The following is a 144179-nucleotide window of genomic DNA, read 5'->3' on the forward strand; positions in this document are numbered from 1 at the left end:
CCTAACGGAACTATCAAAATTCCGATACGAGGTTGAATACTAAAAAATTAAATTTAGTCAATTGTTTCAACTTAAGGCTTCCAACATGGAATTTATTTTTCCGAACTAATCCTGAAATACCTGAAAATCAAAACATGCGATTCACACACGTCATAATACATCATATGAAGCTATTCAAGACTTCAAATAGTTGGAAGGAGCGTGAATGTTCAAAACGACAAGTCGGGTCATTACAGATTGAAGCCCTTATTCATAATCTTTTCCAACTCTTTATCTTGTCCGCTAGTCTGCTAATATCTCACAAAAGCAATGAAAATTCAAAAATAATTTTACAAATACAAATAGAACTCCATTCTCCTTCATAGCAGCAAGTTCAAAGTTCAAATTGTAGGTTAATCATCCTTTTTGTTCCTCCATGTAGAAAATTTTATTCTTTTCGACTTAAGTTACTTGTGCTTCTATAAGTAGCATATAATAGATTGTTTTGACTAGTTTTTTGTGGGGATAAAGCGCGCGCGCGCACACACACACATATATATATATATATCACATATTTATAATTTTCTTTATTTTTATGCAATATTATATGTTTATAAATATTTACTGTAATTATATTATTTTATAAAATATTAAAAATTAAATACTTATGGGTCTTACGCCCCGTGCTTCGGGACTTACGCCTCGCTGCGGCATATATAAAATGGCTCGCCTTACGTCCACGCTTTTTAAAATACTGGTATCAATCATGATCACACACACAAGTATACATGGATATATATGTGATACACATTTGATACTAATATGATACATATGTGATACACATGTCTTTTTTTTTAGATGTTTCATTTTTTACTTCGAATTTTGAATTCAAAACTCCGCCAAATCATTTAAAAATTGAGATTCAAACTATTTAAGATGTATCCAATCTTTTCTAATTACATCCACTCAAAAGAAAATAAAAATTTGACCTTGTTTTGGCTACAAATAGCTAATTGGCTAATATTGGTAATATTTGACTAATATTAGTAATATTTAATAAATTGGCCAATTTTAGTAATAAGCTACTTATAAATAGACATATCTGATAGTTTTTCACTAATAAATCCATGTTATGTGACATGTGTTTGTGTTTGCACATACATTTCTAACACTTAGCCATAATTAATTACTATATATTTTTATCACATTGAATCACTTAATAAAATTAATATGGTTTGGTGTAAACACCTAATGAATATAAGTATTTACTTTTTCCCCAATATTACATTATTTACATTTTGGTTTACCCGAAATTCATCAAATAAAGCAGTAAAATGCAAAAATAAGCTATTAACATCGGAGAGCCCTTAATTAACGAGAAATTTTCATAAAATACTATAGCTTAGAGCCTAATTACCATACGTAACTATAATTTGTCTAATTAGTATTTGTAGCTACTGTTCAATTTGTATCAACAGTATTCGTTCGCGCAACGTATACAATCAAGGCTAAATTCCGAAATACGAAAAAATAAAATGCTCTCATTGAGAATCGAACTCCAAACCTCCGCTTACTAAGCAGGCGCTCTAACCAACTAAGTTACGAGAGCTTGTTGCTCTCTTGTTTCAGTTCAAAACAAGTGATCTCTTATTTCATGGATTTGCTATAAAAATTAAATATAGCTACGACTAGTAATTTTTTGAAAGTATATCTACGAATGATAAATATAGTGTAAATATTTGTTATGTCGCATAATTCTCTCTTAATTAAATTAGCTCTACTGAACTTTATCTATGTACGCTTTAGCTGCTTCCATATCAAATCAAACATACTTAGGCTCCGAATATAATGGGCCGACCCATGGGCTTTAACTTGTCACTGGAACGGACTAATAAATGCAACTCTAATTTACGTCAAAATAACAATTAAAAATTAATTTATTAGTATCATGAAGGGATTGCTTATTTGCTTTAAATATATTCTCTGTTTTAGGTATAAATAAGAAATAAAACCTTAAAAGGAAAGGGAGAAACTATGCAAAAGATGGGTCTTCAGGTCTTCAATTGGTAGACCCCGGTTCAGTTCTTAATTGGCAAAATACATACTTTACCCATCTACCTTGTCTCCAAACCCCTCTTACACACCTATTAAATATGGGAATATTGAAGAATTAACCCAAATAGCCACTCATTTGATCTCTTAAACTAAAAATAGCCGTTGAATATATACTATACATATAATTAGTGTATAACATATGTATAACTATGTATAAATAATATATAATCTATGTATAAATAATGTATAATCTATGTATAAATAATGTATAATCTATGTATACCGGCTAGAAAAAGTAAACATTGAATCTGACCGGCTATTTGTGTAATAATCCCAATAATATTACACATCAAAACTTTTAAAAGTGTGTCTATTACACACCACTCTGGTGTTTGCTCACATTTGCTTAAAAATTACTATTACACGCCCAATCAGCATCTGACACGTGTCATAAATCGAGAAAAAAATTGGAAAAAAATTTGTACCCCCCACCCCAACCCCAACCCCTCTCTTCATCTTCCTAAAGAAAAAAAATACAGAAAAGAAAAATCCTCCCTCCCCCCCCCCCCCTCTTCATCTTCCCAACCATCATCTTCTGCACTACCACCATACTACCACCAACCCTTCTACTATAAGCACCTTCTTCCCTAATTATAGATTCAACTCTTTGCCAATTTTTAACAAGTTTCAACAACATTCATCACAAATCCTTATAACAAAATTTTGGCTCAAACCCAAAGCTTTAAACTTGTTAATGGTGTATTTGAATTTTATCAAAATTAATCACCAAATTTTCAGCATATTTTAAGCAAATTTTTAACTCAACAATAATCATGAACTCAAACTAATTTTCTATGTCATGGAGCACCAAAATCAACAAGACCGATTAAATATTCAAGTTTTTCCCAAAGGTCAATAATGGTGATTTTTACAAGACCACAATAACTCCTCTTCTTTTTTTTTTTTCCTTCTTAGTCATGGAGGTTGGGGAGACGGAACAGGAGTGGTAGACAAAACTAGGGTGGGGATTGGGGAAGAAGACAAAACGAGACGGGGGGGACGCTGCGGTTTGGGGTTGGGGACCTTAATTTCAGATGAATTTTTTAGTTTTGACGCGCCTCTTTTATGTGTAATACACGCGTGTGACACACGGCAAAAGATGTGTGTAATAGACACTTTTAAAAGTTTTGGTGTATAATATTATTCCGTATTTAACAGGTATGTAAGAGGGATTTGAGGACAAGGTCGATGGGTAAAGTATGTATTTTGCCTTCTTAATTTGAGCTAATCATAAGGGAGAATCATGATATTTGCGGGCCTACAAATCCATGGTTCATCTAGTCCAGATGGGTTGGATTCTGATCTTGGCCCTAACAAAGTGGGCCAGAAGGGAGTCTAGTGGACCGTAGGCCCAATTCTAATTGGGTGATTTCTGAACCTGACCAGCCCAAAGTTCTCTATTGTCATTGCGGAATTCATCCAAATTTACATACTCCAATTAATAAGGAAAGAAGAAACTCAGCAGTTAATAGGATAGCATTGGCGATGAGACAATAAAATTCAAACTCTTATTAAGGGCAAAATGTTTCTTATTATGACAAAAAAAAAATTCTATGTCTCATATTACTTGGATAAGTAAATTATTTAGATTGTCGATGGCCAAACATATGTCCTCAATTAGCATGCAGAAATCTTCAGCTTCATCTTGACCGTGAGAGAAAAAAAAAAAGGTGTTTTAGGAAAATGCTCTTACTGATAGATTATAAAATGTAGAGGCGAATTTAGGATTTGAAACTTATGAACTCTATAATGATTTCAAATTAATAATAATAATTATTATTATTATGATCTCTGTCAAATATTTAAAAATATTTAATGAATTTTTATATATATATTTAGCTATTGGGTTCATATAAATCCGTAGATGACACTTTACATCCGCCTTGTATAGTACCTTGATCAGATTTGAAACTTCTTCTCATGTAAATGGATCAATTTTCACGATCCAAATTTGGGGATTAAAAAAAAAGATAAATAAACATTAGTATTGTTTTTGTACTTGTTATTCTTAACTATTTGCTACTCTCGCGCTGTTTCAATATTAATCTGCATTTTCTTAATCAGGTTTCTAAATATATAAATCACTCCTTTGTCAGAATTATTGCGCATCCACTAATTATGAATATAAATAGTGACATTATAATGCATAATCACATCTATGGCCATCCACTAAGTGGAAAATCTTTTGTGAGTTGTACTGATATGAGATATCTTTGCTTTAATATGGGCAGGGGACACTTTATGTGAAGGAGAAATCTTTTGTTTTTGCACAACTTTTCTTACACTTTTCATTAGAATACTTTTGCTAAATTATTGTTAGTTCATATTTAGAATACATTAGCATGTACTTAGTCATATGTCTTATTTGAAAACTTTTTCTTTTCGTCTCTACTCCTCTTGTTTTTTTTTTTTGCAAAGTTGGAAAAATCAGTTTTGAGAAGTGATTTTAAAAAAAATATTTTTTTTAAAAATACTTTTGGTGAAAAATAATTTGTGTTTGGTTAATTAATTTGAAAAGTACTTCTAAGCAGCAATTAGTGTTTGACCGAACTTTTAAAAAGTACTTCAGAGTGTATTTTTCTCAAAAGTGCTTTTCAAAAAAGTGATTCGGGGAAGAAGTTACTTTTTTCTACTCCTCTTATTTTTTTTTTTGCAAAGTTGGAAAAATCAGTTTTGAGAAGTGATTTTTAAAAAATATTTTTTTTTTTAAAATACTTTTGGTGAAAAACAATTGGTGTTTGGTTAATTAATTTGAAAAGTACTTCTAAGCAGCAATTAGTGTTTGGCCAAACTTTTAAAAAGTGCTTCAGAGTGTTTTTTTTTTTTCAAAAGTGCTTCTCAAAAAAGTGATTCGGGAAAAAAGTTATTTTTTTGTACTTCTCCGAAACAAATTCTGATTCTACTCAAAAGCACTTTTTTTTGTTGGCCAAACATTTCAGCTTTGAAAAAAAATATTTTTTCTAAACAAAAAAGAATGCGATTTTCAACTTAGAGAAAGTTAGCCAAACAGGCTACTAGTCCAGACTCTTTTGTCTTGTTACACTTTTTGAAGGAGTTAACACAATTTTACCCTACTCTGGCTTTAGTTGCCCTCTCGATCTTTTTACCGATGTTAAAGTATAAAGTGAGGCCTCACATAGGTAAAGTTCGATATTCCTTTGTCAATGACTGACCCGGCTCTTTTCTTTCACTGGTCGGTAAGACGGTAACTGTTAAATTTCTAAAGAAGAGCGTATAAATCAAAAAGTAAAAAAGTGCGATCAACTATTTCATGTCACCTCATTCCTACTTGAGCACGTCTCAATATATTAGAACTTATAAACAATTAGTAATAACTATTTTTACGCTAGTGGTCAATAACTAGTCAAAGCTCACGTAAATTAAACTAGTTAGGATAGAAAACATAGGGGGCAAAAAAGGTTTTTTCTTCATGCTTAAAGTAAGGATAACACATCGACAAATCTCAAAAAGAATATACGAATAGTAATAGTGTGAAATTCAGGGGCTATATTCCTAGTTAAGTTATAAGCGTCAATTATATAAAAATTAGAAGTGTTTGGCCAAGATAAAAAAGTTCTTTTTTTAAGAATGAGCATAAGCAATTTTTTCTGCTTTTAGAGATAAGCTACAAATTTTAGCTTCTTCCAAAAATCAGAAGCAAAAAATTAACTTTTTCATAACAAAAACATCCTTACCATAATTTATATATTACAAATTATCACTCGTAAATTTTATTTTTATTTTTGTTTCTACCATCCCTTTCTTCTCTTTTTTATTTTCATTATATTTGTAATTCCTCTTTGGAATAATATCTCTATTAAAAATAGATCTTTTCTATTATATATTGATTTATGGAGTATATTTTAAATTTATACTGAATGATGTATTTTGATATACTTAAGTGATCATGTAGACAATAAGTAATATCACATATTTAATACCATTACTTTGAATAACTGTATTATATATTAATTAAAATCTTTAATAGGTATTTTTACTTTATGCTTTACGGAATTTGATAATAAAACTACTCTAAAAGTGTAACACCCCGAAAATTTTTGAAATATTTTAAGACCATTAATAAGATTGGCGGGTGCTAATTATATTCATTCGGGTATGAACAAAACCGATAATTTGAATGATATCCATTGATCATGATAATATATGTATGAGGTGCATTAAGAATGATTTATGGTCTAAGAAGATCCATAAGGCTAAGTCAAGTTGAAAATTATATGATGGGATAAAGTTTCAAGTGAGTTCGCACAAGACCTAATTTTCAACAATCATAACTCGCAAGATATGAAAAGTTATATGGTGTAGAACCTATCAAATTAAATCTCGTTGAGTCTAGTTTCCAACGCATCAAATTGTTCATCATTTGGATATGTAAACAGAAAGATATGGTCATTTTACTAGACATGTGTCATATGCGCGCCCAGATGCGCGGCCGCGCATATTTGAGAGTTTCCGCCTCAGGTGTGCGGTCCGATGCGCGATCACTTGCCCAGGTGCGCGGCCGCGCATGTAGGAGCCCATTAAATAACTTCAAGGACGGGTAGAGAGAGGGGCTAAGTCATTTCTTCAATACTAGGGCTTTCTCTCCATCACCCATCTCGCCAAGGCTTCTAATACACACCTAAGTTGAGTTTTTAAGTGTGTTTTATGATGATTTCACTTCTCAATCACTAGTTACAACAAAGTTTTGATTGAATTCCATAGTATTTCTTCAAATCTCAAGAACACCCCAAGAGTTGTCTTTCAAGATTTGGTCTATAATAGGTGTGCCTACTACCTCTAACTAATTCATGGTGATTATTTATGTACGAAATACGTGTTAGGACTTATGGGATGGTGATTGGAAGCAATAAGTGCCCAACCTAGGTGTGTTGGTATTGTAGAGATTGTAAATTGAATAAATTGATAATATTTGTGTGTTGGGAGTAAATTATTGGGCATGCATGTGCTAAGGGAAGTTGTGGATGACCTAGAGACCATTGTGAGATCAATCATTTGTGTGGAAGATGATTGTTAGGTAAAGAAATTTCATTGAAGGAGGTTGTGAAAAAATATGCACATTAGATGTTTGATAAAATGTCTAAATGGCTTAAAGTATAGAAATCTTGCTAATATTGGCGCAATTATGTTGCATTGTTGTAGATTTAAATTTGTTTAGTGTGGTGGACCATCGTAGTATTATGAAGGGGCGAATTTCAGATTTGAGCCGTCCGGAGGTGGCTTCACTCGCGAAGATCATTTAAAATATCGGTTTAGTTTCGTCGAGGTAAGTATCTTGTCTAACCTTGAGTGGAAAAATTACCCCTTATGCATTGAGCCTTATGTGTAAATTGTGTAATTGAAAACCATGTACGCGAGGTGACGAGTACGTACTTGGTTTATACGTGCAAATTACATTGGTTAAAATTCTTAAACGCCCTTATGTATTAAGTTGGAAATTATTAGCACTTATTAAATCCTCTATTTGTCATGCCTAGATCCTTGTTGTTGAAATTATTTTTATATGATGATTTGGTGTGATTGCCACCTTGAATTTATGTGAAGTATTATTTTATTGAGTTGTTCACTCCCGAATATTTTTGTTAAGATTTTGTGCACATTATGGCCGAGCCATGGGCTCCTTATTGTGGAAATTGATGTATTGTTGATTTCTGTGGCAAGTTAAAATATTTGAGCACTCGATGTGCAATTTGTGATATGTTGTAATATTTGACATTTGATGTGCAATTTGTGATATGTTGTAATATTTGAATACTTGATTTGTAATTTGTGATATGTTGTAGTATTTGAGCACTTGATGAGCCATTTGTGATATGTGAACACTTGATGTGCAGTTGTTAAAATCATATTTACTTTGGGACTACAGAACAAAATTCCGGGAGATCCCCCTGCATATTTACTTTGGGACTACGGAACGGTATTCTGGGAGATCCCCATGCCCTGCATATTTACTTTGAGACTACGGAACGGTATTTCGGGAGATCCCCCTGTCTTGCATATTTACTTTTGGGATTACGAGATGGTACCTTGGGAGATCCCTCATGTCTTGCATATTTACTTTTGGGACTACGAGGCGGTACTACGGGGGTGCTTTTTTTTTTGTTGATATTTTTCTATGGATGCACTTGCCTTTGGTTATTTTATTTTTTCGTGATATGTAAATTTTTGTGTTCTTCCGTGATGTATTATTTGATTTTATTATGTGTTTTGTATTTCTTGTTGTGTTGTGTTGGCTTTGGCTCTTTGTACAAGACTCTGCAGATTTGTGTTTATGATTTTTACTGGTTTTCGAGAATTGAGTTGTTTCGAATAAAAGAAATTGCTATTATGTTTTAATTTAATAAATTTTACAACCAACTTAGTAGTCATCGGATGCTTCATTTTAATTGAAATGTCATTTTCTTCACCAAACGAGTTCAAAAATAAACTCACTTCTTTGATGATTTCTTAGTTGGTTTAAAAATTATAAACTTACTTTACTGAAAATAAATTAATCATGCGTATCTTATATATATTGGTATATCGGCACGTGAATTATCCGTGCAGTTGGGATATGAAATGTGGGCACTAGGTATTGTGGTTAAATAATGATGATATTGGCACGTGAGTTGTCCGTGCGGTTGTGATAGAGAAATTAGCACGAGGTGTCGTGGAAATATGAAAGTAGGCTGAGACCCGTATTTTATGATTTTGAAATACTGTATCACAAGGTGACTTTTATTCGAAAGAGATTTATTTGAAAGAATTTTATTTGAAAGATATTTGAGGGAAATAGATTTGAATGAGATTTATTTGAAAGTATTATATCGTGAGGATTTCTATTTGAAAAACATATAGGCGAAAGATTTATATTGGAATGACTTGATTAATTGGTTGTACTTGTATTCATTATTTGTTGCACAATATTTATGGTGTTCTTGTCGCCCTGCTGTTTATATCGCTGGTTGATTATTATTATCATCATTGTTATTTGTTTCCTATTATTTTTGTATGCTATATTACACATGTTATTAGACTAGTGAGTGTCTTGACTGTACCTCGTCACTACTCCACTAAGGTTAGTCTTGATACTTATTGGGTACCAACTGTGGTGTACTCATACTACACTTCTGCACATTTTTGTACAGAGCCAGTATTGGAGATATCGGACTCGGACAGAGTTAGAGTGTGATCGCAAGGATTCAAGGTAGAGCTGTTTGGTCGTCGAAGTCCCTTGGAGTCTTTCCATTTTATTATACTGTTAATTATTAATCAAACAGTATTGAGTATTCGATCCTTAAGATCATTTCATGTATTTAGTTAGAGTTCGTGACTCAGTATTACCAGTTTTGGGAGGTTGTTTGTAATTATTTTTGCTGTTGGTTTATATAAAAAAAAATTATCTTGAATTGTAATTATAATCGGCTTACTTAGTCTTAGAGACTAAGTGTCATCACGACCCCTGTGGTGGGATTTTGGGTCGTGACAAGTTGGTATCAGAGCTTTAGGTTCATAGGTTCTACGAGTCACGAACGAGTTTAGTAGAGTCTTGCGGATCGGTACGGAAACGTCTGTACTTATCTTCGAGAGGCTACACAGCTAGTAGGAAATATCTCCACTTCTTTCATTCCTTATCGTGCGACATTTATTTAGCTTGAAACATATATCTTATGTTCTTTTGCATTCACTCGTGTATGAAGTTGCGCACTTGGTATCAACTATGCGCCAACAGTTCGTGATACTATAAAGGGGTTATGAGGGAGCCAGGGTTGCTCAACCATTGTTACCACGTGTCGTCGAGATCGAGGATGCGGAAGTATTGAGAGATCATTCAGTTGTGCACATGAGGGTGCTGCACGTTCTGATACCTGGTTGATAAGTACGTTCTTAAGAAGGTTTAATTAGTTGTCTAATCGTCACAATCGTGGTAGGGTAACGAGGTGGATGTAAATCTGAAGATAGTTGGTAGTATTAGCGATTATGTGGTTCATATGGAATTTCTATTTAGCGGAGGGTACATACTAGCAGCCAAGGTACTCGAGGAAGCGAGTCTAACTGTCACGAGGATGACATGCGCCAAATAAAGGTCTTAAGGTGTCTTATGATTAGTGTCGTACAAGCGATGAAGGTTAGTATTGTGGATCATCGGACTGTGTCCTATGGCTTCTCGCCAAGTGAAGGGAGTCCACTATAAACAATCAGATTGCACGGTCATGTGTTATATCAATTTTAGCCTGAGATGTATTTATGTGGTATTGAAGGGTTCTCCAAAACTTGTATATGATTAAGAGTTGAGATTTCTTTGGGATAATGATGTTCTCGCATCCTTAATAATTCTACATTCCAGTATCAGCGGGGTCATGGAAATAATTTTAGAATACTCGGAGTGTTCTAGTAAGTTCTTTTAACGCACCACCGACACATGGTTCTTATAATAGTTATTCTAGTTATCTGGCATAGACTCAGTATGAGCAGCCGGACCTGCAAAGGGTTTGTTATGAGTGTGGTGATATTAGGCACATCATGAGAGATTGTCCTAGACTTGGGAGAGGCAGATTTCATCAGCATACTCATGCTACAAGCTCGTCAATATAAACCTAGAATTTTAAAAGTGTAGTGGATTTATGGTAAGAGACTAAAGTTAAACTCGTCAAATGTAAATTCCAGATCCAGCTCTTCACAATAGTGCACCCATTTTCTTGAAATTCTGGATCTGTCTCTGATCCTACTCCTCCTTTTTATATAATAGTTTAACCTCATAACTTACTAAATCTTTATAATATTATAATTTTATTTTTTATATTATCGACACATAATATCATAAAATAATGACAAACAATATAATCTATCTAAACAGCATATACATCATAACAATATATTCCAATACGATATAGTATTATATTACGAAACAACAAGCTGTTAAAGTCACTCATCAATAGAGTAAAATTAATTTCACAATTTAATAGGAGGACCATGTCCTACGTCATATTTCCCCATTGTCCTCTTTTTTTGCTTTGTTTTCAGTGCATAAATTTCTTATTCTTTTCCCATAAGCAGAGGCAGCGCACTGCAAAAGAAAAGTTATAGCTGTAATAGGCACTGTCTCTATCTGAATTATCCCTTCAACCAAAAGTCACAGAACAAGACAATTCAATGACTCCAAAATTCATCAGCTTTTCTTTATTTTATCAAAAGAAATCTCCATGACCTGTCTTTCATGTGCTCTTCCACATGCACCATTTCTGTCTAACTTAAACCCATAAATAGATTTGTAAAATACAAAAAAGAGAAAAAGTACAACTTCATACTGTCACACACCTAGAAACTAGAACTTATCAGAAATATATTCGTAGAAAGGGAATGAAATTTTTTGGAATTATTAGTTACAAAATTAGGGTTTTAATCTTGAAATTTGATACATAGGAGTACAAAAAGACGAAGATTATATACAAGTTAACTTTTCATTTGTCCAAACTTTTCTGAATAAAGTTATCGGAATAAGAATTTGAGGTGCATCCGGACATCGCGTGGAATTAAATGACGTACTCTAATAGGGTTTGGTTTTTAGAAAAAAACATTTTCTTTTTGAAATGCTTTCAGAACTCTCTTTGGAAACATTTTCTTTAGAATTTCAAAATTATTCACAAGCTCATTTATTCTCTTTTTGAAAGTACTATTCCCTCCTTAGTAAAAATGGACCACTAAAAAATAAAGGAAGAGAGTACATAATGTTGTCGTTTGTGTCGCCACGAGTACATAGCTTTAATTGATTGAGAATTCGAGTCTCTGCAGCTTTATATGCATATATAGCTTGCTCTTCATTGCTAAATCATGAGAAAGGCAGAGAGAATTGAAATTATGAGATTATCATCATTCAAAGAAAAATGAAGTGTTTGGAATGAAGACTGATCCAAGATCCTTCTATTTCCTTTTTGTCTCCTCTTCTTTCTTTCTTCTTCTTCTTCTTCTTCTTCTTCTTCTTCTTCTTCTTCTTCTTCTTCTTCTTCTTCTTCTTTACCCTTTGATTTTTTGGGGTTTTTGATTCTTTTAGTCTAAATCTTAATCAATCTTTTACTTTTTCTCCTCTCTCTCTTTTTTATTTTTTAAATTTGTGTGTGTATTTTCGGAGTGTTTTTGCTTTTTAGCTAAAAGTAGTAATCTAATTCAGTGAGACATTTTGGAGTGATCTCGGACCAGGCTTCATTCCTCACACACATTTTCTAGCAGCACAAAGGAAGATATTCTCATTCACAGCTAGCTATATATATAGCTCCTTGTAAATCAAGAAAACAAATAGGTATTTTCTTGTTCGAAGTTGGTATCACTTTTTTTTTTCGAATACTGTAATTATTGTTTTTAATTTATCTTGTCTTCTGTTTTACAATAAGTTGCTTTGCAAATAAAACTCTTTTAAGCTGTTAATCCAAGTGTGTTTTTAAGTCGTTGTATCTTGATTATATATATCAGTACCTTTTCTTTGCTACCATAGAATTTTTATTAATCATGTTTACTAATTTGATGTGTATTTGTTTGAAGAATATATATATTATCCGTCTCGATAGTTTTTAGGTCAAATTGCAGGGAAGTTTTCCATTCATGGTTTCCTTTATATGTCTTCACTAGTTTATATTCTCTTTTGGATTTAAGACTGTTCCATATATAGTTCATGGATCCCTTTGCAGTTATAACAACCATTTGGATTTAGGACAAAATCACAGCTATAAAATATATAATGAAATCTATATGTTAGCTAGTAAGTTTCCTTATAATTATGCATATGAATTCTATTCCTTTTCTTATTTTCCATTATATTTGGTTTATGCTGTGTTTTATTCATATATATCGGAATTAAAGGATATATAAACTCGTTTTTTATTTAATGTTAGCGTGTATATTGAGTATGTGACATAGTATAAGAACCAGAGAAATGTGTGTATAGTGTCCCTTTCCCCCCTTTATAGGGGGGAGTTAGGGTTTTCATAAAGAACACAAGCTACTTCCAAATATCTATTTAACCAACTTAATTACTAGTAGTAATTATTAATTTTGCCATGTATTTATCACCTGCCTTCTGGGTCCTAATTCTGCAAGTGACTGTTCAACTTTCCCAAGCTAGCCTATATATAACTTGGATATACTGCTCAAAATCTCCCTTCAATCTAGAGCGTGGGAAAGATAGAGGAATATATAGAGGACAATCAACAAGATTTTTATAGTTAAGAGGAATATATATATAGGACAACTATAAAATCTTGTTGATTGTCCTCTATATATTCCTCTATATATCTTGCCACTGAATTAATATTCCTTGTACTAACTATAGCCACAGAAAGAGATTCAACACACTAACTCGAAAATGAGACGAAAATCCTGAGAACTCATAATCTTTTTTGTTAACAAATCTGCTTGGTCTTAAAGAGCAACCAAGTACACAAATAGTCATTCTCAAAGATGTCATTTAGAGATTATCCCATACTTATTTTTATCTTGAAATTATAAATTAAACATCTTAATTTTAGGACAACTCATGTCATTTTTGTTCTAAAAAGTAACCGAAAAACTAAAATTCAAGACACATTGGCTAGTTCTTAAATTACAGCTTTTCAGAGTAACTATTTGATGTCATTTCTATGTAGCCTGCCTTAGGATGACCGGGTGCACGTGCTCCCATGTCGTTTCTATATTGGTATTTCCTGAAAACATTTATGTTTAATCTCTTCATGTTTTTGATGCGTTTAATTACGGTCGTATTTTCAATTGAATCGAAAATATTTGACAAGAAATGAAAATAATATTACTTTGTCCAGCTTTTCAAATCCTACTTAGTACAAAGGAGAACAAGTGTGATATTGACTTAAAAGAAAAGAGCTATATTCCAAGCCACCGCTTTTAAAACGAGTAAGAATTTCACCAAACTGTAAAAGTTGTATTTTTACCACTCACAAAGCTGTAAAAGTTGTACTTTTAAAAGAGTAAGTTTCATTAAAGTAATATTAATGATATGTCCTTATAAAATATTAATTTTTACCTAGCTATACTATATTAGAAATTTATTTACTTATGTTCTCTATGTTTTGTAATTTTTAATAAGTATTTAGGTTTTTCTTACAAGTTATGTCGATTGCTCCCAACCCATTATTAGTCCCTACAATTAAGGGATTCAATTACATCCTTTCTTTTTTTATCCTCTCCTCTTCTCTCTCTTTTTTTTTACATCAAAATTCCTTAAATCATTCAATTGTATTTGTATTATATCAAGTATTATTTTGGGTATTGATGTATGATATACAAGTCACATACAATAAATATTTTAGAAAGGAAGAAAACAAGATTCAAACTTACCAGTAACTTAGTTCTAGAGTAATATTCCGTATTTCGTCTGCAATGTGTCAATAAGAAAGAGAGATTTTAGATGATTAGTAAGAAAGAGAAATTGGGTTTGAAAAGTTTTGGAATAGAAAAAGAATCGACAATTTTTGCAGAATATGTATAAAAAAAATTATGACAGAATATTTTTGAATTCCTTTGGAAAAGGAACAGAATATTAAATGTAGGCGTTATTGGAAATGAGGGGGCGTGAGTGTCATGTAATTGATAGACAAAATTTAAGAGATCTTGAATTTTCTTCTTTTTTATGATTTTGTATATAACTTGTAAATATAAATATACCAAGTAATTAATAAGGAACCTAAATAAAAGTGGTAAATATATTTCTATTATTGTATAGCTTGGTAAAAATCCTCATAAAATATTCCCTCAGTCCACGGCAGGCTCTTATGTTATGGAGTTGCTAGTAAGGCTTACGTATTAGCCCCCAAATTTAGGGGGGCCCATTCTTTAAAATTAATAGGTTTATAGGATTTTATAATTGTTAAGTGAAATATTACAAGTAGAAGATAATAATTTAATTGATATACTTATAGAATAATGTTGACGGTTATCAACTTAAAGGGAATTATTTGAAGAAATTGATTATAAAAATGTTTATCAACTTTATATCTCAAAAAGCTAGAAAAATAGATTTTAAATAAAAATATATATTACAATTATTTTTTAAATATTAGGTCACGCATTAAATTTTGACTTTAGGACACATTAAATTAATACTAATTTATGTAGTATTAATTGATTGAGCACAAAATCTAAAAAGGAAAGAAAATCTTTCGAAACTAGTGTTTCAAAATAAGTCAATAGATATTTATTTAGTTATAATTATTTCATTAAAGATAAATAATGTATATATATAATATATATTTTTTGACAAACTGAAAAAGAAAATAAATTACATAAATCGGGAATAAGAGATTTTAAAAAAAGGAAGCACATGTTATACTCCAGCTTTTATTGGGGCGATGATAGCAAAAAGAGGGAGATGTGCACCAACAGCCAATTTTAAACCAACTCTTTAAAATATATTCACAATTTATAATATATCTTAAAGATTATTCAATTTACCTAAATTTCAGGATTAAGTATCCTAAATTTGAAAATCATGATCTAGTATCCTGAATTTTACAAGTGCTAATTTGAAATTTAGGACATAAGAGAGCTTCTGGACACGATTTTCGAACTTTAGGACACAATGTCATGTAGTTTGAATTTTGAGATTTTAACTTTTAGGCGTCGTATCCTTAAAGTTTTAGCAAATTGGCTAATCTTTAAATAACTCGTAAACTTTGGATATATTTTAAACGGCGGGGTTAAAAATGGGTACCTGGTGTAACTTCCACGCAAAAAGATTGGAGCAGGCTGATCCAAAAATCATATATATATATATATATATATATATATATATATATATATATATATATATATATATATATATATATTTTTCGGTTATTATTTTGAGAACGGCTATATAGTGTTATTTTTTTAAATAATATTACGAAGTCCCAAAAAGTCATATTATTAATAAATAGGACCTGTCTCTCATCTTGGTAATATTTAAAATATCCATTTAAATTATTGTTCAAAAGATTACAATGTCCAATTAAAACCCACCATTAGCAGTGAATCCACAATCAGCCCATATGATCTGGCCCGTAATGTAAGAAGCAGCAGGGAAGCAAAGGAAAGTTATTAGTGCAGATATCTCTTCGGGCTTTCCAGCCCGGCCCATTGGAGTTCTGACAATAAAATGGTCTATTTCTTCCCTTTGACGAGGATTTCTCTGCAATCCTTGAGATTATTAGAAAAAGTAGACAAATAAAACATAGTTATATCATTCTTCTAATTTATAATGATCAGATACAGTTTCTTCTAGTTTAAATTAAAAAAATTATACCAGCATCCACACTGAGGCTTATGATAATAATGTAAATAGGGAGCAAATTTGGTAGGAAAATGCATAAATAAAAAACTAAAAATATCAAAAATGTTATAAAAATATACCTCAAAGTAACAATATAAAATAAGGAAAAACAAGCTAAGAGATATATAGAGAAAGAGAGAAGAGATTTTCTTCTTCAATTGTGTGTATTTTCCTATCTATTACAAGGTCTTTATATAGGCATGAAAATTGAAGAATTACTATTGCAAAATATGTCATTGAACATGTCATTAAGCATTTGAGAGTAATATCATGGAGGAGGTTATAGAGTTACAATCATAACTCCATAATTATTAGAGTATTGGGAGTTATGGAGATAATGGAGAAGAGTAGACATCCACAATAATTCAATTTTCTTATAACAAAAAAGAAATTAAATAAGAGAAGGGGAGTCTTGGAGCAACATAATTATGTCTTCGTGTGACTTATAAGTTACGAGTTCGAGCCGTGTAAGCAACCACTGATACCTGTATTAGGGTAGGTTGCTTCCATCACACACACCCTTAGGTGTATCCTGTCCCCGGACCATATGTGAATAAGGAATGCTTCGTGTAATAAGCTGCTGATGTTTGACCAAAATGCTATAATTTTAGTATATTACTCGCCTACATTTTGTTGGTTTAGTGATTAATTGTGTGATATTTGAGCTAAATTGTGTTGTTTTATGTGAAGGGGCATTAGGAGAAAGAGTCGAATGAAAGTTGCACTAAAAGAGGACAAAAATACAAAAAAAGAGCACAAAATCATCAAGTACCCAAATAGTGCTACAGACCAAGTAAAGCCAGCTTTATAGCCTGCCTTACCGTGCTACAGACTAAGTAAAGCTAGCTCTATAGCCAGCTTGACCGCGCTATAGGCCAGACGTAGCCTACACTGTAGTCAGGCTGACTGCGCTATAATCATGGCCTCGCAAGGTCTATAGCATGGTGATTAAAAGTTGCGGGGTTAAAAGACTCTTACCCGGATTTTGACTCAAGTATTTCGACCCTAACATATAAATACTCCCCAAAAGAGTAGAGAAAGGGTTGGACACTATTTTGGAGAAGAAAAAGGCTATAGAGTATCGTGGAGCAAGAATCAAACGAGTTTTTCCTCCGTTTATCTTTTTTACTTTGTAGTTTAATGTCTTTGAACATCATGATGATTGTTGGTACATTTATGAGTAGCTAAACTCTCTAATATAGAGTTTGATGGAACCTATTGGAGGATGATTTTCTATTACGTTTAATAGAAATTAGCCTTAGATTTTTCTCTACTTGTTCAACTGCGTTTTCATTGTTGTTGATTGCAGAGCTCTTAATTACTTGTGCCTATTTAGTTTGTATTGCTTGGAAAAGGGTATACATTTAGGTAGTTGTTGAACAACATCACCCGTAACGTATATGAGGAATCAATACGAAAGGTTTAAAATTGGGATTAGGAATAGCGAAACCTTTACGCGATCATAGTGAGCGGTAAATTAGTGTCAGCTGCCGTGGTTCGGAAGAATACATCTAGTAAATTGTGGTAGTTACTTGAAAGAGAATTACGACACCCAAAGTACTCACGATCGGTAGAGAACACTTAGGCAAATTTATAAAAATGTAACGGGGAGGATTCCGACAATAGGGGAAATCATAACCCTAGACTTTTCCAAATCTTGTCCACAATGTTTGCTCTGCTAGTTATAAATTACTGCATTTTAATTACCTTGATCTTAGTTAGTAAACATTCAAATCGTTATTTAATATTTCTGAAGGTTGATTACTTGAATTCATGCGAAACTAGTGGTTGTAATTAGTAGGTTAATTACCTGTGGGATTCGATTCCGGACTTGTAAATCGGATTATATATGCAATGGCCGCTATATCTCTTGGGAGGCATAGTTGGGCATGATCAAATTTTGGTACCGTTACCGGAAAATTAACGGTGTTATTAATTACGGCTAAAAATATTGTTAGAATTCTTAATTTAGTCAGCTTTCTCGACTTGAAATTCATTATATTGAAACTCTAATGTTTGTAGTCTTGTGTGTTACATGTGCATGACTAGAAACTCCTCAAGAACTAGTGAATTGTACGAAACATTACCGGACCCTGAGAAAGTTTTCAAGGCACTAAATCGAGCTAACAAGAGGCTTAGACTTGGCTCAAATCGCTCCGCATAAACTCCATCACTACTTGGGAGGAAATAGTCAAGCAGTCTTTGAACAAATTCTACCCACCCAATAAGACTTCCAAGCAAGTTGATGAGATATTGAGCTTCAGGCAGAAACCAACTGAAACACTGCAAGAAACGTGGGAGAGGTTCAATGGGATGTTGGTCAAGTGTCCACACCATGGCATTCCTGATCAGATGTTGGGGCAAAGGTTATACATGGGATTGACAGACATCTTGAACGCCAATATTGATGCTTCAGCAAGTGGAGCATTTTTTAGCAAATCAGTCAGAGAATGTAAGGTCTTACTTAATAAAATGGCTCAAAACTGAGGATGGATGACAAGAGACTCTACAATCACTCTCTGTGGCTCTAGACCCAAACAACTCCATGGCTATGAATATGGCTACTATGATGACGCAATTGAGTATCCTAACCAAAAAGATTGATGAGTAAGGCCAAAAGCAGGTGCACATAGTTGACACGACAAATGGAGGATTATGCACGCCATGCATTAATCAGCTATATATGTGCATGCGGATTGGTGAGAGTGACAATTAGAAATATTAAGAGAATATAAACTATGTGGGCAACTATGGAGGCCAGAGACAAGGTGGTCAGACTTGGGGACAACAAAATCAACAATAGAGGCCAGCGTAGCAGCAGTACAACTAATAATCCTGGAGCTGCACGACCACAAGGTCAGGTTGTGCCTTATCAAAGGCAACAAAGGTATAATCAGCAGAATCAACAATTAGCTTATCAACAACCTCAATAGCAACAGATAGTGCGACAAGATGATGGGTTGTTTGAAATTAAAGGAATGCTACAACAACTCATTGGGTCCAGCGGAAAAATGGAAGAAAAGGTCCCCCAGATACAAGAAAAGGTAGTATCATACGACTCAACTATCAAGGGCATTGAGATTCAACTAGGGCAAATATCCATGGCCCTTAACAATCTACCTCAAGGGACGTTACCTGCAGACACACATGTTAACCCGAAAGAGCAGGGCCCGAAGCAGCTGATGGTTGTGAGTCTGAGAAATGATAGAGATCTTGATTTAGAGCAAGAAATCGCTCGCGAGAGCCGACCTACTGAGATACTCGTGCCAGTACCAATTAAGGTGGATGGGTCAACTGAGCTAATAGAAGTAAGAGTGTAGCCAACTCAGGAGTAACTAAGCAAAGAGAAAGAGGTTTGTAAAGGATACTGAGAAACTGCAAGAGAATGCATTAGAAAAAGTGCTTGAACACGATCTAACTCAAGTCACAGAAAAGAAGAGACCGCCAACACCCTTCCCGCATAGGTTATCCAATTATCAGAAGGATGAGCAGTATAAGAAATTCATGAAGATGTTGCAAAAGATTCAGGTGAACATTCCACTGATTGATTTCTTGAGGGAGATGCCCGGTTATGAAAAAATGATGAAGGACTTGATGTCTTGCAAGTTTGACTTTCAAGACTTGGCAATTGTGACACTGACTCAGACCTTCAGTGCTGTCATGACAAGACCTATAGCTGAGAAGCTATCTGACCCAAGGAGTTTCACAATTCCGCACACCATAAGCAGCTATGCTTTTGCCAAACATTGTATGATTTGGGGGCGAGCATAAACTTTATGTCCCTTGGCTATCTATAAAAGGATAGGCATTGGAATGGCAAGACCCGCATCCATGTTACTATAACTAGCCGACCAAACGGTGAAGAGGCCATCAAATATACTTGATGATGTACTTGTGCAGGTTGGAAAGTTTGTGTTTCCGGTAGATTTTGTCATTCTAGACTGCCAAGTTGATGAAGCGATTCCCATAATTTTGGGAAGGCTATTCTTGGACAGAGAGAGAGAGAGAGAGAGAGAGAGAGAGAGAGAGAGAGAGAGCTTTGATTTATTCTGAACCTGGGGAGCTAAAGAAGAGATTGAACGATAAAGAAATAACGTTTAATGTACAGAAGTCTATGCGGTGACCTAGTGAGTTTGCTAATTGCTATCTGATCGAAGATGTGGATGTGATTCTGGAGGAGGAAGATGAGGCACTGAATGTAAAAGACCCCCTATCAGCCTGCCTGATGAACTGAGAAGAGGTAGATGGTGAGGACTTAGCGGAGTGGTTTTTGGCCCTTGAGGGCGAAGGGTACTGGAAAAAAGAGCTCGAATTCGAGCCTTTACACTTAGAAGAAAGAAAGACCCCTCCAGCTAAGCCATAAATTGAAGAGGCACCATAGTTGGAGCTAAAGTCGTTACCGTCTCACCTCAGGTATGCTTTCTTGGGACCTAGCTCGATATTACCTATTATTATCTCATCTGATTTGTTAAATGTACAGGTAGAACAACTTTGCAAGTTCTGAAGGAGTGCAAGACTGCAATTGTGTGGACCATTGTACACATAAAGGGAATCAACCCAACATTTTGTATGCATAAGATTCTACTGGAAGATGGGCACAAACCTTCTAGAGTATATCAAAGAAGGTTGAACCCAAACATGAAGTGGCGAAGAAAGAAGTGATCAAGTGGTTAGATAAAGGAATCATCTTCCCCATCTCTGATAGCAACTGGGTTAGCCCTCTTCAGTATGTGCCAAAGAAGGGTGGAATGACTGTAGTGCAAAATGAGAACAATGAGTTTAACTCAACAAGAACAGTCAAGGGATGGCGAATCTGCATGTATCATAGAAGATTGAACAAGGCCACCCGAAAAGACCACTTTCCGCTGCCATTCATTTATCATATGCTAGATTGATTGGCGGGGAGGTCCCACTTTTGCTTCATGGATAGATACTCGAGGTGTAACCATATCTCTATAGCCCCAGAGGATAGAGAGAAAACGGCATTCACTTGTCCGTATGACATCTATGTTTTCCATAGAGTGTCGTTTGGCCTATGTATCGCACTTGCCATATTCCAAAGATGCATGATGGCCATTTTCATAGATATGGTAGAGGAAATAATAAAGGTTTTCATGGATAACTTCTCAGTGGTGGGGAACTCATTTGATGATTGTCGTATGAACTTGAAAAGAGTATTGAAGAGTTTTATGAAGACCAATCTGGTACTGAACTGGGAAAAGTGACATTTCATGGTACATGAATGTATAGTCTTGGGACACCTAGTGTCAAGTAAGGGCATTGAGAAGGACCATGATAAGGTTGATATAATTGAGCAGTTTCATCCACCCAATTTCGTTAAGGACATGAGAAGTTTCCTTGTCATGACGGCTTCTACATGCAGTTTATAAAAGATTTTTCCAAAATTGCTAACCCTTTGTGTAAATTGCTTGAAAAAGATCACCCCTTTTGTTTTCTGATCACTGCATGGTAGCTTTTGAGGAGTTGAAGAAGAGACTGGTGACTGCACCAATCATAGTGGCACCTGACTGGGAACAACCTTTTGAGCTGATGTGCGATGCAAACAACTATGATGTGGAAGCAGTTCTAGGGCTGAGAAAAGATAGAGTCATGCATCCAATCTACTTGTAACGACCCGACTGGTCATTTTAAGAATTAATGTCCCGTTCAGTGGCTTAAGATCTCGAGCAGCTTCGTATTATGTGTTATGACTTGCGTGTATGGTCGAGTTCGGGTTTCAGATGATTTGGGATTTGGAAGAAAGATTCTTGTTTTAGAAGCTTAAGCGGTAATAGTTTAACGTAATTTGACTTTTGTATAGATGACTCTGAAATAGCATTTTGATGATTCCAATAGCTTCGTATGGTGATTTTGGCCTTATGCGTGCGTCCAGATTTAGATTTGGAGGTCCATAGGGTAATTTGAAGTATTTCGGCAAAGTCGAAGTTTTGGAAGGTTGAGAGGTTTAACCGAGAGTTGACTTTGGTGATATTGGGGTTGGAATGTGATTCTGAGAGTTAGATTAGCTTCGTTATTGTAATAACCCGACCGATTATTTTGAGTATTACAACCATGTTCCCCCATTTACTGCTTATCGTGTGTTCAATTATAATTATGTGACTCATCGGAGAGAGTTCAGAATGAATTTGAACACTTAGTTCCAAGATTTAAAGCTTAAGTTGAAATAGTTGATCGGATGTTGACTATGTGTAAACGACCCCGGAATAGAGTTTTGATAATTACAATAGCTTCGTATGGTGATTTTGGACTTAGGAGCGTGTCCGAAAAATTATTGAAAGTCCATAGTTAAATTAGGCTTGAATTGCCTAAAATAAAAATTTAAGTTTGGAAGTATGACTGGGGAATTGACTTTTTGATATTGGGGTCGGAATTCGATTCTGGAAATTTGAATAGTTCTGTTATGTCATTTATGACTTGCGTGCAAAATTTGAGGTCAATCGGACTTGATTTGATAGGTTTCGGCATCGAATGAGAAGTTGAAAATTCTTAGTTTCATTAAGCTTGAATTGGGGTATGATTCGTGGTTTTAGCGTTGTTTGATGCGATTTAGAGGTTCGACTAAGTTCGTATGATGTTTTAGGATTGGTTGGTGTATTTGGTTGAGGTCCCGGGAGTTTCGGGTGAGTTTCAGATGATTAACAGATCAAATTCGGACCTAAGGGAATACTGGAATTTTTATGTTGCTGGTGTCTTCGCACCTGCGCATGAGTGACTGCAGGCGTGAAAATTGGTCGCAGAAGTGACCTGGGAAGGCTAGCTGGGAGGCATTGCAGAAGCGGCCCAACTCGCGCAGAAGCCCGACTGCAAATGTGGTTTGGGCATCGCAGAAGCGACCACTGTTGGCCAAGGATAACTCGTAGATGCGAGCTACTTCCGTAGAAGCGGAGGCCGCAGGTGCGACTATGCGATCGCAAATGCAGAAGACGCTAGGCAGAAGCTTTAAGTTCGGGGATTCGCTATTTTAGCCTTTTTCGGATTTTGGAGCTCGGTTTGGGCGACTTTGGAGAGGAAGTTTTCCACACAACTTGGGGTAAGTGTTATTGACTCACTTGTGATTATATTTCACGGACTAATCTTCATTTTTGGCGTATGATTATCGAATTTTCAAGAGAAATCGAAGGAAATTTCTATAATTTCATAAAACGAATTTTCGAGTTTTGAATACCGATTCAGAGTAGAATTTGAGTGAAATTTGTATGGTTGAACTCATAATTGAATGGGTTGTCAAATTTTATAAGTTTCGTCGGATTTCGAGACGTGGGCCCCACTGCCGACTTTACAAGCGGAGTTAAGAATTTTTATAAATTGTTAAATTGTAAGTATTGGAGTATATTTTGATTAATTTGCACGTTGTTTGAATAGATACAAATCGTTTGGCTTGAGTTGAGGTGATAGGAAGTCGTATGGAGGTCGATATGCATGGAATGGAATTTCCGGAGTATTGTTTAGCTTGGTCGACATCGGATTCGGCTTGTACGAGGTAAGTAACTCTTCTAATCTTGGAGCTGAGGGTTTGAACCCTGATTATACGTGTTATGTGTTTAGTGTTGAGGTGACGCACATACTAGGTGACGGGCTTGTGGGCGTGCACCGTGTGAACTGTGACTCCGTTATTCCTGTGGTACTGTGTAGTTACCTGAATTTATCTGTAATCATGAAATCTCTACGTACTAGAGTTATCGAGTTGTGATTCATGTTAGAAACCATGTCTTGGCTACATGTTTATTCTGTTGGGACCTATTGAGGTTGTTACTGTTGTTGAGTTATTTTCTTACATTGCAATTTCATACTCAGTCATGTTCATTCATTTCATATCATATCTTAGTCTTTGTTGCTACATATTAACACATCATATCATCATTCTGGGCTGATTTTTCATGACATTGTGAGCCCGAAAAACTGGAGAGATTGATGACTGATTGAGGCCGAGAGCCTGATGGTGAGGATAATTATGGGATCGGGTTGCGCACCGCAACATGTTTTATTGATCTATGCCATGATTGGCTTGTTATAACGCTTGGACTGAAGGATCCCCTCTGGACTCTGTACACACCCCAATGAGTGCATGTACCTACTGAGTGCGAGTGCCGAGCGATTGAGAAAATTGAGTGACTGTGAGAATTGAGTGACTGGGAGGACTGAGTGACTATGGTGACTGAGTGATGGGGAGTACTGAGTGAATTGATAATCTGAGAGTATGCATATGGTTTTATCACTGAGATACATTACATTGACATGCACACATGATATACAAGCATGTAGATGTATTTTCCTCATGTTGTACGGTATCACGTCATTCATGACTTCTCACACATATTGGCATATGGGCATAGTGATGCATTTTCTACTGGCTATCTGGAAAGAAAATGAAACATCTTATTTATTGTGGAAAGGATTTTTGGGAAAATTACTGTTTTCAAACTTACTCATATTTTTTGGCAATTTCGGTAAAAGACTTGAGTTTTCACTCATACACTTGAAAGACAGAACTATTTTCAGAAATCATGATTAAGCTGAGCATTTTATCTCTGAGTTACTTCTTTTATTACTTTCTTTACGTTGTTATGGACTGTTGTTGGATATTGGTGTTGGACCCGACCTTTGTTCCAGCTCGTCACTACTTTCAACATAAGGTTAGGTTTATTACTTATTGAGTACATGGGGTCAGTTGTACTCATACTATACTTCTGCACCTTGCATGCAAATATTGGATGCTGATATTGCTGTGATCGACGAGAGCGGGATTTAAAGATGTACCTGTGTTTCGGTCATAGCTGCCTTTTGTTCATGGTAGCCCTTAGATTTATAAAAATATGTTTATGTACATTTCGAATAGATGATGTATTTATTTCATACCAGCTTGTAAATTCTAATCTTAGAAGCTCATGATTTGTACTACCAGTCCTTGGGGAGTGTATTAGAGTCAGTTAAATATTAATTGAATTGAATAGTTGTTAATTGGCTTACCTGACGGGTTGGGTTAGGTGCCATCGCGACTAGGTGGATTTTGGGTCGTGACAGTTATGTCATTTGGAACTTGCATGCAAAATTTGACGTCATTTCGGGTTGATTTAAAATATTTCGGTACGCGTTTTGGAAGTTTTAATATTTGCAAATTCATAAGTTCGATTCGTGGTGCGATTCATAGTTCCGACATTGTTTTATATGATTTGAGACATCGAGCGGGTCCGTGTTATATAATGGAACTTGTTGGTATGTTTCAATGGGGACCGGTGGGCCTCGGGCTTGTTTCGGATGAACTACAAGCCATTTTCTCATGTTTTGGATGGCTGTTCTCATATCTGGTATCCCATTCTACGCAATCGCAAAGTTCAAGTCGTTTTCGCGTAGGTTGTGCTGGACTGACCTTTTTCCTTCTTTATCGTATTGTGAGGTTCGCGATAGCGTAAGTGTGAGTTTTGTTTCTTCGCGTTCGCATGGGCAGTTCTGCGTTCGCATAGCACAGCTCAACAGCTGGTATATTTTCTCTTTCGCGATCGCAAATTCTGGTCCGCGATCGCGATGTATAAATCGTTGGGCAGCAGAATATATTTTCAAAATCGTGGGTTTTGTCTATTTTTCATCTTTTAAGTTAGAGACCTCGGATTTGAACGATATTTTAGGGATTCTTCACGTGGTTGATTTGGGTAAGTGATCTTTACCTAGTTTTGGTTTTATTTCATGGTTTTATCTTTGTTTTCATCATTAAATTAGAGAATTAATATGGAAATTTGCGAAAATTTGTAAAATCTTTCAAAAGTGTAAAATGATGATTTGAAGGACGAATTTATGTCGGAATTTGATAATTTTGGTATGGTTCAACTCGTATCGGAATGGGTGTTCGGGTTTTGTGAATTTTATCGGGTTCCGAGGTGCGGGCCAAGGGGTTTACTTGTAGGTTGACTTTTTAGTTTTTGTTAAAGATTGAAGCTTTATTATCCAGAATTATTTTCTATGAGTTTTATTTATGATTTGGAGTTAATATTGTTAGATCTGAGTCGTCCAGAGGGTGTTTCACTCGAGAAGGTCATTTTAGAGTATCGATCTACCTTCTTTGAGATAAGTATCTTGCCTAACTTTATGTGGGGGAACTACCCCTTAGGATTTATCTCTTTGGTGCTAATTTGTGTCATGTGAAGGCCGTATACGCGAGGTGACGAGGACGTGCTCGGGATTATTTGTGGAAATTTGACCGTTTAGGTCTCTAAGGTTCGTATGTCTATTAAACATGAAGTTGTTTTGTCATGTTAAATACCTCATTTACTAAATTCACCCTTACGTGTCTTAATTAAAATTAATTGCTTCATGTTCTACCCTTATTGTTGATTAAATTCTTGTGTGCCTTAACTGAAGTTATTGCCCATTTTTATCGTCATGCTATCATTTTCCGTAATTGCTTTACCTTAATTGAAATTATTATTATCTCTTCAATAATTGCTTAGCCTTAATTGAAGTTTGTTATCACTTTAATTGTTGATGTATTCTTATTTGGGGTCATTAATTCTTGCTATCTCTCTTGTTGTCGAATTGCACTTTCGTGGGATCATTGTTACACATTACCTCTCCCTTGTTGAACTATTCTTGTTGAGACTATTATTTCGCTGTTGTGTCTTTCTTTGTGAGTTCGTTCTTCCGTTTCTTTGTGTTATGAAGTTCTTGTGTTGATTTACTTGTTGTATGCTCGTGTTATTATTGTTGTTGTTATTGTATTCGGTGTTGTTGAGCCGAGGGCTATGTGTGGTTGCAATATTGAAACTGTTTTGAGGAAATGTTGTGGCATGTGGCAACATATTGTGAAAATAATTTATTTGAGTTGTTATGTTTTTGGCATATGTGTTTTGTTGAGAGAATTGTTATGTAGTTTGCACGGGGTTTCTACCGTGCGATTGTTATTGTGTTTGCACGAGGTTTCTGCCGTGCTATTGTTATTGTGTTGCATGAGGTTTCTGTTGTGATGTTATTATTGATACGCATGCGGTGGTATAAAGTCTGGCTGTTGAAGCAAATGCAGTGAGATAAGGTGGCCTTGAAACACGTGGCTAGTAGGGGAACTACTAGAAGTCATGCGGTGTGATAAGAGGGGCTAAAACGCGGGATGCTATTACTGGAAAAATGATTTTCAAAATTAAATATAAAGGCTCATGCGGTGATATAAGGAAAATTGTGATTCATTTTACGATTTGAGACTACAAGGCGGTACCTCGAGAGGGCTCTGGTTGTCATTTCCCCTTTTTGTGCACTTGTCTTTGATTGTTGTTTTTCTTAGCTTACTACCAATTGTATCCTTCGTGATGCACTTTCTTGCTCAGTTCTATGTAGCTAATCTTGTTGTGCTGGTCGCTGCTTCAAACTTCATTCCTGCTTTTATTACACTGTACATTTTGTGGTGAACGTTTCTTAACTGCCATTCATTATCTCTACCCCTATTTGTTGACTGGATTTGTGGTAGAACACTTGCACAAGCATACAAGTAGTTAAATCACCCATATCGGTTTCAAAAGGTGAATCCTAACGTCATTAACCATTATACGTACTCTTGTCTACTTGCCTTATGTGTGAGGAATGTTCTATTGGTGTGTGAGACGTCCATGCGGATATGGGTCGTAATGTGGGCATAAGATGCCAAGGTATTAGGGTTCAAGAATTGGTACCCGTGAGCTGTGATTATGAGGTTCGGTACCTCATGGAAATACTTGAACAAATCTGGTGTGAAAGCGGTTATTCTTATTGAGTTATTGCTCGTTTTTCCTTTATTTTGATTTTACTCGACTTAGACTGTGTCCATCTTACTCTACGACATTATTACCCGACTTCTTCCTGTTAAATATTGTTGTTATTGGTGTCTCGTTGCAAGTATTGTTTGGTATTCCTTATCTTGCTTAGTTGTATATTAATATTGTTTTTCTCTATTAGTTCACCTTCACACTTGTTCAAGTTGTTTTGTCCGCTGGTGTCTTGACTGTCCCTCGTCACCGATCCACCCAGGTTAGTCTTGATACTTATTGGGTACCGCTGTGGTGTACTCATACTACGTTCCTATATATTTTCTGTGCAGATCCAGGTGCCACGGTTGTTGTTGATTATTAGCTGGTTGGTCGAGCTGTAGAGACTCAAGGTAAACATGCAGTCGCATTCGCAGGCCTCAGAGTCACCTTCTAATATTGTACCTGTACTGTTTAATTCTATTCTGAACAGTTATATTTAGGGATTTTTTTAGCAAATTCAGTAGAGCTTATGACTTGTACTATCGATTTTGGGAATTGTAAGTTGTGTATAAAGATTTCTATTTTATATTTATCATTGACGATTGAATTCTTCTATTAATTTAGTAAGTGCTAGGCTTACCTAGTATTAGAGACTAGGTGCCATCACGACATCCTACGGAGGGAACTTGGGGTCATGACACTACTATGCAAGTAGAATCTTGAGTGGTGCCCAACTGAATTACACAACGACAGAGAAAGAGATGCTAGCAGTGGTGTTCGCATTTGACAAATTCAAGTCATACATGATAGGTTCGAAGGTAATTGTGTATACTGACCATGCTGCTCTCATGTACCTAATTGACAAGAATGAGTCAAACCCACGCTTGATTCGATGGGTGCTATTGCTGCAAGAGTTCGACTTGGAAATTGGTGACCGAAAAGGAACGGAAAACCAAGTTGCTGATCATTTGTCCAGGCTTGAAGGAGCTGAAAAGAGGGCTGAGGTGGAATAGATTATAGAGACTTTCCCAGATGAACAACTTTTACCAACGAGCCTTGAGGTTGCGCCATGGTATGCAGATATTGCAAACTACCTGGCGAGCGATATTGTTCCCTATGACTTGTCCTTTATGCAGAAGAAAATGTTCTTTCGTGATTGTCAGATGTATTTCTGGGATGAACCATATTTGTTTAGGATTTGTAGTGATAACATGATTCGGAGATATCCTTATATAGACCAAACTTCTGTTTTGCAGGCATGTCATGCTTCGCCTTATGGAGGCCATTTTGGAGGAGTAAGGACATCTGCTAAAGTGCTAGAGTCGGACTTTTATTGGCCGACGTTGTTTAAAGATGCACACTTTTAGGTAAAGAGTTGTGATGAGTGCCAACGGACGGGGAATATTTCCCGTCGACATAAGATGCCCATGAACCCAATTCAAGAGGTGGAAGTATTTGAGTAAGGGGAATCGATTTTATGTGACCATTTTTCAGCTCACATGGCAACAAGTACATACTGGTAGCGGTGGACTATGTCTCAAAATGGGAAGAAGCCGTGGCACTCCCAACAAATGATGCAAATGGAGTTATTGGTTTTATAAGAAAAAATATCTCACCCGATTTGGTACTCCAAGAGCGATCATCAGTTATGGAGGAACTCACTTCTGCAACCGAGCCTTCGCAAAGTTGTTGGAAAAATATGGAGTTCGCCACAAGTTTTCCACTCCGTATCACCCACAAACAAGTGGGTACGTGGAGGTGTCAAATAGAGAAATCAAGAGTGTTTGGACCAAAACTATAAATGCTACACGGACTGATTGGGTGAGAAAATTGGATGATGTACTATAGGCTTACTGCACTGCATTCAAAAATCCGATTGGTATGTCACCATACAAATTGGTGTTTGGAAAGGCATGCCACTTACCGGTGGAGTTAGAGCATAGAGCCTTTTGGGCGTTAAGGAAATTAAATCTTGACTAGGAGGCCGCTGGAACGAGTAGAGTCACAGAGCTGCACGAACCTGATGAGTTCTATTACCATGCTTTTGAGAGTACAAGGCTATATAAGGAGAGAATGAACATGATGCATGACAAAAATATTCTTGAGCGAAATTTTAAACCTGGAGATGTGGTATCGCTATACAATTCGATATTGAAGTTGTTTCTGGGCAAGTTGAAGTCAAGATGGTCAGGACCATTCTGTGTGGTAAAGATGCATCCCGCTGGAGCCGTAGAAAATGTTGTATCAGTGATTTACTTGAAGGAGCCTCAAGTGTTGAGTGAACCTTAAGTTTGATAGCATGTGTCGTGCCAAATCACGCGCTTTGTGGGAGGCAACCCATTGTAATGTTGTATTTATCATGTCGTGATGTTAACTAAGGCGCTCGTTGGGAGGCAACCCAATTCGTAGTTTATTTTAGCTTAACTAGAATTGTCTTTTTTTTTAGGCACTAACAAGTTTTTATTTAAGTCTTGGTGCTTGAACAGGTACTGGAGCACGTTGGGAGGTCATAACGCTTGGAGTAGTTTACAAGAAAATGAATGAAAACCATATGATTATGCCCCAAAGCTCTCCAAGCAGGTAAGAAGCGTGTTCTAAAGCGCCATGGATCTGGCTGCAGAACTGGCACCGCACACTCTGTAGCGCGCTCGATCTCGCAATGAGTCTGGCGCTGCGCAGCCTACACCTCGCTTGAGATCGCTGCCTGCCTCGCTTTTCCAGTGTTGTCTCTAGGCCAGGTATGTTGTAAATATTTTTTTTATAATCCCACCGGTTTAAAACACCACACACACACCTTAATTAAAACACAACACAACCGCCCAGTCCCCAGCCATTACAAACCTACTACCCTACCCTTGTTCTTCTAAACACCACACTGCTAGCCCCCACCCCGTTTCTCCTTCACTTTTCAAAGTCCTTCACAAAAAGAAACCCTACTGCCCGCCCTAATCCCCCCTCTCACTCACAAACTCCATAAAATTCATATATTTCTCCACTCATTCATTCACTAGCAACATCAATTGAAGAACAATCCCCCCTCCAAAGCATCTAAGGTACGATTTCTAACTCTTTTTTTGTCGAATTTAGAATTGGGTAAAGTAATGAAATCGAATAACTTTTGGGTATGTTCTTCATAGTAACACTATGCTTGTTTGTCCTAACCGCATAAACCCCATAAGAATGGTATTGTTGTTGTTTACAAGGGTGGTAGCACGAAGGTCCCAAGCCGATTTGAGAGGGTGAGGTAATCCCTCATTCCTACGAGCACTTCCATGGCACTAGTGCATGCTAAGTGTTTGTCAAAATGCCTCAAAGGCATTCTTTGTCCCCATTGGAGTCCGAGTCTCCGGGATTGTTATATTAGTGTTATGTCGTCTTGAACCACTTGAAATTTTAAGTGTGGGGTGGCTCACCAGAGCTGAGATGGTAGATATATGCATCATATTTTGTAGTAGACATCTTTGTGACATTGATTGACTCTCATGCAAAAATAAAGAGGTGATGTATGAGTAGCCTCAAAATTGTTGAACATCATGTGATGAACTCTTAAGTGTGGGGTGGTAAGACCATGTTTTGAATTGATTCAATGTTTCTAAGGTTGGCTAGTATCTACTTTTGTAGGCACAAATATTCCTCCTAAGAAGGACAACGGTAAAGAAAAGGGCAAGGCCACTGCTCATACCAAAGGCAAGGCTTCTTCCGCACCTCCACCGAAAAAGAGAAAAGGAGGGGAGGCCACTTCAAGTCAGGTTGAGGGATTGCAAGCAGCGGCAGCTATATCAGCCTCACACCCACAACCTTCAGGACAACGAGAATTTGGACTTAAGAGTATACCCCCATCGGTCAAGGATTGGTACAAGATTTGTCGGCCGAGACATATACACTTTGAGTCGGTTGTTCATGAGTGCCGTCTAAAAGTGAAGTATCAATCAATTTGGAAGGGTATTCATAATCTTGGATTGATCTAACTGTTTGGAAACACTGGGGATATCAATGTAAACCTTGTCCGTGAGTTTTACGCCGGATATGATCCAAATGATCCCGAGCAGCTAGTGCCTATTCGGGGGAGGGGGAGAGGGGGTTGATTGATTTTTATGCATCAGCTATATGCAATTACTTGGGAGATCCGGATGTTCCCCACGAGTCCCTGGATAATTTCATTGCCCGCCCAACATATCTGGTGCTAAGACACACTCTCTGTGGAGTCAATTCTGTGGTTGCTTGGATCGTGACAAGAAGACCCAACATCATAGGAAATTTCCAAAGAGAAAATTAAGCTGAAAGCTCAAGTGTGGTTGAAATTGATCGACACGCGGCTACTACCATGCAACCATGAGACTCTGATTAGCCGTGAAAGGGTCTGTCTGCTATACTTCCTAATGACTGGCCAGAAGGTGAATGTGGGCCAGTTGATACGCTACCAGATGTCGCAGGTGAGAACAAGCAAGAGAATTGATAGATTGTCCTTCGGTAACATGCTGACTCAGTACCTGAGAAAAGAAGATGTGGATGAGGAGCGAGATTTTGATTTAGTCATTCCACCACCCCTTTGACTGACGACCATCACCAACATCATGGCAAATGAGGAGAGTGATATGTCCTCACTGATAGGTACTGAGCGCAATGCTCGAGATGAAAACTTTATGGCCCATTTATATGGGATCATGGACTTGCAGCTTAGGATTGGAGGGAGGTCGACCACTATGGAGGAGAGGGCCATCTTGGAGGAGCGTTTTTCGCTCAATACTCATGCCCAGCATCTGGTTGGGCTTAGTGATGGCCAGATACTCCCAGAGGATGAGTATGTCAACACGCAAGAGTGTTCCAAGGCCGAGCCAGAGCAGTCCTAGGAGGAGTAGGATGATAATGCTGATTAGGGAACAGAGGATGAAGAGTGGACAACTGCAGATGGGGCATTCGACGATGAAGGAGATGACGATGACTAATCATGGAGTTTTTCCTACCACCTTACTTGTTTTTATTAATTTGTATATGCACCGAGGACATTGCATGAATTAAGTATGGAGTGGGGGATTCTATATTCTCTGTTACTTGTAAATAATAGATAAAATAATTATTGCTTGTAAATATATATATATATATATATATATATATATATATATATATATAGTAAGTAGAGAGAGAGAGAGAGAGAGAGAGAGAGAGATAAGATTAGAAATGATTGGAATTTTCCCGATGATGGATTTCCTAGGCAGTTTTTTTGAGGGATTAAAGTCTAACCAAAAACACAAAAAAATTGAAAAACAGAAAAATCCAAAAATATATCTTTTTATTATTTTAGGTAGTAATAATCCCTCGTGATTTTTATTTGTGCCTCGGTTCTTTTCGACGGGATGTAGTTGAATCGGGTAGTAGTTGTTTTTTTATCTTTAGAGTAGAGTAGGATTTAGGGAATAAAAGGATAGAAAAAATGAGATTTGCTAGGTGCTCTTGACTAGTTTGATAGTAGTATATTTAGTCTCTAACATGTGTAGTACCTTCCCTAAAGTTTGAAAATGCTTATGATGACTTGTTGAGTAGATAACATGTTTATTAATGCCTATATCTCATTTTCTCATCTTGTGTCACTTTGTGCTTGATGCTTAAAATTTTATGGTTCCGTAAATACTTGCAATTGTTTGAGAATTGGAATGGAACAGTCCTTAGTGAGTCATGTGCCATGTGTGGTGAGAAATTGTATAGCTTGTGTCATTGCATTAGAGTCTAGAACTTGCCCGGCATTTGAGTTGAAGCAAAAATTTAGGTTTTGCTCGGTTTGAAAAATAATTTTAGGCTTTCTTTGATCTTTTTGAGCTTAATGCTTACCACAAATAAAAATTATCCCTAATCAATCCTAAAATAATTAATGAGGGAACTTGGATGACTTTTGAGTGGAACCAATGAAGAAAGGTGCACTTGTATTGTAAGGGATACACCACTAGCAGGAATGGTAAAAACAAAAAAAGGTAGTGTGGAAAAGAAGAAAAAAATATGTAGCAAAAGAAAATAAAAATATCTTGTCCTTTCTAGTGGATATGAATTAAAGTAGTGCTTAAAGAAAGAGAAAATATTTTCGGGGACGATATTGTTTGTGAAATTGAAGTTATGTTGAAGAAAAATGCGCTTAAGGTTAATTTTGTGATGTGTTAAAGTGCTTAGGAGAGTTAATCACTATTCCTAAATATATCCTACTCGTCCCTTAGTTCACATGATAACCATGAAAAAGTAATTGATTTTAGATCGAGCAAGCCTACATTAGTGGAGATTTACGTAAAGGGCAAGCCTATGGTACTTTGTGCATGCATGTGACTTCTTTGTGAGAGTGAGGAATTTTTTTGATTTATCTGAGTCCTTAAAATATATTTGAACATTTGATTCAAGTGTGTGGATTCGATTTATTATTTTGTTCTTTTTGTGAGGGCACATGATTTCGCAAGGGATATGTGACGTTATTAGATGTCTCTGTGATGTTAAGTGTTCAAGCCATAGATGCATTGTGATACTGAGTCAGTTTGTAAGGCTAGGGTTGTTATAAACATATTGCCTTGTGTTGATTAAATTTTTGAAGTATGGCATAAATACTCCCCAAACGAGTTGAGAAAGGGTTGAACACTATTTTGGAGAAGAAAAAGGCTATAGAGTACTGTGGAGCAAAAATCAAACGAGTTTTCCCTCCGTCTCTTTACTTTGTAGTTTAATGTCTTTGAACATCATGATGATTGCTGATATATTTATGAGTAGCTAAACTCTCTAATCTAGGGTTTGATGGTACCTATTGGAGGATGATTTTCTATTACGTTTAATATAAATTAGCCTTTGATTTTTCTCTACTTGTTCAACTACGTTTTCATTGTTGTTGATTGAAGAACTCTCAATTGACTGTGCCTATTTAGTGTGTATTCCTTAGAAAGGGTACACATTTAGGTGGTTATTGAACATCACTCCTAACGTATATGAAGAATCAATACGAAAGGTTTAAAAGTGGGATTAGGAATAACGAAACCTTGGTGCGATCATAGTGAGCGGTAAATTAGTGCCAGCTAGCGTAGTTTGGAAGAATACGTCTAGTAAATTGTGGTAGTTACTCGGAAGAGAACTACGACACCCTAAGTACTTGGGATTCGATAAAGTATTCTGTTAGTTATAAATTACTGCATTTTAATTACTTTGATCTTAGTTAGTAAACATTCAAATCATTATTTAATATTTCTGAAGGTTGATTACTTGAATTCGTGCGAAACTAGTGGTTGTAATTAGTAGGTTAATTTCGTGTGAGATTCGTGTAACGACCCGGTCGGTCATTTCGAGAGTTATAGCCTCGTTTCCCTCATTTCTACTTATTTTTGTATTGTTCAGCTGTGTTGAGTTGTTTTGAATTGGTAGTTTGGATTCAGAGTTGTTTTGGAGTGAAATGAGGCACTTAGACTCTAAATTAGAAAGCTAAGTAAGAAAAAGTCAACCGGAAGTTGACCTATTAGTAAATGAATTCGGATTGGGATTTTTATGATTCGGTTTGCTTCGTTGGGTGATTTTAGACTTAGGAGTGTGTCCGGAATATAATTTGGAGGTCCGTGGTAGAATTAGGCTTGAATTGGCGAAAGTTAGAAATTTGGCAATTTTGGTCGGAAGTGAAAAATTAGGTATCAGGGTCGGAATAAAATTCCGGAAGTTGAGTAGGTTCGTAGTATCATTTTTGACGTGTGTGAAAAATTTGAGTTAATTCCGAGTTGATTTGATATGTTTCGGCGCGAGTTTTTGAAAGTCGAAAGTTTGAAAGTTCATTTAGTTTGATTTGAGGCGCGTTTCGTCGTTTAAATGTTGTTATGCATGATTAGAGTCCTTGAGTTGGTCTGTGTTATGTTATGGGACTTGTTAGTATATTCGTACGGGGTCCCGAGGAGCTCGGGTGAGTTTCGGATAGGTTTGGGTTGCGTTGCGCTCGTTTTTCTTATGTTTCGACGTCGTTTCTTCAAGTATAAATGGTACCACATTAAGCAAATGAGCTCCGATTTCTGCTTTGATTGAAGAATTAGATCCGTTATCGTAATTACGGAGCCATAGCCAAAAGAATCGTCGAATTTGGGCATCGTATGAGGAATTTATGGTCATTTTACTAAAATAATTGGGTTGCCAGTTTTTTGCAGATTAATTACGCAATTGCCACTGAATTCGTATTTAAAAATCTGCACGATTTGCAAAGATTAAAACCTACATATCTCCTTCATTATAAGGTCAAATTAAGTGATTCAAAATCCTAACTTGACTAAAATTTTACAAGGAATCCATTAGAGGCATAAAAGTGAGTTTCGGGATCATTTGGCATGAGAAACAAGGCAGAATAACTGGTAGAAAAATATATAAAACGAGAGTTTGTTCATTCGGTCATATTTTGAGTTGGGGAGCTCGGATTTGGGCGATTGTGGGGGCGATATTTACCATAAGGACTGGGGTAAGTATTCTCTACTCAATTTTGGTTATATTTCATGAATCCATCTTCATTTTTGGGATTTGATTGATGATTTCAAAGTGAAATTGAGGGAGTTAGGGTTTGAGTTTTGAAGAGTTTAAGTGAGGATTTGAGGGATCAAACGGAGTCCGATTTTGATGAATTTTATATGGTTAGACTCGGGAGAGGACGAGGTTTATTATTCTATCATTTTTGACTGATTTTGAGACGTGGGCCCGAGGGCCGGGTTTTGGCCGATTTCGGATTTTTGGCATATTTATATAGTTTTTATTGTGGAATTCGATTCTTTAGACTATGTTGATAGTAGTATTATGATTTTTGGTTAGATTCGGAGCCTTTGGAGATTGAGTTTAGAGACGAGGGCATCCCGGAGTAGGATGTTACGTTGTTAAGGTAAGTAATAGTTTTAACTCTGGCTTTGAGGGTATAAACCCGGAGATTTGATATCACGTGATTGTTTGGAGGTGATACCCACTCTAGGTGACGAGCGTGTGGGTTCGCACCATGAGAGATTGAGACTTGGTCCGTCCCGTGATACCTCATAGCCATCATCTATGTTTATGTAGTTACTTGTTGTTGAACTTGTCTGCCTTCGTGTTAGAAATTATGCTTAAGCTTTATTCATGCTCACATTATTTGTACTGAGTCATAGAAGTTATTGTACATGTTTACCTCAGTCTCTATTATTTGCTAATATGTTGTGATACTTGATGTGGGCTATGTTCCCTTGTTTGTTGATGATGGTGAGGCTAGTGAGGTACATGATTGAGTGAGGTCGAGAGCCTGGTTGTGAGAATATTAATACCATAGCGCGTGAGTTGTCCGCGTAGCACGTGAGTTGACCGTGCGGGTCCAGGTATTTATACCATAGCGTGTGAGTTGTCTGCATATCACGTGAGTTGTCTGTGCTTAGCGCTTGGGATTTGGGAGCCCCTCCAGAGTTTGTACACACCCCCAGTGAGCGCAGAGTGTTGAGCGTTGAGTGCTGAGTGCGAGTGTTGAGTGATGGAGTGACATTGTTGTGAGGTTGCATTTACTTTTGTTGTTGCTGCATTTACCTGTTAATTTTTCTTGTAGTCTTACTGATTTATGAAATTACCTGTCTACTCCTGTTTGTACTTAAATTATAAAAATAAATAATTGGACTGTTTTACTTAGCTCGTCACTACTGCTCAGTTCTTTAGTTATTTCAGTTACTACTGAGTCGGTTGTACTCATACTACACCCTGCACTTTATGTGCAGATCTAGGTGAGTTATAGCGCGACGATCGTTGAGTTTAGGCCGACTATCTGTGGAGATTGCAAGGTAGTTGCTTGCGTCCGCTGGACCTTGTTACTTCTTTTGTCATTTCTTCTTTTGGACAATTAGACAGTTTATATATCTTAGTTTATAGTTTTAGACGCTCATGACTTAGTGACACCCCAATGTTTGGGGCTCGTTTCCGTATTTTTCTATATTATATTTAGAGTTGATTTAGTTTATGAAAAATTTAAATGTTGAAATATTTTATTAAATTCTTATAATCAGTTTAGTAGTAATATTTTGGGAAGTAGGCTTACCTTGTAACACGATAGGCGCCATCACGACCATAGTTAGATTTTGGGTCGTGACAATTCGACTCCGGACTTGTAAACCGGACTATATTTACAACGACCGCTAGACCTCTTGGGAGGCATAATTGGGTGTGATCAACTGCCCTTTTTTTGTTTTAAAGAAAATTATATAAGAAGAGCTTACCTTAAGAAAATTTAACCCAAATAGTCGTTCACCTAATATCTTAAATTTAAAATAGCTGGCGGATGTATAATATATATGTAATTCATGTTTAATATATGTATAATCTATGTATACCGACTATAAAAGGTAAACATTAAATCTGACAAGCTATTTGTGTAACAATCCCTTACCTTAATTGCTGTTTCAACAAGTGGGGTCATAATGATTCCTGGAGCAACCGAATTGACCCGAATATTGTCCTTGGCCCATTCACAAGCCAAACTCTTGGTCGTCTGATTTTATTGCTCCTATTCGGTTAAACAAAATAAAAAAAGGTTGTCACTAAATTGATATTTTCTCGTGATTAAATTATTCATTAGTTGAATATATTATGTAGAGTTTTTTAAATTTACGCATTTGTGTACGTGCTAAAATTTTCAGAAAGATTTTGTTTTGTCATATTCAGAAAATTAAAGTACAATACTCCAAATTATGATAGAAGACTGAACAAAAAATTGTTGATTTTAAAAACTGAAACAGAACGTTGTTCTTTTAGAGCAACTTCTTTCTAAACAAAATAAATTAATCATCATAAATTAATGGAGTCAAGTAACGACTAAACAAAAGAAATGAAGACAAATGAAAATTTTAAATGAAATATCTATTCAACTTCAATAACTGATTTTATTATATAAAGAAATGTGGCCTTATTCAAACTAAAAAATCAAAATGATGGTTAAAATCAGTGGCAGATCTAGATTAGATGCATGCGATGAGTGTTAGGGTTTATCATAATTTTTTTACTATATTTAGATTTTTTTTATTAAAGAAAATGCAGAATATTAACCATAATTAGTATTAGTACTCGCGTGATACACACAGACAAACCATATCAAATTATGATTGGGGTTATTTGAATTATGCGCAAATAACTTTAAAATATAAGTATTCCAGAAAAAATTTATATATATCATTAAATATTAATTAAGAAGCAGAACATGAAACTATTTCTCAAATCTCGTACTGGATAACTTGTTTTCTTTTTTATATTTGTAACAACCAACCCCTTGATTTTAGTACTTGCATTTCGTTTCAGTGTCTATTAAAGAATACTGAACATGTCATGGCGTGATATGTCTTGTTTGAGCATATTAGATCATATTATTTGAGCAAAACTTTTACTATCACTTTGTTTTTCATCTCAAATTCAAATAAGTCTTATTCTTCTATATTTTTTCTACACAATTATGTATATATATTTTTCGTTGTTTATAAATATTGCATTATTCATTAATTGATATTATTATATTGTCATGTCATCTTTTATTAGCTTATCTGCTGACTTAATGTCTTGCTTTAATATATTTTTATGCTTTTATCCTCTTATTTGAAACTCTTTTACCATTTAAATCTATCAACAATATTTTTAAGTACAATATTATTTAATATATTTATTTTTAAATTAATTTAAAGTGTAAGTATTCTTGCACTATCTCTATTTTCCTCTTTATATATTCTCTTCCTTACTATGAAATTTTAATTGGTCTTTTACATAAATATTTTACCTATAATCAAAGTAATATTATATTTTTTTTAAATTGTAACCTTGAATTAGTCTAAAATATTAATACATAAGTTCTTTTATTATTATGTTTCAAGTTTATTGAGTTTTCTTATAATTAGTTTTTGGGTTACATGCAATTAAATGTTTTCTCTCTTTTAGTTTCAAATACAAATTTGACTTCTAATTTTAGTTTGTAAAATTATCTACATTAGATTTATTTTATATTTTTACATTTTTAGTTTTTTTATCAAATATTTTTTTTTATCTAGTAAGACTTTAATTTTGTGGTCCTATCGATAGTTGAAACGTTCTCCTCATAAATTTATATTAGAACTTTCTAATCTCAATTTCAAATAGTCTTTGGCCCTTCCATCTAATATTAAAAGTTTAATTATTTTCCTTAATTTTACTTTATCTAATATAAGTATTATCATGTTTTCATGTGAATTTTCATTAACTTGCCACTTTATTTAATATCATCACTACTATTCTTTAATTTATAATATAGATAGATATGTAATTTTTTTAATCTTAAAATAAATATTTAGTTTATTTTAAAATATTACTGGGAATTCTTAAAATTGTTTAGTCTGTCAAAAATAATTTTAAGTACTGTATATTTACTTTGTTTCATTTTCTAAACTAATTTTTTGTATAAATATCCTCACATTATTAGTAATTTATTTCATTATTCAATATTTTTTATTTTGTATTTTTTCTATTATACTTGATTTATCTGGCCTTACCCACAACATGATCTTTCTTATCATAATAGACAAGAAAATTTTTCTCATCCATCCTTCTTTTTTTCTCTGTGATGAAATTTTTAATTTTTAGTTTCTCAATTTGTTTCTTATTTTTGCTATTATATTATTTAATACTTAACATATCGCAGTGTCATGTGGCTTTTTATTAGCTTATTTGACTTTAATATCCACTTCTATCATAATCATTTTAATATAATACATATAAAAATTAAAATTATTTCAATAGTAACTTTGACGCTATTTTGGACCACATTTTCAAAAAATTATCTTATGCTTTCAAACTTAAACTAAAGGCACTCAATTCAAATATTAATCATAGAGAATTATTTCTTATTTGTTTGGACACATTATATCTAATTATTTTTAAATATTTTTACTATTATTTTATTTTTGTAGGTAATATTCCTAAAATATAAAATTATGAAATAAAAGAAAACGGAGCATGTGGTTAGTGAATAATTATTAAAATAGGAATCTTTATTTTTTGGAAAGCTTTCAGAATATTTGTCTAAATGTGTTTAGATTATATCTTAAAAGTGCCAAGTGACATTTTCTCATAAGCCACTTGACTTAACTATCCCATGCTTCACTACTCTCCCTTTAATATAATATAAATTGATTTTACTTTTTTTAAAATAAAAATATAGATCTCTTCCATATTTGACAGGCCCCTTTTCTAGAGGAAAATATTGTGGAACTCTATAAATTGAGGATTCCTCTTTCACACAAAAATAAATACAACCTCCATAATGTAGCATTTAAGAGAGTCTTGTAAAAGGGAGACTATTTTCTCAAAAACTTTATTTTCTGTTATATTAGTAATGAATCATATGTAGGTTGATTGATCAAATTATGATAAATCTAGTTTAATATATTATTTTTTTATTGTCTGATTTATCATTGCTAAAATTTATTTTGTTATAAGCTTTCACATGGCGCCTTATTATTTCGATCCCAACAACAGGTTTGGCAAAAGTCATTGTATCTAGTTAGAACTATATATGTGTGTGACAAAATTAGCACATATGTAAAGATACAAAAGATTACCTTTGGAAGCAGAATAAAGAGAAAGAGAAGGCAGTGCCGAAAAGCCAGCAATAGAAGAGAGAAAGATGACATTGCCATTTTCAGATGCCTTGAGCAAGGGATAAGCAAGTTGAGATAAGTGAAAACCAGCTTCGAAATTAGTTCCCATTACAATGTTGTAATCTTCTGCTGTGAAGTCTTTAGTTTCCTTATGTATCACAACCCCTGCGTTATTTACCTAACCATGAACAAATTAAATTAGTGTTGTAACTTTTTCAAAAGGAACTTTAACTTTTATAAATGGATAGTATAAATAATAATTTTTATATAATTAGATTATTAAATATTCATATACAGGTAACAGAAAATTTATTTGTGCCCGATGTTTACAACAAACCACTAAATAAAAGACATGTATCTTTCATATACATATATATCACTTAATCATGGTTAACTGACTTGTAACTACTTAACTATTATATTTGGTATAAATACCTGGTGTGAATAAGTATTTACAGGTATTATGAAAAGGAAGGCAATTAGAAACTTAATCTAACTACGCTGAGCGGGTAGAAACCCATTTCAATTAGGAGTACTTCGTTACAAATCACACTTACTATAGACTATTTACTTGTAATTAGAGGCAGACCTACCCTCTAGATGACTTTAAAAAAATATGTATATGTATAATATATTTTTAAATAACAAGTATATATTTTGATTGGGAACCTAAAATTTAAATCTTAAGCAACTACATTCGTCGATTTAGGAAAGCAACGTTCAATTCTGACTCCAGCATTTACTCGTTTTTATTTGATAGTGGTACCCTGCTACTTTCAAATCCTCGGTCCGCGATTGCTTGTAATTTGTTATTAAATGATATGCTAATGCAAAAAATTTATACACTATCCATACGTAAAAATTAAAATAGGTGGAATTAAAGTCTAACCAAAATATTGAGCTTTCCATTAAAAACATCTCCAACGGCCTGCATAAGATTCTCACGTTCAGTACACAACAATAGGTCGCACACAGAACCTTCTACTTTAAATCCCTTGTTTCTCCAAATCTCAAGGCATTCCTGCAATTCCTTTTCATTACGTGAACATGTATATACTCTTGCTCCAAGACCTGCCAATTCTTCCACTATTGCATACCTAAAATGCCAATAATAAAGAATTAGAAGACAGAACAGAGTAAAATATATACATATAATAAGATCGCATTCACTCTGAATTCGTTGATTCTATATTTTGGATTCGCCTCAGTATAAATATATAGTTCATAGCTAATAGATTTGTCATATCTTAACTTGCTGGAGAGGTGAGTTCTGCCTATATATTTTCATGGAAATTATAACGTCTATAAGGTTTGTATTTAATATGACAGAAATCATTTTTCAAGAAGATCGATCGTGCATTTGATGAGTTAGAGTAGAGTATCACTACACTTACTGATTTATGACAATAAGTGCAATACTAATAGTACCACTTGTATTTCTTAGAGGTTTTCAACTATAGAGATAAAATCATATATAACGTGAACTATAGCAGGTTTTGCAGGTTTAACTGACATCATCATTTCTTTCGACTCCAACAGTTAATACATAAAAAGAAAATTTTAAAATATATGATGATAATTAATAACATCATACTCATTCTGATCGATCACATTACTTACTCGGAATTCTACATGTATAAATTTGTCATAGGTATTAGTAAGAGCAGAGTTAGGAAAAATTACACTATATATATAAGGTTATAATTATATATTTTCTATATATATATTAAAATATAGTAGATGTTAATTAATAAATTCCCTTAGATTCTTCATGTATTTACTTTCTTATGTTTTTGAATTCCCTTAGTAAAAATTTTGGTTCGGTCGCCACTAACTACCTCTATAATTAAATGGAAGACTCAAGGGAAAATTTTCAAACTCACCCTATGCCTTTAGAGCCACCAGTAACGAGGGCTGTTTTGCCTTTGAGACTCCATCTTCCTTCTTCTTCTCCATTGTTGTCATTCTTGTTAGCTTTTGAATCTTCCATTTTTGGTTTCTTAATTGGTATTTTTCTTGAAATGCTCAAAGTGAGAATTTAAGTCTCCAGATTGCTACAAATAATATAGTAGTAGGTGTAGTAGTAATTATAATGTACTATAACGCCAGGAAACCTTTATTACTATACCTATCAGTCCTCAACCACTATGGGATCTATATTGACTTGATACGATGAAGACAGATCGAATGTAAAGGGTCATATACTACCGACGGAAGTAAAGGCCATATATTACCAACTTAAGAAAATAACTAATTACAAGACCTAGCTCCTTTGAAAAATATTTGTCCTCATAACCACGTTTTGAGTAGTAATAATTATAATGCTCTAGCTCCTTTGAAAAATATTTGTCCTCGTCACCACATTTTGAGCAGTAGTAATTATAATTAATGCACTAACTCCTTTGAAAAATAACTGTCCTCGTCACCACGTTTTGAGCCTTACACTTTTCTTATTAGTCTATGCCAGAAAGAATAACATATTTCTATAATTGAAAAACATAATTCAACTTTAAACTCTTTATTTTATTCACTTTACCCTTAATGAGAAGCTTTTATAATCATACAAATATCATGGCCCCACAAAGCTTTTACCTCTTAAGTTTCTAAGACCACAAGTTTCAAAAATCTTTTCTTTTCTTTTCTACTATAATATTTGATTAGTTTTCTTATTTTGAAATTTACTGAAAATTTAAATAACGTAATATTTTTTACTAAATTATAATTTTAAATTCGTCAAAAGTATAAAGATATAAGTTTTATTATTTTTATAAAAAAAACTACCAATATGTATAATTATTTTTAATTAAATTTAAATTATTAACTATATATATATATAGCGAAAGAGAGAGAGACTACTATATTAGGAAATAACTACTCCCTAATTTGAATAGAAAGTTTTTTTATTTCTTTATTTTCGTTTTAATTATTTTAAAATAATTTTTAAAACTCCAAGTTAAAACTATTCCCCAATTTGAATTGGCAATTTTTTTTAAAATTTCTATAACTACAACTTGAAACAACTCCTCAATTTGAATAGGTTTTTTTTTTTTGTTTTTCTTATTGTTGCTAATTGTAAGATATCTATATTTTTAATTGAAATAGAGTAACCAATTAATTTAAAATTTAAAAATTCAAAAGGTTTTTTAGTTAGAAATGTAGTTTATTTTATCTTAAAACTCCAACTTGAAACTACTCCCTAATTTGAATGGGGTAGTTTTTTATTTTATTTTTAATTTCGTTTTTTATTGTAAAATAATTTTGAAACTACTCCCTAATTTGAATGGGTAGTTTTTTTAATATATATTTTTTCCTCTTTTTGTTACATCTAAATATTTTTATATAAATAATTTTAAAACTCCAACTTGAAACTACTCCCCAATTTGAATGGGTATTTGATTTTTATATATTTATCTTTTTATTATAGCTAATTATAAGATATCTATATTTATATCATTCAAATAGAATAACCAATTAATTCAAAATTTAAAATTTAAAAGGTTTTTTTAGTTAGAAAAGAAGTTTGTTTTGTCTTAAAACTCCAACTTGAAACTAATTTCCAATTTGAATTGGCAATTTTTATTTTTTTTATTTTAAAATAATTTTAAAACTCCAACTTTGTTGGAGCTTTGTCCTAAAAATCTACACTTGTCGTCTTATGGTTATACCACTTGGCATCATATAATTATTTACTTCTTTTTTATATATATAAAAAATAAAATAGATATTTATATAGACTACTATATTAGGAAGAAACTACTCCCCAATTTGAATTGAAAGTTTTTTATTTATTTATTTTCGTTTTTTTATTTTAAAATAATTTTAAAACTCCAACTTGAAACTACTCCCCAATTTGAATTGAAAGTTTTTTTATTTTATGTTTTTATTTTTTATTTTAAAATAATTTTACAACTCCAACTTGAAACTACTCTCCAATATGAATGGGTAGGTTTTTTATTGTATATTTTCGTTTTTTTATTATAGCTAATTTTATTTTTTATTTTAAAATTATTTTAAAACTTCAACTTGAAACTTCTCCACAATTTGAATGGAATTTTATATATATATATATATATATATATATATGTGTGTGTGTGTGTGTGTGTGTGTGTGTGTGTGTGTGTTTATTTTTTTATTATAGCTAATTATAAGATATCTATATTTATTAATTGAAATAGAGTAACCAACCAATTAATTCAAAATTTAAAATTGAAAAGGTTTTTTTAGTTAGAAAGGTAGTTTGTTTTGTCCTAATGACACTTGGCTTTTTGTGATTTTGTCACTTGTCTTAATATTGTGATTTTGCTTTTATTATATATAGATTTGTCCTCATCACCACGTTTTTCTCGAGACAGTATTATTTAACACGGCCCCCCCTGTCCAACCACCATATATATGTTTTCTTTTGAATATTTTTTAGCAAATTCGAGTGTGCTATAGGTTGCTCTTTGCTATTTTAAGTGTTGAATTCCCTCCTAATTGGCATTTTTGTGGGTGTCTTGTGCTTAAACCACTATAACACCATTGATCAAAAGTCCAAATCTTATTTTATATTCTAAAAAATCTTAGATAAGAATATTAGATTATCATAGAAATATTTTTCAATGCATTAACATTCTCATACAAAAGACCAAATAACTAAAGTTCACCAGTTAAACCATAATTATGATAGTGAAAGTAAAAAATTAAGGATTGAAGGCATAGTTTTTACTGTCTATCTCATTAAAACAATTGTATACCAATTGATTTGGTGAAGCTTAGAGCCAACAATTATCACGATTCACGCGAGTACTAAGTAGTGACAACCTCTTGTGGCTCGTAATTAATGTGATTGATCCAAATAGCAGTTTACTTAACGTTTTAATTAAAAATAGTTCTTGAATATATATTATATATAATCTACGTATAATATGCGTATAATTGTGTATAATTAACGTTTTACATATACCACTACTAAAAAACGGCCAATTTCCGACCGAAATATTCCGGCCGGAAAAAGTAGTCGAAAATTTCAGACAGAATCGGTCGAAAATTGCATAAAAATATATTTTTCAATTTTTAATAATAATTACGACTGATATTCCGTCTATATCCGTCGTAAATTTTGACGAAAAATACCGCATAACTGTTAGCGACCAATTCGGTCGGAAACAATTGAAAAAAAAAAATGCGACCGATTCGGTCGGAATCTTTTATTAAAACGAGATTCGACTATTTGACCTAATTTCCGACCGAATCGGTCGGAATATAATTTTAAAACCACCCCGAACCCTTTCTTTTTTCTTTCCCTATTTTCTTCCTTTTCTCTTCTCTCTCTCACACTCAAACCTCCCCTCTCCCTCCCCCCACCCAACCCGCCGCTGCTATCACACTACAACAAATTTGATTATCAGTGATGAATTATTTTGTCACCTATGATTCACTTTTCGTCACTAAAGATTTTTTGTGACAAAAAAATTTTTGTCAATATTTCGTCTCTAAAACACCGTCACTAATAATATACAAAGGCAACTTTATGTTTCGTCGCCAAATAATGATATATTAAAGACGAAATCTTTTTTCGTCCCCAAATACGTAATATTTATGACGGATTTATTTGTCATAAAAAGTACAAAAAATTGTACTTAATAGTATGATTTCGTCACTAAAAATGCATTAATGTCGACGAAAGTGGCTCGTCGCTAAATATTTAGTTTAATTGGTGACGACGTCAGATGTCTCTAAAGCTATGTGTGTTTCGTAGTTGAAAAACCGTAATTTTGTCACTAAAGACTACCTTTTATCCACAAAAAAATATTTTGTCCCTAAATATATAATTAGTGACAATTATAATTTTGTAGTTAAAACTATCATTTCGTCACTAAAAAAAAAAATTTATCGACAAAAAAAATTTGTCACTATAAATTGTCATGATTAGTGACAATTAAAATCGTCGAAAAATACAAAGTTGATTCGTAGTCAATAAAAAGATGATTTTGGGACATTATTTTTGTCACTAAATATAGTGAATTTATGACGAACTTAATTTGTTTCATGACGAAAATGTGATATTCCTAAAAACTATACATAAGTGAACTTTTTTGTCACTAATAACAAATGTTTGATGACGTTTATATTCGTATTTGCTTTAGATTGGCGTTATACGAATTTGAAATAACATAATAAAACAATCAAGGTAATAACAGAAAACTAAAAACAATCAAAGGTAATAACAAAAATATTCACCATTGATCATACAACTACGATTAAAACTATATTGAGATAAAAGCTCCATAAATTAAAAGAAACATAATTAAAGTAAATCTGTCCAACATAAAAGTCTAACTGAGAATTGAGATATACTAAATATTACTCCTAAGCTAGAACTGAGAAGTGGAGGAATGGAATGACACTTCACTTGCAATTAGTCTTGATCCAATATTTACCTTCATATACCTGTATAAAAGATAGAGACAAAATTAAGATTTAATTTAATACTTTATGGTATCATGGTATAAATAAAATATAATTGGTATAAACTACGACTTCTTGTTAAACGTAGAGTTTAATTGGTGAAACAAATAACTGAATTGTGATACAAAAAAATAAAAATGAGCAAAAAATAAATAGTGTGAAGTTTAGTGTACCCAAAGTTGATAATCTTGTGGAGCTTAATCTTCGCTGTATCATAAAAAAAAGCATTCGAACTTAGATGCTAAAAGAATTATAATTGAATTTATCATTTAAAGATGTAGTACTTCTAACCTTGATGGTGATGAGCCAATAAAATGACGCTGCATTTGGTTTAATATCTCCTCTTGGCGTGCCCGTACAGTACCCAACTCAGAAGTTAATGTTTGTATCTGTATCTGCTGATTTGCTACCTCAGTTTCAGCTGCATTCAAGCGTTCTTGTAAACCATGTTGGGCAGTAGCAGCATCCTCTTTTGCCCTCCTAAGAGAGTCCTCTAATTCTGCTGTCCTTCTTTTTGTTGATGTAGTTGTATTAGGCTTTGGACCATAGCCAAGGCCTTTAATATATCCCGACCTTGTACCAAGTACATTATCAGCAATTTCATCAATAGTCATTGGATTCTGTTCAGAAACAGACCGAGCTCTCAAGTCTCTCATTTTGTTCTACATAAAAATATTACATCAATTAAATTAATGATAAGATAGAATGAATACATGTGACATGTTACTAAAATATTACTTACATAGTTAGTCTCAGCCTCTGGAGATGACCATCCTTTTTCACTCGAGTAATGGGTGCTTTTGTAGAACTCAATCCTATTTGGCTCTACTCCTCCATGTTCATTCACACCCTACACAATATGAAAATAATATGAAATATTACTAAAATATCATCTTAGTAATGAATGTGGAGGGTGATTGAACCACAACCACATTAACATGATTAGATTACAGGTTCAACAAAAGGTAAGGAATGTATTGTCTAATAGGATCGTGGTTCTTTATATTATGCAACTATCCATTGTATAATGGAAAATTGAAAACTAGTTTTGTGAGTTAACAGAAGTCATACGTAAGTTAGTAGAGATATAGACTCTTGTTCCCTTAAACAGAAATATAAAAGTAGTGTTATGCTTAATCAAAAGTTGAAAAAGACTCTTGTTCCCTTAAACAGAGATATAAAAGTATATGTATGTGACTTGTAATTTCATAAGCTTTCACAAGCAGGGAAAACTTACAGTTATACCCTCCATGAAGTTTTATTAAGGCTATACAAATTTATATCTCCCTGAGGTACTAAAAGTTAATTAAAAACCAGTGACTAACACTCATCTATTCATCTATTAACACGTATATATTTGAAGAACAAATGGCAAAAAATCAGTAGGAAAAATGATAGAAAGGAGACAAATAACAATACTAACTTTTATATTAAACATAAACTAAATAGTGTCCTTTTCTTTCTCTTTTAAGAAGACAAAGAATTGAAGTTATGATTTGAATTATGAATGAAAAATGACAATACTTAAAAGTATCTGTCAAGTAGAATTAGAAGTATACCAAACTCATTGGCCTTTTTTTCTTTTCTTTTCTTTTCACCATTTTGAATATTAAAAATGTCCCTTGAGAATTCACTCTTCGCCTACCAAGCAAAGGGATTGGAAAAGTTACAAAAAGTAAAAATAGTATAACTTACAATTTCAGCACGAGCAGCTACAAAAGCTCTTGACCCCATGAAATGATTAGATTTCAACTTTGTTCGATTGACCTTGTTTATCTCGCATCGTCTCTACAAAGAATATATAAATATAAGTAAATAAAATTATAATGACACAAATATGATGCTAAAGCTTATTATCATTTCGCACTATAAGTTCTCGGATGTTAGCAGAAAAGAGTGGACAGAAACTAAAGAACCACATCAAGCTCTTCTCAAAGGTTGCATTTTACAGAGGCATTTAAAGGATCCTTTTTTCTCTTTTTTTACTTCCAGTTTATTTTCTCTCTCTTATTTGTATCTTCTGTAAATGCAAATTTTTGAAGGGACTACTCATATCAATGTAAGCCATATCATCCATGACTGAATGTTGCAGCTACAAAGAAGAAAAAAATATGTTACTGAAAATATCTTCTGTACATTTTGTTCGTTTGTATACTTAATTACTTAAATTATATTTTTCTTTGAGAAATCGTGAATGTTGTTTGCTAGAAAAAATTACGACGAGATAAATATGAATAGAAATTACCTTATGCTCTGGATTCGCCCACATGTCACAGAGCCTATTCCAATTTTCCGGGGTCAACTCTGGCACTTCAATTTTACGAGCCTCTTCCTCAGAGCTTGCACATTCAAATAGCTTTTTTAATTTGTAGCGCCATTGTCGACTTCTATTTTTCAGAATATCCTCACAGCTATCTTTGGTGTAATGCTCGTCCAAGTTAATTTCAAACTTCTCCTGCAAAATGAGAAGTTTTGAAGACACTCACAAAACAATCAAAATTCCCTTTGCTTGTAAAAGATTGAAAACTAACATATTTAAAATGTAATAAAATGTACCAAAATATAGAATCCTTACATGGCATCTAATTAATGCTGCATCCTTATCCTCTCTTGTGAGTTCCTTCCACCTGTTTGGAAGCGAAAGAAAGTTGCGAGCAATAATTCCTAACTCATTTGATAGCTTTGCTGATGGAATTGCCTCAACTGGCCTTCCTTTACCAACTGGGATGTCTATAACCATCTTTCTTCCTATAGACTTCTTCATTTTCTCAAGACCTTTTCCCATTGTCCTTCCACGACCTTTCCTGATTCTAGTTGAATCATCTGATTTTAAAAAGTTAAAGTTAGTTTAAAATACTTGCTAAAAATTCAGAAATGGTAACCATGTATATATATTAGTAATTAATTGCTATGCTACAAATGAAAACTCTATTGTTACAAGTTTAACATAAATGAATGTTTCAAATGTTAATATATTTGGTTCCAACTTGAACACAAAAGAATCCTAGATGCTGGAATATAAAGATAGCTATTTCTTTCCAGTCGAGGAAAGTAAGAATTTGTTGCAACTTCTTATTGGGCGACAATCAGAAACTTTGTTTATATCCCCTGTTTTAAAGACAATCCGTTTGTTTTATAAAGTTAAACTCAAGAATAATATTGCAGTAGGTGTGTAGTTCTTGGCTACCCTTAGTATCTACTAAAACCAGTAAGAAAGAATGGGTGCAATGTAATTTATCAGATAATGACTTCCACAGAAATGAAAATCCCCAATATACCTTCGAATTGCAATGGAATTGACCCAACCATAAGAAATTACTTCAATTTTACAGCAAAGGTTTCAGTAAAAATAATACTACCAAAAGTCTGAATTAGAAAATGCAGGATATAGTTGATGCATATAGAAAAACAATATGGAATGCACTGCACAAGCCAAAAAAAAAAGGATCCATAAGAGTAAACAACAAAAAATAGGAGTATTCTGACAACAATGAGCAATAAGCATCAGAAAAAAGGAGAACAAACAATAACTAATAGATATACTCCTAGTCAATATAATAAAAGGTACGTATTACCTGTATTAGGAATAGGATTATTACTATTTGATGGATCAGATGATAGGCTTGCTTGAGTGGAAGCACCTGTAATTGTGGTTTGTCTAGAGACACGTCCGCCCGGTGCCATTGATTTGTAGAATTCTACCAAACATACTATATAATTTTAGTATATTCATTAGATATAAAATATATTAGTTTAACAAACCAAAAGTTAGAAATAACTAAAGGAAAATTCAAAAAGAACATAAATCATCAATCTGGAAAGCCTGATGCCTATCATTTCCTAATAAGAGTTTACTGTCTTCTTCTCCTAATACTTATTGAACTATTGAAGCATCACTAGCCAACTTAAGTAATTAGTATAACATACCAAAGATCTATTTATGCAGGAAATTTTTAAATTTGAAGGCACATAAACTATGTTTTCAAAAACTTATATATGCAGCAAAGTTAAAAGAAGTTGTGTGTCTAACAAAGATTGAGCCTAGTGAAGAAATGTTTACTGATTTCAACAAAAAATATAAATTACCCTACATAATGTTCACATTAAAACACTTTGGTTCAGTTCATCTAAATTTAAAGTGCCATTATCCGATCAAACAAATTCCTAAGGGCCACCAAGAAGCATGATTTGACTCAAACAGAAGCTTTAATACCATATTTCCACAATCCATCCACTCTCCACTCTTCCCTAAAAACCAGACAGCAAAATTCAATATATATATATATATATATACACAAAATAGATGCCTATATATATATATATATATATATACAAAATAGATGCCTACTCTGATAATCCCTAATATTTCCCCTTCAGTAGAGACATGCTTCACTAGTTGTATACCACACACCAACTGTAAAAATACACACCTTGCAAAACTCTAAATATACACAGTAAATTAAAAATTATAAATATACACAGTAAATTAGAGAGTTTCTGTTTCAAAATCTTCCAATTGATTTATTCTCGTCTAGATTGATCATATGAGATAAAATAAAGGCATATCAATGTCTATGCCACAAATAATTAATGAATTATTAATTCGTTATATGATTGTGGCAAATTACAATCTATTGAATCTTATTCAAACATAGAGTAGGTGGAATGATACATACCTGTTCAGAAATTTTGCTTTACTTTGCAATGTATTTTTTCCAGTAATTTTTCTCATATATATATAGTGGTTATCCTGAAATTCGTTTGGAGCCAAAAATCCCAAAATCCAGCGCCAAAAGACGGTTTCTTTCTCCATTTTACAGTCTTGTGGAATTCTATTTGGTGGGTATCGACGAGTTTGGTGGGTATGGACGAGGTTGGAGAGTTATCATGCCAAGGAAGAAGATTATCCAAAAAATTAGGAAGTGGAGAAGTGGCTTTACCCAAACTTTCTTATAACCCTCACCTTTATCTCTCTCTCCAGCGGATATAATACTGTCTACAACCAACTTATGGGAAACAATAGTAAAAAGAAACTTTAACTTGTGAAAATAATACTAAAATGAAACTTTATTTTAGAACTTATCCCAATTTTGGATGACTTTATGTTATAAACAAATTATATGAAATATATACTACAATAATACAATATTCAAAATAATTATTTCAAAAATTGATTTAACTATCTTGGCATAAAATAAAAAGTTAAACAAAGGGTGTTCACGAGAAATTGAACTAAACAGAAAACGGATCAAATCGGAGAAAACAATCTACATTCTTTATTCGATTTTAATTTTTTAGTTTTAAGAACATATAAAATTTAATTATTTGATTTTAATAAAAACTTAATCGAAAAGGTCAAACCAGATTAATTATATAAATACCTATTTAAAAATTATAACTACATAAAAATTTACATTACACATTGATTTTTGCGCTCTTGGTTCGTAGCTTAATTTTTGCACTTATAGTATAGTTTATATTCTATTTTGGTTTGTAGAATTTATTCCATGTTAAATTAATAAATTAAACATACATCGATAAAATTTAAATCCAAGAAAAATAATAAGACACCAAATAAAATTTACCCTAGTATCTGTCTTAGATCCTGCACAAAAAAGTGCAGCAAGTGTAGTATGAGTACGTAAACAACGTGTACCCAGTAAGTATCAAGCCAAATCTCAAAGTGGGAGAGACGAGATGGCCGACTTTGACACTCACTAAGGGTCAACAATAATAAATAAAATAAATTATAATTATTCAAATCAGCATAATTCACAAAGTTAACAATAATTTTATTTAAGTAGCAGAAATAATAAAAATCCTTCAAATGCAACAATTTTCAATATATTAATTAAATCATTCAATTTCAATAAATTTTCCAATTTATCAAATAGCTTTACAAACTGCAATTCAATTTCAATAAATTTTTAATTTATCAAATAGCTTTACAAGCTGCAATAAACTGCCAAGTATCGTGAAATTATTATTAAGCACGATTTATGCTGAGGTCGTACGGCCCGATCTAGAGTGTCGTGTACACTGCCGAGGGACGTGCGACACGATCCATAGATGCATATATCCTGCCGAGGCGTTCGGCCCGCTCCACAAAAAAAGAGGACATTTTCTTATGTACCTCCGGAAGGAGAGTATATTTATTATAATATAAATTCGGGAGAAAGAACAATTTCTCTTAACAATTAATTAATTTAAACAGAAAATCAAGCATATGAGATTTCCATCCCTTATTATTTTTATCTAACTATATATATATGTATGTATGTATATCAAGTAATATTAATTAAACAAAGAATATAATTTACACAAGTAATTCATGCTTTGAGTCCTAAACTACCCGAACTTTAGCATTAATAGTAGCTACGCATGGACTCTTCTCACCTCGTGCATACGTACCCCCCACAATTAGCAACAATTATTACTTTAATTACCTATGGGGTAATTTTCCCCTCACAAGATTAGACAAGAGACTTACCTCGTCTTGCTCCAATTTAATCTACTAGCAGGCATTTTCCTCGATTATACAACTTCGATTTGCTCGAATTTAACCAAAAATAATTCGATACAATCACTAAAATTTATAGGAATCAATTCTATAAGAAAATACCACATTTTTAATAAAATCCCGAAATTAATTAAAAATTCGTTTGTGGGGCCCACATCTCGAAATCCATCGAAAGTTATGAAATCCGACAACCCATTCAATTATGAGTCCAACCATACCAGTTTCGCTCAAATCCGACTCAGAATCGATACCAAAATCTCAAATTCGTTTCTATGAGATTTCTAAACAATTCCCAAATATCAATCTCAAAACACTAATTAAATGGTAAATTTAATGATATATTTGTGTATATTGACCAAATCCGAGTTATAATCACTTACCCCAATGTTTTTCCTTGAAAATATATCAAAATCGCCTCTCCTCAAGCTCCAATTCATCAAAAATGACAAATGGGACAAAGTACCCTATTTTTATAACTTACAGATCTGTCCAGTCCGATCAGGGAGCTCGATCACGGAGTCCGATTCTGGGGTCCGATCTTGGAGTCCGATCAGGAGCTCGGTCCTGGGGGCCGATCAGGGAGCTCGATCACGGAGTCCGATTCTGGGGTCCGATCTTGGGGTCCGATTAGGGAGCTCGGTCCTGGGGGCCGATCATGGAGTCCGATCAGGGAGCTCGATCAGGGAGTCCGATTATGGGGTCCGATTTTGATAGATAAGGGAAAAAACCAGATCAGCCAAAAACCAGCAAAACTCACTTCAACAGTCTCCCGACTTCAATTCTTGATCCGTTAGCCATCCGAAACTTACCAGAGGACCTCAGGACTTCAACCAAATACACCAACAAGTCCTAAAACATCATACGAATTTATTTGAAACTTCAAATCACATCAAACGACGCTAAAATCAAGAATTGTGCTCCAATTCAAGCTTAATGAAACTTAAAGTTTCCAACTTCTACATTCGATGTCGAAACCTATCAAAGCAAATCCGATTGACCTCAAAATTTGCACACAAGTCATAAATGACATAACGGAACTATAAAAATTTTCTGAACTGGATTCTGACTCCGGTATCAAAAAGTTAACTCCCCGGTCAAACTTCCAAACTTAAATTCCTATTTAGCCATTTCAAGCCTAATTTAACTACGTACTTCCAAATAAAATTCCGAACACGCTCCTAAGTCCAAAATCACCATACATAGCTGTTGGAATCGTCAAAATTCTATTATGGGGTCGTTTTCTCAAAATGTTGACCGAAATCAAACTTGGCCTTTTAAAGCCAACTTAAGGAACCAAGTGTTCCGATTTCAATCCAAATACTTACAAATCCAGAACCAATCATCCCCGCAAATCATAAATCATTAAAAGCACATACATAAAATTTTATTTTAGGTAACAGAGTTCTAAAAGTCAAAATGACCGGTTGGGTATTACAAGACTGAACAATGAACACCTCAAGTTTTGTGTAACTATAGCATAAATGAATAAACAAATATTATTGTAATTAGGATATATGTGTTTTCACATATATATTTTTGTTCACTTTTCCGCATATGAGCAAGGTGAGCATAATGGATTAATTTTTCTTCTTCAAACTTTGATACCATTATTGGAGTTTCAATCTGTTCGGGAATTTGGATTACACCTTTTCTTCTATTTTTATAAAACAAATCTTTTGGTCACTCTTTTTGTCAAACAAGAAATTTTCACTGCAAGCCCTTAAACATCTCACCTCATCCGTTCTTTTCAGAAAAAAGAATTATCGCTACAGCCCTCGCCTGACGCTGCATCTCGTTGCTCTTGGTCCTCCCCTTCGTCGCTATCAGACCACTCTGGTAAATTCTCCTCTTTTATTTCTGTCGCTGCCTTCTCCTCTCTATTTATTTCTTAACATCTGAATACTAAGTTTTGATTTATGAATTGATTTGTCATAAGAATGAATTGAAGTTTGATTTTTTGTATGTGGATAGATGGGTACTTATTTATTTAACTTGACTGAGATTTAGAGGAAAACGATAAATTAGGAAGTCATATGTTGCACTAAATTTTAAGAAATCAGTGTACAAGTAAATATCACTTGAATGAAGGGACTGCCTTCACTAAGAAAAGCATTAGAAGGAGAAAGGGGGATTAGAGAATAGAGGGAAGAAGAGGGAATGGAACAGAGAGAAGTGAGAAATAGGATTTCGTTCATTGATTGATACTCCCAAGTGCTATATAATTGTGTATATATACAGGCTCAATTTATTTAGCTAACTATTTATTACCAATGCTAATCTAATGTAATTAGCTAACTAACACTTATAATTAGTTATTCTAGCCATGAAGGAGTAGTTTGGATCAAACGAAAATTGTGTGGCCAATTCACTAACAAATCTCTTAAGAGTTTCTCGTAACCATGTAACTATGCCATCCTCAAGTTTACTGTAGAAGTTAGGAGCAGAAGAACACATAGCAAGATTAAAGATAAATTCAAATAACCACAACCTTATGAAACAATAACTTATGGGAATTTTTTTTTACCTTTTTAGTCTTCTCAGGGGAAAAGCTAGAGAAATTTGAACTCAAAAATGGTTTTCTGTTCATATATTAGTCTTCTTTTTCTTAATTTTCTTTTGTAGTCCCTTCGTCCAGAAGAGTTCATGATCATATTTCGTTATTCAATTAAACTTGTTTCATCATAATGTACACCTTCCTATTACATGATCCTAATTCCTTTGTAAATCTTCTGTAGTTTTCATATTTTAATTAGATTTTAGACAAGATAATCTAATAAAACATTGAACTATGTCTAGCAATATTCTCATAATTTTTGTGTTTTTTTACTTTTGTTCTTTATTATTCTCTCAGCAGAAGTTTTATGACATGTTGAAAGATTATAAATGCATTTCTCTTTTTTTTTTTATTAAAACTCAATTATTACCGCATGGCTGACTTAGCTTGCTTTGTCGATATGTTTGTGCAGTTGATCATGGATAAAGGTTGGATGCATGAACGAAAGTTTTCTAAAAAATATATTGAGGGTGTTCAATCTTTTATGCAACTCGTTCGGTCAAACTTTGATCGAAATTCTAAAGTTCGATGTCCATGTCAAGACTGTTTAAATATAGATTTTCAAACACAAGAAGTAGTGTATGACCACTTGTTGATAAAAGGAATTACGGGAAGTTACGTGCAATGGATATACCATGGGGAACAATCGCAAAGGAGAGATAAAGATGAAGCAATTTACAACGATGACGAGGACGAGGACGAGGACGAAGATGAAGATGAAGAACATGACAACAATGATGGAATTAACGTTATGTTAGAAGATGTCAGTGGAAGATCATTTGCCAATTTTTCGGGGGAGACAATAACTGGTAATAATATATGTGGTAATATGCATGAGAAGGAAGCCAAAAAGTTTGACAAATTGTTGGAAGAAGCTGAACATGAATTATACCCGGGATGTCAGAAATTCTCAAAGTTGTCATTCCTTGTGAAGTTGCTACACTTGAAAGTGTACAATCATTGGAGTAATAAGTCATTTAATATGTTGCTAGAGTTACTAAGAGAGGTATTGCCAAATGGTGAGGCACTTCCTAAGTCATATTATGATGCTAGAAACATGCTGCAAGGTTTGGGATTAGGATACATTTCCATCCATGCTTGCAAATATGATTGTGTGCTTTATTGGGGTGAGCTTAAAGATAGACAAGAGTGTCCACATTGTGGTACTTCGAGGTGGAAAATTAATAACAGAAAGGATAAAAAGATTCCTCATAAAGTCTTGCGATATTTTCCATTAAAACCGAGACTTCAAAGGTTATTTATGTCAAGAAAAACAAGTGAGGACATGAGGTGGCATAAAGAAAAACGTCTTGATGAGCCAAATGTATTAAGGCATCCTGCTGATTGTGAAGAGTGGAAAGAATTTGACAAGAATCATGAGTGGTTTGCACAAGAACCTCGGAATATTAGACTTGGCCTTGCAACCGATGGTTTTAATCCATTTGGTAACATGAGCACAACTTATAGTATGTGGCCTGTCATTCTAGTTCCTTATAATCTTCCTCCTTGGAAATGTTTTAAGGATCTTTTTATGTTAATGTCATTGCTTATTCCTGGTCCTCAAGCACCAGGAAAGGATATTGATGTTTATTTGCGTCCTTTGGTTGATGAATTGAATGAGTTATGGAGTGAAGGTGTAGATACATTTGATGCATCAATAGGGGAGTCCTTCAAGATGCACGCTGCTGTTATATGGACCATAAACGATTTTCCAGCTTATGGTAAGTTCTTAAATTCCTTACTGTCCAAGATGTCTAAATAATTGTTAAATAGAAGATTTTGTATACATTTTACTAGTATACTACTTGTAAGTAAGTTTATTATAGTTTAGGAATATAAACTAATGTGAGCATATATTATTTCTTATGGATTAGGTAATTTATCTGGATGGAGTACTAAGGGATACATGGCATGTCCTACTTGCAATAAAGATGCACCTTCACACAAGTTAAGAAGTAAAATCTGTTATATGGATCATCGCCGGTATCTTGAACCTAAGCACACATGGAGAAGAAGCAAAAAATTTGATGGTAAGATAGAAAAAAGATTAAAACCAAAACAGCTATCAGGAGATGATGTCTTACAACAATTGAATTTTCTTAGTACTTATAGACCAGGAAAACACCCAAATAATAAGAAAAGAAAACGTCTTCTTGAAGAGTTGAATTGGGTGAGGAAAAGTATTTTATTTGAGTTGCCATATTGGAAGAGCTTGAAGTTGCGACACAATTTAGACATCATGCACATAGAAAAGAATATTTGCGAGAATATTTTGGGGACAATACTGAATATTGAAGGAAAAACTAAGGACACATATAAAGCAAGACAAGATCTTAAGGATATGAACATAAGAAAAGAACTATGGTTACAGGATAATGGTTCTAGTTATACAATGCCGGCTGCTTGTTATAATATGTCAAAAAGTGAAAAAAAAGAGTTCTGTAAATTTTTAAAATCAGTTAAATTTCCTGATGGTTATGCTTCAAATATCTCATGTCGTGTAAGTGCGGATGATGATAAGATAACTGGACTCAAAAGTCATGACTATCATGTTTTGTTGCAACGACTGTTGCCTATTGCTATTCGTGGATTTGTAAATAAAGATGTCTCTTCAGCATTGATTGAGTTAGGCGATTTCTTTCAACGAATATGTTGCAAGACTTTGAGAAAAGATGACTTAGAACAACTAGAAAAGAATATAATTTTAATATTGTGTAAGCTTGAGATGATCTTTCCACCTGCTTTCTTTGATGTTATGGTACATTTGGCTGTGCATTTACCACGAGAGGCTATGTATGGGGGACCAGTACAATATCGTTGGATGTACAAAATTGAAAGATTTTTGTGCAAGCTTAAGCGTTATGTGCGAAACAAGGCACGACCAGAAGGTTCTATTGCAGAAGGCTATCTTATTGATGAATGTTTGACATTTTGCTCTATGTATCTTACTGGCATCGAAACTAGATTTAATCGTGAAGATCGAAATGATCATGATGGATCTAGTAACAAAGATGAACTTGTTCTGGACATATTCTCAAAGTGTGCTAGACCATTTGGAGATGGACACTATGATACCATACCAAAGAAAGATTTTGATATGGCTCGGTGGTATGTGTTGAATAATTGCGAAGAAGTAGAACCTTTTCTTCGGTAAGTTATTTTTCTCTCTATTGTTATTTTTCTGTTTTAAATAATTTATAAGTAATTTATTTTGCATACAGGGAGCATAAAGAAGAGTTGATGAAGCAAGTTGTTGCGAATATAGAAGAGAAACATAGAGAACAATTTCCTTTATGGTTCAAAAGGAAAGTAAGTAACTTTTTACGATAAGAATCATCTTAATGTGCTTAAATTCTAATTTGTTTTCCTCTTTACTAATTAAAAGTAATAATTTTTTCATTGTAGATTATGCAATTATATAATAAGGAAAAGTCAGTGTCTATCAATAAGTTATATCCTTTGGCAATAGGACCTGATGTGCGTGGAAGAACATATACTGGGTGTACCGTAAATGGTGTTAGGTACCATATTCAAAGACGCGATGAACTACGTAAAAGTCAAAATTGCGGTCTAGTTGTTGAAGGCTATCATGAAAATGAGGTGATTGATTTTTATGGTATTATAACTGACATGATTGAGTTAGAGTATCTTAATGGCAATCCAGTTCTGCTATTTAAATGCAAGTGGTTTGATCTTCGCAAGAAGACAGGGATGCAAAAAGATAAAAATTTTACGAGCATCAATGTTAATAGATTTTGGTATGAACATGATTCTTTTGTATTAGCTACTCAAGCAAGGCAAGTATTTTATATTGATGATCCGAAGTTGGGAGAAAATTGGCGAATTGTCCTAAAATTTCAAGATAGACACTTATATGATGTGCCAGAGATGCAAAATTCAAAGACAGAAAATGGCGAATTGTATATTACAAATGATGAAGTATATCAAGATGTATCACTTGAAAGTAATTCAATTGTCAATGATGCGGATAATATGCTGAGTCAACTACATAGAGATGATGTTGATTCGATTACCCTAGATGCAACTGTAATTGAATTGAAGGCTCAGACAGAACATGAAGTTGGTTATGACGAAGAAAATTCTGACGAAGAGGATGACACAATGGTAGAGTACATTAGTGATCATGAGGAGAATGAGGGGAATGAAGGTAATAATAGTACTAATGACGATGAAGTCGATAACACAGATGATGATGATGATGACATTGGTTTTATGATGTAACCTCATAATAGTAAGGTCAGTAACCTGTTGCTGGTATGCATCTTTTTTAAATTTATTATGTTGGCGATTGGGCGAATGGGAGGTTTTAAATAATTAGGACATTTATAGATATCTTGAGGTAATATCCGCCTATGTAGGTCTCTCTGTCCTCTTTTTATTCTACTTTAAATGTCTAGAGTAAATTCTCCTTTTGTTTTCTCTTAAATGTTAACTTTATTAGTGTCTATCACATGAACTCTGAATAGTGAAAGAGTAAATAAATCATCCGCTTAATGCTTTAAGCGTATGAACAGATGGTTGGCATATTGCTATTCCTTTCTTTTATGTATCCCCAACTTGCTGAGGCCTTTCGTTTTATTTGAAAATTGTCTTGGTCCTCTTGGATGAGGGGGCTTCAAGAACTCATTCCTAGCTCGGAGGTATATCTTTTACAAATTTATGAGTTGCTTAGATTCATGCTTGTCGCCATGTCAACTCAGCTTTTTTCTAAGCCATCACAAGGAGCAGATGTATTTAGCACCAATGTGATTCGGTGGGAATCCTCGTTCTTTTTAGGGAAAAGTATATAGAGACTATACATTTTTCTTCTTCCTTTCTTTTCTCCTCTTTCTGTTGCGTTTTATCTTATACCTAGCAAGAGTGCTTTTATTGGTAGTAGATAATTTTGATAAGTATATTACTACATTTATGTTAAATTACTTATTTGTGGTGTTGTATGTAAGGATATTTATTTCTCTGAGATTCTTTTTGGTGAATAATATGGTCTGTCACATAAAAATTTATTGTCAGGCCAGGGAAAAAGAAAAAGAAGCAACAACTTTGGTTTGAGTGGCATTTGCAGAAAAGAGATGGAAGAGGCTTCTCTGCCAAATGAGACAACATTATTGAAATTCTTGTTCTCTATCTTATTTTGTTAGAATACAGCTTAGCAGTAGGCATATGACTCTTGTTAGCTCTAACTGTTGTAATAGTCTTGTAAACTCCTTATGTTGAGATGCCTTTTGTTAGTCATGTGTATGATAAAGTATTTGCAGATTTGTTGAGACTCTTGATGGTTTTGACAACTTAATTTGTAACTTTTTTTATTCAGAGTATCGTGATGTTTTCAGGCATTTTATTTATTTTATCACATGATATGTCAACAATATAGTCTAATAATAATAGTTCAGAGTAAATTGAGTTTGTGTTATGCATGTTTATTGACGGATATAGTTCTAATTTTTGTTGTGTTTTGATATTTGTGTTTTGGCGTCTCAAGGTTAGTTAGCCTAACAAGCATTCATGCAAGGATAGACTTATTAATTGTGATTAGTGAGCTAAAGAAGTGTGCTATTTACTTTTATTTATAATAAAATGATGAGCAAGATATAAGATTAAATTGGTAAATAAAGGAGGGTCATTTAGGGTACTAACCTTCTAATCTCAAGAAATTTTGAAGTGGAAGCTAAATTTTTGTAGCAGCAAGTGTTCCTTGGGTTCTATTAAATTTTAATTTGGGTTTTTGGTTTTCTATTTTCTAAAGTTAGACATGGCAATTGAATCAAAATGCATATAGTTTTGATTTGAGTTCTTTCAATTTTGCAGGTCATATAGACTTCATAATAAAACTTTATAAAATGAGATTCAAGTTTCTCCAACTTGATAATTTTTCAAGGTGGGTGCTTCAGTCATAAGGTTAATTAGCCATAAAGTAATTTTATGTATCATACGTGAACAAAACTATATCTTTTAGTTTTTAACTATAATTTTTTTTTGTCGCCAATAATTGCACTATTCAACTACAAAATTCAAGTTGTAGCCATTTAAAAATTATATTTTTCGTGACAAAAATTTTGTTGTGACTAAATTGTAGGTTAAATAGAGACAATTAAATAATTGTCACTATTTGTTCGCACTATTAGCGACAAAAACTAATGTCATAATAAATTATAAACTTTTGTAGCTAAACTTTACCATGTTTATCTACAAATTTTATTTTGTCACTATTGTAATAACGCATTTTTTGTGACGAATTGTTTTCGTGTCCAAAGTGTTACTAATTTTAAGACAAATTATGATTTGTCACAAATTGGGTGCATCATTAGTGACAAAATAATATGTCACCAATAATATAAAATTCGTGGCTAATGTTATTAAATAATGGCGCCAAGTTATTTTTGGTGGGAAACTTTAGCGGACAAAAACTTTTACTACGAAATTATATGTTTCGTCACTAAAAGTATGCGGATTATGTATCTAAACACGAAACATAATTTTCGTCACGAAAAGTGAATAATTAGTGACGAATTTTATGTCGTGGCTAAAAGTTTTGTAGCTAAATATCACATTTGTTGTAGTGTCACCAGCGACACTCACCGGCGACGCCGCCCTGCTGCAGGTCCTTCGACGACCCTCCACTGCCAGGTAGGTTTCCCTCATCCTCCTTTATTTTTTAAAAAAAAATACACTGATTTTGTTTAATTGCTCCTAGTTTGGTTTGTAAAAATTGATTGGTGTTAGCTAAAGTAAATCTACGACTATTTTTAGTAGCTAAATTAAAGTTATATGTTAGTAATTTAGAGTTATATGTTAAAGTTATATGTTGGTAATTTAGGGTTATATGTTAAAGTTATATGTTGGTAATTTAGAGTTATATGTTGCTAAATTAAATTTTTATGTTAAAGTTATATGTTGGTAAATTACATACTAATTTGGGGATAACATTACCAAGTTGGAGATAATTTTACTAAATAATTTTGCTAACTAATTTGTAGAGTTGTTACATATATAGCAATTCATCTCATTTGATTATATTGGGGAGGGTACTAATTTTAAGAGGAGAAAGTATGAAGAATCTATTAAAACTCTTAGTGCTAGTTGACTACTTTTGACAATATGTCTTACTCCTAACTTTTTTAATATCTTTTGACTTTCATGGAATTTTACTTAATTGAAATCTATTATCATTTTCATCCATTAAATTATTAAATTATTGTTGTAGATTAGTCCTTTTTTTTTTTTTTTTTACATAATTGTTATTGTAGATCCCAAATATTTGAATTCATTTTACTTTATATTAAACAATTATGCTCTTTAAATTAAATGCCTTAATTTTTATATTCTATTAGAATTCTTTAATTTTTATATGTTTAAATAGTTTAAATAATTTTTAATTACAACTATTTCTTTTGTTTGAGAAATCATTAGTTAATTTGGATTATATGAACATTTAAGAAGCTATTCAAATTTAATTATTATATTTAAAGACTTATATTATTTAGAATAGGGATTAATGTGAGACTTCGAGTGTTAAAAACTATTAATTTAAAAAATAAAATATTAAATTAATTCAAATTTAATTATTATATTTAATTATTAATTTGTTTTTAAACTTGAATGTGGGCTACTATTTGTAATGACCCAACCGGTCATTTTAACTTTTAGAACCCCGTTCCCTAAAATAAAACTTCCTGTAGGTGCTTGTAATAATTTATGACTTGCGGGGATGATTGGTTCGGGATTTGGAAGTGTTTGGGGTAAAACCAGAACACTTAGTTTCTTAAGTTGGCTTTAAAGTGCTAAGTTTGACTTCGGTCAATATTTTGAGAAAATGACCCCGGAATAGAATTTTGATGATTCCAACAGCTCCGTATGGTGATTTTGGACTTAGGAGCGTGTTCGGAATTTTATTTGGAAGTCCGTAGTTAAATTAGGCATGAAATGGCTAAAAACAAGAACTTAAGTTTGGAAGTTTGACCGATGAGTTGACTTTTTCATACCGGAGTCGGAATCCAGTTCTGAAAATTTTCATAGCTCCGTTATATAATCTATGACTTGTGTGTAAAATTTTAGGTCAATCGGAGTTGATTTGATAGGTTCCGGTATTGAATGTAGAAGTTGAAAACTCTTAGTTTCATTAAGCTTGAATTGGGATATGATTCATGGTTTTAGCGTTGTTTGATGTGATTTAGAGGTTCGACTAAGTTCGTATGATGTTTTAGGACTTGTTGGTATATTTGGTTGAGGTCCCGAGGGCCTCGGGTGAGTTTCGGATGGTTAACGGATCAAAAATTTGAGTTAAAAAGCTGCTGCAATTTTTCCTCTTCTGTTGGACATCCTGGGTTGTGATCGAGCCCAGATATCGAGCCTAGGGTTGACGAGGTACAGGCTTGAGCTAGTGTATCGAAGCCATGATCGAAGGTCCAGCTCGAGGGCCATGATCGAAGGCAAGGCTCTAGGGCCAAGATCGAGACCCAAGATCGAGGGTCACAATCGAAGGCTCAAGCTCGATGCCATGATTGAGGCTATGATCGAAGGCTCAACCTCGATACCCTGATCGAGGCCATGACCGAGGTCCAGGCTCGAGCCTGTGATCGAAGCCGCGATCGAAGGCAAGGCTCGAGGGCATGATCGAAGGTATGGCTCGAGGGCTAGGATCGAGGCCCAACCCTCGATGCCCTGATCGAAGGCACAACCTCGATGCCCTGATCGAAGGTACATGTTCGATGCCGCGATCGAGGCCCAGTTCGAGGACCAGTTCCGAAGGCTGCTGGATAGTTTTATAAAAAGAGGGCATTCGTCCCATTTGCCATTTTTGACGAACTTGAGCTTGAGTAGAGACGACTTTTGGCAGATTTTCAAGGAAAAAACATTGGGGTAAGTGATTCTAACACGGATTTGGTCTACATATACAAGTGTATCATTGTTTTCACGATTTAATTAGTGTTTTGAGATTTGAGATTTAGAAAAATTTAGAAATCTCATAGAAACGAAATTTTGAGATTTCGGTATCGATTCGGAGTCGGAATTGAGTGAAACTGGTATGGTTGGACTCGTAATTGAATGGGTTGTCGGATTTCATAACTTTCGCCGGATTCCGAGATATGGGCCCCGCGGGCGAATTTTTAATTAATTTTGAGATTTTTATTAAAAATATAGTATTTCCTTATAGAATTTATTTCATATAATTTTTAGTGATTGTATCGAATTATTTTGGCTAGATTCGAGCCAGACAGAGTTGGATAATCGTGGAAAAGGCAAAATTATGAATTAAATTGGAGCAAGACGAGGTAAGTCTCTTGTCTAATCTTGTGAGGGGGAAATTACCTCATAGGTGATTAAAATTAAATAATTGTTGCTAATTGTGGGGGGCTACGTTCGCACGTGGTGACGAGAGTCCGTGCGTAGCTACTATTAATGCTAAAGTGCGGGTAGTTTAGGACTCAAAGCATGCCTTACTTGTGTAAATTGTATTCTTTGATTTATTTATATTAATTGATATCTATATGAATATATTGTGAATTGTTAGATAAAGATATTAAAGGATGAAAATCTCATAGGCTTGATTGTCTGTTTAAATCAATTAATTGTTAAAAGAAATTGTTCTCCTCCCAAATTCATCTTATAATGAATATACTCTCCTTCCGGAGGCACATAAGAAAATGTCCTCCTTTCTTGTGGAGCAGGCCGAACGCCTCGACAAGATAGATGCATCTATGGATCGCGCCGCACGTCCCTCGGCAGTGTACACGACATTCTGGATCGGGCCGTACGTCCTCGGCAGAAATCGTGCTTAATAATAATAATAATTACACTATGGTTTAATAATTTATTTCAGCTTGTGAATCTAATTAGTAAATTGAAAAATCTTCGAAATTTAATGAATTATTTTTCTTGCTTGTTAAGGAATTAATTGTTACTCCTGTAAATGAGATTTAATTGATAAATTGGAATTTATTTGAATTGAAGGAATTTAATTAATATATTGAGAATTTATACATTTGAAGGAATTTGATTATTTTCGCTGATTAAATAAATTATTGTAAATTCTGTAAATCATGCTGATTTAAATATCCTAGTTTTATTTCAATTATTATTGACCTATAGTGAGTGTCAAAGTCGGCCATCTCGTCTCTACCACTTTGAGATTAGGCTTGATACTTACTGGATACACGTTGTTTACGCACTCATACTACACTTGCTGTACTTTTTGTGCAGGTTCTGAGACAGGTACTAGTGGAGGACCTATCATCACATACCCACGTCATCCCGAGGCATAGTGGTGAGCTACCTTTCTGAGCCGTTCTGCAGCTACCAGTGTCTCTTCTGATATTTATATTCTGTCTATTTTATTTCAGACAGTATTTGGAGTTTTGTATAATCTACTAGATGCTCATGCACTTGTGACACCGGGTCTTGTCACACACATTGGTAGAAATTGGTATTTTATTATCTTCTTGGAATAAAAGTTTAACCAATGTATGTTTGACTTATTAGTTAGCTTGCCTAGCTGTAGTGTTGGGCGCCATCACGACCTATAGGTAAAATTGGGTCGTGACAACATGGTATCAGAGCACTAGGTTCACGTAAGTCTTACAAGTTATGAGCAGACCTAATAGAGTCTTGCGGATTGGTACGGAGACGTCTGTACTTATCTTCGAGAGGCTATATGGTGTTAGGAAATTACCTTTCTTCATATTCCATCGTGCAATTGATGTAGTACTAAATATCCTTCTCTTATTCTCTCACAGATGGTGAGAACACGCTCTAATGAGTTCCAGACCAGGGAAGAGCTACTCCCCCAGTTGCTAGAGGCCGAGGGAGGGCTCCAGCCCGTGGTAGAGGGCAAGGACGTCCCAGGACTATTCCGGTTATGCCGCCAGTGAATCCAGCAGAAAATCCTATTATTGAGGAGCAGGGTGAGGTGCCTGTGGCAGAGCCAGCTCCGGTGGACTTCACATCTGCACCGGGATTTCAGGATGTCATGGGTCGTATGCTGCGATTCATGGACAATATGACTCAGGCCGGTTTATTTCCGGCAGACCCAGCCACATCTCAGGCGGACGGGGGAGCACAGACCCCTACTGCGTAGGCTCATGGACAGGCAGCTGCTGTATATCAAACCCAGGGTGCACTACCCGTGGGTGGAGTCCAGCCAGTGGCATCAGCTACACCTGAGCCCAGGCCAGGTGTAGCCGCCGATCCTCAGAAACAATTGGACAAATGGACTAGACAACATCCTCCTGTCTTCGGGGGTGAGCGACATGAGGATCCACAGGATTTCATTGATCGTTGTAAGGATAGACTATACAACATGAGGATATTGGAATCCCATGGGGTTGATTTCGCTACCTTTCAGCTAGAGGGTAGAGCCCGTAGATGGTGGCAGTCTTATGCTCTTGGCAGACCAGCAAATTCTCCTCCCATGACTTGGGACAGGTTCACCCGTATCTTCTTGGACAGGTATATTCCACCCTCCCAGAGGGAAGAGTTGCGGTTTCAGTTTGAGCAGCTCCAGCAGGGTCAGATGTCAGTGACTGATTATGAGGCGAGGTTTTCTGAATTATCTCGCCATGCACTAATGATACTCCCTACTGAGGCGGAGAGAGTGCGAAGGTTTGTAGCCGGTTTACATACTGGTATTCAGGCCACTATGGCTCGAGAGGTTGAGATGGGTACTTCTTATGAGCGAGTTGTGGAGATAGCCCGGAGGATTGAGGGTGTACGTCAGCGGAGCCGAGAGCAGATTATGAGAGATAAGCGGTTCAGGTACTCTGGAGAGTTCAGAGGTGCTCCGTCCGGGGGCAGAGGTCAGTTCGTGAGGGGACAGTCCAGCAGACCCCCATATCCAGCACCACCACCTCCTCGAGGTGCTCCAGTGCGACCTTATCTTAGTGTTATCCCAGAGAGTTCTTACCGCCCACCAGCTATTCAGGATCCTCCCAGTGGGTATTCAGGTCCCTAGGGCCAGACACTTAGTCAGCAGCCCATCGTACCGAAGAGTTGTTATGAGTGCGGGAATCCCAGTCACATGCGGAGGTTTTGCCCCAGGCTTCGGGGTAGACCAGTACAGCAGGGTCAGCAGCCTATGCTTACCGGACCAGTTGCTCTACCAGTAGTCCGACCACCCAGAGATGGAGGACAGGTGGGTAGGGGCCGTCCTAGAGGTGGAGGTCAGCCGGGCGGAGGCCAGACAGTTGGCGCTCCATCTCGGTTCTATGCTTTTTCGGCTAGACCAGATGCAGAGGCCTCAGATGCCGTGATTACAGGTATTATTTCTGTTTGTGGCAAAGATGCCTCAGTATTATTTGATCCAGGATCTATGTATTCATATGTGTCATCCCTATTTACTCTATTCCTGGGTGTTTCTCGTGAGTCCTTGAGTACTCCTGTTTATGTGTCCACTCCTGTGGGCGATTCTTTGTCGTGAACCGGATCTACCGGTCCTGTATTATTATATTTTGTGGTTATGAAACTAGAGCAGATCTCCTGTTGCTTGAGATGATCGATTTTGAAATTATTCTGGGTATGGACTGGTTATCTCCATATCATGCTATTCTAGATTATCATGCCAAGACTGTTACCTTGGCTATTCCAGCATTGCCTAAGCTGGAGTGGAAGGGTTCGCCTGTTAATTCATTTAATCGAGTTATTTCTTTTATTAAGGCTCAACACATGGTTGAGAAGGGTTGTTTGGCTTATCTAGCCTATGTTTGGGATATTACTGTAGAGACTCCGGCTATTGATTCAGTGCCTGTAGTTCGGGAGTTCCCCGATGTATTCCCGTCAGATCTTCCAGGTATGCCACCTGATCGTGATATTGATTTCTGTATTGACTTGGCTTCAGATACCCAGCCTATATCTATCCCACCGTATCGCATGGCTCAGAAAGAATTGAAAGAACAGCTTGAAGAGTTACTAGCCAAAGGGTTTGTCAGACCGAGTGTATCGCCTTGGGGTGCACCAGTATTATTTGTGAAAAAGAAAGATGGAACAATGCGGATGTGTATTGATTATCGCCAATTGAACAAAGTCACTATTAAGAACAAGTACCCGTTGCCGCGTATTAATGATCTATTTGACCAGTTGCAGGGTGCTAGGGTATTCTCTAAGATCGATTTGAGGTCGGGGTACCATCAGTTGAAGATTTGGGATTCGGATATTCCGAAGACTGCTTTTCGTACTAGATATGGTCATTATGAGTTTCTGGTAATGTCTTTTGGTTTAACTAATGCCCCGGCATCGTTTATGGATCTGATGAACAGGGTATTCATGCCATATATTGATTTGTTTATCATTGTCTTCATTGATGACATATTAATCTATTCGCGCAGTAAGGAGGAACATGAGCAGAATATGAGATTAGTGCTTCAGACATTGCGGGAACAAAAGCTATATGCTAAGTTCTCTAAATGTGAGTTCTGGCTTGAATCTGTAGCATTTTTGGGACATATCATATCGGGCGAAGGTATTAAAGCTGATCCCAAAACGATTGAGGCAGTTCAGAATTGGCATCATCCCACTTCGGCGATGGAGATCAGGAGTTTTCTGGGTTTGGCAGGTTATTATCGTCGGTTCGTGAAAGGTTTTTCATCTATTGCAGCACCTTTGACCAAATTAACCCAAAAGGGTGCTCCATTCCGATGGTCCGATGATTGTGAGGTGAGCTTTCAGAAGCTCAAGACATCATTGACTACAGCAGTGTTAGTGTTGCCTTCCGGTTCGGGGATGTATACAGTGTATTGCGACGCTTCGCGCGTTGGCTTGGGTTGTGTATTGATGCAGGAAGGGCAAGTTATTGCATATGCTTCACGTCAGTTGAAGCCCCGTGAAAAGAATTATCCGGTACATGATTTGGAGTTAGCTACGATTGTTCACGCTCTTAAGATTTGGAGGCATTATCTTTATGGGGTGTCTTGTGAAGTTTACACTGATCATCGCAGTTTGCAGCATTTGTTCAAGCAGAGGGATCTAAATTTGAGGCAGCATAGATGGCTGGAGTTACTAAAAGATTATGATATTACTATACTGTATCATCCGGACAAAGCAAATGTGGTTGCAGATGCCTTGAGCAGAAAGGCGGAGAGTATGGGTAGTTTGGCTTTCATTTCAGCAGAGGAAAGGCCATTAGCCTCAGATATTTAGTCTTTGGCTAACAGACTTGTGAGGCTGGATATTTCAGAGCCCAGCCAAGTTCTTGCATGTGTTGTGGCCCGGTCTTCACTATTTTAATAGATCAAGGCTCGCCGGTATGATGACCCACACCTGGTGGTTCTTCGTGAAACGGTACTATGAGGTGGTGCCAAGGAAGTCACTATTGGTGCAGATGGTGTTCTACGACTCCAGGATCGTCTGTGTGTTCCTAAAGTGGATGAACTGAGGAAAAAGATCCTAGAGGAGGCACACAGTTCTCGATATTCTATTCATCCAGGTGCTACGAAGATGTATCGTGACTTGAGACAACATTATTGGTGGAGACGAATGAAAAAGGACATAGTTGATTATGTAACTCGGTGTCTAAATTGCCAGCAAGTTAAATATGAGCACCAGAGGCCAGGTAGCCTACTTCAGTAGATGACCATACCAGAGTGGAAATGGGAACGAATTACTATGGATTTTGTAGTTGGGTTGCCGCAGACCTTGAGGAAATTTGATGCAGTTTGGGTGATTGTTGACAGGTTGACTAAGTCGGCACATTTTATTCCTATTGTGACTACATATACTTCAGAGAGGTTGGCTCAGATTTATATTCAGGAGATAGTTCGGTTGCACGGTGTGCCAATTTCCATCATATCAGATAGAGGTCCTTAGTTTACTTCACATTTCTAGAGAGCAGTACAGAGTGAGTTGGGGACCCATGTAGACCTCATCACAGCCTTTCATCGGCAGACCGATGGACAGTCAGAGAGGACAATTCAGATTTTGGAGGATATGCTCAGGGCATGTGTGATTGACTTTGGAGGTCAGTGGGATCGTTTCCTCCTTTGGCCGAGTTTGCTTATAATAACAATTATCAATCCAGCATCGAGATGGATCCATTTGAGGCTTTATATGGTCGGCGATGTCGTTCACCTATCGGATGGTTTGACCCAGGTGAGGCTAAGTTATATGGTACTGATTTGGTAAGGGATGCCTTGGAAAAGGTAAAGTTGATTCAGGAGCGACTTCGTACAGCACAGTCCAGACAAAAGAGTTACGCGGATCAGAAAGCGCGTGATATATCATTTATGGTAGGTGAAAAAGTTCTCTTGAAGGTTTCGCCGATGAAGGGAATTTTGAGATTCGGGAAGAAGGGCAAGTTGAGCCCAAGATTTATAGGCCCATTTGAGGTGTTGAAACGAGTTGGGGAGGTTGCTTATAAGCTTGCATTGCCTCCCAGCCTATCGGGAGTTCATCCGGTTTTTCACGTATCTATGCTCCGGAAGTATCATGTCGACCTATCACATATGTTAGACTTCAGCACAGTTCAGCTAGATAATAGCTTGGGTTATGAAGAGGAGCCAATTACATTGTTGATAAACAGGTTCACCAGTTGAGGTCCAAGAGGATTTCTGCAGTAAAAGTCCAGTGGAGGGGCCAACCAGTCGAGGAAGCGACTTGGGAGGCCGAGGAAGATATGCGGAGCAGATATCCACACTTATTCAGCGCTCCAGGTACAATTCTAAACCCGTTCGAGGACGAACGTTTGTTTAAGAGGTGGAGAATGTAATGACTCAACCGGTCATTTTAACTTTTAGAACCCCGTTCCCTAAAATAAAACTTTTTGTAGGTGCTTGTAATGATTTATGACTTGCGGGGATGGTTGGTTCAGGATTTAAAAGTGTTTGGGGTGAAACCAGAACACTTGGTTTCTTAAGTTGGCCTTAAAGTGCTAAGTTTGACTTCGGTCAACATTTTGAAAAAACGACCCCGGAATAGAATTTTGATAATTCCAACAGCTCTGTATGGTGATTTTGGACTTAGGAGCGTGTTCGGAATTTTATTTGGAAGTACGTAGTTAAATTAGGCATGAAATGGCTAAAAACAAGAACTTAAATTTGAAAGTTTGACCGATGAGTTGACTTTTTGATATCGGAGTCGGAATCCAGTTCTGAAAATTTTTATAGCTCCGTTATGTAATCTATGACTTGTGTGTAAAATTTGAGGTCAATCGGAGTTGATTTGGTAGGTTCCGGCATTGAATGTAAAAGTTGAAAACTCTTAGTTTCATTAAGCTTGAATTGGGATATGATTCATGGTTTTAGCGTTGTTTGATGTGATTTAGAGGTTCGACTAAGTTCGTATGATATTTTAGGACTTGTTGGTATATTTGGTTGAGGTCCCGAGGGCCTCGGGTGAGTTTCGGATGGTTAACGGATCAAACATTTGAGTTAAAAAGCTGCTGCAATTTTTCCTCTTCTGTTGGACATTCTGGGCTGTGATCGAGCCCAGATATCGAGCCAAATATCGAGCCCAGGTATCGAGCCCAGGGTTGACGAGATACAGACTTTAGCTAGTGTATCGAAGCCATGATCGAAGGTCTAGCTCGAGGGCCATGATCGAAGGCAAGGCTCGAGGGCCAGGATCGAGACCCAAGATCGAGGGTCACAATCGAAGGCTCAAGCTCGATGCCATGATTGAGGCTATGATCGAAGGCTCAACCTCGATACCCTGATTGAGGCCATGACCGAGGTCCAGGCTCGAGCCTGTGATCGAAGCCGCGATCGAAGGCAAGGCTCGAGGGCATGATCGAAGGTATGGCTCGAGGCCATGACCGAGGTCCATGTTTTAATAATTTATTTCAGCTTGTGAAGCTAATTAGTAAATTGAAAAATCTTCGGAATTTAATGAATTATTATTCTTGCTTGTTAAGAAATTAATTGTTACTCTTGTAAATGAGATTTAATTGATAAATTAGAATTTATTTGAATTGAAGGAATTTAATTAATATATTGAGAATTTATACATTTGAAGGAATTTGATTATTTTCGCTGATTAAATAAATTATTGTAAATTCTGTAAATCATGCTGATTTAAATATCCTAATTTTATTTCAATTATTATTGACCTATAGTGAGTGTCAAAGTCGGTCATCTCGTCTCTACCACTTCGAGATTAGGCTTGATACTTACTGGGTACACGTTGTTTACGTACTCATACTACACTTGCTGCACTTTTTGTGCAGGATCTGAGACAGGTACTAGTGGAGGACCTATCATCACATACCCACGTCATCCCGAGGCATAGTGGTGAGCTGCCTTTCTGAGCCGTTCTACAGCTATCAGTGTCTCTTCTGATATTTATATTCTGTCTATTTTATTTCAGACAGTATTTGAAGTTTTGTATAATCTACTAGATGCTCATGCACTTGTGACACCGGGTCTTGGCACACACATTGGTAGAAATTGGTATTTTATTATCTTCTTGGAATAAAAGTTTAACCAATGTATGTTTAACTTATTAGTTGGCTTGCCTAGCTGTAGTGTTGGGCGCCATCACGACCTATAGGTGAAATTGGGTCGTGACACTATTTGGATGTTTTTATGCCCAAAATTGTTAAGTTTAATGGTTGGTATTGTTGGTTTAGGTTGTGTTAGTGGTTGGTATTGTTAGTTTAGATTGTGTTAGTGGTTGGTACTGTTGGTTTAGATTGTGTTAATGGTTGGTATTGTTGGTTTAGATTGTGTTAATGGTTGATTGGTTGTTAGCGTTATTGTATTGTAATAGTTTGACATGTGGTGTAGCTCAAAATTGGGCAGAATGCTGCCCCGTTTTACAGAAAATTCCGACTGATTTCCGACGGAAACAGTCGAACAGCTACCCAAATTTTGCCAAAAATTCCTAGATTTCCGACCGATTCGGTCGGAAATTTTTAAAAAAATTAATATTTAAAGGTTTTCGACTGATTCCGTCAAAAATTAAATAAAATATATTTTTTAATTATTAATCTCCGACCAATTCGGTCGGAAATTATATATTTATATTATTTAATTTTAAATAAATAATTATTTTTATTTATATTATTACGATTGATTCGGTCGGTAAATTTCGACCACTTTGGTCGGAAATTTGAAAATATTTGGTCGTCTGATCTTTTGAACGTTCCGATTACTTTGGTCGGAAATCACCGACGGATTCGGTCGGAAATTATTTTCCGACCGACCAATTTTGATCGGAAAGTAGTCGGAAATTCGTGATTTTCGACCGTTTTGGCAGTCGGAATTCTGCCATTTTCCAGTAGTGTACCCTATAAAAAATAAATGTTAAATCCAACCCGTTATTCGTGTAAAGATCCCTAAACTAGACACTCGATTTCTAACACTATTCCATTGTTCGATTGGTGTTGGGTCATTAAATTGGAATAAACATATCTTGTTATAAGTGCTGAAATTAACCAAAGTCTTAAACAAAACTTTAGAAAGAGTATATATCTAATGTTCTTGGACGATCAAGAAAATTTACGAAAAAGACCTTATAGCAACCACTTTGTTTCCTTCTAATTTCCTTTTTTCTTCAAGAGACCTATTGCTAAAAATAAGACGAAAGAAACCTTATAGCAACCACTTATTTTCTTCTTAAAAAACTTTCTTCAAGAATAACTTGCGAAATCGGACAGATAATGAATTTTAGGCGGTTCTGTAGTGCTTTATATTGAAAAAAATCAGTGCACCCATTCATTGAAAATTTTCTTATTTATGAAATGAGTAGACTCCACATGTTCAAATTCTACGAGAAAAACCCAACTCCATTAGGGATCAAGGGCAAAGACGAGACTTTTTCCCAATAGCAGGGGTAATATTATCCCAAAACTCTAATGGATGGCAAAGTCGATCAGTATCGGATATTACAAGAGAAAATTTGACCTTTTTCTCTTGATAAAATACGTAAATCATTTGGATAATACGCAAATCATTTGTTAATTATCTAAATCATCAATATTTAATGGACTAACTATTTTCTAAAAGATAATATCCACGGTACTTGTCAATACAGACATGCATGCATATTTATAACCATCGACATCTTCTTACAAATAGATTCTACGGAATTCTATGCCTATATAAGACAAATGGCATTGCATAACAAACATTACTATGCCTAAGAAGCAAAAAGCTCCCCCCAAATGAGAGAAGAAGAGATTTCACTGATTGAGAGAAGAAAAGGCTACTATTAAATATCAGTAAGTGTCCTATGTTACATGACTGATGCTTTGCAACAAAAAGAATCTAATGTCCAAGTAGCCTAATCCATTTTAGCATTGTTTTCCTGAGGTCATTTGATCAAAAGAAATTTCCAGTCGTTCTCTTGCAGCTAGAAGACAGTGTTGTTATGTTTTCCAGTCATGACTTGTGAGCCATTGTTTAATGGTCCCTTTCTGCTGGACCCTAATTATTTTTCTTTTGAGCAGTAAAAGTCTTGACATACTGTATTGCTGCAGATAATTACACACCTTTAATTTGCCCTTCAAATTGTTTGCCATGCTCAGCAACTCCAATATTTTACTTGTTCACTTAAAAACCTCACAAAAAACATTCCTTTGGCAGCTGAAGATCAAACCTTCTTGAACCTCACTCACTAATTTTCATTTTAAATTTTAGTGCTTTACCTAGAGAATGAGATACAGATATTTCCGGACTCATCAACACTTTACTTGTTTAGTTTTGTAGATGCAGTGGGCCTGAACCATGTTAACAACTTTACACTAAGGTGAGCACAAAGCAAGACAGAATAAGGAAGTGAATTTTTTTTAAGAAAGATGAATTGCAAAAATGTGGGGAGCCACCCCAAGAGCAAGGTGGGGAGTTCTTGGAGGGAGGGAGCCGAGGGTCTATCGGAAACAGCCTCTCCACCCCAGGGTAGGGGTAAGGGTAAGGTCTGCGTACACACTACCCTCCCCAGACCCCACTAGTGGGATTATACTGGGTTGTTGTTGTTGAATTGCAAAATGTCAAAATTTATGAAACTTAAATGCAAGTATATCATCTCTATTACTTTAACTTAATTAAGACAAAGATAATACATTTCTAAATGACAGTGGAAGGGAAAGGTATACACAACGACAGTATAAGAACATCTAACATTATTATGAAAAATATACTACTCACTGTTCAGTCATTACTCCATCGTGTGCCTTCAGGTCTGCCTCTTTAGGACTCTCAACCACGGCTAAGTTTTTATCCTCGGCTTCTTTTATTGTCTTCATGATGTCCGCTTTTTTCTGCTGAAGAGCTTCCAGTTTGGCATTGATCTTCTCCAACTTGGATTTCAACTTACCGTTGCTTTTATACTTGTCCTCAAGTTTTCTCGTCTTCTCAGCTTTGTCCTTTTTTGCATCCTTTTGTTTCTCATCTTTACTGTCTTTTCCTTTCTCCTTCCTTTTACCTTTCTCGTCTGCTTCACCGTCCAATATTTTCTTGTCATCCTCAATTTTTATCTCTCTTGTGGCGACTTCAACCTCATTCACCTTGTCTTGCTTGTCTTCTTCATCTGACTCCTCTTTGCTCTTGACTTTCTTTTCTTTATCCTTTTTCTCTTTTTTATCCTTCTTGTTTTTCTTCTCTTTTTCCTTCTTCTGACCCTCTTCATCATCATCCTTCTCTTCCTCCGTTTCTTTCTTATCTTCTTCTTCTGACTCCTCTTTGCTCTTGTATTTCTTTTCTTTATCCTTTGTTTCTTTCTTATCCTTATTGTGTTTCTTTTTTTTATCCTTCTTCTCCCCTTCTTCGTCATCTTTCTCTTCCTCTTCATCCGACCCCTCTTTGCTCTTGTCTTTCGTTTCTTTATCCTTTTTCTCTTTCTTATTCTTCTTGCATTTCTTCTCTTTATCCTTCTTCTCTCCTTTTTCATCATCCTTCTCTTCCTCCGTTTCCTCTTTGCTCTTATCTTTCTTTTCGTTGTCCTTTTTCTCTTTCTTTTCCTTGTTTTTCTTCTCCTTATCCTTCTTCACCCCTTTTTCATCATTCTCCTCTTCCTCTGTCTGTCTCTCGTCTTCTTCATCCGATTCCTTGTTTTTCCCTTTTTCATCATCCTTCTCTTCCTCGGTTTCTTCTTCTGATTCCCCTTTGCTCTTGCCTTTCTCTTCCTTGTTCTTTTTCTCCTTCTTGTCTTTCTGCTCTTTATCCTTCTTCTCCCCTTTATCATCATCCTTTTCTTCCTTCGACTCCTCTATGCTCTTGTCTTTCTTCTCTTTTTCCTTTCTGTCTTTCTTTCCCTTCTTGAGTTTCTTCTCTTTATCTTTCTTCTCCCCTTCTCCGTCATCCTTCTCTTCCTCTATTTCTTTGCTGTCTTCTTTTTCTGACTCATGTTTGCTCTTGTCTTTCATCTCTTTATCCTTTTTCTCTTTCATATCTGTCTTATGTTTCTTCTTTTTATCCTTCTTCCCTTTTCCATCATCCTTCTCTTCCTCGGTTTCTTCCTCCGACTCCTCCTCTTTACTCTTGTCTTTCTTTTCTTTATCCTTTTTCTCTTTCTTTTCCTTCTTGTATTTCTTTTCTTTTACATTTTTTGTTGCACCATCTTTCTCGTCCTCTGTTTCCTCCGACTCCTCTTCGCTCCCCGTATTTTTTACTTTATCCTTTTTCTCTTTCTCCTTCAATTCCTTTTCATGCTTTTCTTCCATGTCTATCTTCTTTTCCTTTTCCATCTTTACTTCTCCCCTGGCAACAACAACAGTTTTGCCTTCCTATCTAAAATTGTCCGCACGTCAATGTGCCTTTAATTTCTCCAAGGTATCTGAGAAGGAGATGAAAAAATTAAGAAAACAATTAGTCTATAATTCTCATGTGTAATGAAAGCACTAGGTAGACAAGAAAATAACAATAATGGTAAAAAGACTGGCAAACAACTTAAGATTTTTCTCAAACCAATGAAGGACAAATAATGTTTTCACAGGTTGCAAAGAACAAGGATAACTAAATGACTACGTATTTGGTCGACTGGCACTAGGCAGTTTTTTCTTTCTTTTTTAGACATCCGGTATCTAAACCACGCCCAACTAATCCGGATTAACGTCGAGTAGGCACTAGGCAATTAGAACCTAATGAACCACAAAGTTGTCTCTCACAAGGCAGTTTTGTTCAGCAGATTCATTGGCAGTTTTGTTCTGGTATTACCATATGAATCACATGGTAAGCAACAGAGTCATTATCAGTTGTAACACGATATAAATTAAAAGCTAAATATCAAAGGGAAGTCGACCATATGAAAATATGGTAAAGAGGCAATATGGATTAACTAGCTGTAACTTACACATACCCAGAGAAGAAAAGAACCATCAGTATTATGTAAACCTGATTCCAAAAATATCATTCAAAGAAACATTTTCTTATATCCTTTTCCTGCGCCTCTATATCCCATGCCACATTATTGTTTCAGCTTGTAACTGATTTTCAGCATTTCTTGTTCTTTATAAGCCTCACTTCACTACAGTTTTCTTCTCTTTCGTTCTTTTCGTATCACACTAGAGTGATTCACCACATAATATATCTGTTGACCAATCTAGCTCCTAATTCAGATGCAGAAAACTCATACTATCAACTGTAAGGTTCCAAGAGATATCACACTGGTAATTGGAGATAACTGCAGAGTTGTCTCTAATCCAATTTTAATAGAGTCAATCACAACCTAGATTACCTTATTATTCTAATCAACAGGACCACAACAACAAATTTGGAATGTGTGAGCTTGCTAACATTGCTGGCTGTATAAAGGAAGAGAGTTGCAGTAAGTCGATAGCAAGTGTAAAACTAGTCAATTTATGATAAATACATAATACAACCACAACTATCCAAATTTTCTCACGAAAAGAGAAAAAGGAAGTGGGATTTTATTGTTTTCAAATTTTATGATTGAGGCGCAGTTATTATTGTTATTAGTCAGACATGGTTAACAATACATAATCAAAAGTGAATCACAAACAAGATTGATATAGAGCATACAGAAACTTATTGGATGACCACAATCAATCAAATCGGTAATTCTTGCATGGAAATAGGAAAGTGATACTGATATAAAAATATAAACAATACAGAGATAAAAAGATTTTATGCTTTAATCGCATAGCGGGAGTTCTAGAGGGGTTCCAATAAAACTTATTAACCCCAAATTAACATCACATAAACTATAAAATGAATCCTCAAAATTGATTGATAAAGCAGCCCCAATATATATTTGCATATAGCGATCTCAATACCACATAACTAATCAATAATAAACGAGTTTACGAGAATGAGAGGAATAAGAAAGAAAATCAATTAAAAGAGCAAAAAAGATAAACTTTTGCACAATATTAGCAACACCCAGGTGAGATAATCAGAGGAAATAAAAAATAAGCAAGGAAATATAACTTACCCTTTTCAGTAAGAAACAAAAAACTCCAAGAAAACTCTGTGCTCTATATAAAGTATGAAAAAGAACAAATATGTTGTGGATATTAGAACAAATCCAGAAGTTGGGAATTTATAGCAAGAATTGAAGATAAAGGACAGAATATGTTTATATAACCGCGTGGCGAACGTAACACGGAGAATTGAATATTTGGTTTGTAAAGTGGAGTTGGACGCGTGGCACCCGTGTATCGATTCGAGTTAGAGGGGATTGCGAGCTACCACGAAGCTCCTTTCATTTTGCACTTTTTTTTTTAATCCATTTCATACTAAAATTTTAGTACTAAATTTTGAATTGTCTAAAGCTCATTAAAAGAAAAAATACTTTATCTTAAAAGATGGAAAATTCTCCCTCTCGTCAAGGTAATGTTACTAATAAATATAATATGTAAACATCCATATGATTAAATTTTTACCATCCTGTCACTCTCCTTATTGGTCGTATCATTTTATTTCTTTTATAATTTTTTCTCAAATATATTTTTATTTCTTTTACAAAATCATAAACAACTCATAAAAAAGAAAGAAACTTATATTACTCCCTCTTTTTTCAAAATAAATGTTATACAAGCAACTAGAATGATAACATTTGATTTATTAAGCTATTATTAAAAATAGGCTTAAAAATACTTTCATGAGATATTCATCCAAAATAATGTGAAAAATCATTCATTTGGCTGGACTAAAAGTATCATGATAGTCTAGCTTTTACTTTACAGAAGGGAGGTTATGACTTATGAGGAACACATACAGTCCTGTTATTAGAAAAGGCATTCCTTTTTCATTGTATACTACACATTATTTATCCGAAAATCAATGGTTTCTAAGGGTGTATTTGGTATTACGGTAATGTATTTCAAATAATAAGTCACTTTTTTGGTATTTGGTTATTAGAAGGGGAGCCTTGGCGTAATGATAAAAGGAAAAATGCCCAAAAATGACCTTGTGGTATTAGAAATGGATCAATTATAACATTCGTTTAAACTTGAATCCAAAAATAACTTTGCTGTTATAGAATGGGTCTAATAATACCCTCGTATTATTCGAAATTGACCAATTATAACCCTTGTTTAAATTTGAGCCCACCAATGAGTCTCTCATTAAAGAATGAGTCTAATACTGCTATTTCTCTCGGTTAGTAATGATTAGGAGTGTAAAATGGATATTTAAAAACCGACAGAACTATGTCAACCAATTTTTAAGTTTCTTTTAATAAACCGTAGGTTTTATATAAATCTATAATCGTACCGATAATTAGGGTAGGTTTTTTATTTTATAAAAATAAACCGAAAAAATATCGAATCGTACCGAATAAATTTACATGTGAAACATATATTTATATATTGAGTTTAAAAATAATAATGTATTAAAATTTGTACATTATTTATATTAATACATTATTATTTACAAATATAAATATTAGACTCATTCTTATTCGTCTCATTCTTTATAAATATTAAACCCATTATCATTTTAAAACTTAATATATAAATATCGAACCGTACCGAATAAATTTACATGTGAAACATATATTTATACTGGGTCTAATAATAGGTCTGATATATTTACATGTAAATTTATTCGGTACGGTTCGAATATATTTACATGTGAATCATATATTCAAATGTAAATTTATTCGGTACGGCTCAATATTTTTCGATTTATTTTTATAAAATAAAAAATCTACCCTAATTATCGGTACAATTATAGATTTATATAAAAACCTACGATTTTATTAAAAGAAACCTAAAAATTGGTTCGGCACAGTTTTGTCGGTTTTTAAATATCCATTTTACACACCTAATCATTACTAACTGAGAGAAATACCATTATTAGACCCATTTTTTAATGGGAGGGTCATTGGTGGGCCAAGAAAAATACCATTATTAGACACATTCTTTAATGGGAGGGTCATTGGTGGGCTCAAGTTTAAACAAGGGTTATAATTGATCCATTTCGAATAACACAAGGGCATTATTAGACTAATTCTATAACGGCAATGTCATTTTTGGACTCAAGTTTAAACGGAGGTTATAATTGATCCATTTCTAATACCACAAGGTCATTTTTGGGCCTTTTCCCGTGATAAAATTATTGTCATGTGACTAGGAGTTCACAGATTCAAGTTGTGAAAACAGTTTCTTACAGAAAATACATGGTAAGGTTGCGTACAATAGCCCCTTGTGATCCGACCCTTTTCCAAACACCGCGCATAACGAGAGCTTAGTGCAACCAAATGACTTATTAAAAAATACTTTATGGAGACAGCATTTTTACTAAAAAGGGATAATGACTTTCTTCACTTTGAACGAAAATTAGTTTCTTCGCAATTATCTCTAACCCTTTAAAGACAATATAGAAAATTTTCTCAAAGAATAGACGGATTTGGTTGGATTGGACATATGGTTATAACTTTTGAAAATTCTAAGGGGTAGTTTGGCAGAGTGTATAAGAATAGTACTGAATATAATGTATTAATAGTTTTGGAATTAATAATGATGTGATTAGTTATGTTGAAATTAAAAATGTTCACGTAATTTATCGATTATTTAGTTCGGTGCATTAAAAATAATATGCATTGCATACTTTTTTTAATAAAAAATTCTTTGTTTATAAAAATAACCTTAAAATTTGTGGAAAAGATTTTGAAAGAGTAATTATATCTTTATACATGCTTATCCATATTTAAAAATATGGCATTGGTAATATCATAGTTTGCTATGTATAAAAATAGTATTTAACAAGGTGTAGGTTGAAAAATACTAAGAGTGCCAAACAAGAGATTAATAGTACTAAAGCTAATACATGTATTATTTCCCCTAATACTTCTTACCAAACGACCCATAAGGGATGTTAATATTTCATCATTCACCTTATGTATTTAAGAGATTGTTTGGTTCGCGATTAAAGCTATGCAATGATTATATAATTTTAGGATTATAATACTAAGCTCCCGTTTGACCATATATTTTGGCTTATTTTTTTAAAAAAAAAATTATTTGTTCATGGAATATGATCAGTTTTTTTAAAAAAATGTTGAAATTTTTTTTCAAGTTCCTAAAAACTTATTTAGGGTAGTTTTTTGGTGAAATATTTTCTTCCGCTCACAAAACTTCAATTTTCTTTCAAATAAAATATATGTCCAAACACAATTTCAACTTCTAAAAATTATTAATCTACACAACTTCAAAAACTCTTTTTTCAAATTTAAACCAAATCTATATCCAAACGCTAGCTTAGATTAATAATCCTCTAATTATTTAGTACTAGTGATTTGGTTCATATATAAAAAATTAGATATGCAGTGTATAATCTATACCTTGTATTAGATTGAAGCTAGATAAGTTAGGATAAAGTTTTGTTATCAAATTTTGACCTTATATATGAGTGACTTATAAAAGGTTTGGAGAGTACAGTTATCTTTTTGATACTTTTATACGTGGGACAAATAACACCAAAAATTTGATATAAAATTTATATCGATTTATCTATACAACCCCTGGGTAGAATCCCGGTAACCAAACACCCATAAGACTATTCTAAGAGAAACATCAAACGTAGTGGGCTATTGTTAGCTTTAGCTTTTAAAAGGGGAAAATCTAGCTTTATACCCATTAAGCCCAAATTATTTATCCTTTAATATTCAAGTTCAAAGATTTTACTTTTCTTACCTATACGGTCTAAACTATTTACCCACCTACCCAGTCCCCTTTACCTTTTCAATTTCTTTAAACAAGCGGAGTCCCACACCCCAAACGTTCATTTCCCCTTTCAAAAAACATCCATAATTTAGTCTTTTTAGTAAATGATGAAATTCCATTACGAACCCATCCATTCACCCCTTAAACAATACAATTTTCTATATAAATTCTAAAAGACAAGTTTTCATATTATTGTACATGAGTTTCACTCCAAAATCTTCTTTCTATATTAGTATATTCTTTTTTTGTGTATTTATTTATATTTCTGAACTCATGTGTTGTTGTAGTTATATATTAAGTTTCCCATATCATATTTTTGTGTGTGTGTGAAGACCCACCATTGTTGAGCTTGAAGCTCCTGAATTTGAAATTTTGTTTTGAAGATTTATTGTTTGATTCAATGTGGGTGCTATAAAATATAACTTGCAGTACATTCGAGTAAGCTTTCCGGATCTGAATTTTTACGTGTATTTGAATATCCACCATTGTTGGGCTTGAAGCTGTTGATTTTTTTTTTTTTTGAAGATTTTTTGTTTGAGTCAAAGTGGGTGTTATTAAATATTGTATTGTTTAAAGTACTTTATAGAAGCTCATACTTAAATTTGATCGCATTTGGAGCTGATTTGAGGTGATTGAGATATAATTTTTCAGCTGAAAATCGAAGAATGCAGTTACCCAACAGTATATCGCTACGGTATACAATATGATGTAGGAGTATATAGTTATACTACAATAGTATATTGTTATAATATACATTATACAATATACTACAATGGTATATTGTAATAATAGAAGAAGAACACAATTATCTAATAGTATACCGCTACAGTATACAATATACTATAGGAATATATAGTTATATTGCAATAATATACTGTTATATTATACAATATACTACTATAATAGTATACTGTAATAATATGCATATACTGCAACACTATGTTGCAATAGTATACAATATACCGTAAATAGTATACTTCGAATCCTATTTGTTCTAGGTGCTATTGTGCAAAGTTAAAGTCATTGTTATAGTAATATTATATTGTTATAATATACAATATAATATAACAGTATACCGTAATAAATAAATCTTTTAAAAAAAAATATTTTTCAACTAGTTCCTTGCAAATGTTTTCTTAAATGAATTTTTTGATGGAGTTCCATGAAAAATAATATTCACTATATACGAAGTAGGTGTCGGAAGACATAAAATATATTTGTTGTTGTTGTTGTTGTTTGGTATACTATTGAGACAAGTATTTTACAATGACATTAAATACTAATATGCCATTTTATTATACTAATACACCATTTTATTATAATGATATATAATTTTGGATCCTATGTGCTAGAAATATTTACACTAATACATACATTTTTAAAAATAAAGAAAAAAAGAATATACATGAAAAAAAGAGAAGAGAAAACAGGTATAGTTCTAATATTTGATTTAAAGAAGAAAAAAAAGAAAAAAAGAAAGACAAATAGTATATTATACTATCAGTTATATTAAGAAGGTGAATAAATATTTACTATATAAATTATTTTTTATTATTGTATAAAAAAGAAGAATAAAGAAAAGGAGCAAAAAAGTGAATGTAATTAGATTATGTATAAAAAAAAAAGTAAAAGACAAAAAGAGCTAAATTAATTTAAAGGAAGAAGAAATAAAGAAAATGAACAAAAGGAAAGAAAAAGAGAAAAAATAAAATAAAAGAAAGGAGCCAAAATTGAGTATGGAATCAGATTATTTGAAAATAATAAAATAAAAAATAGTATGATTTAAAAAAAGAACAGAAAGGAGAAAAAAGAAAAGGAAAAAATAGCCAATTACCCACAAAAGATACAATATATAAGAAAAATAATTAGTTTAATGAGCAAAAAAATAAATGAATACATCTTAATTAGTTTGGTAAACTCCCTTTTAAGTTCAAACTTCTAACTTGAAAGTGAGAAACAGAACTATAGAAGTCCTTGTTTGAAGAAAAGAAACGATAGAATTTATTACTACTATTAAAAATAGATACTGTAACAGAAGGTTTGAATTGAAGAAATGAAACCTTCCTTCACGCTCTGTCACTGAATATTCACACGCTGTTGCAACAGCAAAGCACATTCTTTCATATCGCTGTCTCTGTCTCTCTCCCCCCCCCTCTCTCTCTAAAATTCTCAAAGGGGTCGAAAGCAAAACTTATAGAGAAGAAAACTACGGAGGAGAGAGAGACAGAGAGAGAGAGCACCAAAAAGATCTCTCATTCTTCTCCACAATGAACGACCTTTTAAATGTAAGCTTTCTACATTTCCCCCTAACACCCCCTCTTTATTTGTTTTGTATCTACATTTTCTTGATCTATATGGCAGCTGAGAAATTTCAAGAATTGGGAAAAGAATGAAATCTTTTTCGACCCTTATTCGGTTTTCCCATTTTTCACTGCTTTCTTTGGTCAAAGGGTCTATTTTTTTTAGGACGATGCTGACCTCGACTTAGGGTCATATTTTAGTTGCCATGATAGCTACTTTACCATTTGTCTTTTGATCTATATGAGAGCTGAGAAATACAAAGAAATGAGAAAAAGAACAAAACTTGTCCACCCCTTTTGGATTTTTTCATGTTTTACTTCATTTATTGCTCAAAGGGTCAAATTTTAGTTGTCATGATAGCCACTTAACCTTTTTAAAAAAAAATCTGTATGGCAGCTGGGAAATACAAAGAAATAGGAAAAGAACGAAACTTGTTAAATCTTTTTGGTTTTTCCCATGTTTCACTGCTTTCAATTTCTCAAAGGGTTCATGTTTTATTGGTCATTTTTTGTTTATCCTTTTGGCAGCTGAGAATTGGGAAAAGAACAAAACTCGTTGACCTTTTTTTCGTTTTTTTTTGTGGGTATTTCAATGCTTTCATAGCTCACAGGATCAGATTTTATTTGCCTGTGTACCCAATTTTTCCATTTTCTTAATGACAGCCGAGAATGACAAAGAAATGGAAAAAAGACAAAAACTTGTAGTGAACCTTTATGTGTTTTCCCTTGTTTCGCTTTTCATAGCTTAAATGGTCAAATATTTGTGTGTCATTACTCAACTTACCATGTTCTTCTTCTTGATTTGATTAAGGAAAAAAAGGTGTCTGTAGTAAATAATTGTTTATTATTGTGTATTCTTGACGGCTTCTAGCTGATGAGTAAGTTAGGAATGAAAAAGACAGTACAAAATGACATTTGGATCATGACAATTGTTAAAAAGCTGCATTCTTTGGCACCCAAGGGTATGACCTAGTGGTCAATGCAGTAGGTGAGAACCATGAGGTCTCAGGTTCAAATCCCAGCGGAGGCAAATACTAGGTGATTTCTTTCCATTTGGTGGATAGAGTTACCTGTTGCTGGTGGGAGGTGACAGGTATCCCGTGGAATTAGTCGAGGTGCGCGCAAGCTGGCCCGGACACCACGGTTATCAAAAAAAAAAGCTGCATTCTTTGGCCTTTCTTTGCCACTATGATGAAGTTGGCTTTTAAACTTACTGCTGTAAGGGGTAGAAGAAGTGAAGGAAAACCACTTCTTGGAATTTCCATCGCTTATAAGCATTTTTAATGCAAAATTTTATTATATAAGCTCTTTTATTATGCCGTTACAAAACACTACAGCAAGGAAGACAAGTGATTCTTAGGCTTCGTTGTCAATGGTTATGTCTGAATGTTGTCGTGTCCCTGTTATGGAGGGTGAAAAAGGCTCAAAATCTTCTCCTTCCAGGAGCACTATTCTCAATTGTTTCCCTGTTATGGAGGTGAAAAAAAGTGTCCATATTTTTTCCCTGCACATATTTGAACACATTTTTTTTGGTAAGATTATATATTAGGAGGCAAAGTTTCATGATCCTCTGTAGACTCCTCTCCGGGGCACATTTTCGACCCGAGAATTGTCAAACTATAAGATGTTTTTACACCTTTTAGCAATATTTGGGTTGGCATTTTGTTCTCTAATAAGTGCTCGGTCTAACGTCTTGCTGAAATAAGAAGGAACAAATGCTAATATGGTGTCATTATAACTATCTCAATCTCCATGATAATAGATGAAAGAGTGTCACTACTCACTAATCAGATCCATCTTTGTGCTGTAAGTTTGAATCAAAGAGCTGATAACTGGATATGTGAATTGTAGTTCAAAATTTCGCTCTATAAATTGTATATTCTTCATAACTTTTTGGTCTGATATGCTACTCGGACTCTTCAAAAATGTTGTTGGGTGCGTGTCGGATCCTCCAAACTTAGTACATTTTTGGAGGATCCGACACGGGTGCGGCAGCACTTTTGGAGAGTCCGAGCAACATAGTCTGACAACCTGAAAATCCTTATCCTTCTCAATGTAGCATGTAAAACTCTAATAGCTATGGGTATTGTTTGTCATTGGCCAACTGTCATTGAACCTGGATTTTCTTCATGTAGTATTAGATGTACGTAAAAATAAGGTACCTGGTGCAACAGTGAAGTGCGCAAGCTGGCCCAGATACCACTATTATTAAAAAAGATGTATGTAAATTAATGGCCTTTGTTTTGCCATTTTTACATAAAAAATGATTATCCTAGGACTACTTTTTTGTTTCTTTACTAATGATTTCGGAGGATATTCGATGTCTGTGTCAATAGACTTCTCCAAAAGTTTAGTATATTTAGTGCTATTTTAGTGGTCCTAGTCTTTTAACTTCATTCACTCATGTCGGCTTTGATATAATCCTTGAAGCATGTTGCTGCATGTAGTACTCAATATAAAGATCTATATCCTTTTGGTAATGCACTTGTTGAAAAGCATATAATATTTCATTTTTCATATTATAACAGCTTGATTTCTCTTGTAGGATGATTTTGATACTTTGGAGGCCCCTAGGCATCAAAATGATAGAAATGGAGATATTGAAATGGGAACCCAAAGAGCAATGAATTCCGGGGAGCTAGGCCTCGACGATTTCTTTAAAAAGGTTTATAAATAATCTTGTTTCTTTTTTAATGGAAGAATAATAGCATGATTGTCCTATCCCTCTCCTTCCCCTTCTTCAATTACTTTCTCTGCGCATTTTGAAGTTGATCTCATGAAGCTTTCTCACTTCCTCCGTTTCTTTCCCCACTTATCTTTGTGTGCTAGGTTCAACAAATTGAAAAACAATATGAAAATCTGAACGGACTACTCCAGAAACTTCAGGTATATGTCTTTCCTTTTTTTTCCTTTCTGAATCTTTTTCTTCAAAAGGTACAATTGCCATTAGAATCATGCAAAGGAGTGGCACCTAATTTCCTCGAAAGTGCATTTGAGTACTTCAAACGTTTTCCATTTTTCTTTTACTTTTCTGTCTCAGAGACATTGCTTCTATCTCTTACAACTTGTTCATTATTTGAGCAGGCTCATGCCTGTATTTCTTTTATTGAGTTTGGTTTCTTGTTGTGTGTTATAAGATATGCGTTCGAGGTCTTTGAAATTCTAATGTAACTTCTTGGTTTAATTGAACATCTTTTTGCTCCAAGGTTCAACTTTTACATACAGTGATTTTGTTTTAAAGTTCGCATTCCTCGATGCGCTAATCAAGCACACAAAGGTGCCACATTCTAAATTTCCTCTGGATTTGGATATTTATACTAAAACCAGTAAAACTCTAATGCGTTATATGATTAACTTCCTTTATATTGACCACCTAATTTATAAGCTTGTGTATCTCAATTTCCTAGTAAAATTACAACGAACTTCCTTTTCCTTTTCTTTGATAAGTATTCTGACGAGCTTCTACAATTTGCAACAACAACAACAACAACCAAGTATAATCCGGGGTCTGGGGAGGGTAGTGTGTACGCAGACCTTATCCCTACCCTGGGGTAGAGAGGCTGTTTCCGATAGACCCTCGGCTCCCTTCCTCTAAGAATTACCCACCTTGCTCCTGGGGTGACTCGAACTCACAACCTCTTGGTTGGAAGTGGAGGGTGCTCACCACTAGAGCAACCCACTCCAAGGACATAAGCAAATATAAAAAAAAATACTCGTTTAATTTTATATGAGGGTATTGAACACACAGAGTTTAAGATGCTAACAGGAGTTGTTTAAGGAAGAAAATATTAAAGTAGTGGAAATAGTTAGTTTAATACAACAAAAAGTTTAGCGTACGGAGATCAAAAAATGTTGTCAAACTTTAAAACGTTCCAAAATGAAAAAGAAGTCATATAACAGATGAATTGGTGTTCTATTTACGGGCTCCCTCTAGATTAACAAAAACTCAATAGAGCTCCTCTCCTGTAATGTTTCATTATGCTGATCTTCCTTTATCTAGGACAAATAGAACCTCTGTTTAAGGTCGACATGTTCTACATTGCTAAATCAAGTTTAAACATTGTAAATACATTAAAAAAATGGTGTTATATTGCAGTCTCACAATTTTTTTATTTGTAGAGGGATTAGAAAGTAATATAAAATCTGCTCAGCCAGTACATCAGTACAATGTCAGAGGATTTATGTTAACCGACATTATCAAAAGTACATCACTCTAGCATCCCAACTATCCTAAAAGATTCATGAAGCTCCACTGGTTATCCTAAAAGTTATTTTGTTGCAAATTTGTAATAATTACATGTAATTACTCCTTTGGTTGATCAAGAGATAATAATTACACCATCAATAAGAGTTCAAGACTGTTTCCAACAGGGTCCTAAAGTAAATCTGAAATAAATAGGAAAAGTACGCTGATCGTATGGGAAACATGATGGCTTATCAACATAAATGAAGCAGGCTCAGAAATGAGCTTCGTATGGGCATACCATTTTTGCTTGAATAAATATGACCGGGAAGGAAACTAACAAATCGTTCACAGTCATCACTTAAGGCTTTCATCTCTGAAGAAAACCATACAGACCCATCAAGACCCCATCCCATATGAAGAAAACCATACAGACCCATCATTCTTCTACAATTTGAAGAATGAATATTTTGAGTATACTTCTTGCCCGAGACGGTTTATTAGATATTAATTGTAATCTTTCGCAACTTCATTTTCCCCTAGTTCATTGATGTTTAGATTTATTAAGAGCACTGTGTCAAAAAGATAATTGGTTGACTGCCATTTTGACCTTTAGCTGTTTTGTAATATAACCTAGCTTCCAGAGACAAATCGTGTTCTTCTACATAACTAGAAGGCTCTTCTATATATCCCCTCTAGAATTAATAATTCTCTCTCAAATTGTAGGTCACTTAGCAGAAGATGTATGAGCTTAGAAGATCCGTGTAATTTCTTTGTTCTTGAAATACTAGGTAGATATGTAAATACTTAAAGATCCTTCCCAATGTTCTTAACAGGATGCTCATGAGGAATCAAAGGCTGTTACAAAAGCTGCTGCTATGAAAGGTAATAATCCATCTTTATGCAGTTGTAATACTTGAGCAAGTCATATAGCCATTGATTTGCATGATTATGGTATTTTGGACTCGTAGTATATATTATATACTCACTCTAACCCATTTTATGGAACTTAGTTTAACTTGATCGGAGTAGGAACTCCTAATGTGTTACCAAAGTTGAATCAAATATTTTCTTGGTATACCATACAATAGAAAGTAGAATGAATTAAGACATAAGATAATTAGACACTCCCTCTATTCCAATTTAGGTGTTTTATCTATAAGTATCTATCCCAATTTATGTAACACATAGACCATATTGTACACTTCTACAAATGATAAACACATTAGAAGTACAGATAAAATATGAGAGCATGCCCTAAAGCAATTTGAGAATGGATTAGTGCTCTGTCCTTAAATTTAGAATGTTGACAAAAAAAATTGAAGCATGTAGGTGCAGTTTATTGAATGTTTTTTTTTTGGTTTTGCAAATGTAGCAAATAAAAGTAAAAATTGAAATGGGACTTTTGCACTGAGCAAGATCTTCCCTTTGCTTGGGAAAGTCCATTTTCCTTATGTGTTTGCTGTTGTTTTTAAGTAGGTAGTTGTTAATCGATAAAATTGTAACCTGCAGCAATTAAGCAGCGAATGGAAAAAGATGTCGATGAAGTCGGAAAAATAGCTCGATTAATCAAATTAAAAATTGAGGAACTTGATAAAGAAGTGAGTAACATCAAATTCTTACATGTCTTACTTTTGGTCCTTTTATTTTCTCTCTGTTTCAATCTATTGTTTATTCTCTTGCAGAATCTAGCCAATAGAAACAAGCCGGGATGTGGTAAAGGATCAGCTGTTGACAGATCAAGAACAGCTACAACAGTGTAATTTCGACTACTTTGTCTCCTTTGTTTCTCTGATAGTTATTTCATTGTCACAGAGTTGTTATTTTGACATTGTTGAATGGGTATCACAAATTTATTATAAAGAGATGCTCAAATTGGTTGGCTATGACGTATGTAGACACTATGCTGGGGCAAGCAACAACAACTACTACTACGCCTCAGTCCCAAACACTATTGTTTTCACAGTAAATAGAGTTTGAATTCTTGAATTTGTTCTGATCAGGAGAGTAAATAATGGTTGTGCTAGGGGATGTACAGTCTGTTGAACTTGATTGTGGACAGCAGAATATTTTCAGTGTATTTCCTCCTCTTAGTAATTCATTTATTTGATGGGTGGTTCTAATCCCTGTTAAACAGAAACAGTGTGTTTCCTCCTTTTAGTTTGCACACATGTGGAAACACTTCAGCAAGTAGTTTCCAGTTTGTCAGTGCTTAATGCATCGGAAAATTTGTTAAAGTGAAGCCCTCATGGTTTTCCTTAGTCTTTCCCTCTTGCATTATTGCACATTCTCAATACTTATCTTGATATACCTATGGTATGCACTTAACTTGTTATATATGCTTGCAGTTCCTTGAAAAAGAAGTTCAAAGATAAGATGGCCGAGTTTCAGGTATGTAAGACGTTAGTTAAGAATGGCTTTTTCTCTAGGCTTTACTTGCTCTAAGGTTCAGTTGATTTGAAATATTTGCAGACTTTAAGGGAAAACATCCACCATGAATATCGTGAGGTTGTTGAAAGACGAGTATTTACAGGTGCAAAAAACTTCTGAGTTTGAATTTTCTGCATGGATTTTAAATGTTTTAAAACAAATTCTAATTGCTATTTCTTTTTCTTTTTTTGTATCTTTCTCTTTTTGTGGTCGACAGTGACTGGTAATCGAGCTGATGAAGAGGTAAAAGCTTGTAGTTCTTGTGACTCATTGAGAACGTAGATTCTTTTTCGTATATCTTCTTATTTGCCCCCTTTTCTTGTTTTCCCTCTATTTTCACTTCAGACTATTGATAGATTGATAGAGACTGGGGATAGTGAACAAATATTCCAGAAAGCTATTCAGCAACAAGGGCGAGGACAGGTCCTGCTCAATTGTTTTTGCAATCTCTTCCTTTTATTTACTTTGTATTGTTACCTTATGCCCTAGTGTTATTAGCATGTAACCTCTTCACATAGCACTTAGGATCAATATCTGAATGCTTGAAGCTATTATCTCTGGGATTTAGAAGTCCATGCTTTTAAGCAGCTTAAGTTTCTGTTGGCTTTTCCACTGGCTTTGTTAAACATGGAATTGGGCCATCCTATTCCATTTAGTGCTGTTTTATTTATCAATTCTTTAACATGCAATCAATGTTTAGGTATGTTTTTTGGACTCACATAAAGCCCGTGATGCCTTACTCCAGCAACATTCTTTTACCATCTCAGAAGCGGCTTTATTGACGACATTGGAATGATCCATCTTTCAACCCTCTTAAGATTTGATAGGGAGAGTTCATAGATCGTCAAATTCCTAGAAATGGATTGAACGGTAGGAAATGACTATTATGGATGATCTGATGCTAATACTTCAGGCTCCAGATACGGCAGAGGTTCTATGGGGACCATGTTAGGTGATCGTAGTATCTTGTGACCATCATAACATCTTGCAAACAGCTCTTGTTTAATGTTATGTTGTGTTTATTCCTTTATATATTCCCTTTCTGTTAAATGTCAATGCCACATCCCTTCCCCTAAAAACATAAGAGAAGAAAGTCTTAGCTGCTTTCCAACTCGCTGGAAACCACCATAAAGTTATTAACATTCATCTGAATCCTTACCCCCCACCCCACCCCCCAAAAAAAGGAGGGAAGGAGATTCATGATTTGACTTCTGTAGTATATGAAACCAAGTAATCTTATTCTTCCTGTCCTTTTGAAAAATTCCTGAGCTGGATAAGGCCAAATTGACAAAGATCTTTTTAATCCTCAAGCTGCTAATGATTGATCAGTGGCTTTCCCTTGGAGTAGTGTAGCACTCAAAAAAGTGAATGACGCAACATACTGGAATTATGTTCAAAAGAGGGGAGATAGCAGGGGAACTAGCTCTAGCCACGTGGGGATAGAGGCAGCAGATAATAGTGGTAGGGGGTTATTATTTTGGCGACAGACATGGATAAGATTTTCTGGAGTTATATTTTATTATTTCAATGCATATCATTTTTTGGCCGCCAATCTTGATCTAATGACCAAGTTTGATGAAACATAACAACTAGAGCCCGAAATATACAATGAAAGTTAACCACCATCACCTGATCCATATTCCTTATTCTCTCTTCGTGTTCTATTAAATAAATAATATTACATGCAAACTTTTGGCCTTTTGTGTGATAAAGAAGCTTAGGTACGTTAATAATCTTGCTAGCGAGGCACTTGAAATTTTAGTGATTGGTGATATAATAGTATACTGGTTCTCATTGTTGGCGGCTTGCAGATAATGGGCACTCTAGCTGAAATTCAAGAGCGCCATGATGCAGTCAGAGAATTAGAGAGAAAGCTTCTTGAGTTGCAACAGGTATATACTTTCCTTAGTCACATCTAGTCTGGTGCCAATTTGGAAACATGACAAATTAAGGAATATATATGGTGCCCTGATAAATGAGTAATACATATTGATGTCTGGTTGTCGTATACTGCAACACAGATATTCTTGGACATAGCAGTGTTGGTTGATGCTCAAGGAGACATGCTTGATAATATAGAATCACAGGTACTGAAATTCTTTATCCTTGTATTATCCCTCTTTAAAATAAGTATGGGAACTTTGGTATACTTTTATGTTTCCTCATTTCCAACAACCCGAATTTTCAGGTATCAACTGCTGTAGACCATGTGCAATCAGGGAATACTGCTTTACAAAAGGCAAAGAAACTACAAAGGAATTCCAGAAAATGGATGTGCTTTGCCATCATCCTCCTCCTCATAATTGTTGCAATCATCGTCGTTGGTGTGATTAAACCATGGAGCAGTAACAAGGGTGCTTAACTTATTCATCACCCAGTTAAGCAATGTATACATATATATAATGGATACTATCACTGGATATGCTATTGATATATACCATTTCTTGGTTTTGTACATGTGGACCCTGGGGCTTATCTCTATTTATAGAGTCTGACCTGTGATTGAAATATGTAATCTATTCTTTACAATCTTGATTTTTACCTGGTTGGGATTTGGGAGAATACTACTCTGTAGTCTGTACTGGAAGAATACTATTCATTCAAATTTTATTGAAATCGTGGTGTCTGGGCCAGCTTGCGTGCATTAAACTCCAATGTCTTTTGCGTGAACGAGTTTGTGTAGGAAGATTTTATTAACAAGTTGAATATTAGCTTGCAGATTATTGCAGCTAACCAAAAGAATGAGAATTTTTCTTAAATCCTTTTTGCAGTCTGATTCTGCTCAACTTTAATACTTTCCAAATATAGCATCATTTAATATAACTTAGCTTGAAATCAGCTTCTTTAACTTGTTCAGATTGATCTTAACAATTAATATAACTAAAAAATTTTATATACGTTGGATTAATTCTTCTTTGCTTACTATCTTTGCCATTGTCATTTTGACACAAGTCGTGTTGTAGAATGAACAATAAAATCTTTTTCCCCCCAAAAAATGTCAGAAGCTACTTAAATTCCATCAAAATTTCCAAGCTAAATTCAATTACCTCTTTTTATCTTCTTTTCAAAATCAAGAAACTCGTGGCTAGTTCCTAAAATTTGACAAATTGATCAATCCTAACATTATTGATTCATATTGATTTGAATGAGTGCAATTTTGCCTCCATCAGCCTTTTGCCTGGTCAAAATTATTAACCATAGCTAAACAAAAAGAAATTTATAAACTAGCCGGTAATTTGTCCGTTCCATTTTGTATGACACTATTAGTATTTGAGGAGTCAATAACTTTTTTCTTTGACTACAATTTTTTCAAACATTCTTTGAATACATTTTAATTATGAAAAATTGTATTATGCAATATTTTAATATTTAATTTCTAATTATGCAAATTTTGTTTTAAAAGAATAAAAAATTGATGTCTGAATTGAGACTGAAATTAGAAATTTTGACTTTTTTTTTACATAGAACCCCTTTATTCTTCTTGAAATGATGAGAAAGTACTACTATATATTTGCATAGGTCAGCAAATAACATGAACCTCCATTTTGAAGTTTGAACTATCAAACTCAAATATCTTATTTCAAACATCAGCTTCCATCTCTTTCTTCCTAAATAAATGGCTAAAGATTATGAGCTTCATTTTGCTAGCAGTGCATTTTTTTGTTTCTCAGCTCCCGTAGCTTTCGTCTCTCAGTGTCAGTGTCGGCCCAGCAGAGTGCTTTCGTCGTTGGTGTTCTTTTCGATCTCTACGCATTTCACCGCTCCACCTGAAATTCCTCTTTGATCAGTGATTCACCGGCTACTAGATCGATGAAGAATCTCTCTAAAATCTGCTCTTTGATCAATGATTCACCGGCCACTAGATCCAGGAATCCCACCTTATTCTCAAATCTGGTGGCTGGGTTGATTGGCACGCAACAAAGCCACCTTGCCCCCCACTGCCACTAAATCACCACCCCCAAGTTAAACTGGTACTTGCTGTTGCACCAGGAGTCGTTGCACCAGGTGCTAAAGCATGGCTGTTTGTATCCATTGAGCAAAAATCTTACTTTAATCTGCGTTGGGGATGGGATTGCGTACCTGTCTAGTTAGCTTGAATGAAAGCGTAAGGCAAGCCCAAGGGCTAGTAGTAAGGCATTGGGGATCATAGACCACTAAGGAGAGAGGCCAGTCTTCCTACTCATCATAGGACTTAGCTGGGAAGAGACTTTTTTCTTCTCCCCCTGTCGATCTGGGAGCAGCCTTATCTTTTCCTTTGTACTATTTATAGTTGATAAAGAATAAGCTCGCCCTCTCAATATTTTGAAGGCTCATAACTCTGGTCGTGACAATAATGTCATTACTTTTGTTTGGAGTAATTAAGAATTCTAGTCCAAGCCGTGGGGTATTGTAATTTGCTTCAACTATTATAATTCACTTAATGAGAAAGCATTAACATGTATTTCTATGTTCAATTTGTTGTTTTTTTGGTGTACGGAAAAAATATCATGGTGCATAGACAATTGGACAAACTTAATAAAAGATTGTGGATGACTTAATTAGAGCCATATAAACACATTATAGATACTGTTATTTTCTCCCAAACCATAGTATTATTATTTAGTTAGATCATCGAATCCGTATTTGTTACTGAAATTTGTCAGATTTCTGAGACAAAAGAAAAAACTATTATCAACTGTTATGGAAGTTAATTTGACACAAAAAATGGTAAACGTACTTCACTTGAAGAATAATAGCCTATTTGACCAAGTTTTTTTTTTTTGGTCAAAAGTGATTTTGGCTAAAAATTAATGTGTTTAGCCAAACTTTTAAAAGGAAAAAAATGCTTTGAGGAGAAGCAGAAACAGTTTTGAGAAGCAGAAAAATGTAGTTTCTCTCCAAAAATATTTTTCTCAGAAGCACTGTTGAGAAAAATACACTTAGAAACAGTTTTCAAAAGCTTGGCCAAACACTAATTACTGCTCAAAAATATTTTTTAAATTAATTAGTCAAACACAAATCGATTATCACCAAAAATATTTTTTTGAAAAATACTTTTAAAAAAAGTACTTCTCAAAATAATTAGATTTTAGAAGCCAGATCAAACAGGCTATAAGTCTCAATCAAAATTCAGGGAGGTTTAAAGTATATATGAGCCATACTTTGAGGGGTTATATGTAATTTTAACTTTTCTTTTAATTTCAAAATTGTAGAAAAGCTCCGAGCTCGCGAGGGTTTAGCAAAAATGGAGACTGCAAAAGACACCATACACCACGACGTCGGTTTGGAGGCCGACGGCGACGACGATACGCCGGCGCTAAGCTCTCATGCACTAGAAGCACTTAAAGAGTTCCTCGACGAACAGAATCGAGCACTAGCGGAAGCTTCGTCAGCTGCGGCGGTGGAGAAACAAGGGGAGGATGCGGTGGCTCTTGTGACGGAGGATTGGCGGCTCAGCCAGTTCTGGTACGATCGCGAAACAGCTGAAACCGTCGCCGCTGAAGTCCTCGCTCTTTGCCAGTCGATTGATTCGCCGGCGGTTGCTTGCATTGCTTGCCCCACGCTTTACGCTTACCTCAAGGTGAGGTATTTTAAGGTTTGATTATTTCAATTCTACTGTTACAGCGCAGAATGTCTTGCTTATAGTTTATTCTCACAGTAAGTGAAACCGATAAAGCACAGTAAATAATCTAAGAATATTGTTAATTTCATCTTTGACAAGAAAATTAGCTTTTGGAAAATTTCCTAAAATGCGAAGAATAATTCTTGGCCCTGGGGCTTTGATTCAATAGCAAAGGTATTCAGAGGCTGGGCCGTGAGTTTTAACAAGTTTCTAACGAAGGTGATTTAATTGAACCCACTTCCTTGGCTGTGGCTCCGCCACTGAAGGTAGTACAGCACAATGTGTGGTAGGCGCAACTCACAAGTTCGAATCCTGCTAGTGAACTGGTGTTTAGATGGAGAAGGTAGAAGACAGGCTAATTAGCTGGAAACAACGATAATTCTGTTATAAAAAGAAAAAAGAATAACAACAACAACAAACACACTTTGATCCCATAAATGGGGTATGGGGAGGGTAGCGTGTACGCAGACCTTAACCCTACCTCATAGAGATAGAGAGGCTGTTTCCGATAGACCCTCGGCTCAAGAAACAATAAAAATAAAAAGAAAAAAGAATAATACTTGAAATTCTGATTAAGGAACGTTGTTCATTTATCTAGCGGAGTTTACAATTACTTGATAATTGAGTGTATTTTAATTGTCAAACTTGTATAATGTATAACTATTTGTTCTTTTATGTTTAGACATTAAAAAAAATTACTTTTTTTTTTCTTTCAAAAGAGCTAGTAAAACTAGCAATCTTTTTGTCCTTGTAAAGATGATCAAAAATTAGTTATTGAAATAGAAGCACTTATATATGCTTGATTGATTGAATGAAGGAGCAAGTTTAGGAATTTAATAAGATTTAAGACAGATGAGCTGGATTTTCATTGTGAGAAAAATATGTTAACAGGGAATAAACTTGAGGAAAAGAGATTGTTCATTATTAATATATGTAGCATTAGATATATTTTGAAGAACAGGGACAGTTTATTAACATTTGTAGCATCAGAGCTAGTTCATAAGGAGTTAGCATGCAAAGCACCCAAGAGCTTGGCCTAGTAGTCAATGAAGTGGATTGAGAACCATGAGGTCTCAGGTTCAAATCCCAACGGAGGCAAAAAATACTGGGTGATTTCTTCCCATTTGTCCAAACCTTTGTGGATAGAGTTACCTGGTACTTGTTGCTGGGAGGTAGCAGGTCTCCCGTGGAAACACCATGGTTATTAAAAAAAATAAAAGAGTTAGCATGCAAAAGCAATACTCACATGAGAAAAGGAAATTCTTTTCAAAAACTTAAATCGAAGTATTCTGTGTACATTCTTCTATATTCCCTTTCTATTTGTATCTCTCTGACTATTTCATCTTCATATATGTATGTAAATTATTTGCATGCACAATTGCGGATTGTGGAAGAAATTTATAATTTGTGTCATATTGTTTCAACCATATCATTGCACTAGTAAAAGTGCTTGGGAAGCAATTCCCGACGTTTTTCTTACATTTGCCTGTTATTTGATCATTAGTTCTTCATGGTGAACTGATATATTTTCCAACTTCTAATGCTTTGTCTTATTTCTCGGTCTCAGAAAATTGACCCTAATGTGCCAGCACAACTTTTGGAGTATGACAAACGGTTTGAACAATATGGAAGCGAGTTCACATTCTACGACTACAACCAACCAGAAGATCTTCCTTCATCATTGAAACACTCATATCCAATAATTGTTGCAGATCCTCCTTACCTGGTGAGAGCTGATATGTGCTGTATGATGAAGTGGTTCTATGATTATTAAAGAATATATTTTTTTGTACTATATTTCATCTTTACCTATGACTAGTTTGATTTCTGAAATTCCCTGTATACTTAAGAGATATCTATAAATACATTGTCTTCCTTATAGTCAGAATTGTCGAAGATCATTCATTGCTTAATTATGGGTTTCTCACCTTTGGATGGGATGGTATATAAAAAAGTGCATAGTTTGCATGAAAGTATCCCAAACTTGACTGTTTCATAGTGTGGCATGCAAGTGTTTATGTGAATCTTATTCTTGCCCTTTTCTTTTCTTCTCTAAATTTAGTCACCTTAATATCAAATGTTACTTTGTCTTCTATCAGAAAACTCACCTATTAACCTCATGCTTCTTTTCAGTTTCTACTGGTCTCCATTAATGAGAGAATTCTATGCTGCTTTGATTGTTCATTTTTCTGATTTGTTATTCTTGGGGCAACAGGCATTTATTAATATCTAGTTGGAAAATGCTCATAAAAATGGGAGGATCCTACTTAAAAAGAACCTGAAGCCTTAAAAATGGGAGGATTCTACTGGTCTTTACTTTTTATTAATCTGCATTTCCAAGGTCCGCATGGATTACCTCTAAGCCTCAAGGTCAGCATGGATTACCTCTCTAAAAATGGGAGGATCCTACTTAAAAAGAACCTGAAGATAGGCTTGCCTGAAAATGACCTTTAGAGCATCTTCAGCTATATTAGAAGGCTGTTTGTAACCTAGAAAAGAATATATACTTCTCGTTCAATTAACCTCTTTTATCTATGTTAGAAAACTAACTGCTTTTATGCACTGTTGTGACGATGCAGATGAATTAATTCCATTATTGACGTTACTTGTCTTGTGCAAAGTACGATGATTCATTCACATTTGTTCTTCTACTTTTCTGAGTAGGGAATGCTATGAAAGTGAATTATTCACATCATTGTCATTAGTTGTGTGCAAGTTTGACATTTATGCAATGGCTTATTCAATAACTGTTTTTTAATTTTCAGAGTCGGGAATGCTTAGAGAAAGTTGCTCAAACAATTTCTTTTCTCATGAGACCAGGAGAACCTTACTTGCTTTTACTCACAGGTACCGAATTTTATGTGGTGTTTTGGGACCTGGCCTCCCGTTGTTCATCTTGTTAATAGGTATTGAATCTTGTTATTTTTTCTTAAGGATCATTAAACATTGAATGTAGTTATTTCTGCCTGTCTTCATTCTTCATGGTTGTCATGAAGCTGCTTACTAATTTTAATAGTAGTAGCAAATATTACAACAACAACAATAACAAAAAACCCAAGTGTAATTTCACAAGTTGGTTAGGGAGGGTAGTGTGTACGCAGAGTCACAGACCTTACCCCCTATCTTTTGTGGAGGTTAGTAGCAAATATTACGTTGATTAAAAAGTCAAAACCATCAAATGGTTTAGAGACAAGGTTTATCGACTTTCATCCGTCTCCAAAGTTTAGTGAGGAGGATTTTTTTTTGGAAGGACAGAGTGAGAATGCTACTGAAGTAAAGCAAAGAGAGAAGAACAAAAAGGAGAAAAGTGAAGAAGGATATCCTGTCTTGAAGATAACCAGTGTATGCCTTGAATGTGCTTTAACCTCTCGTTTCTTTTTTTGGACATGCAGGTGAAGTGCAAATTGATAGGGCTTCGGAGCTCTTGGGTTTACGTCCATGCGTTTTTAGGCCACATCACTCGAGCAAACTAGGCAATGAGTTTCGACTGTTTACAAACTATGACCCAGGGACGAGGCTAGGTGGCTGGGAGCAGGCGTAACAAACGCATGTTCAATCGGAAATCCTCTTCACCAAAAATGTTGTAGGTTGACAGTGGTTCGTGACAGAAGCTTTCTAAATCATATTTCAAGCTAGCAACATCCTTTCATGAAATATTGTTTGTACACCTTCTTCAGTTACCTAAACATACCTAAAAGAACAAAATATTAGAAATAATTATATAGCTCTATTCTGGTTTCACGCTATTTAAGGTGCTTGAAAACCCAGTATCCGTACAACTTGTCAAATTTTGTCGGCGTTTTACCCTCAGTTCTGCCTTATCCATCTTTACCTTGTGTTCATTTATAGGTTTTTTCATGGATTGTACTTTGTTATCTCCAAGTTGTGCCTTGTTACTTTTGTTTGGATATTTCTTTTTCGGCACAGTTAACTCTGACCTTCCTATCACCATGTGGTTTGTTTCGGTACAAATTCATCCACAACCGGGGTCGTTCAATAGTGGGATAGATAAGGATATCTCATGGGCTGAGTTATCCTACGGGATTAGCTATGTCACCTTCTATATGGGATAACTAATACTATCATTTTAATATAAAATTTATACCGGTATTAGCTAATATTCATAACTAAATATGGGATAAATACAATCCCAAAATTTTATCCGGGGATTAGTATCTTTATCCCAATAACCAAACAACCCTTTAGTGTTTACACGAAATCGTATTAATTTATCATAATTAAGTTATAAATTAATGCGAAAATTTGTACTAATTAACATTGATTTAGTGATTGAAGTGTAGGTAAAGACATGTCTTATGTATGTATTAAGCTGATGTAAACATCAGGTGTGAGTAAAAAGTTCGAGTGCGAGTAAACTTTTACCGATCTTTACATCAGTACATGGTTGTCGCTTGGAACTCGCTGGCATTGCAATTGCAGAGGATGCAAATTTATTTGACCATACAAATCCTCATAGGAAATTAAATGATGATTGGGTGACACTGCATACTATTTGACCAACCAGTTTGAAGTAACAACAACAATTTCTACTAGTGGTTGATATGTCAGTTGAGATGAATGTTGTTGGCAGACCGTCACAATTCTAACCTTGCATTTACTTTCTTTTTAGTTCTACTCTGATCCCTTTATTCCAATTTGATTATATTACTAAAATTTTAAGTTAAATTGGAAGAAGATTGACTTTATTTTCCCAAAACTAATAAAACTATGTCTTAGAAATACATTATAAATTGTAACATCATACAAACTTTCCTATTTAAACCTCAATAAAAAAAAAAGAAAAAAAAAAGGAGGAAAAGCGTCAATAATGAAAATCATCTTTGAATTAAAATATTCTAAACACTATATTCAAGCAGTCGTATGGAATAAATAAATAGATAAGAAAAAGAAGAAATTGACACGTCCTCACAGAAAACTTAGTAACGAAGAGATTACTATTCGAGTCCAAGCGGGTTGCTACAAATGGATTGAGCAAAATTCATTTATAGCTATTCGCACCAAACTTATAATATATGTAGCCCAAAATTACAATATACATTTTATAGCCCAAAAGTGATTTTAGTGGCTAGCCACCGAATTATACATCTGACCCACAAGCACAAATATAGGTTCACTGGAGAAATGATTTTCGGCCCAAAATGGTGCCGGAAAACTTCACCAGTCGAATCAGTGGCCGAAAAATTCACGGTCGCCGAAAAAGCTATATACCGGCCAGATCTGCCGAAATCCAAATAGCAATCAAACTATCTTTTAGATCTAGATTTTTATAATATCAAAAGCCCCAAAAACAGTAAATAAAACGAGAAGAAAGAGTCGCCGGATTTAATGGAGGGTCGCTGGTGTTTGAGTTTCAAAAATTCTTCCTCCTATTGTAAGAGGAAGTTGTATTCTCCTATTAGATCTTTTTCTAGATTTTGTAAAAATATACTAGTTGGGTACTTACAGTATCATGTGTTGCCAGAACAGCATATTGGGTAAAAGGGTATGACAGATTGAGGCGACAAAGTCCATTGTTTGTCGAACAAATACTCTTTGCTTTCTTTATGTTGTACATTGTTGATGAAATGTTCACATTCATGAGTAGTACGACACCTTTGGAGTTTTGATTTATGATGTCAATGTTGTACCTATCATCTTCCTCAATTCTGTATGTAGCTTCTATACCTTAACCAATGAGGTTCACATTAATTCAAGGTTGTAGGCAAATCTATTACAACCAACTAGAAACAAAAGAAAGCAAGAGGAATTGTATAGGACTGTCACTATACAATGTATATACAATAGACTGTCACTATATAAAATATATACAAAAATAGACTGTCATTATACAAAAAATATACTAAATAGACCGTCACCATACAAAATATATACAAAATAGACTGTCACTATACAAAATTATACTAAATAGACTGTCACTACACATTTTATATATAATAGACTGTCACTATATAAAATATATACAAAATAGACTGTCACTATACAAAAAATTATACAAAATAGACTGTCACTATACAAAAAATATACAAAATAGACTGTCACTATACAAAAAATATACAAAATAGACATTTTGGGCTATTAGATGTAATATGTTTGGGCCGGAGGGCCATTTCGTGTCAATGGGGAAAAAGTAGAAATGGCGTGGGATATCCACTTTTTAACATGTTATTTAGTTTTTATCCAGTATTTTTAATGATGAGCAAAAATAGCCATTACTCTATTAAAATTAATACGAAAAGATGTTTTTATCCTTTCTTCATGAGTGCTGTGTAAATATTAAGGCTATGGTGTCCTGAACATTTACACTACACACATGAAGTTAAGGATACTATGTCCTTAATATTTACACTGCACATATGAAGTTAAGGACAGGATGTCCTAAAGTTTAACAACGGAAGGTGCAAATACATGACAATTTGTCCTTAATATTTACACAACACTCATAAATTTAAGGACACCAATCCTTAATATTTACACAACACTCATAAAGTTAAGGACATTATGTCCTTAACATTTACACTATACACATGAAGTTAAGGATATCATGTTCTTAACATTTACATTGTACATATGAAGTTAATGACATGAGGTCCTAAAGTTTAAAAACAGAAGGTGCAAATACAAGTTAAGGACATTATGTCCTTAATATTTATATTGCACATATGAAGTTAAGGACGCCATGTTCTTAACATTTATACTGCACATATGAAGTTAAGGACCTGATATCCTAAAGTTTAACAACGGAAGGTGCAAATACAAGACACGTTGTCCTTAATATTTACACAACATTCATGAAGTTAAGGACACCATGTCCTTAATATTTACATAGCATCCATGTCTAGCACAGGGATATTTTCGTTTGGGCGGGTAAAAATTTATTAACCATTAGCTAAACAGTAAATACATTTTAAACAGTGGCTAAAGAGTAACATCTCTAATTAGTGGCTAATTGTGCACTTTCCCTGGGAAAAACATGGGGGACCGTAGATGGTCATTTTCTCAAATGGATTCGGATCGGACTTTGAATTGATTCAGATTCATAGCCTGTTTGGCCAAGTTTCTCAAGAGGCCAAAAATATTTTTTTTTTCTCAAAAGTATTTTTTCCCCTAACTTAGGTGTTTGGCCAAGCCTTTTTGGAGGAAAAAAGTATTTTTGGGAAGAAACAAAGCAGTTTCTGAGAAGCAGAAAAAAGTAGCTTCTTCCCAAAAGTAAAATCAGAAACAGTTTTGACTTTCTTCTTGCCAAAAATACCCTTAACAAAATATAGTATATACCAAAATAACTGTTAAACCTAATACTTAGGATATTAATGTATAAATATTTCTTATTATTTTTAGGATAACTTTCTAATAAATAGTGACTTTAGGGGTGAATATTTTTATATTTGTTGAATGATTTTTAATATATTTAACTTATATTAAAAGAATTAAGTACTTTTAAATTATATTTTCATATTTACTTAAATAAAATAAAAAGATTTAATTATGTCTGTAATAACAAAATTTTAAGATTATTTATTTACTTATAATATTAACTATTAAGTAAATCTATTCATGTCTTTATTCGTAATTTGATACTTAAAATCACTTTCTGAAACGCTTGGTCAAACATAAATTATTGTTCAAAAGTACTTTTCAGAGTAATTAGCAAAACACAAAGTGCTTCTATCCGAAAGTACTTTTTTAAAAAATACTTTAAAAAAAAACAATTGTTAAAATAAGCTGATATATCCGGCTCGGCCAATCACACTATCAGACCCGACCCCATACCAGGAGTATATATAAAGAGACGGTCTTGAGTTCTACACTCTACCTGAAAAAACAACGTTCGAATTGGAAATCTCGAAAGAAGAAAAAACTCAGTGAAAATGAGACCAAACATTGTTTCTGAGGTAATTTTCTCATCATTTTCATTTTCGATCTACAAGTTATTCACTTATCCTTTTTGTATGCTAGGGTTCTATTCTTATTGAAGTTAGAAAAGTAGTGGGATTATGAAAATGTAATGAAAATGCTTGATTTTTGAATTCTGAATCTCTGATCAAGTTAGTTATGGAGAATTACAGTAACTTAGGGTTATTTTTTTAGCATTATTGAAAATTATAAGGTATTTTCATAATCATGATGCGGAAGTTAGTTTTCTTTTTTGGTCATGTCATTTATTGAGGGACTATTTATGGGAAATGGGAGTATTTCTGTTGACTGTATGTAACTGTGACATGCACCACATATTTTGATGATACGATTGGAAATTATTGTGATTTTTTATTGAATATATATTAAAATCGAGTAGTGAAAATTTAGTGTAATGGTGGCAAAGCTAATGAGGAATTCACGGGCAATAATGCATTTGCATTAAGTTTTTTTTTTTTTTTTTGTAACCTTGCCTCAGCTAGTGCAGTCGATTTCAGATGTTGTTACTAAAGTTTATATTCAATAACTGTAATGTTCTTTATATTCTTGCAGTGATTATGTCACTGTAAGGCTGCAAAGATAATGTGCTTTATATTGCTTTTGAAGAATGATTATTCCTCTTGAATTCGTTAACATTTAAGCAATTCATTATTATAATGGATTGGCCAGTGATTTTTTTTATTTTAATCAGTTCTTTTCATTCCAAATTATGTGTTATCTTTTTTTTCTTTTTTTTCCAAAAGACTTCTATTAGCTCTTTATTTTTAAGTGTCACTGTGAAGCAAAAAGTGATATTAAGATCATGGACTACCGAGTTATCAGATCCACCATTTTACTCTATTATTCTGCCGATAAGAAGCAACTAGAGATATTATCTTCTTATCTTATCCATTTTATCTCGTGTTCTACATATTCCTACTTCAGACAATTAAAATGGAACATATTTCTTAGTACTGCATTATGATTTATGTCTAGCTTGGAATTGAAAGACGGGTTAGTGGGAATAAATAGCTTTTATGTTGACTCACTTGTTCCATTTGTTTGTAGGCGGGATTGCAGACAAGGATGGGACAGTGGTGGGAAGGAATTCCTGTACTTACATCTTCAGTGGTGGTTGTTTGTGGGGTAATTTACTTGGTTTGCCTTTTGGTTGGATATGACTCCTTTGCTGAAGTATGCTTCTGGCCCTCTGCTGTAATTTCTCGATTTCAAGGTACACGGTCACTTATAGTGCTGCTCATATATCAAAATGTGCCTGTTAAGAAGAAATCCTGTTAAGCTGCACTCAAATTACTCTTTCCATATCTGAAAGATAAATTTGATTTAATCTTTTCAATTGAATTTGAGGATGATTATACGTTGCTATTGTCTAGCATCCATTGATGAGTTGGGGGGGGGGGGGGGGCATGGTGGCTGTGGTGGTTATTTAGCTAGGAATTAGTTTCTGATGATCAATTGTTTTAATCGTTCACTTGCTCAAAAGCTGCTGGCACCCTTACTCTTTCATACTCTTCTCGTTCATTTGCCACACACATACTTAACTTTCAAAAAGATACCACTCGTATTTGTCATTCATTCGCAATGAATCACGCAATTTCAACTTTGATTTGCTTTCTCTACAGTGCATGTATGCCTTTTGTGGAACTATAATTTTGATATCCTTTCTTTCTTTGTCATTTCTAGCATAACTTTGTATCTTATTTATGTTGACAACCATTTTATTTTTGTGTTTCTCTGTCAGTTTACAGGATTTTCACCTCAATTCTGTTTCATGGTTCTCTACTGCACGTTCTGTTTAATATGTTAGCTTTGGTTCCTTTGGGTTCTGAGCTGGAGAGGATTATGGGATCTGTGCGCCTGTTATACATAATTGCTCTGTTGGCCATTAGCAGTGCCTTATTCCATCTTCTTATAGCATTGTTGGTTGCTCATAATCCCTTTCATCCTTCTCCATACTTTATGGACGAATGTGCTATAGGTTTCTCAGGCGTCTTATTTTCAATGATTGTGATTGAGACGAGTCTAAGTGGGGCTCAAACTAGAAGGTTTGTTTGTTTCCTGTTTCTGGATACTGTATCTTCTTTTTAAATCAATTAAAGTATGGTTTTTCTTCGTTTCTTTCACAGATAGGTTTGGGAAAAAGACTGTCTGAAATTAGATATGACTGGTCACCTTAGATCAATTTTGAGTTGTTGGAATCATGTGTTTGTTAATGTCAGTTTGCTTCTTTTTGCAGTGTGTTTGGGCTTTTCAACGTGCCTGCTACATGGTAACAGTGTAACTTTCCGATAATTGTACTTTGTTGTACGTTTCACATCATAGAATCTTATGCTATAATATTGATTGTTTTTCCACTAGGTATGCATTGATATTATTGGTGGTGTTTCAGCTTGTTATGACTAATGTCTCCTTACTTGGACATCTGTGTGGTATTTTGTCTGGATTTGCATGTAAGTAACTTTCACCCTGCTGGTCCTTCTTCAAGTTTTCAAAATTCTATTCCCTGTCATTTGTGATATCATGATAATTACGTCCACAATCTTTACATCTTAATTTGTGTTCATATATCTTTTAAAACTTTTTCTTTTTTCCTTCCCTTTTCTTGATGGTACCAGATACATATGGATTGTTCAATGTTTTGATACCGGGGACTTCTTTCTTCTCGGCTATTGAATCTTCCTCATATCTAGTAAGTTCTCTAAAGAAATGACAGTAAGATACTCCGATATTTCTTAACTTTTAAACCACTTGTGTGCTCAACTTTGAGGTATAAAGTGACATGGAGCATCACCCTTCTGATTGACTTGGCTTGCTTGTTTGCTTCATTTTCCCTTGATACTTAACTTCCCACCTTGGTTTTTTGGCATCTTGTAGATAATAAAACCTTAAATAGGACAAAGAACTATGGCATAAGAATAAGTTAAGCCTATTATCAAAACAAAAAAAAGAATAAGTTAAGCCTATGATCAGGGCATTTGCATGGTAAATTGTCACAGCCAGAGACACTACTAATAGCTGTCAGGGGACGGATGATTTAATCCAAAATAGTCCTGTCGTTAACCAACCGAAAAGATAATGTGTTTGCATCTTAATTAGTACAAGACATTGTTGCCTCTCGTTTACTGCTGCCGTGGGTGGTTTGTCCTAGGCGATAACAATGTCGTTAAGTAGATGCTGCTTCAAGTCCTTGTACTGATTCTATATATTCCCTTCTCTGAAATCCCAAAGATAAGTGTTTCAGTAGGCCGTATTATATCTCTGGTTCATTCTTTTCTCAATTGGTAAATGTAAAATTTTACTAGAATGGCAAACTCCAGGGAGTGGACAAGAACCCAAAATTTTGATAAGAGAAGACCCAAAAGATCACAACCTGTGGGGGAAACACTTTTATAGCTGTCGAAAACTATCCAAAATTAAGGCACTCACATCTTTTTCCCTTTTGATTGTCAAACCGGTTAAGTCCCTTTAGGTTTTGTGTATTTAACTTGAACAGGAGAAAAATTGTTTGTTAATTATTGTTATATTGAAAGTTCAGTTCATTGTAACATTTTAGTGGTTGAAGCATGCTTTTTTCTAATGGCACATCTAAGCCCTCGCCCACCTCTCAATTTCGTTTTGGTTGATGCACTTCAATGACAAAGTGAAATTAGCAAAATACTTATATCTATCTTTTGGGCAGTCAACTTGCGTGAGGCGACCAAAGTTTATTATGTGCACTGGTGGTAATGGTGCAGGATACCTGCCCACACATTCAAATCAAACTGTAACCTCCAGGTAGATCCTGTTTTTAATTTCGTATAATCTTACTGATTTAATCTGAGCATGTGCAAAAATAGTGATGTTTCTTCCTTTCAGAAGTGGAGTGCTTTCTGGAAATATTTGGGAGAACCTTTCTTCATGGATGCCACAGAGAGAGAACTCTGCTCAGGTATCTTCCAGATTATCCAGACTGGCTTTTTTCTGAGTACACTAGAAGATAAACATATGGATATTGGATTAATCTGACCTTGCTTCTCTTTAGAAATAGTACATGCATGAAACTATGTTTGGTAGATTTTTTGGGTAAGGAATATATGAATAGCAGTGAGAGAGATGGTAGATAAATGACACAAAGGAACCCTATGTTTGTTTGATTTCAATGCTGGTGATGAGAAGCTTATTAGGGAGAACAACTTCTGTCTTGTTATCTTTGAGACTGTTGACCTTCGTACTCTATAAATTGCATTGCAACCCTGTAACTGTGAGAATAATTGCACAAACCTACCCAAGTTTCCTGTTGTCACATTTAAAGGTAATCACCAAAGTAGTGATTGAAATGAACGTAAGTAGAGACCATATTAGTTGGAATCAGGTAAGAAAAAGAAAATAGAAAACAGCATCTCTTTCTTTTTTTATTTGGTTCCTATTAAGTAATTTTTGTATGTTCTTTTAACTCTTTCTGGTTTTGAATAAGATTTAAAACAGCACCACTATATGAAGTGGTATAATTTGTTTGTCAGTGTCTTGTAGAGTAATTTATTTATTTTTTCCTCTTATTCTTTTTCTTCTTTGTTTATTCTTATTTTCTTTTCTTGGGAGTGGGGATCCTAATTTAGTTTTGCAAAACTTTAGTGAAGGTTTTCATAAATATGCGAACTACAAGGTTTGTTAAAATAGAATCTTCTCTATTATCTCACAAAAATGGATTTGAGTCCATTTCATAGAGCGAATAAGTTTTCAAAGCACGTGTTACCTCCTCTTAGAATTTTGGAAGAAAAATCACAGAAGTTGGAATGGAGAACTTTTGGTGATTGATAGAAAATATAAACAGTTGAGTGTGCATGAAATAGAGGGGATTTCTCGGACTTAATGTGGTACGAGCCCATATTTCTCTCTCAAATGTCCCATCGACTGATCTAGATTAGAAGGAGTTGAGAGGGTATGGATGTTATTTCCCTATCAAATTAGCTTGAGTGCAGTGTCTATCTTGTCCTCCTTTTCTTGTCAGCAGAAATTTCTTTTAACAAAGTAGGTAAAGCTGTAATTGAGCTTGGTCTGTAGTGGGCTGTGAATGAGAGAAAGTCAATGCCATCCTCTAACCTGTGTATTGATGAGTCTCGCAGATGTACTTATCAACCCTTCTCTTGCAGAATTCTCAACAAACTACACAACTGCTTAATAGTCGCTACTTACATAGCTCTCTTTTGTGTGTGTCCTAATGTATAGATAGGAATAAAAATCTTGAATTGAAGTCTATCAAGTTGTTAACTTGTTGAAAATGCAGCCGGTGGCAGATGATACCAGGTTTCCTGGGAGAGGAAGAACTCTGACTTCTCAAACCTCCACTGGAAATCAGGATTCAACATTACAGGCCAGGCTCCTGAGTGGTAGCGAGAGCCCTGAGCGTATTTCAGCTCCAGCGGCAATAGGTGGAGAGCGGAGCTTAACTGGAAGGTACTAGAAACAGACTGTTGTTACATGCTAAATTGACGGTAATCATATCGATTTTGAATTTATCTTAATCATTGGTTGTTGCACGAAGATCGATCTGTTTTTAATTGCATTTCACATTCTGCTGCCTACTTATACTGCTATCCGATTTAGTGATTAGCTGGCATACAGGTGTTGAAATTGGCATATCCAGTAACCAAGTTTAAGTTATATCACTACAGATAGGAAAAGCTGGTTTCGTTCAATGTGTTCACAAAACTACACTTCGACTTCGTTTACACAGTATAATTTCTTCTGGATTTTCTGATTTCTATCTATATCAAAGTAGAGTTATATCAAATAATCCATATCATAGTAGAGCCTCGAATTTCAATAATTGGCTGGCATTCAACTGCGGATAGAGATTGATAGCTCAACTTTTATTGTTAAAACCTAAGAGCTTGGTATCGTGATTTGCTCTAAACACATAGTTATATTTTGATTCTGTGTGACAACTCAGACAATCAGCAGTAGATACTACGGCCGGAGCTACCAGACCGCTAGGACAGCAGGTATATGATCTAGACGTTGGACCCTTGCTAACTGTTATCCTTACAATTGTCAATGCTAAAAGTATCTCTTTGTATATAGGGCTCTATTCCCTCAGATGAAAAGGTTCAGAAGCTAGTTGCAATGGGTTTTGAGAAGGTACATTTATGGTTCAGATTCGCTTAATGGTGGTGGTTTTAGTTTAAATGCATCATGAATGCGCTAACTTCTGGCTCATGAATTTGCTAACGATCTTGACTTTCTCAGACACAAGTAGAAGTTGCACTGGCAGCAGCTGAAGGGGACTTAAATGTTGCTGTGGAAATTTTAAGCCAGCAGGTACTTCTTTTCGTCTGTTTCTTATCCCCGACATGGGGGGCTAATTATTCTTAACGGTTTCAAACGTCTCATATGCAGGGTTAATAATATGAAATGCAATCATCAGATTAACATCACTACATGATTCAAAATGCCAAGGCTCTGCAAAACCAGTTATCTTACCACTTGCCCTGGGTTCTTCCTCTTTTTTGTATATATTTTCTGACATCAAATTTACCCAATAGGCAATAGTTTCCGGGAGAAAGCCTTTATGTGTGTGATTTACGTCTGACCCACATAAAGCAGATCTTAATTGTATACAGTATCTACTTTTGTGGTTTTAAATGCTGCAATATCAATGAATTATCTTTTCCTGTCTTTCCATCTAATGTGGTAATCAATTCCTTTTTCTTTCTTTTAATTGCAATTCTAACTGCAACTATCTTTCTTTTTCCTCCTTTTTTCCATTAAGTTTCTGGTCTAACACAGGAATTTCGGCTCTGATAGTTGTTATACATGATGAGCAATTTTATCTGTGTTAAAGAATGCATGATGGAACTACATCACGATTTCGAATCCTCCTAGCACACAAAGCTCATTTGCCTCATTTGTTTATTTAATATTATTTAAGATTATGACGTCTGAATCTGAATATATCTGAATGTTGTATTAAGATTTATCTTTATTTAAAAATTAATAAATATAAAATTCAAATAAAATACTATATATATATATATATTATATATATATATGGTAATTGGTGGTGGTGATGGCTACGGAGGTGCTTGTGAATGCCAACTAGAGACGGTGATGGGTGGTGATTTTGGTTGATGGTGGTAGTTATGGATAGTAGCTTGTGGTGATTGGTATCCATGGCAATTATGGTTAAGGATGGTGGGTGGTGATAGTTAATAATGGTGGGCGGTGCCGGCTATGATTGTTGATGGTGATGGATGGTTGGTTGTGGTAGTTGAGGTGGGTGAGTGTGTAATTGTGGTTGGGGGTGATGGGGGTGGGGTGGTGGTAGTGGTGGCGGTTATGATTGAGTATGGTGGTAGTAGTAGTTGATAATAGTAGGTGGTGGCAGCAGTTAGTAATAAATGGGGATGCTAGTATTTTAATGAAATTAAGTCTATTTATAAACTTTAATTATACAGACCTATTCAGTCATCAAGTGGTTGTGATGTAAAAACACTTAATGATTAAGATTTAGATTTTAAAAACAAATCCACTTATCTGAGATCTGAATAATTAAAATTCTACAAGTAAACTTGTTGCCAATTATTTAACCTTAATTAGTAGATTACGGACTAAATAAAATTACCAATTTAGGTGTGTTGGAGAAAACTATTGAAGATGTTTCAGAGAATTGAATATCTAAGCTTAATCAACAAGAGAAAGAACTAGTGTTATCTTGAACTCTCTCTCTCTCTAACCGTAGATGTCATTAGTTGATTCTGAAAAATTGACTTGCTATCACAATTAAATTGTTAAAAGATTTTACTGTGAAACATCTCAATCCAGTGATGGGCTAATAAATCATCATTGTCTGTCATCAAGAAAGATGAGGGGGAAAAACGCATCATCAGTTTTAAGCAATAATTGTTTCCACATAAATAACTCGATAAAATAAATGCAGAGAATTAACACTTCTCCCAGTCCAGCGGGCCTTCATTAACAAAAGAAACAAAAATATAGCCGACAAATGAATAATTCACATACTTGAGAGCACGGTTTTCTCAGTTTCGGCCAAACTAAACCAACAGCAAAAACAAAGACAGAGATATGAAGCAAAGAAACATATATCAATACTATAGGGAGATTTTACAAACCCATCCCTCACAAGTATGAGATTACATACATACAACCAAACTGAGGAATGGGAAAATTCTGTAAAATAAAATGCAGATAATGCAAGTCCAGAATGCACCCAACTATATCAACTATACATCCCTTCAACCAAAATCTTATATGCAGAAGATAATGTCAAAAAGACCCAACCCTCAGCAGAGTAATAGCTGAAGGTGAGGGCAGAAACTGCAGCGCACATCCTAACTAAACTAAAGAGCAAAATACAAACCTCCCTTACCCAAACCAAACTAAAAGGAAGAACAATAGCCTGCAGTCTGACCAAATTACCAGGAGGAAAATAATATTCATGCTAATCTCTTCTCTTCATTCTACTTATCATCCTGCCATAGCTCACAACTCTTTTACAAATCCCTTCTAGCTTTTGAGGGGTGTACGCTGTACAACCAAAGCCCCCCGCTGGAGTATCACAGACCCTTTTCAATTGTATATCTTGACTGGCTTTTCAAAGGTGTGGCGGTTCTGCAAAATTCAGAGTGAAATATTAAAGCATAATAAACTAATAGAGGTCCTTTTAACATAAAATGACCACATTATAAGGCAACAAGCCGCTCAAAGGGAAGGTCCAGCACACAAGTAATATTAAACTGATGTTTTTTGGTACTATACATGCAAACCACTAATTGAATTAATATCATTGTGAAAAATGGCAACATCAGTCATATCTAATATCTGACTGCACCCCCCAAAAGAGAGGGTCCAGCACAAGAGAAATTAAACCATGTCTGCAACTATTAATTGAATTTATTATTATTATTTTAATAATCGATCTACGACCTGAATACCTTATCACATAGCAAGATCTAGGTCACAATCTAGTCGCTAAAACTACAGTAAAGACAGTAAATCTTAACTTGGCCCTAACAGTTCGTCAAAAGCTAAAAGCATGCAATAATGAAAGTAAATTAATATGAATCAGGTTTTGTAGATTATAAGAGCATAAACCTGTTTCATGTAACTGACACTATGTACTTTTTGGCATTGTTAAGAGTGATTAGTCCCTTTGTATTGACTGATCAAGACAAACTAATTCTTGTCAAAAGTGATTAGTCCCTCTGTACTAATTTTTGTTTTTTCTGAGAAGTCCTTTGTACTGATTTAATAGCCTAATTCGTTCAGTTGTTTATAGCCGAGCTTTCCCTTTGAAAATTTTAAACTACTATATTAGTACATTTTAGATTATTGTAACCCTGACATGACAATTGCCCATTAAAGTCCTCAAACTTTCCATAATTTCAATTACAATTTAAATCCTACTATACCAAGCTCAAACATAAAAACATATCCTTAATCCTAATTGAAATAAGAGTAGAGATCTGAGCATCCACAAAACCTTAAAGCAATCTGTAGAGTGGCTCAGGACATGATAAAATCCATTGGAAACCCTTAAACAACAAATGAGGGAAAAGTATATTTACTAACACCTTCCTGCACGTATAACCTAGTTCTAGGGTTTACACGTTGACTGAAGATAAATTTTTACCCCATTTTTGTTATTTTTGTTTTCTTAAAATAAAGACAGGAGGCTCAATAGTTGCTATAATTGTTTTTCCCACTTCAAAAATCCTCATTCTCTTTTTCTATTGCCATTCCATATTTCCCATATAAATCGGAACGATGAACTTATCCAGAAGAAGAAAAAATCAGAACAAGAAAGACATGTCAATGATTTCCATTCAGCTTCCTTGCATATATAATTTATTAAATGTGCTACAATGGGAGACTTAAATTGTTTCAACCAGAACATTCACCAAAAAAAAAAAAAAAAAAAAAATGTTTCAACCAGTAACTTTTTACAGGCTATTTTCAAAGAGATTTGTGATATTTGCCAAACTGTATGTGCCTGTTTCATTAGCACCAAGTAAAATATTTGTATGAGAGGGGAAATACATATATATATATATATATATATATATATAATGGCTAACAAAAGAATATGCTCCGCTCAGATCAATAACTATAAGAGTTAACAGCCCTTTAAGAGGAGCCAAAATTTAGATTGTACAATTGAGTTACTCGCATGTTTAATCCGGTAACCAAAAGGTAACTCCTAGTATCTTGGGGTTATGCAGAAGCCATAAGACCTAGAGAATTTACCTGACTAACATATGGCCTCTTAGATGTATTATCTGCATGCTCCAATCCAAGGTACTGCTCCCAAGCACCATAAACATCTCTCCTCTGCAACAGGAATATAAGCATCTTCAGCATGGACAGAATTTGGAAACAAAGAAAACACAACTAAAGCTGACCCAAACACTTATACGGAAGTTGACAATGAAATTCAAGGGGGGGAAGAAAATACAAGATAACATCAATACACTACCTGAAAGCGGCTGGATACAATGTCCGAATCCTGAAGGTATTCCGGGCGCCCCAATGATAAAAATGCAAATTTCCACTAGCCATCAAAAGAGTACAGAGTCAACCCCCAAGTCAGTCATAGGGCTTTCAAAAATTAAACCACCATGCTATAAGTATGCAAGCATATTCCATCTGCAGCAAAAGCTTTGTGCTCGCGCACTGTACCTTAGAAAACTCCTCATCTGGAACCTGCAATTTCTTTTGAATGCGCACTTTAATCTCCGCTAAAGTTTCCCCTTCATGGATGACCAGAAAGAAAGGTTCTCCAAAATTCTGCACTTGCTGTAGAAAACCAATCCAGTTACTAATTTCAACATCAGATGCAGCAGTGTATCAGTAACATCAATCAAGCCAATATGTAATACCATTTGATTTTGTGGAGTCTCTTTCGTGAAATGGTAAACATGAATTAGACGATCATGGGGACCAAGATTTTTCTCCTCCTCTGGTATCTGCAAAAAAATTAAAATAAAATAGATGCAGTAGTAACTAGTAAGCAAGTAAACAAGACTAACTTATGCCATAAATGTCATCATTAATTGCCCAGATTGAACTGTCTAAAGCAGAGAGGTCAGTGGAACAGAAGGCCTAACAATTAAAGCTGACACAGAAAAGCATATCAAATTAAAACCCAGACCCTAGATTCTCCATTTTGAAAGAGGGTGGGGGAGGAATGAAATATTTATTCAAATCTCTGCTTAAACTTTCAAAACCTCACCAGTTTTTTTTATTTTGTTGTTGAAAAAAAGAGGTAAAAAGACCAACAGGAGATGAGGAAGAGAGAAGAAAGAAGAAACCAGCCAGAAAACACCTAGAGAACTAACCTCCTCTGCCCGCAATGTCCAATACTGGTCATTTATATTCTCAATCTTTTCAGTGAGCGGAAAGATCTGGCAGATTAGCAATAATGAAAGCATGCATTAGATAGACAGACAAAAAGAACATATAAGCTAGCAGTGCAAGTCTTGAAAGGCCATTTAGCTATCAAACTAAAATGTCAGCACAAACATAATAAAAGATAAAAGTACTGAACTTATATTAGGACTACTCACCTTATAAATCTTGTGATAGAAGACTTCGAGTAATCTAAGCTCTGCATTTGGATGGGACAACTCTACCTGTTGCAGCAACCATATGCCAGTAGTTATATTCTCATACCAGAAACAGAAGCCATCATTAAACAGAGACATTAGACATATAATATTGGTTGCAAAATATACATGACAGATCTAAATCTCGTATTGCCAGTCACGCTCCGCGTGATCTTTTCCTTTTTCCTTTGTAGATAGGAGGCAGGGAGAAGACAGGGAGGCAAATGTCCTCAAAAAAATGCATGTAGAATGATTTCTTCATAATATACACCGATAAAAAACATTAGGGTGCACATTCACTACAAATCCTTTATTAATGGTTTTAAATAAGATAATCTGATGGAAAAGAGAGTACTCCCCTCGCCTAAAAAAGAAAGATTGCCATCTTCCAAAGTAAAACAAATTCACAAAAAAAATGACAACCCCCACATGTCAAAAATAGTGAACTTTCACATACTCAATTATGGTAACAAATTGAAAAGCAACAGTTGCTAACTTGTACTTCTCATGTCACTTCTAAATCTCTAAATGTTATTTTCAAAAGACAACTTGATCATTGCCAATCTAGCATTAAAAAACTGTCAAACAAGTTGCAGAAAAGGGTATTAACCAAAGTAGCAGAAAAACACACACTGGCGTAGTGTAGGAAATGAATGCAAATACCAACTCTTCAATTATTACTAATACTATGCCTCGATCCCAAACAAGTTGGGGTAGGTTGACTGTTCAACTCTTCAATTATTAAGGTAAATAAATAACACGAGTTAGACAAGACTATCCTTTTCCTACATGTTCTCCACAGAGCCAGAATCCATCAAACGACATTCAGTAATGCATTAAGTACTGTGAGAAGGCACGGGAGAAAATATGTTATTGATATTAGATGAACAATACAATACAAGAGGTCCTTATTTATAGCTATACTATGCAAGGACATACTACTCCTCTACCAATGTGGGACAATACTACACTATATACATGCTGTAAACTAGCACTCCCCCTCAAGCCGGTGCATACAAATCATATGTACCGAGCTTGTTACATATATAACCAATACGAGAACCAGTGAAAGACTTGGTGAAAATATCTGCAGGTTGATCATTCGACCTCACAAACTTTGTAGCAATCTCTCCTGAAAGTATCTTTTCTCTGACGAAATGACAATCAATCTCAATGTGTTTAGTTCTCTCATGGAACACCGGATTTGATGCAATATGAAGGGCAGCTTGATTATCGCACACAAGTTCCATCCGACTGATTTCACCAAATTTCAACTCCTTGAACAATTGTTTGGTCCAGACTAGCTCACATGTTGCCATAGCCATTGCTCGATATTCTGCTTCTGCACTAGACCGAGCAACTACATTCTGTTTCTTACTCTTCCAGGACACCAAATTTCCTCCTACTAAAATACAATATCCAGACGTAGAACGTCTATCAGAAGGTGATCCTGCCCAATCAGCATCTGAGTATCCAATGATCTGCTCATGACCTCGATCCTCAAAGAGTAACCCTTTGCCTGGAGCCGATTTTATATATCGAATAATGCAGACAACTGCATCCCATTGACTATCACAGGGAGAATTCATAAACTGACTTACAACACTCACAGGATAAGAAATGTCGGGTCTAGTCACTGTGAGATAATTTAATTTTCCAACCAGTCGCCTATAGCTTGCAGGATCGCTAAGCGGCTCCCCCTGTCCTGGCATAAGTTTAGAATTCGGATCCATCGGAGTGTCAACAGGTCTGCAACCTATCATCCCCGTCTCCTCAAGAATGTCTAAAGCATATTTTCTTTGAGAAATAACAATACCTGAGCTAGACTGGGCAACCTCAATACCTAGAAAGTACTTCAATCTGCCTAGATCCTTAGTTTGGAAGTGCTGGAAGAGATGCTGCTTCAGATTGGTAATACCATCCTGATCATTGCCAGTAATAACAATATCATCAACATAGACTGCCAGATAAATACAGAGACTTGAAGCAGAGTGCCGAAAAAACACAAAGTGATCAGCTTCACTACGAGTCATGTCAAACTCCTGGATAACCGTGCTGAACTTACCAAACCAGGCTCGAGGAGACTGCTTTAGACCATAAAGTGACCGACGCAAGCGACATACAAGGCCACGAGACTCCCCCTGAGCAACAAAACCAGGTGGTTGCTCCATATAAACCTCATCCTCAAGATCACCGTGAAGAAAGGCATTTTTAATGTCCAGCTGATAGAGGGGCCAATGACGAACCACAGCCATGGATAGAAAAAGGCGGACTGAAGCCACTTTAGCCACAGGAGAGAAGGTATCACTGTAATCGAGCCCAAATATCTGAGTATATCCTTTGGCAACAAGACGGGCCTTAAATCGATCAATCTGTCCATCGGGACCAACTTTGACTGCATAAACCCAACGACAACCAATAGTAGATTTACCTGAGGGAATGAAGAGGAACAAGCTCCCAAGTACCACTTGTATGTAAAGCAGACATCTCGTCACTCATAGCCTGTCGCCATCCTGGATGAGACAACGCTTCACCTGTAGACTTAGGGATGGAAACCGAGGACAAAGAAGATATAAAAGCATAATGGGGAGATGACAGACGATGATAGCTCAAACCGACATAATGAGGATTAGGGTTAAGTGTGGTCCGTATACCTTTCCGAAGTGCAATCGGTGTACTAGGAGCAGGGTCCGCAGCAGGAGCAGGGTCAGGTGCAGGACGAGAACCAGTTGGGCCTGATGGAAGACGCAAACGACGATGATAAGTCAAGAGTGGTGTTCCTGTGGCTGGGGAACTAGGGGGAACAACACTAGACTCCTCAACAGTTGGTATGGATGAAACCTCTGTGGTTGAAGGTGGAGGAGGAGCTATAGTAAACTCCTCAAAGGTCGGTATAGGTAAGACCTCAGATATATCATGGTGGTCAGCAGAGGTAAAGAAAGGTTTAGACTCAAAAAATGTGACGCCAGCTGACATAAGGTACCTACGAAGATCTGGAGAATAACAACGATATCCCTTTTGAACACGAGAATAACCAAGGAAGATACACTTGAGAGCACGAGGAGCTAACTTATCTTTCTCAGGGGCTAAGTTATGAACAAAACACGTGCTCCCAAAAATACGAGGTGGAAGAGAATATAAGGGTAACTGGGGAAACAATACTGAATGCAGAATCTGATTCTTGATGGGAGATGAAGGCATCCGATTAATCAAATAACAAGCTGTGAGAACTGCATCGCCCAAAAAACGCAACGGAACACGAGATTCAATTAGAAGTGTGCGAGCAGTCTCAATAAGGTGCCTATTCTTTCTCTCAGCAACCCCATTTTGCTGAAGGGTATAAGGACAAAATATCTGATGAATAATTCTTTGAGAAGTCATAAACTGCTGAAATTGAGAAAATAAATATTCTAAGGCATTATCACTGCGAAAAATGCGAATAGACACCAAATTGGTTTTTGATTTCAGCACAGAAACTCTGGAATATAGAAAATAACTCAGAACGATCTTTCATTAAGAAAAGCCAAGTACATCTTGAATAATCATCAATGAAACTGACAAAATAACGAAATCCCAAGGATGAACTGACTCTACTAGGACCACATATATCAGAATGAACTAAGGAGAAGACAGACTCTGCATGACTCTCAACACTACGCGAAAAGGAGGCTCGGGTATGTTTCCCAAGTTGACACGACTCACAATCTAATGTAGACAAACTAGATAAACTAGGCACCATCTTCTGAAGTTTGGATAAACTCGGATGTCCTAAACGTCTGTGGATTAGATCTGGAGGATCTGTAACTAGACATGTTGTGGAAGGACTGAGTGAGTTAAGGTAGTAAAGGCCTTCTGATTCACGTCCTGTACCAATTGTCTGTCCCGTACTGCGGTCCTGCATAATAAAAGAATCGTCAATAAAATATATACCACAATGGAGGGCACGAGTCAAACGACTAACAGATGCAAGACTAAAAGGACAGCCAGGGACATAAAGAACGGAATCTAGGGTGATAGAAGACAAGGGATTAGCTTGTCCAACTCCTTTTGCCTTAGTTTGACATCCATTGGCTAAAGTAACAGTGAGAAGAGACTGTGAATATACAATATTTGACAAAAGTGATATATTACCAGAGATGTGATCAGAAGCGCCGGAGTCCATGACCCATGGGCCAAGAGTGCTAGACTGGGAAACATAAGCAAAAGAATTACCAGTAACAGAAGTATCAGTCTGAGCAACTGAGGCTACTTGTGGAGATGTCTGCTTACTTGCTCGATACTGAAGGAGCTCATTATATTCTTCTTTAGATAAAGAAAATCCTTGGTTACCTAGAGTCTCGGTCTGAGCAATGTAAGCATTTTTGGGTGGACGACAATGCAAGGAATAGCACATTTCACGAGTGTGTCCAAGTTTGTGACAATAAGAACACTTGGGTCTAGATCTTCCAAAACGACCTCTTCCTCGTCTATGCTCCATAGTTTGAGATGCCCGAACATCCATTGTCTAGGATGCAAGAACAGAGGAATCAAGTATCTGTGATGAGATCACTGGTGGACTTGGTGCTGCAGCAAGGCGGAGTAGTCGAGAAAATAATTCATCAACTGTCAGGACAGACGGACTAGCCAAAATCTGGTCGCGCACTGAATCAAGATCATTAGGAAGTCCAGCGAGGGTAAGAACGAGAAACATCTTCCGTCGCTGCTCTTGTTGTTTTTACACACTAGCAGAAACTAGCATCAACTTCTCAAATTCTTCCATGACTGCCTGTACTTGACCCAAGTAAGTAGACATATCCAATTCCTGCTTCTTTAAGTTTGTCATCCGCGATATCACATCATAGAAGCGAGATATGTCATTAGTGTATAAGGTGCGTGCCTTTGCCCAAAACAAATAACATGTCTGGAATGGACGAAACAAGGGCATCAACTTGGAATCAATAGATCGCCACAAGATGCTACATAACCGAGCATCGATTTTTGCCCAAAGTGCTTTTGCCTTTTCATCTCCATCGCTAGACTGTTTGATTAGATAATCTTGAACACCTTGATCTCTACACCATAACTCGACAGATGAAGCCCAAGCTAAGTAGTTTGAACCTCCCATTAAAGGTTCTGAGGTAATAATAGCACTAGCGCTTCCAGAACTCATGTTTCTAGACCCAAAAGCATCAAATCCCAAAGACATTGTTGCAAATTATTACCAAATAAGAGAAAGAATCAACTGTAATCCACTGAAACAGTGTACGGAAACACAGAAACAGAATACTGAAATACTGTAGCTGCCGGAATCTACTGTAGCTGCCGGAATAGTACTGTAGCTGCCGGAAAATAACTCAAAGTTGTCGAAATGAAAACAGTAGGGGTAGGATCGGAATTACCAGGCGACCCAACTGTTCTTAAGGAAGATTTTCAAAAAATGGCCGGAAGTGGTCGTACGCGCCGGCGTGTGAGCTCACGCGCGTGAGCTTCTGGTGGCGCATAGAGGCGCGTGAGGAGACTGCTGCCGGAGCTTTTCACTGGGGTTTGGTCGCCGGACAGTGACGACTCTTGTGGTAGTGTTGGATTTTGCACAACACTGACAGAAATGAAGCAGATAGAAAACAGTCTTAAAAAATACTGATTTCTCTTTCCCGGAATAGCTGGAATTTATGCACAGCGATAAGTCTCTCACAATTGCTCTGATACCATGTGAGAAAGCACGGGAGAAAATATGTTATTGATATTAGACGAACAATACAATACAAGAGGTCCTTATTTATAGCTATACTATACAAGGACATACTACTCCTCTACCAATGTGGGACAATACTACACTATATACATGCTGTAAACTAACAAGTACCTAAAATACATAATCATCTAGACATAAGAAATCTACCACATTAGGAAACTGTTTTTTTCCTGCTGGGTACAGAAATTGCGTTCTTCCTTTCATAGACTCAATATTGCAATTCAAGTTGCTACACCTATCTATACCTTTGATTTGATTTCATTAAGAACATCCCCCACGGTACTCTGCTTAGGCAATCTTACATTCAAAATTTCAACCTGAAAGCAATGAAAAAAAAATGTAATGAGGAAAAGTAATAATTTGATTTGATTCAAATGATTTTGCCATACTAGACACACCTCATCCTTCGTAGAATGATGAAAAGCAACTTTGAGCGTCTTCAGACATTGTAATTCTGGCAGAGGAATGTCCAGAACTTCGTAATAAAGAATATCAGAAATCTATCACCCACCCAAAAAAATGAGATGTGGTTATTAGTCCATTAGCACATCAGATCCTACCAAAATAGTATACCACTGTCCACAGCTATGATGAGTAAAGCGTTAAACGTCACCATGTGCTCCCAAGATAAAGTCAGTTCATGTTAACAAACCTGATTGTAATGGATTAGCATGTCTACCAAATGATCCACGGACCGATATTTGATGGGGTTAGGCTTGGGTTGCTGAGAGTAGCAGTTGTGTGGAGTAAGCCTAATTTTGGAGGGATCATCCACACCAAGCCGCTGCGCCACTCTCTCCACTACATCATCATATGTATCACTTTTTGCTCTGTAAATTTACAAAACCAAATAGTTATAGATGTAAGCAAATGCTTTGCAATAAATTGAAAGATAAGATACCAAATAAACTTACAACTCCAGACAGAAATCATCCTCCTTTGGTTTCTCCAGTGCTCGAAAGTGGACAATCTGTAAACAACGAACTCAGATTTAAGGAATCAAAAATGGAGAAAGTAAAACATAAAGAGCCAATTGTACGGTGTACGCAAGCATAAAACATAAATTAAGGCGAGAAAGATGTCACATATACAGTAACAACAATGATAGTCAAGGCAAAAACCCAGGGGAGTTTTGAAACTTATTTCCTTTGGCACCACCATAGAGGACCATAAACCCAAAAAATAAAGGATAAGAATTAACATCAACATAAAGAGCATCAACAGCTTAGCGAAAACTGGAGCAGTATCGGGATTCACCTGGCGATTTTTTACATATTCCAGATATGAAGGAACATCCGGAAATCGGACTTGTTCTTCAACTTCAGGAGAAGCTTTCTTTTGAAAGCATATAATGTCACCATCTTCAATCTATTAAAATTAAGTCAGTCAGCAAAGAAAATCTAAATCCGAGAAGATATGAGCTTTCAGCAACTGGGAAGGGAAAACAGAAGACAAAAACCTGGCTAAATCGAAATGAAGCCTTTTTGTCTAGTCTTTCACACATGACAGAAGGTTCAAATTTTATTTCCTGTAAAGGAAAAAGACAAATTCTCATGTCACGTCAATAAGATCGATAACTGTATCAATAACAGAGAGAAGGCAACAGTAACACACCTCAAAAAGGTCAATTTCTTGGTCAGGAGCAAATCCAGCCAATTCATTCAGTTTTGGAAGTATTTCAATTGGCTTACTAGTACTCTTCACAAAAAGCCTACCAACATATCTGGAAATGCAAAAAGGGAATAATCTTGCTATTAGACCTTGTCACAAAAATCTTCATAAAAGAATAAAAAATAAAAAAGACCTTGTCGCATGCCAATATATTTCTAACATGAGGCTCCTTTAAGAGGAAATGACTTACTGAAGCTCTTCTTTCTCAGGATCATAAAGCTTAAAGAAAAGGAGTATATCATCTTTACTTTTGTCAGGTGGAGGACTAGGAACGAGATCCTGAAATATTCCACGAGTTAAAAGGTAAAGTACAGTAGAATCTAAGGCAAAAAAACACTTGTCAATAAAGGAAAGTAATTCAAGTCAATTTAAAGGTACCAGGCCAAGGTCCACTTCCAAAAATAATTTTAACTCGGCATTGTTGGTCTTGTTAGAAACTTCCCTTAACTGACCAACCTGCACATATAGATGGTTGTCTTCAAACAACAGTATACATCGTTTAAGAAAAGCTAAAAGCGTGGATTATGTAAATTATTATGAAGAGTCATAGAAGCAAAACAAGGCAAAGTCTTTTTGTTGGATAGGCAGAAGAGAATGTATGCAGTAGAACAACATGTAAAGGTACAACAATACAATTCAAGAATCATAAAGCTAAGACATTCAGCTGTTGGCAATCAAAACTTTGTAAAGATGATAAATACATTAGTTAGTGCAAACATTTTAAGAAACCAACATTTGCATGTCCATGATTTCTTAATTAGTTTGACAGGATAAGAGATAACTACACAACAAATGAAATGCCATTGTATAACCTACTAAGTTGCTCGGACACGAGTGCGGGTGTCCGAGTGTTGGGCCCCCATTTATGCTGTCCACGCTCCAGTTTGCAGGCCTGGGCGTGAGGGGGTGTTGAGTTGTCCCACATCGGTGGGATTTGAGGTCCTTGGTCTCCTTATATGATCTTGGGCAATCCTCACCTCATAAGCTAGCTTTTGGGGTTTGAGTTAGGCCCAAGGTCTATTTATCAAAAAATAATTCAAAAAAATAAAAATATGAAAATATCTCTAAATTATGAGAAATTTTGTGAAATACTTACGTAGAACTTGTAAAGTGTAGATTTCTTTTTTATTCTCAAGTTGCAAATAAGTAAAGGATTGATTTCCTAGATAAGATATGTTATTTTCTCCAAATTTACCCTAGTTTTGGTTCTGATTTCGGGAATCAAATTGTATCTCGTCTCGAATTGTTTTGTCCGTTGTGGTCAAAGTACTCAAAATTGTTTGACCAGATCTGGTACGGATCCCACACTCATACTAGTGTCGTGTCATCACGGGTGCGGCACCTAAACTACCGTGTCGGAGCAACTTAGATAACCTAAACTAAGAATAATTTTACTTGGATGAATAAACTTGGAAAAACAATATTCCAACACCTACCGTATCAATTCTTCGCAAGGATCAGAAACGAATCAAACAAGAAGCGCTGCGTAGGAAATTTGGAGAAACTGAATACTAAAGCAAGTTGCCTTATGAATCCTCCACCATTTGATTTCCCAGCAATAGAATTGAATATTTCTCCTTCATTTATATTTTTAATAGCGTGAATGGTAGTGGTGTTCTCAGAGGAGGACTCACATGTTTTTCTTTAAGACGATGGAGAATAACGGCTAGTGTTGAATCTTGCTTATAATTTATTCAGTCAGCCCACTCTTCCCCTACTTCTTTACAACGAGGAGAGGGATTACCAAGAAAGAAGAAGCATAAGCTTTCCGTAGTCATTATATGGCCTTAGAATTTGATAACGATCACCATGGTTTAAAATTTGATAACGATCACTATGGCCTTACTTCTAAGCTAACTCTGACAATCAAGTTCGTTTTTTTCTTGGTACACTAGATCTAATTTTCTTCAACCGCAAGATCGAATCCTTTTGTTTCTAGGAAGTTGTGTTATGTTCTTTTTCTAGACCAATTTTTTAAAAAGTTTGAAATTCAAAAACATGAAAACCCTACACCGCCCAAGAAGAGATAATAGATATCCACAAATTTATTCTAATTAACTATCTTTTCCAAAGAATGAAACACAAGACTGCAACAAATTATCATATCCTTACGGTGCACACTGATTCTACAAAAGAAAAAACCCACCTTCTAGCTTAGATGAAGTTAAAAAAAAAAGTTCTCCATGCCCTCAACAGCAGAGGCTTGAATCCAACACTCAGAAATTAAGCACAAACATTACCAATGCAAAAACATGATTGAAACTATGAACATGTATTATTTCCCGGAACAGGTAAATACTGTCATAACAAATTGCAAAAAACTCAGAATGGATATGAGAAAGGTAAAAGGACTCACGGTTTGTAGTTCCTCCTGCGGAGTTAATGGGCGATTGGGCCGATAAGTGTGATTTTGCCGCTTTGCCCAAATCCAGAAACGCTGGAACTGAACTGGGATACCCAATTCTTTTGCAACTTCCTCCTGTAGCAACAGGTAGTTTGGTCAAACACAAGCGAGAATATCCATGAAATAGGACTACCACATAAACATGCCAAAGATATGAACAGGCACAACATATAGAAATTAGTAACTCATTGATTGTATAGACCGGAGAAGGCCAAAAAGGTCATCCTTAAGAAAAATAACTCTGCCTCCTGATTCAATTCCACAGATAATATTTCCATCCTTGTTTTATTGAACAAAGGTTATTAACAAGGATCAAACAACAAAAACAAAGAGGTCCACACGACTAAAGTTATTGGGAAGTGATGTGCTACTTGAGTCCAAACCTATTTTACTGGGATCCTCCAAAGATCTCACCGCACTCATGTCGAATCGTCAAATATACATAGCTTTTGGAGGATCCAACACACACTAGACGGCATTTTAAAAGTATCGAACAACATAGGTCCAAACTAAGCAACAATACTTAGAGAAAGTGAATAGTACCTTGAAAAGGTTAAAAGGCATCTGTTTCTGAATTCGAAAGCTACGAACTTTGTCATGATCAACAAGATCAAAATATATCTCCTTTCCTATCTGCTCCCTAAGATCCTCATCACGTGCAACCTACATACACGAGTCGATCAACACAACATATTCAAGGAGAGAAAACCTATTATCTTACACATCCATTTGAAAATTACCTTGATAATTGTATAAAGGTGGGCCTGCGCTTTGTATCTTCTCTTGTCCTCCTTCTCTTCTTGTTCTTTCTTCAACCTTATCTGAAATGAAACAAAAAAATAGAATTTATCACAGGCAAACTGAGTAACAGGTGCACAAAATCTATTTCTTGCCTGGAGAATTTTTGAAAACATACCCTTAGGTGTTCCGCAATGTCTTTCTCACCGACATCACAAATTATTTTATCCTTGTCACTCTCACGTATATAAACAAGCATGTACGCGTTGGAGTATTTTGTAAACTTAAAGGGGGTGTTATTGAAGCCAGGATTTGTCTGTGGCAACTGTAAAAGCAAAAGTAAGTCCAAATCAAAGCATGTCACAACAAGACACAATTTAGATCTGCTATTAGCGACATATACCTCCTCCTCTCCACCATATTGTTCCTCTAGAGCCCTCTTCAAGTCTTCTTTTGTCACCCGTTCATCATCAAACTTATACCTACCATAGAACCAAATAATCACATCCAATCAGAGCCCAAATCACAAAGATTAACTTTTCAGTTTATCTGAATGACATAAGATAGATAGATACAGAATTTTTTTGTTACCGCTCTGTGATCCTCCGGGAAAATTATATATGTAGATACAAGCAGCGCCCACCCCCCACCCCCACCCAAAAAAAAGAAAAAGAAAAAGAAAAAACAACAAAGAGAAAGATGACAACAGAGACCTGAACCTGACGTAGAACATTACGAAGAGAATTCCAAAAATTGAAGCTAACAAAATCCAAGTATATTTAGATTCTTTGCCAGTCTCAACATGCTTGAAGTACATGTTTATATACATCACACATACAAGCATGTGTGAACACGACGTGTAGGAGATAGGTACATCAGAGGGTGTTCGGTGTTCGGGTGCGTGTTCGTGAGCATATTGGATTAATAGAAGAAAGAGACAGAGGAAGAAAATATTTTACAGAGACGGTGCGTACCATTGATCTGATAGTGTTGGCCTGATGAAAGCATAATAGTGTCCACCGTGCACACCACCACTATGAACCAACACACTGCATTAAGAAAAGGGGAAGGTGATACTCTTAGCATAAAGATAAAAGATAATGCTAAGCATCTAGGTTAGCCAATGGTTCGGAATATCATATCACTAATGAACAAAAAGAAACAGCACACAGAACAGTGACCAATTCATTGTAAAATCTTAAGCAAATACAACATAAGAGAATGAAAGCGAGTATATAAGAGTATAAAACTAAAAAAGTGTGAAAAAAGTCTCAGTAACTACAAAATGTTTTCATGAAAAAAGTCTGAGATTATACTGGGTTGTTGTTGTTGTTGTTGTTGTTGTTGTTGTATGGTACATATGGTTTATAAAGAGCAAAAGAAACACATCAGAAAAAATAGATGTGTATAAAGCATAGTTGAGCTAAGCCGAATACTTCGCACCACAGTCCTAGCCAACTAGATTATGGGAGCAAAGTCATAGTTGGGATTGAGGACTGGGAATTAGCAGTAGTAAGTAAGCTTTGCTCCGTGTAACAAGGGTATTTTGGACCAGGATACCGAGTAGGGGGGAAATGCAGCAGCTTCACAGTAAAGTTTCCTACACCTTGCTTATGTCAAGTAATGGAAGTGAGGTAAGCTATAAATGCTTCAAGCTTGCAAAAGGTAAAAAGTTGGTGAATAACCTTATGCAAAGTGAGGCAGCAAAAGAGGTGTCGAATGTGTTCTCTGTTCTTTTTGGAATAGAATGATTAAAGGCCGACATCAATCATGAATGTCTTTCCCCATTGAGAGGTTGAAAGTCCATAAAGAAGTAAGGAAGTTTTGGGATATCGCTTACCTATGCATCGTGTGGTATATATAGACAGAAAGAAATAGGAGATGCTTTGAGGGAGGTAAGAGCAGTGCATAGCTTAAAGCACAGATATTTGACAAACTTGTTCTGTTTTCGTATAATTAAAAGGATGCAGATTAATCAGAAAGCAATGATGATTTGTCCTGTATCTTAGATATGTAATCGAAAGGCTTACGTTGCACCAACTTACCTTTTGATTTAATGTGAACAAAATACCTTTACTTATCAAAAAAAAAGACACCTTATTTCATACCCAAACTGATTAGGCAAAGAAGTCAAACAAGAAGCCTTTGCAATTGCGTGCTAGTGTGTTGTCCGCACATACACATAGAAAAGAGAGTTAAACTTACCTATGAAGTGTGTAGAGATTCCGGACGCTCCTATCTGCATCAGGAGACAAATATTTGCCATTCTCCCTATCAAGGTCAAGTTCTAGAGGAAATTCATAACGGTCATTTATCTGCAACATAGAAGCAAAGATTGTAACACGTGAGCATCTGGACAATAATATGGGATTGAATACTATCAATAATATATTAGAACATGTAAACTACATTTCAAGGAATATATTTCTTGTAAGAGAACGTTAAACGATTAAAACTACAGTTAATCATTTTCTGATGTTCAGATTAAATAGACAAACATTTGCAGCATCTGATAGTAGGACAACGGAAGATTTGGGGGTCATGATGGTTGTGGTTGGTAACAAAGTTAATAATCAGTAACAGGACCATTTTTTAGGAGACAATTCGGCCGTATTATCAGATAGTGGCAGAGGAGTCGCAGTGCAGAATAAATCATGCCCCACTGTTTCCTTTTTCTGATGGAAAGCTTCTGTTAAAAAAGACAAAAACTCTGCCCACAATTCAACAAACAAGTTCATAAAAATTGGAAAACCTTCCACTGAAAATATTCCAACTACCAAATAGCGCCTTTAAAGAAAATGCTATATGGGCTTACACTTCTAGAAAATGATGATCACAAATTTTCAACCTTGGGCTTTTCCTTTATTCTAGTTTGCTTTAACAGGTTCATTTTCAAGTTTCTTTTCATTGCCCCATTATTTCGGATAAGGTAGTAGGATATTGAAGTAATACACTTCTTTTGCCGAACATAAATGTTCAGACCCGCAAACAGCAAATAACACTCACTCTAGGGAGGGAACCATGGAACAATCCAAAAAGCTATGTGAGCCAGCAGTGACAAAAGGTATGCTCTATTTCATTTGCCAAACGTATTTACTTGAACCAAATATGGGAAATAACGCCATTTTAGAAAGAGAAATTATGAATCAACCCAAAACCTAATACTACAGATCAAATCATATAGCAAGGCAAGCTGAGAAAGAAGAAACTAGTACTAACCTTAACCATTGTATCTCGCATGAAATCATATTCAAATCTTTTTAACTGAAGCTGGAGAACTGGAGGGAAGTCAATAAATAGTACACCTTTTTTTGCATCCTGAAATCAACACAGCAATCCATATTCACAACAGAAGAAAAAAAGGCAACAAATAAGAGTCAGTTGCTGGCTTAAGGAAGTCCTTTGTGACATTCTCTATTATTTAGCTTTATGAGTTCAAGTAGCAAGTTCTTTAAATTCAACATGCTGGTAGGGTATTTCATGTGTCTTCCGACTTCCTGCATAATGGCATTCTTAGCACCAATCTAGCCCCAAGACCCGCAAAATACAAATCCAAATAAGATGTTTGATTCCATTATGTCCCCCTTAGTGGTACCTGCTACTATCCCTCATCTATTTGGAATTTTTAATTTACATCGGGGAACTACCAACACCGTCCGCCCCGAAAAACATAGGAAGCGGAAAAAACAGAAAGGCTGAATTAGGCTCCAAATTCTATGCCTATTCAGTTAAGAAGATACTCCTCCATCATGTGGATAGGCCTTCTGAGAGAAAAAAATATTCATTTATGAAGATTAATATTCTTGTTGCATTTTCACAAGAATATGGATGGTCTAATGTTTTAGAGAGATGCTAGTGAATCCCAAGCTCTGATTCTAACCAATTCGGACTCGCACTATCCAATTTCAAGCTTCTTATTTCCATTGTTGTGGAAACACTACAAATGATCAGCAGAGACAAAAAAACTAGGTGATTTTTTTCCATTTGTCTAAGCCTTGGTGGACAGAGTTACCCGGTACCTATGCTGGTGTGAGATAGCAGGTACCCAGGAATGAGTCAAGGTGCGTGCAACCTAGTCCGGACACGACGGTTATAAAAAAAATGATTTGTGATAAGTAGATCTTTTTTCAGTTTCTATACGGGGCATAAAAATAATTGAAAACTTTTTGATTCTTTATTGTTATAAATGAGGACATGTAACCACAACAAAGGCCCATCAATTTATTGTTCATTGATAAGAGTCTTGAACCTGCAAACCATGTTCTTCAGCATGGTACTTATTATCGCCTTCTAGACGTTCAACTTCAACATATTTGTCGAAAGAGGCATAAACATCGCGACAGCCTTTGACGTCGAGTTGAAGATCTGCAGAAGTTTATTAAAAAAATAAGTCCATGAGCAGGCATTAAGGATTCAAGGGCCAAACCTGAGGATAAGCAGATACCATAAAATGACTCTTTTCTCGTTGATTTGAAGTCCACGTTGATACATTCTATGTAATTCATATGGTGCCCCTCAAATAACTTTTGAATTGTCCCTTCCACAACGGTACCCTGGACAAAAACATAATTAGAAGATCCAATAAGATCTTCAAAATTAGCAATTAGTCATTTTGTAATCATACCTTCATCTTGTCTTCAAGCTTTTCACACAACACTCTGTTTAATTCTTGCACATCATGCTGCATGAATGAATCATAAGTGTCCCATCCAAAAGATTTTGTCAATTCTTTCGTCGCCACACTGGTATCACTATATTGGAGCTTATAAAATAAACTTTGCAGAGCCAGCGGGATGCTCCCCGATGGCATGTCATTCTCTGTAGTTGGCATGTGATACACAGCCTGGGGGACCAACAACCCAAAATGAGGATATTGCATTCTAGAACCAATAAAACAAATATACTTAGTAAAAAACTTGCATCATAAAAAACTCGAACATATGCTAACCTTTCTAAAGTAGGGGATATGGTACAAGGTTTGTAGGAGAGAGTTCATGTAACAGGTAGCTCCCTGATTCTTAAGCCCAACATATCCTGTCTCCTTCTTTGAGTCATATGTCCAGTAATCAATGACCTTTCGTACAGCAACATCGGCTTCAATAACAACTTTATCATTTACAAGATATCCCTTATTGGGGTCATAAAGATCACTTAGAAGCATGAAAGATGTGAAGCCCCAGTCACTCTCTCTTTGGTTAAACTGGTGCTGCGTCTCTGCAACAAAAAAACAATTCAAATCCATGCCACGATGAGACAAACACATATTGTTGTTATTGGCATCTCAGGCTCCCTGAGAGCCATTCAGTTCCGTATCTCATTATCAAGTCAATTTTCTAACAAACTTGCAGATCACTAATCCAATTCACTGGGTATGTTGTTGTTATTGTTGTATTTGGTTTTTCCTTTTCGCCGACCCTAACTTGTTTGGGACTGAGGTGTAGTTGTTGTTATGATTTGTCTTTCAGGGATAAGTTTCCTAATTCCTAGACTATTAACAGCAAGCGTAAAAACAGTTTAGGAAGCCTTATTCAGGAATTTGGAGCAGCCTGGAGTAATGAAGTTGCCCATTTTTGTCCTATTCAATAGGTTCAGATAAATTTTCCATATGTTTATTGCAATAAATAGGTAAAGATTTACCATACCTTTGTCAGAGATTGGACAGAGAAACGTTCACATAATGTCTCTCTTCCAACTTATCTCAGTATACAATTCTTTTGCTTGGCTGCTTGACCTTCCTTTTTCGAATAAATTAAACTTCATTTATTATTATCAAACCAAGATGGTGCTGAGAAATATACAAGAATCCTTTTCCAATTGTAGTTAAGCATTAATTCAGCAAATGAAGATGATATCGTCAACCCTATAAAAAAGAAACTTGCCGCACTGGTTTAGTGCAAGCATTTTTTTTTTTAAATGATTACTTATCCCCCTCCCCCATCTTATCTCAGTATACGATTCTTTTGCTTGGCTGTTTGACCTTCCTTTTTCGAATAAATTAAACTTCATTTATTATTATCAAACCAAGATGGTGCTGAGAGATATACAAGAATCCTTTTCCAATTGTAGTTAAGCATTAATTCAGCGAATGAAGATGATATCGACAACCCTATAAAAAAGAAACTTGCCGCACTGGTTTAGTGCAAGCATTTTTTTTTTTAAATGATTACTTATCCCCCTCCCCCATCTTACCTCAGTATACGATTCTTTTGCTTGGCTGTTTGACCTTCCTTTTTCGAATAAATTAAACTTCATTTATTATTATCAAACCAAGATGGTGCTGAGAGATATACAAGAATCCTTTTCCAATTGTAGTTAAACATTAATTCAGCGAATGAAGATGATATCGTCAACCCTATAAAAAAGAAACTTGCCGCACTGGTTTAGTGCAAGCATTTTTTTTTTAAATGATTACTTATCCCCCTCCCCCCAAACCCAAAATAAAAGGACAGACATATGGTTGTACTCCTATCCTTGTGTGGCAGGAAAAGGTTCAAATAGACTTCCATTTCTTTTTACATCTTGCGTCCATTATTAGTCTGAAGCTTTTTTAGCGTTTTATTATTACAGCAAGGGTTCACCCACTCCACACAAAAAGTGCAACGTAAACAGAAGAAGAAAACTAAAATTCACGAAATGCAGGACTTCAGATTCTGCTCAGCGTGTGTTTCTTTATGAACTGCTTTTGACAAGAAAAAAGAACAAACTCCAAAAGTGGAGATGACCTGATAATATTTAATGATCTGATTACGCCAATTCTGATGAGATAATTTGTACGGCTGATTGGCTGTTTCTGATTTTGTAGGTTTTTGACTCGTAGGTTAAAAGATTGAAACGAAGGTGGACACACCTTCGGTGTGACAATAAATAAAGTCTCTAACTTTACTTATTCAATCAAACTCCGCTCAATTCCAAGTTAGCTGCGGTGGGTGATATAAATCCTCTATATTCATTCGGCTGTAAGATTGAGCCAAGGTGCAACCACAGTGTATGCATTCTTGAAATGACACATTTCAAGAAGAAATGGTTACTACCATACGGTGGAATTTAAAATGTAAAAGATCAAAAGGGCGAAATAAATGTTCACATGATAGATTTGTATGAAACCCTTAACAGACAAAAAAGATGGTGAAGCTATTATTATGCGCCATAAGTTTGCAAGTTCTTAAGCAAAAACTTTAAAATGAAAAGACACTGATTTTTACGACACTAAGAAAGGTAAGGTATGGAAACGAAAAAATCAAAATAGGCATACAGTTTACAAACAAAAAGACATGCAAAGGATGAGTCAACGTCAGGAAAGGTAAGACGCTACTTTTTCTTTTTTCCCTAAAGGAAGTTTCATTAAGTGTACTTCGACTGAGGGAGAAATGAGAATATTCCAAGACACGTGAAAAGGCAATGAAGGAAAAAATAAAATCTGACATCCAAATCATGCGGATGAAATTTGGATTCAAGCTTTAGGTGCACCGAAACAGGAGAAGAAAGTACCTTTTTTCACTGAATATTTGGGGTTTATTTGATTTACAACAGCTAAGCTGAACTGGGCATATCTGTTCCACCCATATGGCAATGTAGATGAATCTGCCACATCTAAATACATTGACAAACAATCCACGTTGTTTCCTTTTGGAAATATAAGCACTCGCCTACAAACCAATGCCAGCCATAGGCCAATTATAACCCACTCTAAAAAAGTTATTAAAGTTAACCACCAAGTTAAGCAATAAATGCCACTTACCATTTATAACTACCAACAACAAAAGCCTCAGAATATAGCTTCTTCACAGATAACCGAGAGAAATTGTCAATTGTCCAAGTAAACCGGGATGCCTGTGGCTCGTCCGCGGCTTGGCTCTCCCCCGTACTAGCATTCTCAGCAGGTGCCACTATTAATCAAATTTACCATATGATCACATCAAAACGTTACAACAAGATCCAAGACAAGCATAAGACTGATCAATTACCAACCTAAACTCCTCTAAAACAGAAAAGGAACTCAAATAGCAACAGTTAAAAGAGGAACAACCTTCCATGGGCTGAGGCCCTTCAACTAAGGGCTGAGGACCTTCAACTAAGTCAGAATGTGGCACAAGCATCTCCTCTTCTTCCTGCTGCTGAATTATTCCCAAAAAAAGAGTAATTTCAGAGATTGCTAAAACAAAGACACTTGCACCCATGTGAGCCCATCCGTACCAACCTTGTCGGACAGGTTCACCTGACACATATGCTTGTAGGTGCTATCAGGTTGCCAGTGGATTATTCAAGACATGGGAAAACTTGCCACAACAACAACATTATCAAATAAAATAAAATAAAAAAACAGATGCAACACAGTGAGCTCATCTGCCCCAATCTAGGCAGGGCAGGTCTACCAGAGACCTACTTGTGGGCTATAGCAGATTCCCAAGTGATTAATTGAGGTGCGCGCAAAATGCGCTACGCACCTTTATTAAAACTAAAATAACAGAGACATGCACCAGTGTGAACCTATCTGCCCCAACAGAGGCGGATCCAGGATTTAAACTCTATGGGTTCAACTTTTAAGGTTTTAACATATAACCCATTATATTTTTAAAGTTATGGGTTCATATCTACTCTTTTTGCAATTTTAACAAGTTTTTACATATAAATTTTTACTCCGCATCGAAAGTTATGGGTTCGATTGAACCCGTCATTACCACCATACATCCGCCCATGTGCCCCAATCCAAGTAAGCATTTATTGAGGATTACCTAGTGAATTAGTCAATGACTAAATGTGGTAACTCTATTTCTTTTTTAATAACCGTAGTGTCCGGGCCAGCTTGCACGCACCTCGACTAATTCCAAGTTGTACCTATTACCTCCCACCAGCATAGGTACCAGGTAACTATAACTCTATTTAATAAACATTTATTAATAACCTAGAATAAATAGTAAGTTACCTGCTATAACAGGTTAAACTACACTGATAGCGTAAGAAAAATTTACATTGCCAGTACATATTAACTAATCCAAAAATAAAATAAAGACGCATGCATCGTAAATGCAAAACAAATAAACATAGAATCAAGTCAGGAGCATGATCAGGTAAAACCCTAACCCAGTCCTTTGAATCAAAAACACTACTTTTTTTTCTCCATTCACAATAACGCAACTCAATTTACGAACCAATTAAAGACAATTTAGTCCCTAAACCCTACCTTACCATAACAAAAACCCTAGCTGATCACAAACCTATTCAATGCGAGACAACTTTTGGCATCACTTGAACATGCGAATAATTAACAAATTTGACCAAGAAAAAAACATATAAATAGACATTTCTATCGATAGTAACAGTTAATTCAACGAAGTAATGTAGGGAAGACTCACATCCAACGGTTGAGGATTCAGCATGGTCATGCTTGAGGATAACGACTGACCGTCCGATCAACTATGGGAAAAAAAAAGTTGCCCTAGTAGGGGTGGGTAGGGGTGAGGGGGTGGGTGGGGCTAAATGAAGAACTGAGTTTAGAAAGAAGGATGAGTTCTGATCGAGAGTGTTGTTTGGTTGGGTTTTCGATGGGAGTGGGGAAGGGATACGGTTGGAAATTAGGGAAAATAAAAGGGTAAATTAGGGGAAGGGGAAATAGTCATGTTTATGCTGTTATAGAGAAGCTTTTCTATTGTGAAATGTTTGTACAAAAAATGGGTATGAGGTGACATATGAAAAGCTGACACGTTGCAGGGAGACACGTGGCGGCGGGTTGGGGATGACCGACAATTGCACTATTTTGTGATTTTCGTGGAAAATAAGGTGGCGTTTTTAAGAAAATTAAAAAAGAAGTCTGTGCATATTTCTTACCTTTTAGAAATTTTATCTTAGTTTCTAGAGGTTTCTTTTAAAGTGTCTCAAGGGTTTGCTAAGACTTGATGGAAAAAAAAAAGGGTTTACTAAGACTAAAAAGCTTCTAAGAACAATGGTGCTTGGCTTAAAAAGCAACTTGTTTTTGTTTTGTCTTTGTTAAGTATATTAGCGGAGGAAATGAATTATTATTTTCTTATTGTGCCCGGAGCAATCTTAACATCACGTACGAGCTATATTTTGGATAGAGTTAGCTTCAAGGTCCAGGTGAATTGGAGCACTCTGAGAGTCACCGAGATTTTAGTTACTGAAGGTGCATTAAGGTCGAAGAGGTCGTGGGGCTATGCGTAATATAAGCAGGGGTAGAGCAACCGGGCCAGATAAAATTCCGGTAAAAATTTGGAGGTATGTGGTTAGAGTGGGATTGGAGTGGCTGACAATGTTATTTAATATTATTTTCAGGACGGACAAGATGCTAGAAAAATAGAGGTGGAGTACGATATTACCTCTATACAAGAACAAATGTGATATCCATAATTGTAATAACTATAGGGGTATCAAGTTACTAAGTCATACCATGAAAGTTTGGGAGAGGGTAGTGGAAGTGAGGGTGAGTAGGTCGGTGTTGATATCAGGCAACCAGTTTGGGTCCATGCCTGGTCGTTCTACTATGAAAACTATCCATCTTATTAGAAGGTTGGTTGAACTGTATAGGGATAGGAAGAAGGATTTGCACATAGTGTTTATTGACCTAGAGAAAGCATATGACAAGGTCCCTAGGGAAGTTATGTAGAGATGCCTAGAGGTAAAAGGTGTTCTGGTAGCTTAAATTAGGGTGATTAAGGACATATATGATGGAGCTAAAACTCGGGTTAGGACAGTGTGGGTGACACAGAGCATTTTCCGTTTGTTATGGGATTAAACCAAGGATCTGCGCTCAGCCCGTTTTTATTTGATATGGCGATGGACGCACTAACACACTATATTCAAGAGGAGGTGTCATGGTGTATGTTATTCGCGGATGATATAGTTCTGATTGATAAGACGCGAGGAGGAGTTAACGAGAGGTTGGAGGTGTGGAGACAGACCCTTGAGTCTAAAGGCTTCAAGTTGAGCATGACTAAGACAGAATACGTGGAGTGCAAGTCCAGCGGCGTGTCGGGAGAGTCGGACATGGACGTGAGGCTTGCCTCACAAGTCATCCCAAAGAAAGGGAGCTTCAAGTACCTGGGGTCGGTTATCCAAGGGGTGGGGGAGATAGACGAGGATCTCCCGCACCATAGAGGGGGATGGTGGATAAAATGGAGGTTAGCGTCTGGCATATTGTGTGACAAAAATATGCCTACGGAACTTAAAGGTAAGTTCTATAGAGCGGTGGTTGGATCGGCCATGTTGTATGGTACAGAGTGTTGGCCGGTCAAGAATTATCATATCCAGAAGATGAATGTAACATAAATGAGGATGTTGAGATGAATGTGCGGGCTCACTAGGCGGATAAGATTAGGAATGAAGATATCAGGGTGAAGGGAGGTATGGCTCCCATGGAAGACAAGATGTGGGAAGCTAGACTTAGATGGTTCGGGCATTTGCAGATGAGAAGCTTGGATGCCCCGGTAAGGAGGTGTGAATGGCTGGCCTTGACAGGTATGAGAAAAGGTAGAAGGTGGCTTAAGAAGTATTAGGGAGAGGTGATAAGGTAGGACATGGCGCGGCTTCAGATTTTCGAGGACATGGCCCTTGCTATGAAGTTGTGGAGGCCGAACATCGAGGTTGCAGGTTAGGTGGTAGGAGGCTAGACTGATAGTGTTTTGTCTAAGGTTGCTAATGGTTCTAGTTGTGTCCATACTACTTCGTTAGGGTTGCAGGTTAGGTGGTAGGAGGCTAGTCTGATAATATTTTTGTCCTAGGCTACCGGTGGTCTATGTTGTGTCATTATGTCTCCATTGTGTCTGTAGTACTGTGCCATTATTACTGCTTATTGTTATTGTTTTTTTCTCTATTTCTGGTTATTACGTTGCTGGTATTATCTTTCTGGCTTCCGTTGCTGATACTGCACCACTGTTTCTTTTCATCTTCTTGAGCTGATGGTCTATCGGAAATAACCTCTCTACTCCTCTGGAGTAGGGGTAAGGTCTGCGTACACACTACCCTCCACATACCCCACTTGTGGAATTTTACTGTGTTGTTGTTGTTGTTAGCTTCAATGTCTAACTTTACCATGATATTAGAATAAGACCTATTTATATTTTTGGTTTAATCAATATTCGGCCCATGTTATGTTGTTTGTGTCGTAGATATTCTGTCATGGGCGTTTGAAGGAGTATTAAGTGTGAGCACCTAATTTTGGGTGTGACATTAAGTGTTCTACATTAGTGGAGGAAATGAGCTATCGTCTCCTTATAAGGCCTTGAACAAATATTCACTTTACGAGTTAGTTTTTATTGAGCTAGATCCAAAAACTATTTTTTATATGCTTTATTCTAAAAAAAAATTATTTGTTTTTGGTCTTGTGGTAAATGTTCAAATTTGAGTTTGGGTGTATTATTGTAATAGAGTTTGTTTTTCTTCTATGACTTTTCTGATAAGTATTTGAGTAACTAAGTTTTTAAATGTAATCAAACCTTTATTCTATTGCCATAAAGGGCTTCTTGGAAAAGCATGAATGAAAGTAATGGCATATTTCGTACCAAGTATGTCTATGACATTGTTTACCCTAAAAACGGATAATAATTAAACGGTCGATCGCAGATATTACGGTCTTCCGTTAATCGTGCTCGATTGCCCAATGATGCTCTCCGAAGTCTCCTGGGATTGGGACAGATCCCGCGGTCATGGCCTCAATATACTCGAGGGCGGGCGTCGTGCCCCCGGTGCCTGACTCAATGAGTCCCCTACCTCGATTTCGGTTCCTTGTCATCACGTCCCTTACTCGATTTATTTTATCAGGTCGGCTTATGTGTTCGGTTTTACCCGTATACAGATAGTCTCCCCGTTTCTCGGAGAGTAAGTTTTACGAAAATGACAAGGAACGACATGAGTTCTTCGATCTCTTCTTCAATACGCTACGGCACAAAATGACAGAGAAATCGAAACGTCCCATCAGTCATGTCATTATGACCTCAAATGCATGTCAGCCGTCGTTTGGCTACCCCTGGACGCAAAGCGTCATGGAAACCCTATAAATATTCCCTTCTTCGTTTATTTTTTACTTTTCGTCCAAACTTCTACCCTCGTATCTTCAGAATTTCATTACCCTTTTTTATACTCTAGCATTTTTACCTCTGTTACTCAAGATTTCTCTGTCACGCCCCAAACCTGGGGCGAGATCGGCACCTGGTGACTCACCTATCCTCGCGTACCAACTTGGGACTAAGGAACTCTGAACATATAGTGTCATACTTTGGCCATGGGCCACATTGCAAGATAATTGCGAATGTTGACTAAACATCAATATAAAACTGGGCCGACAAAGCTGTCATAACTACTACAGCTGGCAAATCAACAAAATATACATAAAAGGCCTATAAACCCAACATACTGCACTAACTGGCAGGATACGTCTACAAGCCTCTACCGATGGATATATTGTGATCGGAACAGGGCCCCGACCTACTCATAGCATATATACATATATACACAAGATGTACATAAAGCTCTAGACCCGGCAACTCCGAAGGGTATGGAGCTTACCGATCAAGCTGAACTCGGGCAACACCTAATGAGGAGGTCTACCCGTCTGTCTGTCTGGACCTGCACATATGAAATGCAGCGCCCCCAAAAAATAGACGTTAGTACGAAATAATGTACCGAGTATGTAAGGTAATATACTGAAAGTTGAAACTGAACTAATAATATAATAACTGAAAGTAACTGGGAGTCAAAGATAATTTGAAGATATACTCACCTGCTGACTCAACTCTCTCAATATAATAAGTAAAATAGTTGTCCGGCCTTATAAGGCTCGGTATATATATAACTGCTCTGTCGTAGTAGGCTCGCTCATAGGCGCTCGGCCATACTAGGCTCTGTATCTCGGCTAACTAGGCTCGCTCATAGGCGCTCGACCACAGTAGGCTCGGTATATAACTTACCATCTGATAAGAAGTTACCCAATAGGGGCCTGCCCATCGATTATAGCTCGATGGTAATGAAAATACTGTAATACTATATATATATATATATATATATATATATATATATATATATATATATATATATATAGGATCTCTGCTCTCTTGACTGGAAGAAGACAATACTCAATTGAATATGAAGTCCTGATAAGGAGAATACTGTAATTTATGAGACTAGGATAATGTATATAAATTCGGGAGTATGAACTTCTCTTTATGCCTCGTTATCAAACACATATAATTATGAGATCATGCCAAAATGAAGGAAGGGCTTAGTCTTAATATACCTGAGTCGGTTCTCTTGACAATCCCTCTAATGCACGTCAATTGTGACAAATCACATAACGACGGATCGAAGTAGGGAAAAATCCGTATGATATTCTTTTAGAAAGATTGCATCGTACTCCCTTAGAATCACAAAATCTCATTGCTATAACATTACACAGTTTTTGTATGAAAGATTGAGGTCGCTTCACGTTGCTAAGATGATAAGGTATTTTTCTTGAATTCTTGAATTCTTGTCCGTTGCCTACTTTGATATAAGACCCTTCTTGTGGAGGATCGTAATCCTCCTTCGATATTTTGTGAACAAGATCGACTCCCGTCGGCTCACCGTGGATGATCTACTCCGCTTGTACAGTCCCCGAATCTTACGAGTGGGATTGATAAAGCTCGTGCGCTGGGCTAGTAAAGCCTTATTATCAAGTATCGATAAAGACCGAGATCGAGGCTGGCAGGGACGCTTTGTCCGGGTGAGGACCTCGAACTTGATTCCGGCCAAATTTAGGCGATTCCCCGAGAAGTCGAATGCATCACGTAAGTACAACTTTTCTTTGAATTTTGATTTCACGCTCATCTCATTTTTCCTCATTGGTATTCGTGGTGGTGCAACTGTTGCTCGAGTCCCAAATATTGTCCCTCGATTAAAAGAGTGGATCGAAGGCATTATCTCACAGATGCTCTATTCATAGCGCTCGTGGCGCAAACTCTCGAAGGGCCGTTAGGAAACCCGTTCCCATAGTAAGATCTCTTTCCCGAATAAGTTGTGTTAGGCTTCTTCTTCTAGCATAACATTCTTATTTCCTTTATTTCCTTTTTGCAGGTTTGCCTAAAATCGTGGAGCTTAGGCCTCCGGTCGGGGACGAGGACTTGCCCGCTGATTCTTCTGCTTCGGTGTAGCCCGCGACCACAGTAGGAGAGAAGAAAAGGAAGAGGGATCCAAGTTCCCCAATCTCGGAGAAAAAGAAACCAAGGAGAAGGTTGGTTCATAAGTCAAAGAAAAGCTCTAGCTCCCGAGTGCCTGACTCGAACTCACT

General features: G+C 35.4%; 8 protein-coding genes and 1 non-coding gene across 23 annotated transcripts; 4 read left to right on the top strand and 5 right to left on the bottom strand.

The window, feature by feature from the left end:
• Positions 1 to 15981: 15981 nt before the first annotated feature.
• On the bottom strand, positions 15982 to 43795 carry LOC104114688 (tropinone reductase 1-like). Of its 2 annotated transcripts, XM_009625194.4 has the most exons (6): positions 43613 to 43795; positions 42619 to 42826; positions 41691 to 41907; positions 40604 to 40617; positions 38504 to 38605; positions 15982 to 16261 (listed from the first exon to the last, which is right to left on the bottom strand). In XM_009625194.4, the coding sequence occupies exons 1-6, from the start codon at positions 43717 to 43719 to the stop codon at positions 16082 to 16084; spliced, it is 828 nt and encodes a 275-aa protein (XP_009623489.1). In that variant the 5' UTR covers positions 43720 to 43795; the 3' UTR covers positions 15982 to 16081. The 2 variants fall into 2 exon arrangements, 1 of the variants encoding a protein (XP_009623489.1); XR_004511701.2 differs by lacking the exon at positions 40604 to 40617 and having other exon boundaries at positions 16127 to 16261; positions 38504 to 38620; positions 43613 to 43786.
• LOC117281086 (small nucleolar RNA R71) lies at positions 18638 to 18744 on the bottom strand. The gene has a single exon (XR_004511703.1). It is a non-coding gene; the product is annotated as a small nucleolar RNA R71 (small nucleolar RNA).
• Positions 43796 to 47932: 4137 nt separating the features above from the next.
• Positions 47933 to 53097, bottom strand: LOC104097083 (uncharacterized). Of its 4 annotated transcripts, XM_070194984.1 has the most exons (9): positions 52856 to 53097; positions 51755 to 51877; positions 50755 to 51002; positions 50425 to 50634; positions 49875 to 49967; positions 48922 to 49029; positions 48471 to 48841; positions 48353 to 48386; positions 47933 to 48161 (listed from the first exon to the last, which is right to left on the bottom strand). In XM_070194984.1, the coding sequence occupies exons 2-8, from the start codon at positions 51861 to 51863 to the stop codon at positions 48377 to 48379; spliced, it is 1149 nt and encodes a 382-aa protein (XP_070051085.1). In that variant the 5' UTR covers positions 51864 to 51877; positions 52856 to 53097; the 3' UTR covers positions 47933 to 48161; positions 48353 to 48376. The 4 variants fall into 4 exon arrangements, with proteins under 4 accessions (XP_070051085.1, XP_070051082.1, XP_070051083.1 ...); XM_070194981.1 differs by lacking the exon at positions 48353 to 48386; XM_070194982.1 differs by lacking the exons at positions 48353 to 48386; positions 52856 to 53097 and having other exon boundaries at positions 51755 to 51889.
• Positions 53098 to 56312: 3215 nt separating this feature from the next.
• LOC104087636 (uncharacterized) lies at positions 56313 to 62589 on the top strand. Its single transcript, XM_070194980.1, has 6 exons — positions 56313 to 56535; positions 57666 to 58974; positions 59128 to 60361; positions 60475 to 60562; positions 60659 to 61510; positions 62285 to 62589. Exons 2-5 carry the CDS (start codon positions 57672 to 57674, stop codon positions 61493 to 61495), a joined length of 3462 nt encoding a protein of 1153 aa, XP_070051081.1. The 5' UTR covers positions 56313 to 56535; positions 57666 to 57671; the 3' UTR covers positions 61496 to 61510; positions 62285 to 62589.
• Positions 62590 to 77196: 14607 nt separating this feature from the next.
• On the bottom strand, positions 77197 to 80739 carry LOC104108533 (uncharacterized). Of its 2 annotated transcripts, none has more exons than XM_009617600.4 (2): positions 80582 to 80739; positions 77197 to 78964 (listed from the first exon to the last, which is right to left on the bottom strand). In XM_009617600.4, the coding sequence occupies exon 2, from the start codon at positions 78873 to 78875 to the stop codon at positions 77334 to 77336; it is 1542 nt and encodes a 513-aa protein (XP_009615895.1). In that variant the 5' UTR covers positions 78876 to 78964; positions 80582 to 80739; the 3' UTR covers positions 77197 to 77333. The 2 variants fall into 2 exon arrangements, with proteins under 2 accessions (XP_009615895.1, XP_070051086.1); XM_070194985.1 differs by lacking the exon at positions 80582 to 80739 and adding an exon at positions 79865 to 79904.
• A 5675-nt stretch (positions 80740 to 86414) lies between these two features.
• LOC104108532 (syntaxin-132-like) lies at positions 86415 to 95879 on the top strand. Of its 2 annotated transcripts, none has more exons than XM_009617599.4 (13): positions 86415 to 86602; positions 89163 to 89282; positions 89447 to 89503; positions 91637 to 91685; positions 92313 to 92401; positions 92486 to 92559; positions 93149 to 93191; positions 93273 to 93333; positions 93448 to 93473; positions 93576 to 93653; positions 95042 to 95122; positions 95252 to 95317; positions 95419 to 95879. In XM_009617599.4, the coding sequence occupies exons 1-13, from the start codon at positions 86585 to 86587 to the stop codon at positions 95590 to 95592; spliced, it is 936 nt and encodes a 311-aa protein (XP_009615894.1). In that variant the 5' UTR covers positions 86415 to 86584; the 3' UTR covers positions 95593 to 95879. The 2 variants fall into 2 exon arrangements, with proteins under 2 accessions (XP_009615894.1, XP_009615893.1); XM_009617598.4 differs by lacking the exon at positions 86415 to 86602 and adding an exon at positions 87950 to 88094.
• A 2533-nt stretch (positions 95880 to 98412) lies between these two features.
• Positions 98413 to 102578, top strand: LOC104108531 (uncharacterized). 2 transcript variants are annotated; one of them, XM_070194986.1, is made up of 4 exons: positions 98413 to 98790; positions 100400 to 100558; positions 101598 to 101738; positions 102225 to 102438. In XM_070194986.1, exons 1-3 carry the CDS (start codon positions 98455 to 98457, stop codon positions 101733 to 101735), a joined length of 633 nt encoding a protein of 210 aa, XP_070051087.1. In that variant the 5' UTR covers positions 98413 to 98454; the 3' UTR covers positions 101736 to 101738; positions 102225 to 102438. The 2 variants fall into 2 exon arrangements, with proteins under 2 accessions (XP_070051087.1, XP_009615891.1); XM_009617596.4 differs by having other exon boundaries at positions 98415 to 98790; positions 101598 to 101679; positions 102225 to 102578.
• A 4029-nt stretch (positions 102579 to 106607) lies between these two features.
• LOC104108530 (rhomboid-like protein 15) lies at positions 106608 to 113422 on the top strand. 2 transcript variants are annotated; one of them, XM_009617594.4, is made up of 13 exons: positions 106608 to 106742; positions 107812 to 107977; positions 108506 to 108809; positions 109001 to 109033; positions 109123 to 109214; positions 109380 to 109453; positions 110444 to 110538; positions 110620 to 110692; positions 112028 to 112197; positions 112694 to 112745; positions 112825 to 112881; positions 112990 to 113061; positions 113140 to 113422. In XM_009617594.4, the coding sequence occupies exons 1-13, from the start codon at positions 106719 to 106721 to the stop codon at positions 113143 to 113145; spliced, it is 1218 nt and encodes a 405-aa protein (XP_009615889.1). In that variant the 5' UTR covers positions 106608 to 106718; the 3' UTR covers positions 113146 to 113422. The 2 variants fall into 2 exon arrangements, with proteins under 2 accessions (XP_009615889.1, XP_009615890.1); XM_009617595.4 differs by having other exon boundaries at positions 110623 to 110692.
• A 1404-nt stretch (positions 113423 to 114826) lies between these two features.
• LOC104098771 (ubiquitin C-terminal hydrolase 12) lies at positions 114827 to 138507 on the bottom strand. Of its 7 annotated transcripts, none has more exons than XM_070194992.1 (32): positions 138262 to 138505; positions 136935 to 137019; positions 136647 to 136794; positions 136397 to 136554; positions 133857 to 134122; positions 133533 to 133751; positions 133353 to 133461; positions 133158 to 133273; positions 132128 to 132226; positions 131114 to 131223; positions 129883 to 129957; positions 129312 to 129390; positions 129087 to 129233; positions 128911 to 128991; positions 128714 to 128833; positions 128123 to 128245; positions 126145 to 126222; positions 125957 to 126045; positions 125710 to 125818; positions 125555 to 125623; positions 125353 to 125463; positions 125010 to 125065; positions 124748 to 124925; positions 124494 to 124595; positions 124341 to 124412; positions 118326 to 118391; positions 118098 to 118163; positions 117639 to 117725; positions 117439 to 117555; positions 117236 to 117310; positions 117007 to 117090; positions 114827 to 115371 (listed from the first exon to the last, which is right to left on the bottom strand). In XM_070194992.1, the coding sequence occupies exons 1-32, from the start codon at positions 138289 to 138291 to the stop codon at positions 115330 to 115332; spliced, it is 3366 nt and encodes a 1121-aa protein (XP_070051093.1). In that variant the 5' UTR covers positions 138292 to 138505; the 3' UTR covers positions 114827 to 115329. The 7 variants fall into 7 exon arrangements, with proteins under 7 accessions (XP_070051093.1, XP_070051092.1, XP_070051090.1 ...); XM_070194991.1 differs by having other exon boundaries at positions 136935 to 137022; XM_070194989.1 differs by having other exon boundaries at positions 129087 to 129390; positions 138262 to 138507.
• Positions 138508 to 144179: the final 5672 nt, after the last annotated feature.

Source organism: Nicotiana tomentosiformis, chromosome 2, assembly GCF_000390325.3.
Source record: "Nicotiana tomentosiformis chromosome 2, ASM39032v3, whole genome shotgun sequence".
NCBI lineage: Eukaryota > Viridiplantae > Streptophyta > Magnoliopsida > Solanales > Solanaceae > Nicotiana > Nicotiana tomentosiformis.

Excerpts from the sequence above, each read along its gene's own strand:
- LOC104108533 (XM_009617600.4), bottom strand. The coding sequence starts at position 78,875 with ATGGAAAAGGAAAAGAAGATAGACATGGAAGAAAAGCATGAAAAGGAA.
- LOC104108532 (XM_009617598.4), top strand. The coding sequence starts at position 87,990 with ATGGTTATGTCTGAATGTTGTCGTGTCCCTGTTATGGAGGGTGAAAAA. Across the intron at positions 91,686-92,312 it reads AAAAGCTGCTGCTATGAAAG|CAATTAAGCAGCGAATGGAA; the intron begins GTAATAATCCAT and ends TGTAACCTGCAG. Across the intron at positions 93,654-95,041 it reads AGCAACAAGGGCGAGGACAG|ATAATGGGCACTCTAGCTGA; the intron begins GTCCTGCTCAAT and ends GGCGGCTTGCAG.
- LOC104108530 (XM_009617594.4), top strand. The coding sequence starts at position 106,719 with ATGAGACCAAACATTGTTTCTGAG. Across the intron at positions 108,810-109,000 it reads AGTGGGGCTCAAACTAGAAG|TGTGTTTGGGCTTTTCAACG; the intron begins GTTTGTTTGTTT and ends TTCTTTTTGCAG. Across the intron at positions 109,454-110,443 it reads TTGAATCTTCCTCATATCTA|TCAACTTGCGTGAGGCGACC; the intron begins GTAAGTTCTCTA and ends TCTTTTGGGCAG.
- LOC104098771 (XM_070194987.1), bottom strand. The coding sequence starts at position 137,085 with ATGGGTGCAAGTGTCTTTGTTTTAGCAATCTCTGAAATTACTCTTTTT. Across the intron at positions 128,992-129,086 it reads ACATTGCGGAACACCTAAGG|ATAAGGTTGAAGAAAGAACA; the intron begins GTATGTTTTCAA and ends GTTTCATTTCAG. Across the intron at positions 124,926-125,009 it reads GATGATTTCTGTCTGGAGTT|AGCAAAAAGTGATACATATG; the intron begins GTAAGTTTATTT and ends GTAAATTTACAG.
- LOC104114688 (XM_009625194.4), bottom strand. The coding sequence starts at position 43,719 with ATGGAAGATTCAAAAGCTAACAAGAATGACAACAATGGAGAAGAAGAA. Across the intron at positions 42,827-43,612 it reads GGTGGCTCTAAAGGCATAGG|GTATGCAATAGTGGAAGAAT; the intron begins GTGAGTTTGAAA and ends TTGGCATTTTAG. Across the intron at positions 16,262-38,503 it reads TTGTTGAAACAGCAATTAAG|AGAAATCCTCGTCAAAGGGA; the intron begins GTAAGGGATTGT and ends CAAGGATTGCAG.
- LOC104108531 (XM_009617596.4), top strand. The coding sequence starts at position 98,455 with ATGGAGACTGCAAAAGACACCATACACCACGACGTCGGTTTGGAGGCC. Across the intron at positions 100,559-101,597 it reads TTGCAGATCCTCCTTACCTG|AGTCGGGAATGCTTAGAGAA; the intron begins GTGAGAGCTGAT and ends TTTAATTTTCAG. Across the intron at positions 101,680-102,224 it reads TTACTTGCTTTTACTCACAG|GTGAAGTGCAAATTGATAGG; the intron begins GTACCGAATTTT and ends TTGGACATGCAG.
- LOC104097083 (XM_070194981.1), bottom strand. The coding sequence starts at position 51,863 with ATGGCACCGGGCGGACGTGTCTCTAGACAAACCACAATTACAGGTGCT. Across the intron at positions 49,030-49,874 it reads TAGCTGCTCGTGCTGAAATT|GGTGTGAATGAACATGGAGG; the intron begins GTAAGTTATACT and ends CATATTGTGTAG. Across the intron at positions 48,842-48,921 it reads CAGAGGCTGAGACTAACTAT|AACAAAATGAGAGACTTGAG; the intron begins GTAAGTAATATT and ends ATTTTTATGTAG.
- LOC104087636 (XM_070194980.1), top strand. The coding sequence starts at position 57,672 with ATGGATAAAGGTTGGATGCATGAACGAAAGTTTTCTAAAAAATATATT. Across the intron at positions 58,975-59,127 it reads AAACGATTTTCCAGCTTATG|GTAATTTATCTGGATGGAGT; the intron begins GTAAGTTCTTAA and ends CTTATGGATTAG. Across the intron at positions 60,362-60,474 it reads GATTTTGATATGGCTCGGTG|GGAGCATAAAGAAGAGTTGA; the intron begins GTATGTGTTGAA and ends TTTTGCATACAG.